Source organism: Hyla sarda, chromosome 4, assembly GCF_029499605.1.
Source record: "Hyla sarda isolate aHylSar1 chromosome 4, aHylSar1.hap1, whole genome shotgun sequence".
NCBI lineage: Eukaryota > Metazoa > Chordata > Amphibia > Anura > Hylidae > Hyla > Hyla sarda.
In genome coordinates, this window is record NC_079192.1 from 81,051,149 (window position 1) to 81,195,327 (window position 144,179).

The 144,179-nt window shown below is 43.9% G+C and overlaps 3 protein-coding genes and 1 long non-coding RNA gene across 8 annotated transcripts; 1 reads left to right on the forward strand and 3 right to left on the reverse strand.

Annotated features, from left to right (window-relative positions):
* Positions 1 to 4,343: 4,343 nt before the first annotated feature.
* On the reverse strand, positions 4,344 to 27,261 carry MTHFD2 (methylenetetrahydrofolate dehydrogenase (NADP+ dependent) 2, methenyltetrahydrofolate cyclohydrolase). Its single transcript, XM_056571495.1, has 8 exons — positions 27,100 to 27,261; positions 10,845 to 11,029; positions 9,464 to 9,586; positions 8,176 to 8,328; positions 7,408 to 7,515; positions 7,162 to 7,254; positions 6,931 to 7,056; positions 4,344 to 4,916 (listed from the first exon to the last, which is right to left on the reverse strand). Exons 1-8 carry the CDS (start codon positions 27,177 to 27,179, stop codon positions 4,765 to 4,767), a joined length of 1,020 nt encoding a protein of 339 aa, XP_056427470.1. The 5' UTR covers positions 27,180 to 27,261; the 3' UTR covers positions 4,344 to 4,764.
* Positions 27,262 to 27,461: 200 nt separating this feature from the next.
* On the forward strand, positions 27,462 to 93,107 carry LOC130368144 (MOB kinase activator 1A). 4 transcript variants are annotated; one of them, XM_056571496.1, is made up of 7 exons: positions 33,055 to 33,156; positions 50,231 to 50,292; positions 51,657 to 51,823; positions 65,652 to 65,745; positions 70,126 to 70,259; positions 88,548 to 88,711; positions 92,036 to 93,107. In XM_056571496.1, the coding sequence occupies exons 1-7, from the start codon at positions 33,070 to 33,072 to the stop codon at positions 92,111 to 92,113; spliced, it is 786 nt and encodes a 261-aa protein (XP_056427471.1). In that variant the 5' UTR covers positions 33,055 to 33,069; the 3' UTR covers positions 92,114 to 93,107. The 4 variants fall into 4 exon arrangements, with proteins under 4 accessions (XP_056427473.1, XP_056427472.1, XP_056427471.1 ...); XM_056571498.1 differs by lacking the exons at positions 33,055 to 33,156; positions 50,231 to 50,292 and adding an exon at positions 27,462 to 27,607 and having other exon boundaries at positions 92,036 to 93,106; XM_056571497.1 differs by lacking the exon at positions 50,231 to 50,292 and having other exon boundaries at positions 33,030 to 33,156; positions 92,036 to 93,106.
* On the reverse strand, positions 42,652 to 49,652 carry LOC130368145 (uncharacterized). The gene is made up of 3 exons (XR_008892296.1): positions 49,511 to 49,652; positions 43,651 to 43,778; positions 42,652 to 42,913 (listed from the first exon to the last, which is right to left on the reverse strand). It is a non-coding gene; the product is annotated as an uncharacterized LOC130368145 (long non-coding RNA).
* Positions 93,108 to 108,752: 15,645 nt separating the features above from the next.
* BOLA3 (bolA family member 3) lies at positions 108,753 to 127,089 on the reverse strand. Of its 2 annotated transcripts, none has more exons than XM_056569223.1 (4): positions 126,959 to 127,089; positions 117,251 to 117,374; positions 112,133 to 112,221; positions 108,753 to 108,996 (listed from the first exon to the last, which is right to left on the reverse strand). In XM_056569223.1, the coding sequence occupies exons 1-4, from the start codon at positions 127,016 to 127,018 to the stop codon at positions 108,931 to 108,933; spliced, it is 339 nt and encodes a 112-aa protein (XP_056425198.1). In that variant the 5' UTR covers positions 127,019 to 127,089; the 3' UTR covers positions 108,753 to 108,930. The 2 variants fall into 2 exon arrangements, with proteins under 2 accessions (XP_056425198.1, XP_056425199.1); XM_056569224.1 differs by lacking the exon at positions 126,959 to 127,089 and adding an exon at positions 126,156 to 126,371.
* Between the last annotated feature and the right edge of the window lie 17,090 nt (positions 127,090 to 144,179).

A 144,179-nucleotide genomic window follows, 5' to 3' on the forward strand; every position in this document is an offset into this window, starting at 1 on the left:
TTCGATCTGTACCTCAGCCCCTGGACTACAACTCCCATCATGGGCACAGTTTGGCCATGATGGGAGTAGTAGTCCTAAAAGTCCCGCAGCCGGGGGGATGTACTAGTGCCATCCCTCAGCAGCGCCGTGGTACAACAACTCCCATCATGGGACAGACTGTCCCATGATGGGAGTAGTAGTCCAAGGGCAGTGGGGCAGATCACAGCAGATCATTCTCTGGAGATCCGCATTTTTTAACTATACAAGCCGGCGGTAAATGCGTCTACACTGCGCTGCCCGCAGGCTCCTATATACAGTTCAAATAATTCATAATCCCCACAGGGTGACGGGAGAACTGATTGGTTAATAGCTCCCATGTCCCGGTGGCGGTGATTATGAATTATGACAGTGCGCAACAAAAACGCAGTTAGTAAATTAGATTCTACAGTAGAAAATCCTCTACGGTAAACTTAACCATAGACAAGGCGAGGAAGAATTCTATCAAAATTTGTGCAAGAAAATTAAAAAAAAACGCAAAAGAACACTTGCGCATATTTTTGCGTCAAAAAAATAGACACAAAACAGCACAATGATAAATTCCCCCATAGTCTCTACCCAGAGGGGGTTATTTGAAACTGCTTCAGTGCATAAGCCTGTAGGGGGAGCCACCTAAAGAGGTTTGCCTGTAGGAGCATTGCCGGGAGCAGTGTAACTTCTTCCTTCACAGCCTCTGAAGGTGCAGTTTTCTGAGTCAGTGCAAACAATGTAATCCTAGCATGTACGCGAGACTATACATCTGATCTACAATGAGTCAGCCGGCCATGGTGAGTGCGCATTTCCGTTCTACAGGGAAATGCCCACAGATACGTGACTGCTATTGCTGCAACAGGTTTATAGGAAAGGGGAACAAAAGAGAAGGTGCATAATGCTGTGTCTGTCCTATTTTACCAGTATATGTGGACTGCCAATAGGGAGAATGGTAATAGGGAGAATGGTAATAGGGAGAATGGCAATAGGGAGAATGGCAATAGGGAGAACGGCAATAGGGAGAACGGCAATAGGGAGAACGGCAATAGGGAGAACGGCAATAGGGAGAACGGCAATAGGGAGAACGGCAATAGGGAGAACGGCAATAGGGAGAACGGCAATAGGGAGAACGGCAATAGGGAGAATGGCAATAGGGAGAATGGCAATAGGGAGAATGGCAATAGGGAGAATGGCAATAGGGAGAATGGCAATAGGGAGAATGGCAATAGGGAGAATGGCAATAGGGAGAATGGCAATAGGGAGAATGGCAATAGGGAGAAAGGCAATAGGGAGAATGGCAATAGTGAGAATGGCAATAGTGAGAATGGCAATAGGGAGAAAGGCAATAGGGAGAAAGGCAATAGGGAGAATGGCAATAGGGAGAATGGTAATAGGGAGAATGGCAATAGGGAGAATGGCAATAGGGAGAATGGCAATAGGGAGAATGGCAATAGGGAGAATGGCAATAGGGAGAATGGCAATAGGGAGAATGGCAATAGGGAGAACGGCAATAGGGAGAACGGCAATAGGGAGAATGGTAATAGGGAGAATGGTAATAGGGAGAATGGTAATAGGGAGAATGGTAATAGGGAGAATGGTCGTCCACTCCAACGTAGGCGCACAACTGCACTTGGAGTGGAGCACCTTGAATCACCTCAGATGACATCAATGTAAGAGAATGGCAATATACCAATTTCTGTATCACGTTTGCTTTAACTACACAGAATATAGGTTGTGAATTCTCTTTTCTCCTGCCTTTATTTTCAGTTTTTATAACTAGTTCCCCCTGAAAAGTCCCAAAGCCCAACAGGGTTCATTTATTACACTACATTGTTCCCCTGTAAGTGGAGCTGACCATACTATAACTATACTAGTGTAAAGGCTACACAAAGACTTGTAGTGAGATTTTCCTGGAGATGTTACATTTCCAGAAATTGAAGCCATGGAAAAAAGTTTTAGGTTTAAAGAAAAATAAAAAAATGGACATTTTCTGGAAAAAAAAAGGCAGACTGGAGTAGTTTAATGAATTTTAAATAATTTTATCTGTGAAAGGCCGTGCATTATCAGTGATGGGGGAGAACATTATGTGTGGTGGGGAGAAAATAGGAATCCAATTAGATAAATGTCAATTGAGGTAATCTGGGAACAGAATCGGCAGCAGCCTTGAGGTGTCGCATAACCGTCCGATCCTGCATCAGCAGCCACGGCTGGTCACTGATATAAAGTGGCTGCAACCCACGCTGCCGGGACTGACAAGTGACACTCCTGACGTCTCACCAAAGAGCAGTGCGGGTGGACCTCCACTAGTTAGTGCTGCGATGCACAGGAGGACGTCACCCCACCCCCCTCCCAATATATGATGCAAGGTGGTAGGACTGGACATTCATTATGTGTTTAGACCCTTTCCCCCCCCAATCTCGTCAACAAAAGATGCAAATTGTTGGGATTGGCCAAGCATCATATATGTGTGGCACCTCTTCCCAGAAAATCTCCAAACAGATAAACACTACAGTGACCCCAACCCCCTCCCCCCCGACATACGATGGCCCTGACATACGATCATTTCAACATACGATGGCCTCTCAGAGGTCATTGCATGTTGAAGGCAGCATCAACATACGATGCTTTTGTATGTCGGGGCAATCGCATTAACGGCTATCCGGCAGCGCAGACTGCTTCAGCTGCCACCGGATAGCCGTTTACGATGCCCCGTGTGGTCCGCTGACGATCACTTACCTGTCCTCGGGGCTCCGGACCGTCCTCTTCGGGATCCCCTGCATCGTCGGCGCTCTCCAGGGCAGCGGTGACGGTCCGGAGCGGCGGGGACACGTGAGTATAACCTCCAATACCAGTGGTCTTCAATAGAGATGAGCGAATTTACAGTAAATTCGATTCGTCACGAACTTCTCGGCTCAGCAGTTGATGCTTATCCTGCATAAATTAGTTCAGCTTTCAGGTGCTCCTGTGGGCTGGAAAAGGTGCATACAGTCCTAAGAAAGAGTCTCCTAGGTCTGTATCCACCTTTTCCAGCCTACAGGAGCACCTGAAAGCTGAACTAATTTATGCAGGATAAGTCATCAACTGCCGAGCCGAGAAGTTCGTGACGAATCAAATTTACTGTAAATTCGCTCATCTCTAGTCTTCAACCTGCGGACCTCCAGATGTTGCAAAACTACAACTCCCAGCATGCCCAGACAGTCAACGGCTGTCCGGGCATGCTGGGTGTTGTAGTTTTGCAACATCTGAAGGTCCGCAGGTTGTAGACCACTGTCCTATACTTTAGATTGCACGGATCCCTCAACATACGATGGTCCGTTTGGAACGGATTACCATCGTAGGTTGAGGGACCACTGTATATAATTTTGAGACAGTACATTTTTTGGAAGCCCCTTATTCCTGCAGACTAATCTATTGGCAGGATGTAGAATACCATGATATGCAGATAAACCTAGTCTTACTGTATCAATATATTTATCAGTAGTAAATTTTTATATTTTCATTAGAGTAACGACAGAAAAATTGGGAATTCAGAATTTTAATTCATGTCACAATAGCACCTACATTTCACTCACATGGTGGTAAAATTAAACAGCAGGTACATATGTTCTGCAGAACACAAATTACAATTCCCAACATAATCCATATGAAATTCCCAAGCTCGATCTCCACAGCGTTCACTGGAGTAGCGCTCTCCATTCGTCATATCAAACCATACAAACCTGTATGAGCGGACGAGTTTTTAAAATAAACCCTGACAAGCCCACAATATACAGCTGGTTTTGGGAAGGACACAGACCACTGATATCCGAGCCTTGCTTTGCACCAATGATCAGTTGCTTCACCCATATAATCTGGTCCCCAGCTGTCACTGGAAATCAATGTACTCTAGTGGATGCCTAACTAACGCAGATGGTTAAGCTCTTAGCGTCTACCCCAAGTGGACACTCCACCAGCCACTGCTTAAATAAAAGGAAATTACCAGAAAAGCTGATAGACTGAATGACAATATTAAAAGGAGAATAGTGATGAGTGATTTAAAAATACAAAATAAATCCTGTTCATCACTAGCAAAAAAATATCCTCCATGGTTGACTAACGCATATATTTGGCAATGTAGTCCAGCTCGCTCCACCTGTACACCCTCGACACGGATTCGCACCCAGCCTGGTGCACACAAATCCAAACGCAAGAACGGCAATCCAGCGTGGGTAAGTAGAAAATCCAGACTATTAGCTCACGGTAAAAACGGTACAAGCAACCAGCAGATCAGACGCGTTTCAGGCGCATGCGCCTGAAACGCGTCTGATCTGCTGGTTGCTTGTACCGTTTTTACCGTGAGCTAATAAAGTCTGGATTTTCTACTTACCCACAATGGATTGCCGTTCTTGCTTTTGGATTTGACTAACGCATACCCTGTGACCAAATGAGTCTGGTCGGTCAGTAGTGGAGAACTGGGTTTAGTAAGGCCTTCCAGCACTGGAGAGATCTCCACATCTGACCCTGTCTTCTAACATCCTTGATGTAATGCAGAGTCTATACCTTTGGCTTTAGCATGCACTTGTAACAGTAACGTGACAACCACCTGTAACAGCACATGTGAGAAGAATGCATTCAATGGGCCCTGGGAGTCCTCGTTCTCATTGATCTGCGAGAGCAATAAATGCCACCTTCTCTAGAATAGAAATATTGCATTTTATCATCGGCCTGTTCATGGGTGTAGGTTTGGAATGTAAAGATAGTTCTTGGACAGAGTACGTGTTACATGGCGACAGCTTGAACGGCTTGTAGCTGTTCTGTGGGTTTAAGCAGTTTCTTTGCAGCAATGATGGTGTTCTTCATCAGCATGGCAACCGTCATGGGGCCCACTCCTCCAGGGACAGGCGTGATGTAGCTCGCCTTCTTTCTTACTTCTAGAAAGAGGAAACAGTGTCAACCCAAGTTTCTTATGAAATCTTATGTATACATATTCAGTATGGCTCATCATGATGCACGCCATAAGTTTACATCGTAATGGGACAGAGTCCTGAGACCCACTGTGATCATTAGTTATAGCCAGGTGAAGCACACGGCTTCACTCCTGGCCAGCCGGCTGATCTGACTTATTACGAATCGTAGCCAGTAAAGCTGCACGATATGGGAAAAATGTGCGATTGCGATTATTGGCCTAAAAATTGTGATTTTGATATGTGATGCGATATAATAAATGGTGAAATCCCCCCATTTCATGTCCAATCGCCTCCATTTCACATCCATCCACCTATTTTATGCCCACCACCCATTTCACATCTCCCCCATTTAATTTCTATCTCCTCGTCAAATTCTCCACCCAATGTCACATTCTCCCCCCCAGTCAGTCACATTCTCCCCCCCCCCCCCCTCTCTGCCACATTCTCCCCCCCCTCTCCCTGTCACATTTCCCCCCCAGCAATAAACTGGGTTTCCAGGACTGTTTTCAAATCTTCTGCGGGATCCGGGAAACCTAGTGTGTTTGAAGCTGAAAAAGACCTTTCCCCATCAGCCAATCACTTGACATGTGACACCGCTGCGGCCAGTGATTGGGTGAAAAGGGAAAGGTCCTACTAGTATGGAGAAGAGAGGAGACATCGGACCGCACGGAGACAACGAACGGCATCTGCAAGGATCAGGAGTAGGTGAGCAGAAGGTTTTTTTTTTGTTTTTTTTTAAATAATTTTTCTCCCTGTGACCGTTTTCTTTGCTCAGTGTTTTTCCACTAGGGTGCCTCCAGCTGTTGTGAAACTACTACTCCGGGCATGCTGGTGGTTGTAGTTATGCAACAACTGGAGGCACCCTGGTTGGAATACACTGACTTTTAGCCGGCCACGCCTGCAGCAGCACACGGGAGCCGGCCCAAGCAGATAATTGCATGTTTTCCCGGGGGGCCGTATCACTATATCACAAAAAGAAAAAAAATTGCGATTTAATTGCTTTTGCGATATATCGTGCAGCCCTAGTAGCCAGTTGGGGAGGGAAGTGCACGGCCACGCTTCACCTGGCTATAACTTATGATCGGAAGCAGGACTGACCTGTTTCGTACTAAACTTTTTACATGTCTGGATGACATTAAAACTTCTTAAAAATGACACTACTACTATGCAGTCTATACGACCCAGAGTAGAAGGCAGAAACTTCTCTTTTCCAACCTACATTGCATTAAAAACCACAACTTACAATAACCCCAAATTTTGCAATAACATTCACACACAATTTGTCAAATTTAAAGAAACAAAATAGGGAACCCATTGTAATACTTAACATTTAATTATTTTGTTTAACCCTGCCTAGAATGGGATGTAAAAAAATAAATCTTCGAAAAAAGATGAAGTTACTGGTGGGGAATATGGCAGTTTATGACTATCTGGACAAATCCTTTAAAGGGGTACTCCACTGGAAAACCTTTTCTTTTAGATCAACTGGTGCCAGAACATTAAACAGATTTGTAAATTAATTCTATTAAAAAATCCATTACTTATCAGCTGCTGTATAATACACAGAAAGTTATTTTCTTTTTGAATTTCCTTTCTGCCTGACCACAGTGCTCTCTGCTGACACCTCTGTCCATGTCAGGAACTGTCCAGAGCAGGATAGGTTTTTTTTATGGAGATTTGCTCCTACTCTGGACAGTTCCTATAATGGACAGAGGTGTCAGCAGAGAGCACTTATCAGACAAAAAATAAAAATAAAAAAAGAACTTCCAGCTGATAAGTACTGGAAGGATTGGGATTTTTTAATAGACGTAATTTACAAATCTGTTTAACTTTCTGGCACCAGTAGATTTAAAAGAAAATCTTTTCCAGTGGAGTACCCCTTTAACGCAACAACATTTACTAAAAAGTATGGCTATATCCCTAAAAAAAGGATATTTTGAAAAGAATACTGTCATTTATGGATACTGTCAGAATTTACCTTCAAAATCCACATCTCCCACAAGTCTGGATTTTCCAGTGACTGGGTCGTGGACCCTGTTGATCCCAACATCAATAACAGCAGCACCTTCTTTTATCATGTCAGCAGTAATAAGATTAGGAATTCCTAGACCGAAAAAGGAGGAAGGCTGTAATTTTTTGCAGTCAATGTACTTAATGATCAGATGTAGTAGAGTCGGCACCATACACTGTGGGCCCAGAATGTACTCACCAGCGGCAGCAACTACAATATCAGCAATCCTGGTGTGTATCTTCAGTTGTTCCTTGGGAGTGTAACGGTGAGAGATTGTAACAGTGGCATCTCCTGCAAAATAGACATCAAGATTACGCTGTGGAATACGGATTCTAATGATTCCAAATACTGTCAACTCCAGAGATCTATTTTATACTCAGACCATTAATCCTTAAATAAAACAGAGCTTGCCAAGAAATGGATCTGAATCAATAAGACACTGACCTCCAGGACGCTCGTGCCTGCCGTCTGTGTGTAGCAGCATAGCAATGGGCATTCCTACATTCTTAGATCTTCCAGCTACCACTACATTTTTGCCCAGAGTGGGAATTCCTGTACGAACAAACAGAAAAAGAAAAAAAAAAGGCTATTATTAGGGAAGGGGTAAAATCACATTTCTAAAATGTTATATTTATTTTTGCAATGTTATAGCCCCCATATGGGACTATAAATTGCAGTAGATTGATTGCAGACACTGATCAATGCTATGCCATAGCATTGATCAGTGTTAGAGATGAGCGAACTTACAGTAAATTCGATTCGTCACGAACTTCTCGGCTCGGCAGTTGATGACTTTTCCTGCATAAATTAGTTCAGCCTTCAGGTGCTCTGGTGGGCTGGAAAAGGTGGATACAGTCCTAGGAAAGAGTCTCCTAGGACTGTATCCACCTTTTCCAGCCCACCGGAGCGCCTGAAAGCTGAACTAATTTATGCAGGAAAAGTCATCAACTGCCGAGCTGAGAAGTGCGTGACGAATCGAATTTACTGTAAGTTTGCTCATCTCTACTGGTTACACCAGTGGTCTAAAACTGTGGCCCTCCAGATGTTGCAAAACTTCAACTCCCAGCACGCCTGGACAGCCGTTGGCTGTCCGGGCATGCTGGGAGTTGAAGTTTTGCAACATCTGGAGGGCCACAGTTTGAGACCACTGCGTTACAAAGACAAATTTATTATCAGGGCTGAAAACTGTTGGGGGAGGGACAAACGACTTACCTGTTCTCTTGATGATCTCCCATACACCCCAGGGTGTGGCAGGTAACATGGAGTCTTGGTCAAGGCACATCCTGCCAACGTTCACCACATGGAACCCATCAACATCTTTATCAGTGGTAACTGCATTGCACACTTCTCGCTCATCGATATGTTCTATAATAAATAAAGTTTTATTACATTTCAGTATTCCAGTCTAACGCTGCAGCTACACAGAAAGGTAAAACTCCAAAACTCAAATAATTGATTATATCTATACACTACATATTTGTTCTCTCGCTCAGGATCTGAGCTCGCATTATACCTGCACGGTCCCGGCTGCCATCAGCAGCCAGGACCTGTGGCTAATGCCAGACATCGCCGTTCAGGCAGATGTCTAGCATTAACTCTTTAGATGTGGCGATCAAAGTTTATTGCCACGCCTAAAGTTAAAAAATAAAAATAAATTTTAAAAAATTTAAATAAAAAACACATTCCCGGCAGTTCAGTCGGGCAGATCGGGACCACCGAGGTAAAACCCTACCTGTCCGATCGCCTATTCACTGCTCCGTGCCTGAGATCCAGGCAGGAGCAGTGGAGCGCTGACAACACCGATTAGAGATGAGCGAACTTACAGTAAATTCGATTCATCACGAACTTCTCGGCTCGGCGGTTGCTGACTTTTCCTGCATAAATTAGTTCAGCTTTCCGGTGCTCTGGTGGGCTGGAAAAGGTGGATACATTCCTAGGAAAGAGTCTCCTAGGAATGTATGCACCTTTTCCAGCCCACGGGAGCCCCTGAAAGCCGAACTAATTTATGCAGGAAAAGTCATCAACTGCCGAGCCGAGAAGTTTGTGACGAATCAAATTTACTGTAAGTTCGCTCATCTCTAGTTCGAAGTGTAAACTGTCATAACAAGATTCCTTATAACCGATTATTTTCTGGCCTACTAAATATATCGCCAATCTGAGCCCTTAAAGGGGTACTCTGCTGCTCAGCGTTTGGAGCAAACTGTTCCGAACGCTGGAGGCGGCAGCTCGTGACATCATAGCCCCACCCCCTCAATGCAAGTCTATGGGAGGGGGCGTGAAGGCCGTCACGCCCCCTCGCATAGACTTGCATTGAGGGGGCAGGACGTGACATCATGAGAGGAGGGGCTATGATTTCACAAGCTCCCGGTGCCGGCTCCAGCGTTCGGAACAGTTGGAGTACCCCTTTAATATTATGACTATAGAATGCTGCATTCCCCATTACAGGATACTGTAGCGCCCAGATGAGCAAAACTGAGCGCCTTGTCTAAGCAGCTTTTACCTGGCAGAGGGAGTTGCACCAGCACACCGTCCACATTGTGATCATTGTTCAGCTTGCTGATCAGATCTAGAAGTTCGTTCTGGGAGATGGATGAGGGCTTGAGAATGGTTTCACTGCTGATTCCTAAGGTAACAAAAACCATAAGAATTTTAAATCTATAATGTACAGATGTAGTAAGAGGAAACTGTAAAAAAATAAATAAATAAATAATTCTATTGACTTCTCTTGTGACCATATCAACAAACTAGAGTTCCCAGTGGTAGGGCTGGGCGGTATGACCAAATGTGTGTATCACGGTATTTTTTTTTTACTTTTGGCGGTTCCACGGTGTATAACGGTATTTCCTAGACTCCCCCCCCCCCCATATTATCAGCCCACATCCCCATCGGGGTAAATACTCACATGTCACCCGCAAGGGCTGCCCTCCTTGCCCTTTTTGTTGCAGCCGCCGGCGCTGACCTCTATACTGTACGGTATCCCTATGCCCGGGCTGCAAAAGGTAAACAAAATAAACTTTAACGCACCTACGTCGGCCTTATGCTGGGGACGGGAACGTCGGAGAGCTGTCAGCCTATCACCGGCCGCAGCGATGTTCCACCTCAGCTTGTGATAGGCTGAGCCCACTGTCATGTAAGGAGCCGGCCAACTTCTTACATGACAGTGGGCTCAGCCTATCACCGGCTGAGGCGGAACATCGCTGCGGCTGGTGATAGGCTGACAGCTCTCCGACGTTCCCATCCCCAGGAAACAAGTGAGGCCGGTACCGGACCAAAGGGAGGTGAGTTAAAGTTTATTTTGTTTATTTTTTGCAGCCTGGGCATAGGGATACCACACAGTATAGAGCAGTGGTCTCCAACCTGCGGACCTCCAGATGTTGCAAAACTACAACTCCCAGCATGCCCGGACAGCCAACGGCTGTCCGGGCATGCTGGGAGTTGTAGTTTTGTAACATCTGGGGGTCCGCAGGTTGCAGATCACTGATATAGAGTGTCAGTGCCGGCGGCCACAACAAACAGGACAAGGAGGGCAGTGCATGCAGGTGATATGTGAGTAGTACCCTGATGGGGACAGGGCTGGGCTAATAATTGGGGGGGCAGAACAGCGCTCGCAGGTCACATAGGATTAGTTCCCTGATGTAGGGACAGCGCAGCGCTGGGCTGATAATACATTCATTCCCGAGGGGGAGGGGCCAAACCGGTATTACGGTATGGGTTAAAATTCATATCGTGCAGCAGAAAAATTTCGTTATTCGGTATGAACCAGTATACCGCCCAGCCCTACCTAGTGGCCTAAATTTTATGAGCAAGAGAATATACAAGTCTGCTAGAGAAAAGCAGACAAACTTGTGCTAGAATACTATAGAATGTTTTATCGTACTTACCAACATCGGCGGCAGCTCTGGTCTTGTTGAGCACATATGAATGACTGGCAGGGTCCTCCCCGACCAGCACCACGCTGAGATGTGGCCTTTTGTTGCCGGCTGACACCCACTGCTCCACCTCGTGCCGGGCCTCTAGGCGGATTTGTCTGGCTAGCTTCCTTCCCGATATGACAACCGCTTCATTTCTGAAAAAGAAAAGCAGAAAATCAAGTCACAATCCGATCCAAACTGACGGACAAAATGAAAGGTAGCTTATAGCTCTATATCATGGAGTTCGATGTTCTGTGTAATTCTGACTGGTAACTAGAGATGAGCGAACTTACAGTAAATTCGATTCGTCACGAACTTCTCGGCTCGGCAGTTGATGACTTATCCTGCATAAATTAGTTCAGCTTTCAGGTGCTCCCGTGGACTGGAAAAGGTGGATACAGTCCTAGGAAAGAGTCTCCTAGGACTGTATCCACCTTTTCCAGCCCACCGGAGCACCGGAAAGCTGAACTAATTTATGCAGGATAAGTCATCAACTGCCGAGCCGAGAAGTTTGTGATGAATCGAATTTACTGTAAGTTCCCTCATCTCTACTGGTGACATCTGCTAAATACCTCGGGAGACTGCTTCAGCAAAGTCTTAAAATTAAACATCACTGAAGAGGACAAATCTCATTTCAGGAGACAACTGGAAATGGACGGTTCTGAGCAAACTGAAGTGTGAATACAAACCTGGACCGGATCGGTCTGGATACAGCCTGTTGGGCTGAGTTGTCTTAATTGCAGCAGCAGAACTAAAGGATGTGACTATTCGCAGGGGACCATGAAGTCCACCCCCACTATGGTTACTACGATTTTACAGCTATTTACACTGGGCAATGTCATTAGTAGTGACTGTTTGGAAATAAAATCCATAGATAAGATAAGACTTTCTAAGAATCTATTCAATGCACAGCAAGACCATACAAGACCCAAGGGCCACAACTAGGTCACTTACAGTAACACTCCCTGCAGCCCAGCCACTTATCTCTGAGTTGTCTTTAGTTATAGGAGTCACTAGTTACAGCCGTAGAGCCGCCTGGAATTTCCCATCATCAATCCACAAAGTATAGTCTAGTGGTCTCCAACCTCCGGACCTCCAGATGTTGCAAAACTACAACTCCCAGCATGCCCGGACAGCCAACGGCTGTCCGGGCATGCTGGGAGTTGTAGTTTTACAACAGCTGGAGGTCCGCAGGTTGGAGACCACTGGTCTAGTCCTTAGACTAAAGCCGTCATAAAGTGCCTGAAGCCACAGGTCTAGGGGAAACCTCCTACATCCAGACACTCCAATATTACTCTTCCATCTGTGACTAGAGGGATGTATATCAATATATGTATCTGTATTTGTTATTTAAAAACGGATACCGTATATCCCTTTAAAGGGGAACTCCGCAGCATTTGGAACAAACTGTTCGGAACGCTGGAGCTGGGAGCTTGTGGCGTAGCCACGCCCCCTCGAGGCTGCCACGCCCCTTCTACAGACTTGCATTGAGGGTGACCATAAATATCACTGCCCTGTAGATGAGAATTGTGTGGTTATGAGGAAGCTCCGTTTCCAACACCCCCTGAGGAAGCTCTGTTTCCAACACCCCCTGAGGAAGCTCCGTTTCCAACACCCCCTGAGGAAGCTCCGTTTCCAACACCCCCTGAGGAAGCTCCGTTTCTGAGCGAAACATATCTTGGGGTCTGCACACGCTTTGGTAAGCTTTGTAACATTCATATTGCTCTAAAGATCAGTAAGGGTCTGATTATTAAAGGGGTTCTCCCTTGTTTATACTGTTTTTTGTTATTATGTTAGTGTGTTATGTGTGTATAAGTATGTGTTTTTTTATGTGTGTTGTGATTATGTATATATGTATTTTCTTACCTTTTGTGAAGATCCGCAAGCTTGCCCCTTTTTCTTCCAGCGGCTTGCTGTGTAACCTCGGCTTCTGTCATGTTATGTTCGGTAAGTGGGATGTCGGGGGGTGTGTTCTTGCTTCTGTCCTTCCTATCTTCTGACGTCTGAGGCAAATCTTTTCTTCCCGTTTCTTCCATGGCTCAGCGACGAATCTTCCGGCGCATGCGCAGGTAGTTTTTTTTTTACCAATAAAGTTTTTTTTGTCTAATTGACAAACTGTCTGCGCATGCGCGAGTACGCAAGTGCTACGCTAACAGCGTAGCGTACGTTAGGTCTACGCTAATAGCGTAGCTTCGTGCAAGCGCAGACAGTTTGTTAATTAGACAAAAAAAACTTTATTGGTTAAAAAAAAAAAAAACTACCTGCGCATGCACCGGAAGAGGCCGCAGATTCGTCGCTGAGCCACGGAAGAAACAGGAAGAAAAGATTTGCCTCGGACGTCAGAAGATAGGAAGGACAGAAGCAAGAACACACCCCCCGACATCCCACTTACCGAACACAACATGGCGGAGGCCGAGGTTACACAGCAAGCCGCTGGAAGAAAAAGGGGCCAGCTTCCGGATCTTCACAAAAGGTAAGAAAATACATATATACATAATCACAACACACATAAAAAAATACACATACTTATACACACATAACACACTAACATAATAACAAAAAACAGTATAAACAAGGGAGAACCCCTTTAAGACCCTGACTGAGCCAAACTTTTGACATGTCTAGGAAACGCTAGGCATGCTAAATTTTCACTGTATGCATATGATAGGGGATCACAAGCTGACCAGTGGGGGTCCAACCTTTAGGACCACCCGTCAATAGCGCGCACCACACCTGTGCGGCCTCTACTCTACTCACTCTTTGGAATTAACCGTTTCCGAGTTCTTTGGATCGGCCCATGACTCCCACCGATCAGCTTGTTATCCCCCATCCCATGAATAGGTAACACAAGCTAAGATTGGAACACCCCTTCAAGACCTATTTAGATGGGCTATTAAGGTTAAGTTATCAAGTGTCTCCTCCACAGTTCTTCACAGTCCTTTCTAGGCATCAGCCCCTGTAGGCAGACTAAATTTAGACGGAACCGATAAGGTTACAGTAGTTACAGGACCAGGGTTTGTAACTTTTCTTTTAGGTTGCATTCGCATGTACAGTATATTGCACATGTTTGATAGATTTTTGCAGATTTGCAGATTTTAATGTAAACTTTTGGAATTAATACAACATTAAGTCCTGCACGTTAAAGGGGAACTCCAGTGAAAAACTTTTTTTTTTTTTTTTTTAAAATCAACTGGTGCCAGAAAGTTAAACAGATTTGTAAATTACTTCTATTAAAAATCTTAATCCTTCCAGTACTTATTAGCTGCTGAATACTACAGAGGAAATTATTTAGTTTTTGGAACACAGAGCTCTCTGCTGACATCATGACCACAGTGCTCTCTGCTGACATCTCTGTCCATTTTAGGAACTGTCCAGAGTAAGAGAAAATCCTCCTAGCAAACATATGCTGCTCTGGACAGTTCCTAAAATGGACAGAGATGTCAGCAGAGAGCACTGTGGTCATGATGTCAGCAGAGAGCACTGTGGTCATGATGTCAGCAGAGAGCACTGTGGTCATGATGTCAGCAGAGAGCACTGTGGTCATGATGTCAGCAGAGAGCACTGTGTTCCAAAAAGAAAATAATTTCCTCTATAGTATTTAGCACCAGTTGATTTAAAAAAAAAATAAAGTTTTCCACCGGAGTACCTCTTTAAATATGCACAGGATACTGTACATGTGAATACACCCTTAAGCTCATATAAGAAGGCTACACAAGTGATATGCATGTAAGGGAAGCAGTGGAACAAGTAGGCAGTGTTCTATAATCTCCATGGTCAACAGTCTCCATAAACATTCGACAGCCGGACGCCACACAATGTAAATACTGACTGCGAGCAAGATGTAAGGCCGAAAACAGAAGCCATGTGTGTAGTGACAGGAGGGGGGTGTTCCCAAATAGATGCTCACGTGGAAGATTCCTGCATTATACAGTAACCAGACAGGACACTGGAGCCATAAAGTCATCCTGGGCAAACGTCATAATTCACATGAGCGTCAATGGACCCTTAAAAGTGACGGCACATAAGTGGATACATCTTCTCAGCTGTCTGTGCATGATGGGAGTTGTTGCTGGAAGTTGGAAGTTGTAGTTCTGTAATAGTTAGAGACCACTGGTATACAGCAATGTTTCCCAACCAGCATGCGTCTAGTTGTTGCAAAACTACACCTCCCAGCATGCCCGGACAGCCGAAGGCTGTCCGGGCATGCTGGGAGTTGTAGTTTTGCAACAGCTGGAGGCACACTAGTTGGCAAACACTGCTATAGGGGATCTAATTTTGTAATAGTTTAAGATGACCCATCAGCTGTCAGGTTACAATTGTAGTTTGGCTATTAATGAACCATTACCATATCTGTCCATTAGTGACAAGGGGAGGGATGTAACACATCAATGTCACTAGAGGATATCCTGGTAAGTGTGGTGGAAACACAAGAGGCCTCATTCACCAACCAACAAGCAGCTTTTCTCTTTCTGGAGTATCAGTAAGTAGTAGATAAAAATTTCCGGGTGATGGGCGCAATCCACATGACGTACAAAATACAAAGTATGCTGGTAAAAATCCAAAGGTTCTTTTATTTGCTTGCGACAGACGCGTTTCGAGGTTTCATACCTCTTTTTCAATGACTACAGCATTGAAAAAGAGGTATGAAACCTCGAAACGCGTCTGATGCAAGCAAATAAAAGAACGTTTGGATTTTTACCAGCATACTTTGTATTTTGTACGTCATGTGGATTGCGCCGATCACCCGGAAATTTTTATCTACTACTTACTGAATCTACTAATGAGATCTCTGTCTGTGTTTTATCCTACTATAGTATCTTTCTGGAGTATGTTAAATCTTTTTAAAAAATTAAAATAATAATCTTAAAATGGGGACTCCCTGGAATTTTTTTTTATATAATCACCTGAGTGTTTATAAACTACTTCTATTTAAAAATCATAATCCTTTCAGTACTTAGCTGCTGTATGCTCCACAGGAAGTTCTTTTCTTTTTGAATTTCCTTTCTGTCTGACCACAGTGCTCTCTGCTGACACCTCTGTCTGTGTCAGTAACTGTTCAGAGCAGGAGAAGTTTGCTATGGGGATTTGCTCCTACTCTGGAAAAGTTCCTGACATGGACAGCGGTGTCAGCAGAGAGCACTGTGGTCAGACAAAAGAATTTCAAAAAGAAAAGAACTTTCTCTGGAACATACAGCAACTGATAAGTACTGGAAGGTTTCAGATTTTTTTTTTTTAACAGAAGTAATTTACAAATTTGTTTAACTTTCTGCCACCAGTTGACTAAGAAAATAAATAAATAAAAGTTTTCCAGTGGAGTACCCCTTTAAATAAAAGTCACGTTCTGATTGGCCAAGCTAGGGAACAAGGGCAGTTTCGATCCACAGGGTATTGATGCCAATTTCTTATGTGGCTATTGCATTATTCCCCATACGAGATGACCTTGTATTTGGGGGTTTCTTTTTACCCCATTGGCCTGGGCACACGTCATGTATACTACCCCCACATTTCCACATTTATCAAAGATGGGCATGTTCTTCAAAAAATTGTAAAGTAGATGAGTTCCAGGCTGGTGTGAAATTGCGCAAATATTTGAGTACTTGTGTAAAAAGTGGCATACATATAAAAAGTCACAGGGCATAAGTGTCTGACCACTGCAAACATGTCATCGTGAGCTACTACGTTCAAGTTTTCCTGAATGAGTCTAAATGAATTGCGCAAAAAAGTGTTGAACTTTTTGACCAATTGACCAAAAATTTACAACAACTTCTTACCCCAAAAAAAAAAAGTGTGTAAAAATCAATGATAAATTCTAGATTTATTGTTTCTAGATTTCTAAGGGTGCGTTCACACGGCCGTCTGTCCCCAGTTTTTTTATCCCCATTTCGGTTCCGTTCTTGCAGGGTGTAAACTGATTTAAAAAACTGTTTAAAAAAAAAGATATCCCATTCATGTCAATGGGATTTTTTTTACAATCAGTTTAAATCTGTTTGCACCCGTCTGCACTAATCCGTTTTTTGACGGCAGAAAGAAGGGCACATGCAGTATTTTTTTTTTCTTCTGTCAAAAAATGGAAGAAAAAAAAACGAAACAGTAAATTTAACATTGAAGTCTATGGAAAACAGATGAGCCTTTAATCCATTAAACGATTATGGACGTAAATGTCCTGGTTATGCGGGACTTCCCGCACCAGGACGTACATTTACGTCATACACGTCAGCTTCCGGCTGCTAGCAGCAGCCGGGGACCCGCCCGTAATGGCAGACATACGCGATCGCGCGAATGTCCGCCATTAACCCCTCCGATGCCGTGATCAATACAGATCACGGCATCTGCGGCACTTTGATTGGATGATCAGATCGCCCGCAGCGCTGCCGCGGGGATCCGATCATCCAGCATGACAGCCGGAGGTCCCCTTACCTGGCTACGGCCATCTCCCGGCATGTCCTGCTCTGGTCTGAGATCGAGCAGACCAGAAGATCAGCGATAATACTGAGCAGTGCTGTGTCCTATGCATAGCACTGCACAGTATTAGCAATCAATAGATACTGCTATAGATAGTCCCCTATGGGGACATAAAAAGTGTAAAAAAAAGTTGAAAAATGTAAAAATAAAAAGTAAAAAAAAAAAAAGTGAAAAATCCCCTCCCCCAATAAAAATTGTCCGTTTTTCCCATTTTACCCCCAAAAAGCGTAATTTTTTTTTTAATAAACATATTTGGTATCGCTGTGTGCGTAAATGTCTGAACTATCAAAATATAATGTTAATGATCCCGTACGGTGAATGGCGTAAACGTAAATTTTTTTTTTTTAAAGTCCAAAAATGCTGCTTTTTTGCCACATTTTATTAAAAAATTTTTTTATAAAGAATGATCTAAAAGTTTTATATATGCAAATGCGGCATCTAAAAAAAAGTACAGATGACGGCACAAAAAATGAGCCCTCATACCGCCCTATATTCGGAAAAATGAAAAAGTTATAGGTGATCAAAATAGGGCGATTTTAGATTACTGATTTTGTACAAAAAGTTTTAGATTTTTTATAAGCGGTACAAAAATATAAAAGTATCTAGCCATGGGTATCATTTTAATTGTATTGACCCACAGAATAAAGAACACATGTCATTTTTACCATAAAGTGTACAGTGTGAAAACGAACCCCTCCAAAATGTGCAAAATTTTGGATTTCATTTAAATTTCCTCCCTAAAAAAAAAATTTTGGGGGGTTCGCCGTACATTTTATGGTAAAATCTGAGGTTTTATTACAAAGTACAATTGGTCACGCAAAAAAACAAGCCCTTATATGGGTCTGTAGATGGAAATATAAAAGAGTTATGGATTTTAGAAGGCGAGGAGGAAAAAATGAAAACGCTAAAATAACCTTAAGGTGAAAATGGGCTGGGTCATTAAGGGGTTAATGCCATCCGTTTTTTCAATCCGTTTTTACTTCTGAGCATGCTCAGAACAAAAAGTAATTTTTTCTTTTGTTTATTAACTGAACAATAACGGATCCAAACGGATAACATCCCTTTGCATCCGTAATTGTCCGTTTTAAAATTTTTGACAGGTGAAGAATGGGTCTAGACGGCCGTGTGAACGCAGCCTAAGCCAGTATCCCAATAACCAGTTCTTGGTATTCCCGGTGGAGATTTTTCTTGAAGTGTTAAAGGGGTACTCCAGTGAAAACCTTTTTTCTTTTAAATCAACTGGTGGCAGAAAGTTAAACATATTTGTAAATTACGCAACATAAGAAAGAGAAAGCACCTTGGCACCGCTGGAGTTCCTTGATTTAAATGCCCACTGCAACAGCTGTGAATATCCTGAACTCCTCGTGTAAAGCTAAGGGTGGTGCTGCACGAACTGATATACAACATTGGCAATAACGTATGGAGAAGAATGAATCGGAGCACTCACCCAGTAGAAGTATGCAAAATCTTCAGGCTTTATTCAATATTGGAGCAGGTAACAAACACAGTGCAGGAGAGAGGATTGGCGTGGGGGATTGGGCAAACGGACCGTGTTCGCGCGAGATCGCGCTTCGTCAGGCCTGACGAAGCGCGAACACGGTCCGTTTGCCCAACCCCCCACGCCAATCCTCTCTCCTGCACTGTGTTTGTTACCTGCTCCAATATTGAATAAAGCCTGAAGATTTTGCATACTTCTACTGGGTGAGTGCTCCGATTCATTCTTCTCCATACGTTATATTTGTAAATTACTTTAATTAAAAAATCTTAATCCTTCCTGTACTTATTAGCTGCTGAATACTACAGAGGAAATTCTTTTCTTTTTGGAATGCTCTCTGATGACATCACGAGCACAGTTCTCTCTGCTGACGTTATTATAATAATAATAACGCTTTATTTATTGTTGTCCTTAGTGGGATTTGAACCTAAGTCCCCAGCGCTGCCCTTAGCATACATCTGCTATGCATGGTTGCTAAAATGGACAGAGATGTCAGCAGAGAGCACTGTGGTCATGATGTCATCAGTGTTCCAAAAAGAAAGGAATTTCCTCTGTAGCATTCAGCAGCTAATAAGTACTGGAAGGATTAAGATTTTTTTTTAATAGAAGTAATTTACAAATATGTTTAACTTTCTGCCACCAGTTGATTTAAAAGAAAAAAAGATTTTCACCGGAGTACCCCTTTAATATATGGCTCCCTATGCACCAAGCACCTTACATCACCTTTGGTACATAGCGGGTCTTAGGTGTAATCATTACTCTGTCCTACTCTGGCACTTCGCTGGTGCGCCACAAGATGCCGGCCCAGGATATGGCAGTATTGTTAATCTTCCCCTTCTCCAGGAAGGAATCTGTACGGATACCATGTAAAAGACTAAACATAATGCACGCCGCCCCTATTAGACTTATGTTAGCTGGGAATCCACAATCCTACAGCATGTCAGCCCTATACAAGCAGGACACAAGCAGCTGACAGGGCAGACACGGGGAGTATACGGATCATTCCAGCTACGCCCAGCAACCAGATCGCGGTATATTGTTTTCTATAAAGACGCCTCGTGTACTGCAGACAATGCCACTGCAATATGACTAAGCATTTCATACACCAACACTCTTCCCCAACCAGGGTGCCTCCAGCTGTTGCAAAACTACAACTCCCAGCATGCCCGGACAGCCTTTGGCTGTCCGGGCATGCTGGGAGTTGTAGTTTTGCAACAGCTGGAGGCACCCTGGTTGGGGAACTGTGAACTAAAATAACATATTGTTACACCCATTTATTACCTATATAACAGCAATATGCATATGAAGACAGCGTGGAAGTATATAAAAACATCCCCCACATGGCCTCACACAACTCCATCTGAGATATACACAATATAGTGCATTCAACGTACAGTAGATATTGCAGTAATGCAGCGTCTAGGATTGGTGATATGTTCGGTTATGTAATCCTAGGTCATGTCCTTTGCTGTATACGGACAACACCTTCCCTCTATTAAAGGAGAACTACGGGATTGGGGATAAGTTTCAGATCACGGGGGGGTCCGACCGCTGGGGCCCCCCTCAATCTCCCGTACGGGGCCGCGGCTCTCTGCATGGAGAGCGCGTGTCGACTACCGCACGAGGCGGCGGCTGACACGCGCCCTTCATTTACTGCTATGGGAGAGCCGAAGTGCTGCCTTCGGCAATTTCCGGCTCCCCATAGCAGTGTATGGAGGGGGTGTGTCGGCCGCTGCTTCGTGAGGTGGTCAACACGCCCTCTCTAACCAGAGAGCCGCGGCCCCGTACGGGAGATCGCGCGGGGGGGGGGGGGGCCCAGCGGTCGGACCCCCCGCGATCTGAAACTTATCCCCTATCCTTAAGATAGGGGATACATTTTTCAATCCTGTAGTTCTCCTTTAAAGGAGTATTCTAGGGGATAAGTGATAGATTGCGGGGGGTCCGAGTGCTGGGGCCCCCCGGGATCTCCTGGACTTGAAGTGAAGTTTCGTCCACAGCAGAAAGCCGCGGCAGCCCCCCCCCCCCATCCATGTATCTCTATGGGGTACAAGGAGGGGACATGTCGGCCGCGTCATGCGGGGACGGAACGCTCCCTTTCCAGCATACTGCCGCGGGCCCGTCCAGGAGATCCCAGGGGGGCCCCAGTGCTCGGACCCGCCACGATCTATAACTTATATTGCCCTACAGATCTCCTTTAAAGGGGTACTCTGTGGGAAAAAAAAATTTTTTAAATCAACTGGTGCCAGAAAGCTAAACAGATTTGTAAATGACTCCTATTAAATCTTTACCCTTCCAGTACTTTTTAGCAGCTGTATACTACAGAGAGAATCCTTTTCTTTTTTTTTAATTTGTTTTTTGTCTTGTCCACAGTGCTCTCTGCTTATGCCTGTATCAGGAACTGCCCAGAGACTCTGGACAGTTCCTGAAACGGATGATGTCCACAGAGAGCACTGTGGACAAGACAAAAGAAATTCAAAAAGAAAAGAATTACCTCTGTAGCATACAGCCGCTAAAAAGTACTGGAAGGGTAAAGATTTTTTTTTTTAATAGAAGTAATTTACAAATCTGTTTAACTTTCTCGCACCAGTTGATTAAAAAAAAATATATATATATATGTTTTCCACCGGAGTACCCCTCCTCAGTGAACGGACATATGCGAGTATAGATCTCCAAAACACACTATTGTGGCGCGTATCACATGACATTAGTATCATTAACAGCTATGGATAAATGCACGTGTAGCAGTAACTCCGCCTGGACTATAGTACTATGCACGTACAGAAGATTAAACAAATCTTAACAACATTCTTCAGATTTCCCCTTTTGATTTTGGTACAGATTCACTGGTGTATTCTGTAATGGATTATTCTTGCCCGTCAGTGCCTACCAGATAATGCTAATCCTTTCATCTATGGCAGCGTCATCTTTATAAACACTGATACATTGTCAGTAAAGCAGCTTTAAAGGGGCTTCACCATCTACACTGCGCACAAAAAATAAAGGGAACACTAAGATAACACATCCTAGATCTGAATGAATGAACTAATCCTATGAAATACTTTCGTCTTTACATAGCTGAATGTGTTGACAACAAAATCACAAAAATTATCAATGGAAATCAAATTTATCAACCCATGGAGGTCTGGATGGAGTCACACTCAAAATCAAGAGAAAAACCACACTACAGGCTGATCCAACTTTGATATGTTGTAAAGCATGTATAACCAATAGGTTTTTACAATTGTTTTCATTAGAAAATTTAAAGTATTTCATACTGAAAAAGCCAGTCAAACAACTGCCCCCCATCTGCTTGGGCGCATACCAGTCCTGCTGTGTCCATACATCACCTATGTCATGGACACACTTCCTTGATTGACAGCTGTGAGCGCAGGGCTCATAGCTGGAGGAAAAATCCTCCCACTGTCAGCTTGTGTCCACTACTGTCAGTGAGGACAAGCTGGGAGTTGTAGTTTTGCTAATGCTAGGGGAGATGTGAGCAGACAGCATACTGAGGGAGGGGGCGGAGACATGCACAGTGAGGCCCCGCCCCCTCCCTTTGAGAGGAATTCAGACTAGTGAGCTAAATTAAAAGTGTAATAAAAATAAAGGTGCTAGACACATAAAAATTAGATGTACATGGTCAGGATTAGGTAATGAGTGATATTTAAAAAAAAAAAAATGTGGTTGGATCTGACGGGTACCTTCACATGCCCGTATGACCTCCCTACAACACCTGGGCATGCTCCTGATGAGGTGGTGGATGGTCTCCTGAGGGATGCCCTCCCAGACCTGGACTAAAGCATCCGCCAACTCCTGGACAGTCTGTGGTGCAATATGGTGTTGGTGGATGGAGCGAGACATGATGTCCCAGATGTGCTCAATTGGATTCAGGACTGGGGAACGGGCGGGCCAGTCCATAGCATCAATGCCTTCCTCTTGCAGGAACTGCTGACACACTCCAGCCACATGAGGTCTAGCATTGTCTTGCATTAGGAGGAACCCAGGGCCAACAGCACCAGCATATGGTCTCACAAGGGGTCTGAGGATCTCATCTCGGTACCTAAGGCAGTCAGGCTACCTCTGGCAAGCACATAGAGGGCTGTGCGGCTCCCCCAAAGAAATGACACCCCACACCATTACTGATCCACTGCCAAACCGGTCATGCTCAAGGATGTTGCAGGCAACAGAACATTCTCCACAGCGTCTCCTGACTGTCACGTCTGTCACATGTGCTCAGTGTGAACCTGCTTTCATCTGTGAGGAGCACAGGGCGCCAGTTGAGAATTTGCCAATCTTGGTGTTCTCTGGCAAACACCAAACGTCCTGCATGGTGTTGGGCTGTAAGCACAACCCCCACCTGTGGATGTCTGGCCCTCATACCACCCTCATGGAGTCTGTTTCTGACCGTCTGAATGGACACATGCAAATTTGTGGTCTGCTAGAGGTCATTTTGCAGGGCTCGGGCAGTGCTCCTCCTGCTCCTCCTTGCACAAAGGCAGAGGTAGCGGTCCTGCTGCTGGATTGTTGCCCTCCTATGGCCTCCTTCACGTCTCCTGATGTACTGGCCTGTCTCCTGGTAGCACCTTCATGCTCTGGACACTACACTGACAGACACAGCAAACCTTCTTGCCACAGCTCACAGCATTGATGTGCCATCCTAGATTAGATGCACTACCTGAGCCACTTGTGTGGGTTGTAGACTCCGTCTCATGCTACCACTAGAGTGAAAGCACCACCAGCATTCAAAAGTGACCAAAACATCAGCCAGGAAGCATAGGAACTGAGAAGAGGTCTGTGGTCACCACCTACAGAACCACTCCTTTATTGGAGATGTCTTGCTAATTGCCTATAATTTCCACCTGTTGTCTGTTCCATTTGCACAACAGCATGTGAAATTGATTGTCAATTAGTGTTGCTTCCTGAGTGGACAGTGTGATTTCACACAAGTGTGATTGATTTGGAGTTACATTGTGTTTTTTAAGTGTTCCCTTTATTTTTTTGAGCAGTATAACCCATGTCTTCCTTTCTAGCGAGCGAGCTAAAGGGAAAAGAGGGAGAAAAGCAAGCGCGCTAACGAGGGGGGAAAAAAGCGAGCGCGCTAACGAGGGGGGAAAAAAGCGAGCGCGCTAACGAGGGGGGAAAAAAGCGAGCGCGCTAACGAGGGGGGGAAACAGCGAGCGCGCTAACGAGGGGGGGAAACAGCGAGCGCGCTAACGAGGGGGGGAAACAGCGAGCGCGCCAACGAGGGGGGGAAACCAGCAAGCGCGCTAAAGAGGGGGGGAAAACCAGCAAGCGCTCTACAGAGGAAAAAAACAGCAAGCGCGCTACAGAGGGGAAAAAAAGCGAGCAAGCTACAGAGAAAAAAAAAAAGCGAGCAAGCTACAGAGAAAAAAAAAGCGAGCAAGCTACAGAGGAAAGAAAAGCGAGCAAACTACAGAGGGAAAAAAAGCGAGCAAGCTACAGAGGAAAGAAAAGCGAGCAAGCTACAGAGAAAAAAAAAGCGAGCAAGCTACAGAGGAAAGAAAAGCGAGCAAGCTACAGAGGAAAGAAAAGCGAGCAAGCTACAGAGGAAAGAAAAGCGAGCAAGCTACAGAGGGAAAAAAAGCGAGCAAGCTACAGAGGGAAAAAAAGCGAGCAAGCTACAGAAAAAAAAGCGAGCAAGCTACAGAAGAAAAAGCGAGCAAGCTACAGAAGAAAAAGCGAGCAAGCTACAGAAGAAAAAGCGAGCAAGCTACAGAAGAAAAAGCATGCAAGTTAAAGAGAAAAATATGAGCAAACTACAGGGACAAAAGCAAGCAATAAAAAAGGAAGCTAGCTCGGAAAAAAAAGAGCGGGCTACAGAAGAATATAAGCGAGCAAAAATTAAAAAAAGTGCAGGGGAAATATAAGCTACAAAAATTAAAAAGTGAGCTAGAGAACTAAACAAAAAGTGACTTAGCGAGTATAGAGGAGAAAACTAGAGTGAGAGAAAGTCAGCGAGAATGTGCTAGAGAACAGGTGACAGCCGAGACCCCTCGTGTATATACACAGTAGACAGCCGACACACCTCGTGTATATACACAGTAGACAGCCGAGACCCCTCGTGTATATACACAGTAGACAGCGGAGACCCCTCGTGTGTATACACAGTAGACAGCTGAGACACCTCGTGTCTATACACAGTAGACAGCCGAGACCCCTCGTGTATATACACAGTAGACAGCTGAGACACCTCGTGTGTATACACAGTAGACAGCTGAGACCCCTCGTGTATATACACAGTAGACAGCTGAGACACCGTGTGTATACACAGTAGACAGCTGAGACCCCTCGTGTATATACACAGTAGACAGCTGACACACCTCGTGTATATACACAGTAGACAGCTGACACACCTCGTGTATATACACAGTAGACAGCCGAGACCCCTCGTGTATATACACAGTAGACAGCTGAGACACCTCGTGTGTATACACAGTAGACAGCTGAGACCCCTCGTGTATATACACAGTAGACAGCTGAGACACCTCGTGTGTATACACAGTAGACAGCTGAGACCCCTCGTGTATATACACAGTAGACAGCTGAGACACCTCGTGTGTATACACAGTAGACAGCTGAGACCCCTCGTGTATATACACAGTAGACAGCTGACACACCTCGTGTATATACACAGTAGACAGCTGACACACCTCGTGTATATACACAGTAGACAGCCGAGACCCCTCGTGTATATACACAGTAGACAGCCGAGACACCTCGTGTGTATACACAGTAGACAGCCGAGACCCCTCGTGTGTATACACAGTAGACAGCTGAGACCCCTCGTGTATATACACAGTAGACAGCTGACACACCTCGTGTATATACACAGTAGACAGCTGACACACCTCGTGTATATACACAGTAGACAGCCGAGACCCCTCGTGTATATACACAGTAGACAGCTGAGACACCTCGTGTCTATACACAGTAGACAGCTGACACACCTCGTGTATATACACAGTAGACAGCTGGGACACCTCGTGTGTATACACAGTAGACAGCTGAGACCCCTCGTGTATATACACAGTAGACAGCTGACACACCTCGTGTATATACACAGTAGACAGCTGAGACACCTCGTGTGTATACAGGAGGGGGAGGGGACGGGCAGCTGAACGCAACCAGTGCTGGAGATTTCATCAGCCGCCTGCACTTCCTGCATCCTCCGCTACTACACTCCATACACTGCTGTATACACGTGTACACACTATATACCGCACTATACACAGCCTGTGTACACACTATATACCGCACTATACACAGCCTGTATACACGTGTACACACTATATACCGCACTATACACAGCCTGTATACACGTGTACACACTATATACCGCACTATACACAGCCTGTATACACGTGTACACACTATATACCGCACTATACACAGCCTGTATACACGTGTACACACTATATACCGCACTATACACAGCCTGTATACACGTGTACACACTATATACCGCACTATACACAGCCTGTATACACGTGTACACACTATATACCGCACTATACACAGCCTGTATACACGTGTACACACTATATACCGCACTATACACAGCCTGTATACACGTGTACACACTATATACCGCACTATACACAGCCTGTATACACGTGTACACACTATATACCGCACTATACACAGCCTGTATACACACTATATACCGCACTATACACAGCCTGTATACACACTATATACCGCACTATACACAGCCTGTATACACACTATATACCGCACTATACACAGCCTGTATACACACTATATACCGCACTATACACAGCCTGTATACACGTGTACACACTATATACCGCACTATACACAGCCTGTATACACACTATATACCGCACTATACACAGCCTGTATACATACATTACACAACACACACATATACACATTATAGATATATATACACACACACACACTGTATACACCTCACAGCTGTACAGCTCGTCCCGCCATATACACAGAGGACACAGATACAGACGACACAGACACTGATTCACACTGTACGTTATGACTGCGGCATATACATAATGCAGCCGACCACAGAGCTGTCTCCGGAGAGCAGTGTTTCCCAACCAGGGTGTCTCCAGCTGTTACACAACTACAACTCCCAGCATGCCCGGACAGCCAAAGGCTGGTTGGGACACTGCCGTAGAGATACCCAGGCCGCCTCTCCATCACATCCACACGCACGGCATCACTGACAGCGCCCTGTACACACCCACACAAGCCGCAGCTACTTACCGGGCGGGAGTGCAGTGGAAAGCTCGGACTTGTGCCCGGGCAGCACAGCACAGGGACCGCAGGGAGCTGATGGTTGCCATGGTGACCTGAGTACAACGATCCTGGTCCGCGGACTAGCTACTAAGGAGAAGGAGCCGCGGCCACTCCGCCCTAATATAGCCTCGCTGACGTCACGGAAGGTTCGCGATGAGCACGCCCACGATTACCGCTAGGGGCGTGGCCTTGGCGATGACGTCAGGTGAAGTGACTGGCTGGCATTCTCCGGTGCAGACGCGGAGTGCAGTGATGTGTGTACGGGATGTTACCGAGTGCGGTACCGCACGGTCATTAGACAGTGTTCATTGAAGCTTTAGAAGTTTTGGCACCCCTTCATATTGCATACACGGGTCTCCCTTTATTGCATCCAACGTGCAGATCCCCAGCCAATGGGTGACACAATGACAAAATATTGTATAAAGTACAGCACGTCTTCCCAACCCCAAAAATCTGACACCAAACTACTTGTGGGGTGAGTTCACACCTGGCAGATCATTTCCACAACTGCCTCATTCATCTAGATCAGTGTTTCCCAACCAGGGTGCCTCCAGAAAAACTACAACTCCCAGCATGCCCTTGGTTCCGGTGGATCTAGGGGAGCTGCGGAAGGTAAGTCAAAGTTTATTATTTTTATTTTGGCGTCCCGGGCGAATAAGAGAAATAAATATTTTCGCAGGAGGGTGGGGGTCACACGTGACATATTTTGCAGCGTATTTGCTGCTGCGTATTTTCCTACCCATTCAAGTCAATGGGTAGCAAAATAAGCTGCATATTATATGGCAGAATTGCTGCAGAACGTATGTCGGAATTCTGCAAAATAGAAGACTGATCTTTCTGCGAAATGCTGAAAGTGGAATTTTCGCCACAAAAATTCCGCAGTCTGAATGGCACAACGGAATCCCATTTAAATTAAAACAGGCATTAAAGGGGTTGTCCAGTCTGTAGTATTTATACAGCATTTGGTCATTATTTTTAGCCAGAACCAGGAGACAAAATACGACCAGTAGCTGCCAAGGCTGCAGGAATGGCGTGCCGCACCTCTGTCCTTCGTGATAACAACCACTGTGTATACTGCTCCTTTTTGATAAAGCCTATTTCCATCTTCTTTGCTTACTCAGCACGACTCTTGTTCACCAGCAGAGGCAGCACTGTGATGTTTATTTCTAGATTTTTCTTACACCCATTGTAGGTCTGAGGGAGTAGTGTTTCTCCTAGTAAAGACCACCTGCTGGCTTATGAAGTCTAAAGCCATGTTCACACGGGTGAATGTCTGCACGGAAAAATTCAGTGCGGACATTCCCCTGACAGAACATGCCGGCGCTAGGACCACTCAGAAATGTGCCGTCTCCTAGATGGCAATGCATTTCTGTGTGGACTTAGGTATAACTTTTCACTCTGCAGACACCAGTAATCAGGATTTCCACAGTAGAAAAATGCAGCGGGAATTCCACTGTGTGTACACAGTGCAGCAGGATCCTATTAAAATCAATGGGACTCTGCTGCAGCGGAATGTCCGTGCGGAATTCCATCGTGTGAACATGGCCTTAGGGTCCATGTACACTATGGAAATTCCACCTGGAATTCCGCTTGCAGCAGCCTCCTACTGTTTTCTTTGGGATTCAGCTGCTTCTTGAACATTTCACAAGAACTTTGGACATGGATGTGGATTCTGCCAAAACAATGAACATGTTAATTTTTTCACCAGAATCCACCTTACAAGTATAAGGCCAAGTTCAGACTACAGAATTTCCACCTGCAATTCTGCTTTGAAATTGCAGGCAGAAATTCTGCTTGCTAAAATGCACAAGCTAGTGAATGGGTTTTCCGTTCACACTTCAGAGTTTTGGAAGCGGAATTTATGAACGGAACATCCGCCGGAAGAATGGGGGTGCTCTTTCTTCAGGCGGATATCCTCGCAGAACACATTTCAGTCTATTGGGGACAGCAATGTCCGCGCGGTCCTAGCGCCGACTGATTCAGGCTGATTGCACTCGGAATCTCTGGGTGGAAAGTTTCCGTCTGGAGATTCCGCAGTGTGAACCTAGCCTTAGGCACAGCACATAGTTCATTGTAACAAACTAAGTGCAACATTACAACAAATTTTTTTTTTTAGAACTTATTTTCCCCAAATTCTGGCAAAAATGGTGCTATTATACCATAATTGTTAAAAATGTGTCATTTATACCACGATTTTTGAAAATCACAGCTAAACTGCAGTAGAAAACATAAACAATGCTGTAGAAATTAATCTCCCCAGTTGTGATTATAGGTCAAATCCCTTTCTCCCCAATATTTCTCCAAAAACGCACTTTGAATAAGACAATGCAACAACATTAAGCATAAGGTGAACCGACCTCAATCCACTAATGAGTCTGAGCAGTGTAGGCTGCTGCCTGCTGGAGTCTCGCCAGGTGATACAGATCATTAGGTAAACTGCAGTGAGGAAATTCTTTGCAAAGCCAGAGGAATCATGGGAAATGTAGGACGCATTAGAAAATCACATCAGTGATTGAATTGGGATCATTAGGGCATTAATGGGGTACTCGGGTGGAAAACTTGGTACCAGAAATTTAAACATATTTGTAAATTACATTGGTCCCTCAACATATGATGGTAATCCGTTCCAAATGAACCATCGTTTGTTGAGGGATCCCTACAATGTAAAGTATAGGAAGTTGTACTCACCTGTCCCCGCCGCTCCGGACCGTCACCGCTCGTCATCGATGCCCTGAATGTCGCCCTCCCTCGCTGTCGCTGCGTCCCTGTGGTGTCCCCGACGCTCTGGACGTCTCTGCTTCTCCGGGATCGTCGCTCTCACGTCACTGTGCACGCCGCTCCTATTGGATGACGGGACGGCGTGCGGGCGACGTGATGACGACGATGGAGAGCGCCGGCGATGGAGGGGATCGTGAAGAGGACGCTCCGGAGCCCCGAGGACAGGTAGGAGACCATCACCGGAGCACACGGGGCCATCGCATGTTGAAATTATCGTATGTTGGGGCCATCATAGGTCGGGGGGTCACTGTACTTCTATAAAAAAATCTTAAACCTTCCAGAGGAATTTCTTTTCTTTTTGGATTTTTTTTGTCACAACCACAGTGCTCTCTGCTGACACCTCTGTCCATTTTAGGAACCGTCCAGAGCAGCATGTTTGCTGTGGGGATTTCTCCTTCTCTGGACAGTTCCTGAAATGGACAGAGTTGTCAGCAGAGAGCACTGTGGTTGTGACAGAAAAGAAATCCAAAAAGAAAAGAATTTCCTCTGTAGTATACAGCCGCTAATAAGTACTGGAAGGATTAAGATTTTTTAATAGAAGTAATTTACAAATCTGTTTAACTTTCTGGCATCAGTTGATTTAACCTCTTCAGGATGCCGGGCGTATGCATACACCCTGCATCCCGAGTCCTTAAGGACGTGGGGCGTATGCATACGCCCGTGGGAATTCCGGTCCCCGCCGCTAGCCAGTAGGGGACCGGACCGGGATGCCTGCTGAAATCAGTCAGCAGGCATCCTGGCACATCGCCCAGGGGGGTCCTGAGAACCCCCCCCCCCCCATGTCGGCGATCGCAGAAAATCGCATGTCAATTCAGACATGCCATTTTCGGGTCTCTGGTGACCCGATCACCCGGAAAATAAGGATGATCGGAGCTGTCAGTGACAGCCCCGATCATCCTGAGGGATAGGAGCAAGGTCACAGTGCTGCGATCTCCTCCTATCCCCTGCCATTGGTCAGAACTGATTCTGACCAATGGCAGCGCAGGACAGTGGGTTGCCATGGCAACCCCCAGTTCTGCCCACCCCTGGATGTCTTGGGGAACGTGGGGAGAAGATGGAGGCCGGTACCTGGAGGAGAAGATGCGTGGGGACCCTGGATCGTCGCTGGAGACAGGCACAGGTAGGGAAACAACGGTGGGGGGGAATGAAAGTGAAAGTAAAGTCATCTTTACTGTGGTAACCACTAGGAAGGCCAAACTGCAACTCCCAGCATGCCCAGACAGCCAAAGGCTGTCTGGGCATGCTGGGAGTTGTAGTTTTGCAACATCTGGAGGGTCACAGTTTGGAGACCACTGTTACAGTGGTGCCCAAACGGTAGCCCTCCAGATGTTGCCAAACTACAACTCTCAGCATGCCTAGACTGCCTAGGCATGCTGGGAGTTGTAGTTCTGTAACATCTGTCCCTTCAGATTTAGCAATTTTCATGACCTTTTTGAAAATTGCTGCTCTACATTGAAGCACTCTAATTTTTTTCAAAAAGTAAAAATATGTCCATTTTATGATGCCAACATGAAGTGGACATATTGTGTTTGTGAAGAAAAATAAAATTTATTGGGAATATCCATTTTCCCTACAAGCAGAGAGATTCAAAGTTAGAAAAATTCAAAATTTTCTAAATTTTCATGAAATTTTGGTATTTTTCACTAAAAAAGGATGCAAGTAACGCCGAAAATTAACCACCAAAATAAAGTAGAATATGTCACAAAATTCTACTGTACAGTAGTGTTTTTGCGTTATTAATGCGTAAAGTGACGGTGGTCAGAATTGCGAAAAAGGGCTCAGTCCTTAAGGTGAAAAAGGGCTCAGTCCTTAAGGGGTTAAATCTTGGAAGAGAGAAATCAACAATGACACGCCTGTCCCCTTGTCCTGTCCCCTTGTCCTGTCCCCTTGTCCTGTCCCCTTGTCCTGTCCCCTTGTCCTGTCCCCTTGTCCTGTCCCCTTGTCCTGTCCTCTTGTCCTGTTCTCTTGTCCTGTCCTCTTGTCCTGTCCTCTTGTCCTGTCCTCTTGTCCTGTCCTCTTGTCCTATCCTCAGTCAGGGTTCAGCCGTGATGAGAGGATTGTAGGCCAGTCTAGTCTAGTTTACAGGCTGAGTGCAACCATTGGAAGAAACTGTGAGTGGGAAAAGGGGTCAAGTCCTGGAAAAAAAAAGTGTGGGAACTCGCCCAAGATTTAAAATACCCCCCCCCCCAGTTTGCGCAAAAAAAAAATGAAAATAACAAGCAAAAAAAAAAACTTCCTAGCTAAAACTTGACATCCTGCACGATTCCAGGATTCTTACAGGCCACAGGCATACAGCTGCCTATGGAGTATAAGAGTGACACACTGTAACAAATCTCCTTCCATGTAATTACCTTACTGGGGTGACACACTGTAACAAACCTCCTTCCATGTAAGTACCTTACAGGGGTGACACACTGTAACAAACCTCCTCCTCATGTAATCTCCTTACTACTGGGGTGACACACTGTAAGAAACCCCCTTCTCATGTAATCTCCTTACTACTGGGGTGACACACTGTAACAAACCTCCTCCTCATGTAATCTCCTTACTACTGGGGTGACACACTGTAACAATCCTCCTCCTCATGTAGTCACCTTACTACTGGGGTGACACACTGTAACAATCCTCCTCCTAATGTACTCTCCTTACTACTGGGGTGACACACTGTAACAATCCTCCTAATGTAATCTCCTTACTACTGGGGTGACACACTGTAACAATCCTCCTCCTCATGTAATCTCCTTACTACTGGGGTGACACACTGTAACAAACCCCCTTCTCATGTAATCTCTTTACTACTGAGGTGACACACTGCAACAATCCTCCTCCTAATGTAATCTCCTTACTACTGGGGTGACACACAGTAACAAACCTCCTCATGTAATCTCCTTACTACTGGGGTGACACACTGTAACAAACCTCCTCCTCATGTAATCTCCTTACTACTGGGGTGACACACTGTAACAAACCTCCTCCTCATGTAATCTCCTTACTACTGGGGTGACACACTGCAACAAATCTCCTTCCATGTAATTACCTTACTGGGGTGACATGTGACATGTCTCCTCCAGCTCAGCCCCGCCTCCTCCACAGCATCACACAGGTCCTTCAACCATGATCTCTCCTCTTCTCCACAGCTAAGCTCCGCCCCAACCTGTGATGTATGACATCATCACAGGTCCTACATCTCCAGCACCTAGCAGTTCGGGCCAGGGGAGGAGACGGAAGGAGGGTAACAACAAAGAGGTCGGTCCTGCAGGACTAATGTAACAAGGACGGCGTTCCTCCCAAAGGACTCGAGCCCTGAGTGGAAATGTGTGCCACAGGGGTGCGATGTGAGGTGTATGGGGCAGATGTTGTAGCCCAGGGGCAGATGGTGTTAACCCCTAAATGTTCATGACGCCAGGGTGTGGTTTTAACAAAGAACCACCTGAACGGTAGCACCGCTAGTCCTATTTTGGCAGGGCAAATAAGAGTCCAAGGCCAGGTCAGGGTTAACGGTAGCTTTATTGAGGTAGACAGACGGTACAGTCTTTACAGTTAGGCCAGGATCCCAGAGAGGTGACCAGTAACACAAGAGACTTTGCAGCTTGCTGGGACTTGCAGTGATTTTGACAGACTTTAGGACAGCCATGTGACTATAATAGACTTAACTTGACTGAAGATAGTGACAGCAGACAGAGATGACTTGAATTACTGACTTTTGGCTGTAATTTAGACTTGAGGCCTCCAGATGTGCTGGACACTGGCTCTGGGACGTCTGGACTGGACTTGACCTCAGGATCTAAGAGAGTGATGGTAGTACCCCCCCCCCCTCTTATATGGAGCCCATAGTTTAAGCTGCAGGTCACCTGGTTAGCTGGAGCTCTCTGGGTAACAAAACATGTGACTTTAACATGTGGCAACCATTATCATGTGATCAATAACCATGTGACCATATCAAAGGTCCTTTACACATAATATACAACTATACAGATTATAGAGGTACAATGCAGGTGAGCCCTGGGAACATCACAAACCCCCCTACTTAACTAAAGTCATTCTCGACGTCCGTTCTGGAAAGCTTTGAGGAGCGAAACGGCCGTGGGGCCACATGCAGTCCTGGAGCATTGTGTCCAACGTCCATTTCCAGGCTGTTTGTTGTCAAGAACTGATAATACCATAGAGTCTCTGTATAAATGTCTATACATGCTCTGGTAGATTTTTGTATTTAATGGAGAATAAGGTTTATGTATAAGCATGACAACATTCCTATGACTATGGTATAACATGACAATAGACAATGGCTATGCATACTATGACATTTGGCTATGCATTATAACACTTTATATACCGTATTTATCGGGGTATACCACGCACCGGCCTATAACACACACCCTCATTTTACTAAGGATATTTGGGTTAAAAAAGTTTTTACGCCGGAGGCCTGCAGCAGCGCGGACCCGACCCAGGTAATTATGCCACCGGGGATGGGGGGAGGCAACGGGGCAGCGGCGCCGGCAATGGGTGCCGCTGCCCTTTCTCTCCCCCTGGCTATCGGCGCCGGCAATGGGGCGCCGGCACCGATAGTCAGGGGGACAGAACGGGCAGCGGCGCCGATAGCCAGGGGGAGAGAAGGGCCGGCAGCAGCGCTCTAGACCCCAGGAAAGGCAGGGGGAGAGAAGCGGGCAGCGACGGCCTCTCTCCCCCTGCCTTTCCTGGGGGTGTATCGGCGTATAACATGCACATAGACTTTAGGCTAAAAATTTTAGCCTAAAAAGTGTGTGATATACACCGATAAATACGGTATAACTAAGACATAACACTGGCGGATTGGGTTGCCAGAAGATTTCGGCCTAATGCCTTGGCTACTGGGGTCCCTTGGCATTACACACTTCTTCCCAGAACACTAGTTATGTTTATGTTAGACATTTTCTTATGCTAGACATTTTTTTTAAATAACATTTGACATTATGTTACCTTTGACTTTTTGTTGCATGCCTTTGTGGGTAACAGGAATACCTTCTGGCCAGCAAAGTATCCTGAGCACGAGGACACAAGAAATATCACATTTGACATTTTAGACATAGTAGACATTTTTATGGACTATGTGGTTGTAAGTGTTACAGTCCTACTGTACATGTAACATGTGACTTATGTGTAATTATGACTATGTGTAGTACACGACTTTACTGTTGACTGTACATGATGTTGGTGATAGGTTGAAATGTTGCTTCTCCTGATTAGTTCAGGACAACCCCTACAAGAAAACTACCAGACATCAGAGAATAAGGTACACTATGACTTTTTTTTTTTGGTGTACAACAAATTACCGTATTTATCGGGGTATACCACGCACCCTCATTTTACCAAGGATATTTGGGTAAAAAAAGTTTTTTACCCAAATATCCATGGTAAAATGAGGGTGCCTGTGTGCGCGTGTATACCCCGATATACCCCCAGGAAAGGCAGGGGGAGAGAGGCCGTCGCTGCCCGCTTCTCTCCCCCTGCCTTTCCTGGGGTCTAGAGCCCTGCTGCCGGCCCTTCTCTCCCCCTGGCTATCGGCGCCGCTGCCCGTTCTGTCCCCCTGACTATCGGTACCGGCGCCCCATTGCCGGGGCCGATAGCCAGGGGGAGAGAAGCGGCCCCGACAGCCAGGGGGAGAGAAGGGGCAGCGGCACCCATTGCCGGCGCCGCTGCCCCGTTGCCTCCCCCCATCCCCGGTGGCATAATTACCTGGGTCGGGTCCGCGCTGCTGCAGGCCTCCGGCGTGCGTCCCCTGCGTCGTTGCTATGCACGGCGCGGCGCACTGACGTCATGCGCCGCGCCGTGCAGCGCATATCAACGACGAAGGGAACGCACGCCGGAGGCCTGCAGCAGCGCGGACCCGACCCAGGTAATTACGCCACCGGGGATGGGGGGAGGCAACGGGGCAGCGGCGCCGGCAATGGGTGCCGCTGCCCCTTCTCTCCCCCTGGCTATCGGCGCCGGTACCGATAGTCAGGGGGACAGAACGGGCAGCGGCGCCGATAGCCAGGGGGTGAGAAGGGCCGGCAGCAGGGCTCTAGACCCCAGGGAAGGCAGGGGGAGAGAAGCGGGCAGCGACAGCCTCTCTCCCCCTGCCTTTCCTGGGGCGGTATCGCCGTATAACACGCACATAGACTTTAGGCTAAAAATTTTAGCCTAAAAAGTGCGTGTTATACGCCAATAAATACGGTATATACATTTTATTAACAACAACAACAATTATAGTGCAGGACCCCAAATATTTCCTTTGCGCATAACGGTGAACAAAATATATTACTATGGCATATTTACACAAATGTCCATGTATCGCTCAGTAGTCCAGATACAGTGGTCCCTCAACATACGATGGTAATTCGTTCCAAACGAGCCATCGTTTGTCGAATCCATCGTATGTTGAGGAATTCGTGCAATGTAAAGTATAGGAAGCTGTACTCACCTGTCCCCACTGCTCGAGATGGTGTCCCCGGGCCTCCGCTGTCTTCTCCGGTCCTCTGCTGTCTTCTCCGGTCCTCTGCTGTCTTCTCCGGTCCTCTGCTGTCTTCTCCGGTCCTCTGCTGTCTTCTCCGGTCCTCTGCTTTCTTCCGCAAGGCCTTACTGGGCCTGCGTAGCGACGTCATTACGCCGCTGCGTACGCCATTCCTATTGGATGACGTGCGCAGCAGCGTATTGACGTCATCGGAGAGGGCCGAGAAGACATCGGAGGACCAGCGCTGGACCCGGAGGGCACCCCGGAGCATCGTGGAGGGGTAAGTAATACTTACCGCACCACACGGGGAACATTAAGCTGCTATCCGGCAGCAGCTTAAGCATTTGGCGCTGCCAGATAGCAGTTAATGCGATGGCCCCGACATAAAAAAGCATCGCATGTCGATGCTGACATCAACATGCGATGGGCTCTGAGAGGCCATCGTATGTCGATTTCATCATATGTCGGGGCCATCGTAGGTCGGGGGGTCACTGTACACTATAGAGTTCAGGTTCATGAGAATCACGGCTGTAGCCGGGCACAACACTTACTAGCTTGGTTACTGCAAAAAAAAAAAAAAAAATTCACTTTCAAGTTTGTCATGCACTGTGCTTAAACGTTACTGTAGATTTTAGGAACTGACCAGAGCAGCATATGTTTTCTATGGGGATTTTCTCCTACTCTGGACAGTTCTTAAAATGGACAGAGGTGTCAGCAGAGAGCACTGTGGTCATGATGTCAGCAGAGAATTCTGTGTTCCAAAAAGAAAAGAATTTCCTCTGTAGTATTCAACAGCTAATAAGTACTGGAAGGATTAAGATTTTTTTTTTTTATAGAAGTCATTTACAAATCTGTTTAACTTTCTGACACCAGTTGATTAAAATAAAATAAAGTTTTCCACTAGAGTACCCCTTTAACCATGTTAGGGCTGCAGTGACTGGATCAAAACTACAGACATCATCAGAATGAGCTGCAGACAGAGGCTCCATCTAGTGGTAGTTGGAAAATATGACAGCAGTAAGTGCAGTGATATTATAGCTGTGGGCTTTGTATAGGAACTACGGACAGAGGCTCCATCTAGTGGTAGTTGGTGAATATGACAGCAATAACTACAATACAACATTTTTCTACACCTTTTTGTGTGTGCTGGTAATGTGTAGGAGCACCATATTTATTAAATTGTCGTAGAGCATTTCAAAAATTTTGTGCAGGTTACATTTTCAGAAATTTCTCTCTTAACATACAACAAAAAGCTAAGCTAAGTCTGGGTTGGTGTAGTTTAGAGACTTTTCAGGTGGTTTTGCGACTTTATTTGCACCTTTTCACAAAAAGACAGTTCATTAAACCCATCCATATCATGTGTATTGCCAAAATCAGTGGATTACAACTCAAAATCTGCAGAAATTTGTAAACCAAAAGACGCAAAAAAAAAAAAGGACACTTGCGCCAAAAATAGCACCAAATATAGAAGGGGAAAAAAAGGGGTAAACACTATGATAAATGCCGGCCAGTGTTTTTATATACACTTTTGGATTCCATGGCTGTGGGCTATTGGCAGGCATCCTTTGACAGGTGATCTCTTTAATGTAAAAAATAGAAGTAGCTGACCCTTTTTTACTACCTACTCCTAGGCACCATTTTAGTGTCCGAGAAGGCACATTAAAGCAGTAAGCCTATGTTAGAGCAGCGCCATCTATTGGCCAATCCCCGGTATGGTGTGTATGTACCTGCTGTACTTTTACTGTTTGTGTTATGACAGTTTGGGATGTTTAGCTTGTACACTAACACATGAATGTCAGATAGTGACAAATGTCATGTGAAGCATTCCCAGCTGTTTAACTTGACGTCCTCTTTGCAGGTAATCTTACAGAACGGTGTTTGTTCTTTACCAAGACCACAGATGAATAACCTTGTCATATAGCATTGTTTCCCAATGAGGTGCCTCCAGCTGTTGCAGAACTACAACTCTCAGCATGCCTAGTCAGCCTTTGGCTGTCTTAGTTTTTAGGTCCGGTCACAAAACCGGATACGGTGCAAAAATGAACCGACCAGAGTCACTGTTTTACTCCGGTCGGCTCATTAAGCCCTTAAGGACCAAGGACGTACTGGTACGTCCTTGGTCCAGCTCCCGTGATATAACACGGGGCTACACGGTAACCCCGCATCATATCACGGCGGGCCCAGCGTCATAGTGAAGCCGGGACCCGCCGCTAATAGCGCGCGGCGCCACGCGCTATTAACCCTTTAGCCGCGCGCTCAGAGCTGAGCCGCGCGGCTAAAAGCGAAAGTGAAACCATGCCGGTTAACTCAGTGGGCTGTTCGGGATAGCCGCGGCGAAATCGCGGCATCCCGAACAGCTTACAGGACAGCGGGAGGGCCCCTACCTGCCTCCTCGCTGTCCGATCGCCGAATGACTGCTCAGTGCCTGAGATCCAGGCATGAGCAGTCAAGCGGCAGAATCGTCGATCACTGGTTTCCTATGAGAAACCAGTGATCAATGATGAAGATCAGTGTGTGCAGTGTTATAGGTCCCTATGGGATAACAATGATCAGTGCATGCAGTGTTACAGGTCCCTATGGGAGCTATGACACTGCAAAAAAAAAGTGGAAAAAAAAGTGAATAAAGATCATTTAGCTCCTCCCCTATTAAAAGTTTGAATCACCCCCCCTTTTCCCATAAAAAAAAAAAAACACAGTGTAAATAAAAATAAACATATATGGTATCGCCGCGTGCGGAAATCTCCGAATTATAAAAATATATCATTAATTAAACCACTCGGTCAATGGCGTGCGCGCAAAAAAATTCCAAATTCCAAAATAGTGCATTTTTGGTCACTTTTTATATCATTTAAAAATGAATAAAAAGCGATTTAATAAGTCCTATCAATGCAAAAAATGGTACCGTTAAAAACTTCAGATCACGACGCAAAAAATTAACCCTCATACCGCCCCATACACGGAAAAATAAAAAAGTTATAGGGGTCAGAAGATGACAATTTTAAACGTATTAATTTTCCTGCATGTAGTTATGATTTTTTCCAGAAGTCCGACAAAATCAAACCTATACAAGTAGGGTATAATTTTAATCGTATGGACCTACAGAATAAACATAAGGTGTCATTTTTACCAAAAAATGTACTACGTAGAAACGGAAGCACCCAAAAGTTACAAAACGGCGTTTTTTTTTTCAATTTTGTCGCACAATTATTTTTTTTCCATTTCACCGTAGATTTTTGGGCAAAATGACTGACGTCATTACAAAGTAGAATTGGTGGCGCAAAAAATAAGCCATCATATGGATTTTTAGGTGCAAAATTGAAAGAGTTATGATTTTTTAAAGGCAAGGAGCATAAAATTAAAATGCAAAAACGGAAAAAAACCCGGTCCTTAAGGGGTTAAAGTCAATGGAGTTCGGCACCGGTCCGGCTGGGGGACGGGAGTGCATGGTTTTCCCCTCCCCCAGCCGGATCCGGGAGCCACTCCGGGAGGTCCAACCGCAGTGTGAAATGGGCTGGGTAAGTTCATGACAACATCTTTATATTATGGTCTGTTAGATGTGGATCAGAGTTTTGGAATCCCCACACTTTTTTACTTCATGGCAAAGCCTTAAAGTGTACCTGTCATCTATGGTGACTTTTAGGATAAGCTGCCCTGTGTGTACATGAGAAGCAGCACTATATCTGGCCATTATATAACTTGTAGGGTACGTTCACACGTACAGGATCAGCTGCATATTTCTGCTGCATATTTCTGCAGCTGATTTTGCTAGCCATTTAAGTTAATGGGTAATAAAATCAGCTGCACAAAATGTGGAAAAAATATGCAGCAGATCCTGTACGTGTGAACGTACCCTACAAGTTACATAATGGCCAGATATAGTGCTGCTTCTCATGTACACACAGGGTAGCTTATCCTAAAAGTCACCATAGATGACAGGTACACTTTAAGGCTTTGCCATGAAGTAAAAAAGTGTGGGGATTCCATTATTTTTGCCAGAAACTCCAAAACTCTGATCCACATCTAACAGACCATAATATAAAGATGTTGTCATGAACTTACCCAGCCCGTTTTCAGCACCACCTCCAGTCCTCACCCCCATGTCAGACGGCCATCTCTAGTTGTCCTGACGACAAAATATGTGGCAAAATAATGCAGCAGATCCTGTACGTTTGAACGTACCCGTATATAGTATTTTTCAGCAGACTTCTGCTCTGCAGGCCTTATCTCTAATTTGCAGATCTCCCAAAGCTTGTCTTGACTTTTCTTGCTTTTCTTGCAGACATAAGACAAAGCTGACTTTCACGGTATCATTACCGTACGGTATCATTAACATTTTATTTTAATAGTTCAGATATTTACACACGCGGCGATACCAAATATTTATATAAAATGTTTTAAACACTTTTTGGGGGTGAAATAGGGAAAATGGGGCAATTTACATTTTTATTGGGGGAGGGGGTTTTTCAAAATGTTTTTACTTTTACACTTTAATAGTCCCCATAGGGGACTATTTATAGCAATCATTCGCTTGCTAATACTGTTCAGTGCTCTGTATAGGACAGAGCACTGATCAGTATTATAGGTCATCTTCTGCTCTGGTCTGCGGGAAGGCAGCAGAGGCAGGTGAGGGGACCTCCTGCTGCCATGCTGGATGACCAGATCGCCGCCACAGCGCTGCGGGCGATCCAATCATCCATTTCAGTGACCGCGATGCTGCAGATGCCGTAATCTGTATTGATCCCGGCATCTGAGGGGTTAATGGCGGACATCCGAGGGATCGCGGATGTCCGCCATTACCAGCTGGTCCCTGGCTGCTATCAACAGCCGGGACCTGCCGCGCATGATCCGGGCCTCGCTCTGATGTTCGCGGTTATGCTTAGGACGTAAATGTAAGTCCTGGTGCGTTAAGTACCAGCTCACCAGGACGTACATTTACATCCTGCGTCGTTAAGGGGTTAAAGAGTACCTGTCATCAAACCATATTTTCTACACTAACTCAGATTATATTCCCTAACTACTCCTAACACCCCTCCTGCCCTTAGAATAATTTTCTGAGATTTAGAAAGCTCTGTATCATACCTTTTCCCTTGTGTGAGCTCCCGGAAGGAGAAAGTCGGCGTAATATCACTGAATCTTGCAAGAGCTGAGACTCGCCATGCCCCGCACACACTTCCTGAGTTTGGTCTCCTGTCAGGCCTGGAGGAGACCAAACTAACTGTTTGACTTGTGGCAGGGAAGAGAACAGAGCCACCTAGTGGTTTAATTCACATTAAAAACATATCAAGCTTGAGAAGTTTAACAGTAAGTAAATAGCAAAGTGTCTTATGATTACATAAGGAACAATATATTAAAAGTTAAGTTTGGTGACCGGTACTCTTTAAGTTACAAAAATGACAAAAAAAACATTCCCATTCCTATTCTCGATATGTAAATGGGCACTGTCAGATACAAAAACTTTTGATAGGTTGTAAAGCATGCAAAATCAATTGGTTTTGCAATTGCTTTCATAAGAAAATTTTCAGTATTTCATACTGAAAAAGCCAAACAACTGCCCCCCCTGCCTGCTTTGATACATACTAGTCCTGCTGTGTCCATGCATCATCACCTATGTCATGGACACACTTCCTTGATTGACAGGTGTGAGCGCAGGGATCACAGCTGGAGGAAAAATCCTCCCACTGTCAACTTGTGTCCGGCTACTGTCAGTGAGGACAAGCTAGGAGTTGTAGTTTTGCTAATGCTAGGGAAGATGTGAGCAGACAGCATACTGAGGGAGGGGGCGGAGAACTGCACAGTGAGGCCACGCCCCCTCCATTTGAGAGGGATTCAGACTAGTGAGCTAAATTAAAAGTGTAATAAAAAATAAATAAAGGTGTTAGACACATAAAAATTAGATGTACATGGTCAGGATTAGGTACCGAGTGATATATAAAAAAAAAGTTTTTTGTTGGATCTGACGGTACGATTTAACATACATGGACGACAAATGTGAGTGGGCTCGGGAGGCAGGGGCAGGATGTAGTAGGATAAGAGGCATTGTAGTGTATTGTTCAAGCATTTGTATGTTTTAGTCCCCTAGGGAGACTAAAAATATAAGTAAAAACAATCACATTTTATAATACATAATATGTAAGTAAAGGGTCGGGGAGATGGCATTCACCACCTCTACAATCAGTGCACAGGTAATAATGATAAAAGGAAAAAATGCATCTTGCCACAAAGTAAAGAGAATAAAAGCTTTTTTTATGTAAAAATCAGATCAACTCAGTGACATGGGTAGGAAATAGTCTGGATTTCTATCTGATGGAAAATGTATTATAAAATTTAAACACTTGGTCCAGGACAAGGCTCTATTTTGTCATTCTCTTCTGTCAGGTGATGTAGATTATTATTTATATTATATTATTTATTATTGGTGAAGTCCAGGCCTCAAAGAATCCAAGTATCATAAAAACCTGAAGAAAAGCAACAAAGTACTAAGCAGAACTTTAATTCTACAATTTTTTTCTGCATGTTTTTCTTCTACTTGATCTGAAAAACAAAAATCATATTCCAATTATTGCCCTGTGCACATGGCAGAAATTCAAACAGACTTTCTGTACTCTGTAGAAAGAATGATTCCGAGCAGTCAATAGCAGAGACTGATTGAGTCGGCCCATATGGGAATCATGCCAGACCCCTGGGCGAGTGCGGCTTTTGCATTCTTTAAAACACACACACAGCTTAAATTATGCTGCGCCCAGGAAATAACAAAGCCCTGCACTAGGAGCTACTATATGAAGGCAGTATAGGGGCCTTATACTAAATGGGGCCATTGTGGGGGCGGCCTAATACTATCTGGGGACAGTATGGAGTCCTAGTACTATATGAGGTCAGTATGGGGGCTTACTATTATATGGGGGCCTACCAGGGGCGTAGTCAAAAACCACAGGGCCCATATGCAAAAAATCAGCAACTCCCCCCCCACGCATGGGCCAGACTGGGACCAAAAATATGCCTGGGCATTTTAGAATAAGCAGCCCATTTTTTTGTTGGGGGTCTGGCTGTAGGGACCCCCACTGATCACCTCGGTTCAAGTGGCTCTCCAGCTGTTGGAAAGCTACACCTCCCATCATGTCTGGAGAGCCTCAGGCATTTTGGGAGTTGTAGTTTTGTAACAGCTGGAGAGACACAGATTGGGGTACAGTGTCACCATCATCACTGCAGGACTTATAAGTGACTACAGCAGTGATGGGACAGTCAGGAGAATACACAATGATATAATTGACATAAGTGATGTCTGTTGTTTTTCCTTTTCATCTTGTCCAGACGCCAGGTCTTCTTCCAGATACATCTTCTCTGCCAGAGTTTGACGCACGGACATCATTGGCTCCTCACTTTGTCAGATCATCATTCTCTATATGAATACAGTAATCATTATAACCCTGCTAGACACTATACCCGAAATATACTACTGCCACACACTGTACCCGAAATATAATCCTTCCACACACTGTACCCTGAATATAATACTGCCACACACTGTACCCTGAAAATAATACTGCCACACAATGTACCCTGAATATAATACTGCCACACACTGTACCCTGAATATAATACTGCCACACACTGTACCCTGAATATAATACTTCCACACACTGTACCCCTTGAATAGAACACTGCCACACACTGTGCCCTGAATATAATACTGCCACACACTGTACCCTGAATATAATACTGCCACACACTGTACCCTGAATATAATACTTCCACACACTGTACCCCTTGAATAGAACACTGCCACACACTGTACCCTGAATATAACCCTGCCACACACTGTACCCCTTGAATAGAACACTACCACACACTGTACCCTGAATATAATACTTTTACACACTGTACCCCTTGAATATAACCCTGCCACACACTGTACCCTCTGAATATAACACTGCCACACACTGTACCTGAAATATAATCCTGCCACACACTGTACCCTGAATATAATACTGCCACACACTGTACCCCTTGAATAGAACACTGCCACACACTGTACCCTCTGAATATAACACTGCCACACACTGTACCCACTGAATATAATACTGCCACATACTGTACCCACTGAATATAATACTGCCACATATTGTGTCCACTGAATAGAACACTGCCACACACTGTACCCACTGAATATACTACCACACACTTCACCTTCTAAATATAATGCTGCCACACACTGTGTCCATAATGAAATTGTCACACACTGTTTCTTCTTCAGCTGAACCCTATCCCTGCACTGTCCTCCCCCGACCTCTGTGTCCACCTCTTCCAGGCTCCTCTGTCCCCTCAGACCCCTCTATCCTCCTCCTCCAGACTTCTCTGTTTCACCCTCCCGACCCCTAATTCCTCTCCACGCTCCTCTGCCCCCCTCCCCAGATCCCAATGTCCTGCTCTAGAAGGCTGTCAGAACATAAGAGTTGTAGTTGTGCAACAGCTGGAATGGAGCAGATTGGAAAACACCAATCTAAACCAATATTCCTAAACCCTTCAGTGATGTATTTTAGTTTTTTTCTGCCCTAGGCCGACCCGTTCCCAATCACCCCCTAACCCCCCACCCCTCTGCATTGGTGTATAGTATATGTATGTATGTATGAGAGATGGGTATATGACTGGTGTATGTATGATAGATGTATGTAAGTATGATAGATGTGTGTATGTATCATAGATGTGTATATGCATGATAGACATATGTATGATAGATGTGTGTAAGTATGATAGATTTATGTATATGCATGATATATGTATGTATGATAGATGTGTGTAAGTATGATAGATGTGTGTATGCATGATTGACGTATTTATGATAGATGTATGTTTGTATGATAGATGTATGTATGATAGATTTATATACGATAGATGTGTGATCTATCATACATACACACATCTATCATACATAAACACATCTATCCTTCACACACATCTATCATGCATACACACACATCTATCATTCACACATCTATTAGGCATACACACATCTATCATACATTCACACACACACGCATCTATAATACTTACACGCATGATACATACATCATACATATACACACACTTCATACATACACACATCCATATACACATCATACACACATCATACATGCATACACATTATATATACATATACACCCCCCTCTTATCCACATCACCCCATAACCCTTGACCCTCAAAACAACCTCCTCCCCCCCGACACCTCATCCTTAATCTCCTCAACTCTGAACAACCCCTAACTAACCCCCCCCCCCATGTCAATTCGTCATGGATCTCCTTAAGAACCACCCCCCCTGGCACCTCGTCCTTGATCTCCTCAACCCTTAACAAACCCTACCCCCCCTCCCTCCACCACGTCAATTCATTATAGATCTCCTCAAGAACCACCAACCCCCCCACCCCATACTTGATCTCTTCAACACTCCCCCTGCCAGTTCATCCATACAGCAGGGGATTGGTGCCACAGTGTGAGGCGGAGGCTGCTGCTCCAGCCACTGCTGCTGCACAGTGGAGATTGCCTCTGCCAGGGATTGCGCAGGGACGGAGGCAGGGACAGGTCAGGTGATTGGAGCAGACGTGCATGCCTACACAGGGCACATCTACTCTCATCAGCCCCTGGCCGGTCCTGTCCTGCCCTGCCCTGAATTTTAAAGGGCCCACCCCCTTGAAAAAGGGGCAGCGTGTAGTAGAGACCTGACTATGAGGCCGGCTCGCTATTGTGACTTCTATATGTGGTGCCTTGGTGGGGTATGTAGGGTAGTTAGGGTGTTGCTGTTCTAGATTATAAAGGGCGCTGTTAACCCTTGTCACTCGTGACGCCAGGGTGAGGGTTAAATACTGTAATGTTGCTAGGGCCTATCGCCACCCTTCCCAAGAGCGATAGGTGAGTGCGAAATAAATGGATTGTCCACAACCACTGTCAACTGAAAACTTGCAGGAACTTTTACTGAAGATTTTCTGAAGCAGGCAATAGCATTAACAGTACAGATAACAAAGTCTATTTGTAGTTGAGCAGCGATTGACAGTTGGTTGGGATCAGATAAGCTCAATTTAGCTTGAGGAAGATTCTGTTGCATAGATCCGCTTGATTTAGGGGTGCGTTCAGGTCCAGTGATATTCCGGAGAGTAGCGGGGAATTATATCTATATAACCACTGTGGTATAGGCCGAGGCCGCAAGGCTTTGGCCTAGTAAACGTACTTGAAAATTGCAGAGGTCCTACCTCATTCAGAGTCAGCAACCCAAGAGAGCGATCAATGGCTGCAGCTCCCTTATATGTGCAGGGGCGGGCTGTTTTGGATTGGTCCAAAACAACTGTCACTCACCGTTACACGGCATTATGGGAAAACACGTGACTCAAGAACCACCTAAGGTCCTTCCAAGGCCGGCAGGATATTGTCATGCATAAAAAGAGGCATGGACTCGAGGGACAGGGACATAATACTCCCCCTTTATAAAGCATTGGTACGGCCTCACCTGGAATATGCTGTTCAGTTTTGGTCGCCTGTCCATTAAAGGGACACTGTGGAGCTGGAAAGGGTGCAGAGACACGCGACTAAACTAATATGGGGCATGGAACTTCTTAGCTATGAGGAGCGATTAAAGGAGTTACAATTGTTTAGTCTTGAGAAGAGACATTTAAAGGGTACCTCTCATCAAATAAACTTTTGATATATTTTAGATTAATGAATGTTGAATTACTTTCCAATAGCATGTTAATGAAAAATATGCTTCTTTCTATTGTATTTTTCCCGATCAGTCCTGTCAGCAAGCATTTCTGACTCATGCTGGAGTCCTAAACACTCAGAGCTGCCAGCCTGCTTTGTTCACAGCCAAACAGCCTGTGAACAAAGCAGGCTGGCAGCTCTGAGTGTTCTCCTTTGTGAACATAGCAGACTGGCAGCTCGTAGTGTTTAGGACTCCAGCATGAGTCTGAAATGCTTGCTGCAAGGACTGGTAGGGAGACCCCTAGTGGTCATTTCTTCAAAGTGGAAAATTTAATAGAAAGAAGCATATTTTTTAATAACATGCAATTGTAAAGTTATTCTGTATACATTAATCTATAATATATCAAAAGTTTTTTTGATGAGAGGTACCCTTTAACCCCTTAACGACGCAGGACGTATATTTACGTCCTGCACCGACTCCCGCGATATGAAGCGGGATCGCGCCGCGATCCTGCATCATATCGCGTCGGTCCCGGCGCTCATCAACGGCCGGGACCCGCGGCTAATACCACACATCGCCGATCGCGGCGATGTGCGGTATTAACCCTTTAGAAGCGGCGGTCAAAGCTGACCGCCGCTTCTAAAGTGAAACTGAAAGTGACCCGGCTGCTCAGTCGGGCTGTTCGGGACCGCCGCAGTGAAATCACGGCGTCCCGAACAACTGATCGGACACCGGGAGGGACCTATGGGACCTATAACACTGCAAAAATAATGTAAAAAAAAAGTGTTAATAAAGGTCATTTAACCCCTTCCCTAATAAAAGTTTGAATCACCCCCCTTTTCCCATAAAAAAAATAAAACAGTGTAAAAAAAAATAAAAAATAAACATATGTGGTATCGTCGCGTGCGTAAATGTCCGAACTATAAAAATATATCATTAATTAAACCGCACGGTCAATGGCGTACGCGCAAAAAAATTCCAAAGTCCAAAAAGGCGTATTTTGGTCACTTTTTATACCATTAAAAATGAATAAAAAGTGATCAAAAAGTCTGATCAAAACAAAAATCATACCGATAAAAACTTCAGATCACGGCGCAAAAAATGAGTCCTCATACCGCCCTGTACGTGGAAAAATAAAAAAGTTATAGGGGTCAGAAGATGAAATTTTTAAACGTATAAATTTTCCTGCATGTAGTTATGATTTTTTCCAGAAGTGCGACAAAATCAAACCTATATAAGTAGGGTATCATTTTAACCGTATGGACCTACAGAACAATGATAAGGTGTAATTTTTACCGAAATATGCACTGCGTAGAAACGGAAGCCCCCAAAAGTTACAAAATGGCATTTTTTTTCTCGATGTTGTCGCACAATGATTTTTTTTTCCGTTTCGCCGTGCATTTTTGGGTAAAATGACTAATGTCACTGCAAAGTAGAATTGGCAACGCAAAAAATAAGCCATAATATGGATTTTTAGGTGGAAAATTGAAAGGGTTAAGATTTTTAAAAGGTAAGGAGGAAAAAACGAAAGTGCAAAAACGGAAAAACCCTGAGTCCTTAAGGGGTTAAGGGGGGATATGATAAATGTATATAAGTATATTAATGGCCCATACAAAACATATGGAGAAAAACTGTTCCAGGTCAAACCCCCCCCAAAGGACGAGGGGGCACTCCCTCCGTCTGGAGAAGAAAAGGTTTAGTCTCAAGGGGCGACACGCCTTCTTTACCATAAGAACTGTGAATTTATGGAACAATCTACCTCAGGAACTGGTCACAGCAGGAACAATTAATAGCTTTAAAACAGGGTTAGATACATTCCTGGAACAAAATAACATTAATGCTTATGAAGAAATATAAAATCCCATCCCTTCCCCAATATCACGCCACACCCCTACCCTTCAATTCCCTGGTTGAACTTGATGGACATATTTTTTTTTTCCGACCGTACTATGTAACTATGTAATACCATAGAGTTCTGAACCATGTCACATGACCCGCAGGTCAACAAGTGAGTAACACAATATACATATTTACAATGATAATATTTATAAATATCAAGTTACTAAGGAGTGAGTAGGGGCTAACTAGGGAAGCGGACCCCGACAGTCCTAGGGACTCTGACTTTGGGGACCCCTGTAACCAAGGCACAGTATGAAATACGGAGCCGGGACACCACATATAGTTACTCCATTGGGGCCTAAAACTATATGGGGACAGTATGGGGCATACTACTATATGGGTACAGTAAGGGGGCCTACTAATATATGGGGGCAGTACAGAGCCTTATAGTATATGGTGGCAGTGTGATGGCCTTACTGCTATATGGGGACCTATTATATAGGGGTACTAAGTGGGCACTATTATTATGTAGGGCAATAGACATGGAAAGTTTGTATAGAGGTGGGAATTGTGTTGGATTGAGAAGCCAAGAATGTTTGTTCACCAGTCTCAGTATGCAGGATTTGGTCAGTATATTCCTCCTTGTATACGCTTATTATAGAGACCAGCATTTACGCTGCTATCCTTAGGACTTTATTAACGCCCCTAACAAGTGTCTGCGTTTCTTTATAAATAGAACCGTCGTGGATGCTCCGCCCACTTTAAAAGACTGTCTGATGGTAAAGCCAACCGCTGCTCTCCATCCCGTAGGGGGCGTGTAGCACCAGGGATGTGGGCGTGACTTTGCTGGGAGCGAGCGTCTGCTCCTCCTTACTTCCCGCGAGATTTGGCTTCTGGGCGGGCTCGGCCGGAAGTGGCTTGCTGTGTTCGGTGTCCGTGTCCTCCCGTCAGACAGTGAGAAGCGGCGGCAGTGGAGCGGGTCGGAGATCGCTGTCTCCTTCCCCGGCATCATGAGTTTCCTCTTGTGAGTGATGGGCAACCGGGAGACGGCGGCGGGGAGACAGCCCGGGGTTATCCGTGGTAGAGATAGGAAGGGGAAGTTCAGAGGGGAAGTGGGGGGCGGCCTCGGCTGTCAGGCCTGCAGACATCATCACCCGGGCTCCGCTACCCTCACACCGGGGTGACTGCAGCAGGCTGTGCGGGGAGGGGTACACAACTTGTGGGAAGTGCAGGTGAAGTTGTCTGGTGAAGTTCCCCTCCCCCACTAGGCAACATTTCTGCCACTTTTCTGGATGACAACTTTTGTCCTGATGCTTTTCTGTAGACCTCCCTGTACCCTGTTCTAGTAAACATATGGATGGGTGTGAGTGCCAAGTGCTTGCCATGGTATGTCAGATGGTATCATTGGGGTTTGTTAGCTGGGAGCCCCCAGTTGTTACCCTAAATGGGTCCATGATTCCCCAGCTTAGACTCCCCTCTGATGACATGACCCAGCGTAGACCCCCCTCTGATGACATCACTCAGCGTAGACTCCCCACCTCTGATGACATCGCCCCAGCGTAGACTCCCCACCTCTGATGACATCGCCCCAGCGTAGACTCCCCACCTCTGATGACATCGCCCCAGCGTAGACTCCCCACCTCTGATGACATCGCCCCAGCGTAGACTCCCCACCTCTGATGACATCGCCCCAGCGTAGACTCACCACCAATGACATTGCCCCAGCGTAGACTCCCCACCTCTGATGACATCGCCCCAGCGTAGACTCCCCACCTCTGATGACATCGCCCCACCGTAGACTCCCCACCTCTGATGACATCACTCAGCGTAGACTCCCCACCTCTGATGACATCACTCAGCGCAGACTCCCCACCTCTGACGACATCACCCCAGCGTAGACTCCCCACCTCTGATGACATCACTCAGCGTAGACTCCCCACCTCTGATGACATCACTCAGCGTAGACTCCCCACCTCTGATGACATCACTCAGCGTAGACTCCCCACCTCTGATGACATCACTCAGCGCAGACTCCCCACCTCTGACGACATCACCCCAGCGTAGACTCCCCACCTCTGATGACATCACTCAGCGTAGACTCCCCACCTCTGATGACATCACTCAGCGTAGACTCCCCACCTCTGATGACATCACTCAGCGTAGACTCCCCACCTCTGATGACATCACCCCAGCATACACCCCCCTGCTGATTTTGCTCCACTGTAGACCCCACGCCTCTGATGACATATTTTCAGCATAGACCCACCTAATGACATCGCCCCAGCGTAGACCCCCCCCTTAGACGTCACCTCAGCATAGACTGACCCACTGATGACATAGCCCCAGTGTAGACCCACCTGATGACATAGCCCCAGTGTAGACACCCCTCTTGATGACATCACCCCAGTGTAGACCCCCCTCTTGATGACATTGCCCCAGCATAAACCCCCCCCCCCCCCCCCGATGACATTATCCCAGCATACACCCCCCCTGCTGATTTTGCCCCAGCGTAGACCCAATGCCTCTCTGACGACATAGCTTCAGCAATCACATCGCTCCAGCATAGACACCCTAATGACCTGAACCAAGCATAGACCCCCAATTCCCCCCCCTTCTGATGACTTCATCCCAGCATAGACCCCTCCCCCTGACAACCCCCCCAGCATAGTCCCGACCCCCCCCCCCCTCTTTTTATGACATCCCTCGCCATCATTAAAAGTCTATAATACAACTTTTATTATGTTCTCCAGTGGCAGTCGATCTTCTAAAACCTTTAAACCCAAGAAGAACATCCCGGAGGGATCACATCAGTACGAGCTCCTGAAACATGCGGAGGCCACGCTGGGCAGCGGTAATCTCAGGCAGGCCGTCATGTTACCAGAGGGAGAGGACCTCAATGAATGGATCGCTGTGAACAGTGAGTATATACAGTACCTTATGTCATTGAGACGTGCAGGATGTGTAGACGATCGGCCTCCAAAAAGAAGAAAATAATTATTATAAATTGTTGAGAAAAAAAATGTTTGTATGTGATTTTTATTTGTTATACATTTGAGAACTTTTTACTGGTGACATCTCACTGGTATCGCATGTTTCTGCCGGGAATCGGTCTGCTGATCTTTTTTGTCCGTGCTTCTTATGGATCTCCTTTTTTTTTATTTATTGAAAAAAATTTTTCCTCACCTCATACAGTGGTCTTCAAACTGTTGACCTCTAGCATTTGCAAAACTACAACTCCCAGCATGGCCAGATAGCCAACGGCTGTCTGGGCATGCTGGGAGTTGTAGTTTTGCAACAGCTGTGTGGAACCTGGCTGATCAGTGGCATCTATTGTGCAGCAGCGATATCTACGGCTGCTACTAACAATGATTTTAAGAATCGATTGATTGGATAAAAACAAACTTGGGATTGAGGTTAAAGGGGTATTCCAGTAAAAAAAAAAAAATTGCCATATCAACTGGCTCCAGAAAGTTGAACAGATTTGTAAATTACTTCTATAAAAAAAATCTTAATCCTTCCAGTACTGAAGTGGAGTTGTTCTTTTCTGTCTGACAGCAGTTCTCTCTGCTGACACCTCTGTCTGTCTCAGGAACTGTACAGAGCAGGAGAGGTTTGCTATGGGGATTTGCTCTCCTCTGGACAGCTCCTAAAATGAACAGAGGTGTCAGCAGAGAGCACTGTGGTCAGATAGAAAAGAACAACTCAACTTTAGCAGCTAAGTACTGGAAGGATTAATATATTTTTTATAGAATTAATTAAAAAATCTGTTTAACCTTATGGAGCCAGTTGATATGAAATTATTATTATTATTTTTTTTTTTTTACTGGAATACCCCTTTTAACCCCTTAAGGACTCAGCCCATTTGGACCTTAAGGACTCAGACAATTTTATTTTTACGCTTTAGTTTTTTCCTCCTCCCCTTCAAAAAATCATAACTCTTTTATATTTTCATCCACAGACTAGTATGAGGGCTTGTTTTTTGCGCGGCCAGTTGTCCGTTGTAATGCCATCACTCACTTTACCATAAAATGTATGGTCGCAACCAAAAAAATACTATTTGTGTGGGGAAATTAAAAAGAAAACCGAAATTTTGCTAATTTTGGAAGGTTTTGTTTTCACGCCGTACAATTTATGGTAAAAATGACATGTGTTTTTTATTCTCTGGGTCAATACGATTAAAATGATACCCATGATAATATACTTTTCTATTACTGTTGCGCTTAAAAAAAAAATCGCAAACTTTTTAACCAAATTAGTACGTTTAAAATCCCCCTATTTTGAAGACCTATAACTTTTTAATTTTTCCGTATAAGCGGTGGTATGAGGACAAATTTTTTTGCAATAAAATGTTATAAAAAAGCAGCTATTTAGGACTTTTATTTTTTTATTTTATTTTTTTTTACATTCACGCCGTTCACCGTACGGGATCATTTACATTTTATTTTAATAGTTCGGATACTTACGGACGCGGCGATACCAAATATGTATATAAAATAATTTTTTTACACTTTTTGGGGGTAAAATAGGGAAAATGGGACAATTTACGTTTTTATTGGGGGAGGGGGTTTTTCAAGTTTTTTTTACTTATACTTTTTTTGCTTTTATTTTTACACTCTTATAGTCCACATAGGGAACTATTTATAGCAACCATTCGATTGCTAATGCTGTTCAGTGCTATGTATAGGACACAGCACTGATCAGCATTATCGGTCATCTTCTGCTCTGGTCGGCGGGAAGGCAGATCAGAGCAGAAGACTCCCGGAAGGCAGCGGAGCCAGGTGAGGGGACCTCCGGCTGCCATGCAGGATGATCGGATCGCCGGGGCAGCGCTGTGGGCGATCCGATCATCCTGTTAAGTGACCTCAATGCTGCAGATGCCGTGATTTGTATTGATCACGGCATCTGAGGGGTTAATGGCGGACATCCGCGGGATCGCGGGTGTCCGCCATTACTGGCGGGTCCCTGGCTGCGATCCACAGCCGGGACCTGCCGCGCATGATGCCGGCATCGCTCCAATGCCCGTAGTTATGCTCAGGACGTAAATGTACGTCCTGGTGTGTTAAGAACCACATCACCAGGACGTCCATTTACGTCCTGCGTCGTTAAGGGGTTAAAGGGGGGGGGGAGCGAGAGTGGACAGCACCCGAAGGGTTAAAGGGGTATTCCAGGGATTTTTTTTTTCCCCCATATCAACTGGCTCCAGAAAGTTAAACAGATTTGTAAATGACTTCTATTAAAAAAAAATCTTAATCCTTCTAGTACTTATCAACTGCTGAAGTGGAGCTGTTCTTTTCTGTCTGACAGCAGTGCTCTCTGCTGACACCTCTGTCTGTCTCAGGAACTGTCCAGAGCATAAGAGGTTTGCTATGGGGATTCGCTCCTACTTTGAACAGGTGTCATCAGAGAGCAGTTAGACAGAAAAGAACAAATCAACTTCAGCAGCTGATAACTACTGGAAGGATTAAGATTTTTTTAAATAGATGTTCACAAATCTGTTTAACTTTCTGGAGCCAGTTGATATATAAAAAAAAAAAAAAGTTTTTTCCTGGAATACCCCTTTAACAGGGGAGAGAGAGGACAGCACCTCAAGGGTTAGCCTATGAGCCGGAGCCTCGCTGCAGGGGAGATGCAGTAAATGGACCTTAGTGATGGCGTCCTGCACCAGGAAGATCTGTCACTGCAGAGAGGATGGAGAACATAGCTTCTGGTCTACCGATGGGGATCCCGTGATGTCAGGCACCAGGAGGTGGCGCTGGCTCTGACTGCACTCCAGGCCGTGGTCTCACTGCTGGAGCTAGGCCTCAGCGTCTTCGGGGAGGCAGAGGGGAACATGTAGGGGCAGGGAAAGTAGTAACTATAGATAGGTTTTTCATGTTTTTAGGCCCGCCCCTATCGTCAAATGCCACGCCCCCTAACTACAGATTATTCCATAACGGAAATGGTTATAGACGATTCCCTTTATCGATTTATTTTTTTAATTTTTTATTGATAGTAGATTAATGGTTGCAGCTCTAGTGACATTGGGTGTGAGTACAATGTAAACGGGGGTATACAGGTATACATGGCAACGTAGACATAAAAAAGGTCACAATGCAAGTGCAAAACACATTGAAGCAAAACAGCCATGTAAACAAACACTCCAGGTTACCAGGGATTCAACACAATATATGGATGGCATGGTGGTCTAGCTGCTGGTTGGCACTGTTAGCAGCAGTGGAGGAGTAGTGTAACTGGGCAGCAGGCATGCCACCCCACACATCACTTTAATCTAGGTGCCTGCTGCTCCTGGACTGGATCTGACTGTTCCCTTAAATAAAATTCTTCATGGCACTTATTGTCCGTAGGGGGTGAAAACAGAGCTGCTGAGATACCAGGGCATACCTACTCCCCTCTTATCTGAGAGACTAAACCAGTGTTTCCCAACCAGGGTGTTTCCAGCTGTTGCAAAATTACAACTCCCAGCACTGTCCGGGCATGCTGGAATTTGTAGTTTTGCAACAGCTGGAGGCACCCTGGTTTTGAAACACCAGACTAGATAAGGGTTTCTTTAGGGCAGTGGTCTCTAACCTGCGGACCTCCAGCTGTTGCAAAACTACAACTCCCAGTATGCCCAGACAGCCGTTGGCTGTCTGGGCATGCTGGGATTTGTAGTTTTGCAACAGCTGGAGGCACACTGGTTGGGAAACGCCAGACTAGATACTCATAATAGCTGCTGCTACCATGCGATGGTTATGTCGAGAGGGGGCCGCTGTTTACAGCAGTCCTTTACTGTTTGAGTGGCAGCCCCCTCTATGATGTGTGCCTGCAGGTCACCATAACCCCTCTGCAGGTGTCACTGATGCCTTTGAACTCAATCTCCTGTATTCTTAGGCATGAGACTGAAATAGCTTTCGGTGGGGGGGGGGGGGGGGGGGGGGGACGACGACGACAGTTCTAGCAGCTCAGCATCAGAGGTAAATATAGGAGCTCCTGAAAACATCTTTTTAAAGAATTTGACTATCTTTATTTTTTATTCAATAGCAGCAGAAAATTGTGTGGTATTGTAGCTCAGGCCCGTTCACTTCAATGCAACATTTAAAGGGGGTACTCCGGTGGAAAACACTTTATTTTATTTATTTTTTTGCCAGAAAGTTAAACAGATTTGTAAATGATTTCTATTAAAAAAATCTTTACCCTTCCAATCCTTATTAGCAGCTGTATGCTACAGAGGAAATTCTTTTCTTTTTGAGTTTCTTTTGTCTTGTCCACAGTGCTCTCTGCTGACACCTGATGCCCGTCTCAGGAAATGTCCAGAATTCCCATAGCAAACCTATGCTGCTCTGGACAGTTCCTGACACGGACAGAGGTGTCAGCAGAAAGCACTGTGGACAAGACAAAAAAGAAATAATAATAATAAAAAAAGAATTTCCTCTGTAGCATACTGCTGCTAATAAGTACTGAAAGGATTAAGATTGTTTTAATAAAGCAATTTACAAATCTGTTTAACTTTCTGGCACCAGTTCATTTAAAAAAATAAGTTTTCCACCGGAGTACCCCTTTAACCTATGGATTAGCAGGGCACTGTTATTGGATGGAAGAAGCTGCATTTTTCTCATCATTACAGTCCCTTTTTAAAGGTACTTATCCTGTGAATAGGGGATAAGTGTCTGATCATGTAGGTTCCAACCTCTGGGACCCCCTGCAATCTCTAGAATGGGCCAATGAATGCCCAGCTGCATGGAGTGTAGAGTCATGCACGCTGCATGCATTCCCTATGGGAGTATATATCAGAGTACGTAGCTTGTGTATCATGCGTGGAGAGATTCGGGGCACGGTTCTAAAATCGTGGAGGGTCCCAGAGATAGTGCCCCTTTGCGATTAGACATTAAAGGGAACCAATCATCAGATTTTACCCTATATAATGCTTGGCAAAGCGTTATATAGGGTAAAATTGTTGTCCTCACCATCCCCAGGGATGGTGAAGTTATAAACTAGTCGCCGCCCGCCGCCGTAAGTAGTCACCTGGGCGGGAGCTCCACTCGCCTAGTCCCGTTCTTCGGCCGGGAGAGACTCCCCCTCCGCTTGATTGATGGGCCGCGTCATTGTTCCGCTCACTGAACAGACAAAGCAGAGCGATGTCGCGGCCCATCAATCAAGCGGAGGGGGCGTCGCTCCCGGCCGAAGAACGGGAGTAGATGAGAAGGGCTCCCCGCCCAGGGGACTACTTACGGCGGCGGCGGTGACTAGTTTATAACCTCATATCTTCACCATCCCTGGGGGCAGGAGCGTCCCCCGGGAATGGTGAAAATAAAGATTTTACCCTATATAACACTTTGCCAAGCGTTATATAGGGTAAAATCTGATGATTGGTTCCCTTTAATGCTCTATACAGTGTGGACAGAGGATATGTTTTTAAACACATACTCTTGTAAGAACTTATTTAAAGGGGTACTGCATCCAAAGCATAGGGGATAAGATGTCAGATCGCCGCAGTCCCGCTGCTGGGTGCGGTGCGACGGGCCGGGGGGGGGGCTAGAGATTGGTCGCGGTGCGGCGGGTGGGGGTAGGTCATTATCGGCAAGGTAATTGTTGATACCTATAATGCCCAAAATCGTGATTATCGGCCGATAATATCGGCCATACCGATAATCGGTCGATCACTAATATACACTGCACATTCTGTTGCAGTCTATGGCAGTTGTTAAAACAGATCTAGGATGCTTATGTTTCCCGGACTCCCATAGTAGCACACAGCCTTAGCCTGGGTTCACACAACGTTTTTGCAATACAGTTCCCATATAAGTTTTCAATTTAAAAACCGTACGGAACCGTATTGAAAACCGTATGCATGGACTCTCCATTGAAAACCGTATGCCAAAAGATGCATCAGGTTGTGTTGCATCCTGTACGGTTTTGTCAGTTTTTTTCCCGAACCCAAAACCGTAGCAGCCTACCACTGTTTCTGGTCTGGGTGAAAAAACGTATTGAAACGTATATGCTTTTTTTTTAACATGGGATCCATTGGGAAACGTACAGAACCGTATGTGCGTACGGGTCTATCTGGTTTTCACCATCCGGTTTTTGACTTTGCACAGTTTTTTTCTCTGAATTTCAATCAAACAAGTGAAACTTTATTCATAATGGAATGAAAAGTTAAAAATGTATATTTTTTTTTCTTAAAAAACGGATACAACCGGACCTCATTTTTCATAGCGTATATGGATTAAAGTTTGTACACACGTCTTGATGCAGTTTAGCCAGGTTTTGAGGAATCAGTTTTTTTTTTTTTTTTTTTCTTCAGGTTTTTTATCCAAAATCTGATACGGGAACTGTATTGCAAAAACGTTGTGTGAACCCAGCCTTACCTGCGCAACTTTCAGTTTTCACTTTGCAGTGGTTGCAAATTTATGAAGTGCAGATGTCACACACAGACATTAAAAAAAAGCCGCACACCTAAGACGGGTCAGACCAGGCTCACAAAACTGCCTTAGGAAAGCCCTTTTAAAAAGTCGCAACAATGACTTTTTGTGAAAAAGAAGTCGCAGAGGAGGAATCACACAAAATGTTGTACTGAAGGGATTTACTGTTTTTTGTTTATATGCACTATTTTATCCTCCACCCCTTGATATTATAATAAATCTGTCGCACGTAAGCAAAACCAAAGCGAAAAAAAAACTCACTTTCTAAAGACAACAATGATAATTGTCCCCCTCTGTGTGTGTCCCAATGGGGATTTTAGTCAGGCTATCGTTACCTGGTGGTCTTAAAGGGGTATTCCAGGCCAAAACTTTTTTTTTATAGAACAATTGGCTCCGGAAAGTTAAACAGATTTGTGAATTACTTCTATTAAAAAAATCTTAATCCTTCCAATAGTTATTAGCTTCTGAAGTTGAGTTGCTGTTTTCTGTCTAACTGCTTTCTGATGACTCGCGTCCCGGGAGCTGTGCAGTTCCTATGGGGGATATTCTCCCATCATGCACAGCTCCCGGGACGTGACATCATCATTGAGCAGTTAGACAGAAAACTTCAGAAGCTAATAACTATTGGAAGGATTAATATTTTTTTATAGAAGTAATTTACAAATCTGTTTAACTTTCCAGAGCCAGTTGAGATATAGATAGATAGATATATATATATTATAATATATATTATATATTATATTATATATTATATATATTTATAATTTATATATATTTATAATTTATATATATTTATAATATTTATAATATATATATATAAATAAAAAGTTTTTGCCTGGAATACCCCTTTAAGGGTTTCTTTAGGGCAGTGTTTTTCAACCTGCGGACCTCCAGATGTTGCAAAACTACAACTCCCAGCATGCCCGGACAGCCGTTGGCTGTCCGGACATGCTGGGAGTTGTAGTTTTGCAACATCTGGAGGTCCGCAGGTTGAAGACCACTGCTTTTAGGGGATTAGATAAATGTCTTCCTATTAGAGTAATGATAATGAAGGCTAAAAATATCTCCTGACTTCCCTTTGACTATTTGTCACGGAGAGTCCTTTTGTTACCGGCTTGTGAAGAGTCACGTATATGGCCGCCTAAATGTCAGCATGTGCGGAGTGTACGCTCCAGTGTCTTCCCACTTTCCTTCCTATGTAAAGGACTATTTTTAGGGTATGGAAAGTGCTATTTGGGTAATGACATTGTATTAGGACATTACACGTAATTCCATTGCCTTATTGCATTCAGCTGCAGGAACACTTCACCATCATCATCATTTTCTACTTATATTTTAAACTAAAGTATTTAACTTTTGCGCAAGGCTTTTTTTTTTTTTTTTTATAAATTTTTTTTTTTTTTTTTTTTTTGCATGTTCGCTCAAATAAGCAATTTCCTAAGGATATCTGACAATTGTTTCAACAAATCCTAAACAAAAGCCATAAAAAGGGCAATAGCGGATATTGAATAATTCCTTCCTATCGTGTCTCGTACCACAATGAAAATAAGACAACATATACTCACCTACCTCGCTTCCTCGGGGGTCACCCACTGAATGCTCCGGCCACTATTGTCATCTAGACACTCGCCTATGTCAGCAGTTAGCTGAGCGGGTTGTCACTGTCCCGTTTAGACAGTCTAGGAGTCCCGAACATTGTGCCTCCAACTGTTTCAAAAATAGATGTGTTTTTGCAACAGCTGGAGGTACACAGTTTGGAAAACAAAGCCTTAAAGGAGTTATCCAGGAAAAAAACTATATATATATATATATATATATATATATATATATATATATATATATATATATATATATATATATATATAATTAGAGATGAGCGAACTTACAGAAAATTCGATTCGTCACGAACTTTTCGGCTCGGCAGTTGATGACTTTTCCTGCATAAATTAGTTCAGCTTTCAGGTGCTCCCGTGGGCTGGAAAAGGTGGATACAGTCCTAGGAGAATCTTTCCTAGGAATGTATCCACCTTTTCCAGCCCACGGGAGAACCTGAAAGCTGAACTAATTTATGCAGGATAAATCAACTGCCAAGCCGAGAAGTTCGTGACGAATCGAATTTACTGTAAATTCGCTCATCTCTATATATAATCTCAACTTGCTCCAGAAAGTTAAATAGATTTGTAAATTGCTTCTATTAAAGAAATCTTAATCCTTTTAGTACTTATGAGGTGCTGAAGTTGAGTTGTTCATTTCTGTCTAAGTGCTCTCTGATGACACCTGTCTTGGGAACTATCCAGAGTAGAAGCAAATCCCCATAGCAAACCTCTTCTACTCTGTGCAGTTCGCGAGACAGACAGAGATGTCAGCAGAGAGCACTGTTGTCATACAGAAAAGAACAACTCAACTTCGGCAGCTGATAATTATTGGAAGAATTAAGATTTTTTAATAGAAGTAATTTACAAATCTGTTTAACTTTCTGGAACCAGTTGATATATTAAAAAAAATTTTTTTCTGGAATACCCCTTTAAATGTTGGTTTAAATACCCCTTTACCGCTGTCCATTAAACATATACCTTTTATGAGAAAAAAAAAACGTATACATTAACAGATGCTAAAAACTGATGCTGGTGTATGGCATACAGCATAATCCGTTCCCCATTGACTTATATTATAACAAAGTATAGTAAAGCATAAGGTGTTTTTTATTTTTTTAAACCCCTTAAAGGGGTACTCCGCCCCTAGACATCTTATCCCCTATCCAAAGGATAGGGGATAAGATGGCAGATCGCTGCTGCCCTCCGCTATCATTACTGCGCAGAGCGAGATCGCTCTGCACGTAATGACGGGCAATACAGGGGCCAGAACATCGTTACGTGACGGCTCCCCTCCTCGTGACATCACGGCCCGCCCCCGTCAATACAAGTCTATGGGAGGGGGCGTGGCGGTTATCACGCCCCCTGCCATAGACTTGCATTAAGGGGACGGGCCGTGATGTCATGACGGGCGGAGCCATGACGAATTCGCTCTGCGCAGTAATGATGGCGGGGTGCAGCAGCGGTGATCCCCGGAGTCCTTTGGATAGGGGATAAGATGCCAGGGGCGGAGTACCCCTTTAAGGACGGACCCATTTTTTTTTTTTTTTACCTCTATGACCAGGCTCTTATTTTTAAAATCATGTATCTCTTTAAATGGTAATAACTTTAGAATGCTTTTTCTGAGCGGAGCGATTCTGAGATTGTTTTTTCGTGACATATTGTACTTTATATAAGTGGTGCATTTTTGTTGACACATGCAGAATTTTTTGTGAAAAACTTCAAAATATTGTGAAACTGGAAAACTTATGGCGTTTAAAAAATTACACTGTGCGGTAAAACTGATGTTATATTTATTCTGTGGGTCAGTACGATTATGGCAATACCCATTTTATATCGCTTTCTATATTCTTTTTCCTTTTCTGAGTAAATTATTTTTCGGCCATTCATTGTCCAACAGCCTTAACTTTTTTTTATATTCCGTCCGACACCATTGAGTAAAGGCTTATTTTTTGCGGGATGAGCTGTACTTTTTGGTATCATTTTTTGTGTTACCTTTTGAGGGTTTTTTTTTAATTCCGCTATTTGTACCAAAATTGGCGAATTTTGCGCTTTGTTTTATTTTTTTTATTTTTTTTTTTTTACGCCGTTCACCGTGCGGGATAATTTACACTATAGTTTTATAGTACACGTCATTACGGAAGTGGCATTACCTATTATGTATATGATTTGTGTTTTTGGTCATAATACAGGGCTTTTATTGGGAAAGGGGCATTTTTTTTTTATATATATATATTTTTTTTACACTTTATACTGTTATTGAAGAACCATGGCGACCCGCGATCATATTGCGGCGCTGCCGTTGGGGAACAGGGGAGAGAGCGCCCCCTGTCAACACCATAGATGCCGTGATCAGGATTGATCACGGCATCTATGGGGTTAATGCTGCCAGGATTGGCGCGATCGCGGCTCCGGCGGGACTCCGGCTGTGATTAACAGCCGGGTCCTGTCACCAATCCCCTGTGCTGCCCGCGGCAGTGCCGGCGATCCCTAGGACATATGCATACGTCCAAATGCGCGAATGTGACGGATGCTTGGACGTATGCATACGTCCTATAGCGGGAAAGGGTTAACACTCAATAGCGTCGTTGACTGTTTTTTGCATACAGCAAAATTGAACGTGCTGTAACGAAAAGTCAAATGGTGCAACAAACAGTGTGAACTTAGCTTTACTGCTGCTCATCTCCCATTGAAGTAAACAGGAGCTGAGCTGCAAGTACCCAGCGCGGCCATTATACAGTGAATGAAGCTGCTTTTGGCTCTGATCATGGTGTAGACCACTGCTCTGCCGATCAGATATTGATGGTTTATACTGAGCAGCAAAATAATCCATCAATATATGTAACTAGAAACCCCCAAAGAACCAACATTTAAGGCGTACCCCTGGTTTTATGTGACTTTTCAGGATAAGCTGTCCTGTGTGTGCACATAATGAGCAGCACTATTTCTATTCCTGAAATAACTTGTAAACATGCAGATTTCTGCTCTGCAGGCTTCATCTTTTCTTTGTCATTTTATCCTCTGGATTTTTTTATTCATGTAATTAATTCATTCATGTATGTGACTGAAGGATCTCGAGAAGAATTGGGAGGATGCTCATTTAAAATACATTTACATTTTTTTTTTCTTCCTCTTACAGAAGCCTATGAAAGCATAAAATGCCGTGCCCTCAACACGCTGCGATTTTGTAAATTGAAAAAAACACACTTGGGGTTTGGCATTTTATCTTTCTCCCAGCTAACATTTGACTGCAGCGTTTTTAGCTTAAAAAAAAAGCCATACAGTGAGAGGACATATTTTGGTCCAGAAGTGGAATCAGTCTTAAAGGGGTACTCTGCTGCTCAGCGTTTGGAACCAACTGTTCCGAACTCTGGAGCCAGTGCCGGGAGCTCGTGATGTCATAGCCCCACCCCCTCATGGTATCATGCCCTGCCCCCTCAATGCAAGTCTGTGGGAGGGGGCGTGGTGGCTGTCACGCGCCCTCCCATAGACTTGCATTGAGGGGGCTGGGCGTGATGGCATGAGGGGGCGGAGCTATGACGTCACGAGCTGCCGGCTCCAGTGTTAGCAACAGTTGGTTCCAAATGCTGAGTAGCAGAGTACCCCTTTAAGGGGTTAGCACACAAACAACTACAGAGTAGGTAATGTAAGTGTATGGTTCCTTGGGGTCTGACCATCAGGAACCATAGTGATCGTCTATTTATTGCCTGTTCTGAGGGTAGACCATACATTTGGTCTCTGGGCTCTCACCTTTTTTTTCTTTGCCGGTGCATTCGAGCAATAAAATATCTGGTTGAGCAGCAGTATATCGGTGCCTATTGACGAGGAGGGCATTGTTTCTTGGTGGGGATGTTGGCCGACTTGTAAACAAGTGCAAACCCATGTAAATAAGTTGTTAAAGGGAAATTCCATCTGACATTTTGGTTTCTGACATTTTACTGAAAGCCGCATGAAAATCTGTTTTTAGTAAGTAGCATATCAAGCATTGACTGCATTTACAGTCATTTTCCATTATTATTGATTTAACAGAATTTCTCATTTTATGGCTAGTTTTAGTTTAACATAATAGAACCACAAGTACCAGCCTGACCGCGGGTCTTATGACACAGTCTTAGAAATCTGTGATTGTTCGTAGGCCATTAGACCTACAAGTGGGCTGGGACTTGCAGCCGTATCACACTCGCCGGAAACCAGCTTTTGACCAATCCTGGTAATAGAGCAGCAGTAGAGAAACCAAATCCCAATATCTTCTATAAATACTGGAAGGGGAGATAAGCTACTCTCCCTCGTCTGTGCTGGTACAGGCTGCATACAGCAGGGCACATGGAGGCAGCACCCGGACGCTAAGACAGATTCATCACAGATCTGGCTACCACTGTGGATGGTTACCTTGCTATGCCAAGCATTTGGTCAACGTGGCTCAACCCGGCAGGGGGCCAGTGCATGTTTAAGGTTTCTTCCCAACATCCATATATGTATTTCATATGGGCAGGGTATGGCTTTTTGCCTATTTTATGCCCAAACCTGTACCTCTCATGTATATTCTAATTGTATCACACACTGTCTTGTTTCCCCTGATGATGTCACACCAGTACAGCAACAAAAACATGTAGGGAGTACAGTGTGATAGCCCTAGGCCAAGTTATCTATATGACTTAACGCCATCTTAATAGAAAGGTGATGGGTTATTACCTATAACAATTCTACAGAACCAGGTGACCCACCTGTGTGATCTATGGGTTAAATGGATTACCACAATTGCACACACTTATCTTGGTGAACATTTCCTAATAAAGGTTAGGTTTGATGCTTGTTACTTCTGTTGGCTGTACACCTTTACCTGGATTCTGCTGGGTGACTAACAAGCTGATGCCAGGTGACTGTGATATATAGCTGAAAGCAATCGCTGGGGCTCATAAAGGGAACCGTTCTGGGATGATATATATTAGGGAAGTGACTATTTGTGTAGTTCTCTGAAGATTAGATACATGGCTCACGAGGCTGGGTCACACCTGGATATTGATAATCTGTATGTTTCATTCCATTCTGAATTGTAAAGACATTTTATATCTTAACCTTAACTCAAGCGTTGTCAATGGACTCTGTAATGATAAAACAGGGTATTTTGTTATCTTAAAGGGGTACTCCACTGGCCCACGTTCGGAACATTTAGTACCGAACGCTGTGCTCGGCCACGCCCCCTCATGATGTCATGTTACACCCCCTCAATGCAAGTCTATGGGAGGGGGCGTGACGTTGTCACGCCCCTTCCCATAGACTTGCATTGAGGGGGCGGAGCGTGATGGTTTGAGGGGGCGGGGCTATGACGTCACAAACTCCTGAGTCCAGCGTTTGCAACAGTTTGTTCCAAATGCTGAGCAGCGGAGTGCCCCTTTAACTACAGTTTCCATCATGCATTGCTGACATCTGCTTTTCCTGTGCACTTCATATTGTGCTCCCTCACTGATGAGCCCCTCACAATTGTTCCTAGTTCCCATCCTGTTTCATAGAGCAACCACTCGCCTGCCTATAACTCCTAGTGCTGGAACTGAGCATGTGCACTAAGCTATAAGCATCACATTGTGTACCAGGGATTGCGTGGAAAACTATACATTTGTTTATTTATACATTTATTACAATATACTGAGAATTTTTACATTGTATTTTATACTTTCAATAGGAGTCAAATGTTTGTTTTTATACTGGAAAACGCCTAAAAGAAATGTCACCGGTAACTTCTTTTCTTATTTTCCAGCTGTGGATTTCTTCAATCAGATTAACATGCTGTACGGCACCATCACAGAATTCTGCACAGAGACCAGCTGCTCAGTGATGTCAGCCGGGCCCAGGTATGTCCAGTGCCAATATAGGAACAGGTAGAGGTCAGCGTGTAGGGGGGGTACCTGGACTTACCAGTTAATAGTTTATGTTCCTTCTATCTGGATACAACTGTTTCTGCATCTTCTGCAGCGCGGTTTCTATTCAGATCTATAACAATCCTGGAGTGGTTGAATGTGCTGCTGACATTCGAGATTAACCCACGTTCACTAGATACAGGGCCCTATGTTTCCTCTGAACATGCCAACATTATTTACTAAAAGTGGAGTGTAGGTTTCTTTGTGGGTTTTAATTACCCAAATTTTTTCCCCACAGAATTTACTAAGGTTTCCCTACATTTTTGCACGTTTCCCTACACTTTGCTTTTTTTTACACATTCTCTGACCTGTAGGGTTTTCCTCAGCTGAAATCCACCACATTTTCTGTGGAAACCTTAGTAAATATGTTGTTTTTTTTGTGAAAATGTCGGGAACACGCCCCTTTTCTGTGACCATGCCCACTTTTCCTGGTAGTCACACCCCTTTTTTCGAGTTTTCGCATTAAAATTGAGTTAGTCTGGTTTTTCTCAATTCTGGCGCAAATTTTGGCACCAGAATCTGGAGCACGTCCCGACAAAACATATCGGGTTTGCCATAGTAAATCAGGGCCAATGTCTTTTGTGTGGGGAAAAAGAATTAAAAAATAATTTTTGTTAAAAAATGACACTGCAGTTAGTTGCAGGAAGGACTTACATTTCTTCTGTTTGCTGAATATGCTTGGTTTTGACATATGGTTGATGTCCGGCATTAACCCTTTAGAAGCCATGATCAAAGTTCGTGGCTGCATCTAAAAGCAGGGAAAAAAAACTGCTGGTTAGTTTAGTGGGCTGATTGGGACCACCGCGGCAAAATCGTGGGGTCCCGATCAAGAGGGCATCAAAGGTCCTTTACCTCACTCCATGTAATCCAATCAGTGTTCTAAATGTGCAGTCCGCCTCAGCAGCCTGTAGTAATGGAGCACCAATAACACTGATCAATACTGTGCTATGGGGACTGAAATAAATTGTGAAATAAATAAATTAAATATTATATGAATAAGCTCCTTCCCAAATAAGTTTGAATCACCCCCCCCCCTTTCCTAATTTTTTTAATAAAATGATGTAAACATAAACAACAAACATGTTTTGTATCGCTGCATGAGGTAATGTCTGAAATATTAAAATATAATGTTAAAGGATAAGTATAATGAAGAAAAATGTATCCCCTATCCGAAGGCCCCCCGCGATCTCCTGTTTGGATCCCTAGTTTTCCAGCACAGGAGTACGTCACGACCCCCGCCTGAAGCGGAGGCCGCCACGCCCCCTCCATAAAGTTCTATGGGAGAACTGATCGGCAGTCTTTGGCTCACAGTTTTTTATGGAGGGGGCATGGCAGCCTCCGATTTGGGTGACGCGCTCCTGTGCTGGAGAACCGGGGCTTCTAACAGGAGATCACGGGGGGCCCCATCGCCCCCGGACTTCCAAACACCGCCCCCCCCCCCCCCCAAGCAATCTAAAACATGTCCCCCATCCGAAGATACTTATCTTTTTAATGAAACCACATGGTGAATTGCATAACCTCAAATACTAATTGCTGATTTTTGCTCTCTTCATGTACCAGAAAAAAAATTATAAAAATCTATCAAAAGGTCCTATCTAATCAGAAATGGCGCTGATAACTACTACAGATCACGGTGCAATATTTATTCCTCTATATGGCCCTGTTTGTGAAAAAATAAAAGGCTTATAGGCATCAGAAGAGTAGGGTTTAAGTATAGTAATTTTCTTTACAAAAATGTTCTCATTCTTTAAATTAGTATAAAATAAAACAATGCTTCTATAAATTGGGTATCTTTGGAATCATATTGACCTACAGAAGAATTAGGGTGTTGTCTTGGATGACGATTCATACACATTAATTCCATGACGTGTAGAAATGAATTTAGATGAATCATGTTGGTTACTTCTTGTTCATGTTGTTCCCCCAGGTTACAGGAGATTACAGTATTTAGGTGGAATGCTAGAAATGAATAGATAGCGGCCATGTTTACTTCATGTTCTGCATATTGTCTCAATTTCCTTGTGTTTTTTTGTGCTAGAGGCGTCTCATAAATCTAAGTGTCAGTTGTCAGGAGCCCCCCCTCTATCCATGCCTCCCACATGGGGGGTGGTCACCCTATCTGCGGCATCACATGCATATTTGTTGCTAAACTGCACAAAAAGAATTTAAAGGAGTACTCCGGTGGAAAATTTTTTTTTTTTTAAATTAACTGGTGCCAGAAAGTTGAACAGATTTGTAAATGACTTCTATTTCAAAATCTTTACCCTTTCAGTACTTTTTAGCAGCTGTATGCTACAGAGGAAATTCTTTTCTTTTTGAACTTCTTTTTTGTCTTGTCCGCAGTGCTCTCTGCTGACACCTCTGTCTGTGTCAGGAACTGTCCAAAGCAGCATAGGTTTGCAATAGGGATTTTCTCCTGCTCTGGACAGTTCGTGATACGGGCATCAGGTGTCAGCAGAGAGCACTGTGGACAAGACAAAAAATAAAAAATAAAAGAATTTCCTCTGTAGCATACAGCTGCTAAAAAGTACTGGAAGGGTAAAGATTTTTTAATAGAAGTAATTTACAAATCTATGCAATAAAGAAAGCACGTACGTGCACTCAATGGAGACTATTCGGTATGGGAGTCTGGGTCACGGGAAGCTGGGTTTCAGCATCGGTGCAGGTAGAACGGCGCTCGGAGGCTACGCCGGAAATTTCACATGTGAATTTGTGCTTCTTCCGGAAGAATAAGGCCAGAAGAAGCACGCATTCACGTGTGAAACTGCCCGCGTAGCCTCTGAGCGCCGTTCTACCTGCGCCAATGCTGAAACCCAGCTTCCCGTGACCCGGACTCCCATACTGAATTGTCTCCGTTGAGCGGTGGGTGCACGTACATGCTTTCTTTATTGCATACATTGATACTTCATACATTCGTATGTGCACCCCGCAGGAGATAATGAAATAAGATGCCGAGACCACGCTGCATCTTTACCCCAGGGGAAGTAGCCTTTTTGTGTGCTCTTTCCTTTCTTGCCTCTCCATTTTTTTATTTACAAATCTGTTTAACTTTCTGGCACCAGTTGATTTAAAAAATGTTTTCCACCGGATCACCCCTTTAAGTTATTAGGAACAGAGTTTTGGACAGTGACACCACGCGGTTATGCATTCAGACATCTGCAGGTTTTCTGCATCTAAAACAGTCATAGGGTATGTTCACATAGGTTTAAAACCTATCGGTCAAAGGCATTCATCATATACAGTTAGGAATATTGAGGAATTTGTATAATATGGTTTATAAAAATAGCACAAGGTTTTAGCTCAGTTTTGTGCAAACGCACTGGCGTATAAGACGCACCCAATTTATAGGTGCAAAATCTAAAAAAAATTAAGATTTTGAACCCAATAGTGGTCTTCAACCTGCAGACCTCCAGATGTTGCAGCCGTACTCGCATGTCCCCGCCGCTCCAGACCCGTCACCGCTGCCCTGGATGTCGCTCTGTCGCCGCGTCCCCGTGGTGTCCCCGTCGCTCCGGAACGTCTCTGCTGGCGGGTATCCTCGCTCTCCGTCGCCGTCATCACGTCGTTACGCACGTACGTGAAGACGTGATGACGAGGAAGGAGAGCGCCGTCCATACTGAACGGAGAAGACACCGAGGAGGCAGGTAAGGTCCCTCCCGGTGTCCTGTAAGCACTAACCCGGCTATTCAGTCGGGCTGTTGGGAACCGCCATGGTGAGATCGCAGCGGTCCCGAACAGCCCGACTGAACAGCCGGGTTAGTGTCACTTTCCCTTCAGACGCGGCGGTCAGCTTTGATCGCCGCGTCTGAAGGGTTAATAAACGGCATCACCCCGATCGGTGATGTCCTGTATTAGCCGCGGGTCCCGGCCGTTGATGGCCGCAGGGACCGCCGCGATAGGGGTGTATTCGCCGTATAAGTGCATCTTATACGGCGAAAAATACGGTATGTGTTTATTTTCAACTTTTGCACCACTCGCATTCCTACGCAGAGTACTAGGTCTCCAAAAAGATTACATGTTCCAGGTAAATGACAGCCATGATAACTTTTTGGCCTTTTAAAAGGGGTACTCCACTGCTCAGCTTTTGGAACAAACTGTTCCGATCGCTGGAGACAGCTCCGGGAGCTCATGACGTCATATCCCCGCCCCCCTCATGACGTCATATCCCCGCCCCCCTCATGACGTCACGTTTGTTCCGAAGTACCTCTTTAAAACCATTTGCACAGTAAGTTTTTATATGCTTTTATAATAAAAATAAATAAATATATATATACACTCTGAAGTTACTAATGTACTGGAATAAATATCTTACAGATATGAATATCACTGGGCAGATGGCACCAACATAAAGAAGCCGATAAAGTGTTCTGCTCCCAAGTATATAGATTATCTGATGACCTGGGTCCAAGACCAGCTCGATGATGAGACCCTATTCCCCTCCAAGATAGGTAAGTAGCTCTGCACTTCTTCCTTTGACTCTTATACAACTCCAGTAGTTGTAGGTAATGGATTTCTGTGGTCACAATATAAAATATTTCCGCATTTAAAGGGGGTATTCCAGGCAAAACCTTTTTTTTTTTTTATATATATATATATATATATATATATCAACTGGCTCCGGAAAGTTAAACAGATTTGTAAATTACTTCTATTAAAAAATCTTAATCCTTCCAATAGTTATTAGCTTCTGAAGTTTTCTGTCTAACTGCTCAATGATGATGTCATGTCTCGGGAGCTGTGCATGATGGGAGAATATCCCCATAGGAACTGCACAGCTCCCGGGATGTGAGTCATCAGAGAGCAGTTAGACAGAAAACAGCAACTCAACTTCAGAAGCTAATAACTATTGGAAGGATTAAGATTTTTTAATAGAAGTAATTTACAAATCTGTTTAACTTTACGGAGCCAGTTGATATATAAAAAAAGTTTTTGCCTGGAATACCCCTTTAAGCTACATAGATTATTGTAGTTTGCATTTAGTTACTTGTCCTTTACTATCCCTCAAAACACTTCTCCTCCTCCTATCTTGTTACCTGTAATCCGTACCGACAACTGTGCAGTCCGCTGCTCTGTAGCCCAGTGTTTCCCAACCAGGGTGCCTCCTGCTGTTGCAAAACTTCAACCCCCAGCATGCCGGAATGCTGGGAGTTGTAGTTTTGATCCAGTCTCAATACATTAGATACTGCGGTCTCAATGATGTCTTATAATTCATTAGAGCAGTGTTTCCCAACCAGGGTGCCTCCAGCTGTTGCAAAACTACAACTCTCAGCATGCCCGGACAGCCGAAGGCTGTCTGGGCATGCTGGGAGTTGTAGTTTTGCAACAGCTGGAGGCACCCTGGTTGGGAAACACTGCTGTAGCCTGTGGTAGCTTGTTTGATGACAAGTTATGACAACCAAAAAATGTATAACTTAGTAGAAGCATTATTACATTTTCTGCACTGTGGCTAATAGATATTTTATCATTGATTGTTACTTTACATTGTTCATAGTATTGGGTGATTGATCTGGGGTATACAGTTTACATGTATATTATATTATATATATATATATATATATATATATATATATATATATATATATATATATATATATATATATATATATTATATACATACTTATTGGGGGAGAATTATCCCAGCCTGTCCAGAGGAAAAGTTGCTGAGTTGCCCATAGCAACCAATCAGATCGCTTCTTTTATTTTGCAGAGGCCTTGTTAAAAATAAAAGGAATCTGGTTGCTATGGGCAACTCAGCAACTTCTGGACAGATTTTGATACATCTCCCCCATTGTGCCTAAGGGAACGGTTGTTTCAGGTAGCAAACATTTCTAGGTTTTTGTTAAAGGGGTTTTCCAGGGAAAAACTTTTTTTTTATATATCAACTGGCTCCAGAAAGTTAAACAGATTTGTAAATTACTTCTATTAAAAAATCTTAATCCTTTCAGTACTTATGAGCTTCTGAAGTTAAGGTTGTTCTTTTCTGTCTAAGTGCTCTCTGATGACACCTGTCTCGGGAAACGCCCAGTTTAGAAGAGGTTTGCTATGGGGATTTGCTTCTAAACTGGGTGTTTCCCGAGACAGGTGTCACCAGAGAGCACTTAGACAGAAAAGAACAACCTTAACTTCAGAAGCTCATAAGTACTGAAAGGATTAAGATTATTTAATAGAAGTAATTTACAAATCTGTTTAACTGTCTGGAGCCAGTTGATATATATAAAAAAGTTTTTTCCTGGAATACCCCTTTAAAGACTATAGCTGCAGGAACAGTCTAACAAGCAGCATGAGATCACCTCTCTCTGTTAAATCCTATTATCCGCTCCGATTGGTGAACATTCTTAACAAGACCGAACCGTGGCCTGACTGTGCAGAAGCTTCATTATTTACCTCCCATAGTTAACTTGCTTGCTCTGTGCCAATGCAGAGATAACGCCAAAGTTTCCAGACAGGCCTCATGATGCCAGCTTTTGTCTTCTGTGCAGTGGTCACATTTAGAGATGAGCGAACTTACAGTAAATTCGATTCGTCACGAACTTCTCGGCTCGGCAGTTGATGACTTTTCCTGCGTAAATTAGTTCAGCCTTCAGGCACTCCGATGGGCTGGAAAAGGTGGATACAGTCCTAGGAGACTCTTTCTTAGGACTGTATCCACCTTTTCCAGCCCACCGGAGCACCTGAAGGCTGAACTAATTTATGCAGGATAAGTCATCAACTGCCGAGCCGAGAAGTTCGTGACAAATCAAATTTACTGTAAGTTCGCTCATCTCTAGTCAGATTGCACATGTTCTTTGCACAGGCCGCAAAACATTATTGGGGAAATCTTATCTAAATTTGGCGCAATTGAATCAGAATGATAGTTTTAGTGACTGCAATCCCCCTTTGTGTTCATAAGCAAGAGTCATAGATAGATGTTTAATCACTATTTGTATTTATGGCTGTTCTATCTCCAGTGCCCAGGTGCCTCCTCCCTCTCTGCGTAGTTATTTCGGTGCCGTTTGTTAATCATTATAAATGTATTATACTGTATGATAGCTGGCGGGGTCCACACTCTACAGCTGTGTTATATGGCCTCTACAGACGATTGTACAGTACATTGTCCTAATTCAAACATATAACCATTCCGAATTCTCCTAGCCTACATATATTTTGTAAAGGCTCCAGGTGGATGTAAGTATTTTTGCTTTTAAAGGGGGTCGGCCATGCCCCCTTATGCCGTCACGTCCACACCCCCTCAATGCAAGTCTATGGGAGGGGGCGTGACTGCCGTCACGCCCCCTCCCATAGACTTGCATTGAGGGGGTGTGGACGTGATGGCATAAGGGGGCATGGCCGACCCCCACAGCGCAAACACAGCGTTCGGAACATTTCTTTCTCACGCTGGCCAGTGGAATACCCCTTTAAGTACAGCATAGGCAATGATTAGTGAATAATGTAGAGGTTCTTGTGCATGCCTTGTGCTTACCTGTTTAAATGTAGCAGGCATGGGCTAGACTCCATGTCGGTTTGGATTTTGATCACTAAAGTAATTCTATAATGCTGCCTTCATTTACTATGAATCCTCTAGCTGTGCAGAGATATTTGGTGTGGTGTTTGATCATTGCACCTTGTCATCAGATTAAGCTGCTAGGTCTGGAGTTCAGCCAGGTGAATAGATCTGGGTTGGGAGGGGAGGGTTATGTGAGCTAGTAGGAGGGAATCTGGTTGGTGGTCATCTGACCCAGGACTAACATCCTCTGACATAAAGTACAGTAACTTTGTGACAGTCAGGCTAGTGCTTACATTACAGTAATAATACACAGATTGAGGTGTGCTGGAATAGAACTAATAGTGCTGTATGACTAGTGGTGGGGAGTGTGCATGATGTGGGAAAAAAGAAACGGTGCATCTTTGAAGGGGTTGTCCAGGAGTAGAAAAACAGCGCCTGTCCGAAGGTTTTGTGTGGTATTACAGCTCGGTCCCACTGAACTTATTGGAGCCAAGTTGTAATACCCCATACAGCAGTTGTGGAGCTCTTTTTGGAAGAAATTATCTTTTTCTTTTTCTTTCTTTCTATTTTTGCGTAACTGCCTTAAAGGAGACCTAAACTGAAGCTGGTTTTGAAAAGCCTATTTCTATGACTGCTTTGTCCTTGATACAAGCCCAATGCCTCTGGCTGTATAGATCCCATGACAACGCTTATTATCCTGTTTACTTTAACATTCGGCATTGCCGCTGTGAGGTCAGGATTTTCATACATATATGGGACTATTAGAGAGAACGGAGTGGTTTGTTGTGAACACATGGCAGGTCTAGATGAAGTGAGATGTACCATCCGCCCATTGTATTTCTTGGCTCTGACTCGGGCACATCTGTACATCTCATACTTTACTGAATATCCCTGTATTTGTTGTTAGGCATTACAGGTAATGACAGGTTTGGGTTGTCTGTGTGTTTAGAAAAAGGCTTCATATTTCCGCTGCACACAACATGTCTGGAAAATGCTTTAATATGATGTAAGCCATCCAGTACAGCAGTGTTTTCTAATCCTCCTCTCAACAGCCCCACATGACAGTGCCCCAATTCATCCTATAGGAACAGAAAGCACAGAAGTTAAAAAGGCTTCTCCCCCGATTACCCCTCGATGTTTCTTGTTCCTATAGGAAGCATAGAAGTTGTACCTCCTGGTCTCGTGGCTGGCGATGGGATCAGCGGTTCTTGGAAAAATGCCAGGCAGTGTGGGGCGTTGTATTTCGGGTTCCCCCCTGCAATCTCCGCTCAGGGTCGCCGCATGGCCGGACCTGTTTTTCCTTCCGCGGCGCTCCTGTCGTTCATGCAGCAGGATTCATTGTTGCAGGGGTCTCGGGCGCACACGTGTGCTTCCCCTGACTTCTTCCGGTCTCTGTGTGTCCCGGTGCTGCGTGCGAGGTCAGCATTGACCTAGGCAGTATGGGGTTGCCGGAAATCCCTCCTCCTGTTGTGGCCTGACTTTCAAAATTCTGGTTTCTAGAGGTGGCGCTGTGTTCTGGCGTGTACTGTGCTCAGAAAAACTGCCGGACGGTAATGTTAGACCCCTGTGTTCCTCCTGCACTGCAAAAAGTGGCCAACAGGAAACACCTTCATTTATGGACCAATTAAAATATTATAAATCAGCAGGTTCAAGCATCCGTGACGGCCGCCTTGCCTACCCCTACAGTGTCTGAACCTCCTCCTGCCAAAAAATCCAAACCAGTGGTTGTGGAAGATTCAGACCCTGACTCAGATCTGGATCTTTCCTCTGATTAAGAGTCCAAGATTGAATTGCCCATTGTTTCTACAAAAACTGAAGATAAAAAGTATTGCTTTTCTGCTGAGGATACAGATAATGGCCGACATTTGTCATTGTCAAAAGGCACAAAAAGGCGCAAGCAGGGTTTATTTGCGCCATTTTTGCGCCTTTTTTGGTTTACACATTTCTGCTTATTTTGAGTTGCAATCCACTGATTTTGGCAATACACATGATATGGAAGGGTTTTATGGACTGCGCCTTTTTGGTGTATGTGAAGAAAAATTTAAGAAAATGTGACCTGCACAAATGTATCAAATGCTCTGTGACCACTTAATCAATGTGGTTCTCCTACACATTACCAGCACACACAAAAAAAGGTGCAGAAAAATGCTTCACTTACACCTACAATGATACATGCTTCACTTACACCTACAATGATACATGCTTCACTTACACCTACAATGATAAATGCTTCACTTACACCTACAATGATAAATACTTCACTTACACCTACAATGATAAATGCTTCACTTACACCTACAATGATAAATGCTTCACTTACACCTACAATGATAAATGCCGGCCATTGTGTTGGGCGCAGTTAAGTCCGCTATGAATATTGTGGATCCTCCAGTCACTCAAACTATTCAAGATGAAATGTTTGCGGGGCTAAAACCCAAGAAAAAAAACAGTTTCCCTATTCATGAAAATTTAGAGTCTAATTTTTGATGAAAGGCAGGAGCCTGAAAAAAAGGTTATCCTTATCCAAAGAGTTCATATCCAGATTTCCTTTTAATCTGGAGGACACTGAACAGTGGGTAGAAATTCCAAAAATATTCAAGTAACAAAGGTTACTAAAAAGACGTCCCTTCCTTTTGAAGATGCCTCCCAAGTGACGGATCCTTTGGATAGGAAAATGGATGGCCTCCTTCGCAAAGATTGGGACTCTTCTACTGCATTACTGTAACCTAACATGGCAGCAACCAGCGTTGCTAGATCTCTTTATATGTGGTTAATTCAGCTGGGAAATACTTTAGAAAATAAAAAGACCTGCTCTGTCAATTTCCGCCAGAAGAGCGCTCTGTCTAAAAAATTGTCATGGTGACAACTTCAAAAACAAAATCGTCTGCAATTCCCTTTTTAAGGAAAAAATGGGAGTTTCTGGATAACATTCTAGAAAAAGCAGCGGATAGGAAGAAGGGATTCCCGGAGAAGAAATCCCAGAAACCTAAAAAGAATTTTCGTCCCTTTAAAAACAAGCAAAAAGAATATAAAGAGAAAGGAAAAAAAACGGGCAGGGGGAGCTATCCCAAAGGAGGTAAAGGGAGAGTTTTTGCTCAATCCCAATACCTCTGACAAAAATAGTGACAACTCGGTGGTGGGGGGAGACTATCTCTCTTCCTCAATCAATGGTAAGAGATAAAGTGCTAAAGTGGAGATAAAGGTTACAAAGTGGAGTTTCTCTCTTCCACTCTTCAGTCCCCAAACTAAAAGCAGTTCTGATGGCATTGAAGGCGGCAGAAACCCTTGTTCGAAGGCACCACGCGAAAATCTATTCCGACAACACCACCACAGTAGCCTTCGTGAATCATCAAGGGGGAACAAGACACAAACCTTTACAAGACCTAGCAAAGAAGTTGTTTACCTGGGCGGAGATATTGTCTATTACTGCTGTTCACTTAAAAGGAACAGAGAACATTCAAGCAGACTATCTAAGCAGACACCGGATGGATCGGAGAGAATGGGAATTAAAGGGGTATTCCAGGCAAAAACTTTGTTTTATATATCAACTGGCTCCAGAAAGTTAAACAGATTTGTAAATGACTTCTATTAAAAAATCTTTATCCTTCCAATAGTTATTAGCTTCTGAAGTTTTCTGTCTAACTGCTCAATGATGATGTCACGTCCCGGGAGCTGTGCATGATGGGAGAATATCCCCATAGGAACTGCACAGCTCCCGGGACGTGAGTCAACGAGAGCAGTTAGACAGAAAACAACAACTCAACTTCAGAAGCTAATAACTATTGGAAGGATTAAGATTTTTTTTAATAGAAGTCATTTACAAATCTGTTTAACTTTCCGGAGCCAGTTGATATATATAAAAAAAAGTTTTGGCCTGGAATGCCCCTTTAAATTCTCAAATCTTCTGGGCAACCTCATTTGAATACCAGAAGATTGATCAATTTGCCAGCAGGAAGAATCGGTAAGTGAGCCGTTACTTTTCCATTCACCCGAAGGATTTTCCAGACGGGGTAGATGTCTTGCAACAACAATGGACATTCAAGATGGCATATGCCTTCCCTCCATTCCCACTAATATTGCGGGTGCTGCTAAACATCCAACAAGGGAAGTCGAGGATAATTTTAATTTGTCCAAATTTGCCAAAAAGAGGATGGTTCACACTTCTTCAGCACCTTTCAATAGACCATCCCTCTCCACTCCTGCTAAGATCTTCTCTCCCAGGGCCCTCTTCTTTACAAGGGATTACAGCTTCATTTTCAAGCCAAATATTGCTCAAATTCTACATTTTTAGCAGGAAGGTTTCAATAAAGGTCTATCTCTTAGTACCTTTAAAAGTGCAGACATCGGCATTGGGATGTATTTTTGATCATAAATGGATCAAGCGTTTTTCTCTGCAGTTTCCAGAATTTGACCTAGGATTACCGATCTTTCTCCTCCATTGGGATCTGAATTTAGTCTCGTCAGAATTAACTAAATCGCCATTTGAACCTCTATCAAACTACTTACCTGGAAGGCGGTGTTCATGGTGGCCATAACTACACCCAGGTGTGTAAGTGAACTTCAAGCTTTATCAGTAAACGAACCTTACCTGACAATTTTGGATGACAGAATCCTCCTCAAACTGGACCTGTCTTTTTTACCAAAAGTGGTACCAAGTTTTCATAGATCACAGGACATTATTCTTCCTACCTTTTTGTCAATCTCCAAAAAATGTTCATACCTTAGATGTGAGAAGGACTATTCTTCACTAGCTTCAGGTTGCTAAAGAATAGAGAAAATACTTTTTTTTAAACTTTTTTGTACAGTTTCAGGGCCCAAATAAAGGCAAAAAAAGCTACTAAATGCACTATTTCGATACTGTTTTTCACCCGGACCAAAAATCGTGGTAGGAACGGTTTTGGGTACGGGGGAAAAAAAACGGACAAAACCGTACAGGATGCAAAACGGACACAACCTGATGCATCTTTTGGCATACGGTTTTAATGGAGAGTCCATGCATACGGTTTTCAATACGGTTTCGTACGGTTTTCATATTGAAAATGTATACGGGAACTGTATTGCAAAACGTGGTGTGAACCCAGCCCAAGTCAAAATTCCATCTTTCCCAACCAGGGTGCCTCCAGCTGTGGCAAAACTACAACTCCCAGCATGCCCGGACAGCCAAAGGCTGTCCGGGCATGCTGAGAGTTGTAGTTTTGCCACAGCTGGAGGCACCCTGGTTGGGAAACAATGCAGTACAGCCTAGGAAGATGAATTGGACAGGACTTGGGCCTATGTTATTTAGTCTGTACCTGCTGTTCTGAAAATCTTGTTAAAGTGCAGAAGAAATAAATCCTATGGACTGAGAAGTGAGAATGTTGTTTTATTTTGGTTCCTCTTTTAAAGGCACGGTATCTGTGCGTTCACTCATATATATGTGACCTTTGACAACATGACAAGTCACAAGCTGTTTTGGGCAATAGCAGGCTGTGTACAACCAGGCACCTGGCCCTCTATCTCACATTGTTGTGTCCTGTACACATAGCAGCTGCCATCGGTCCCTTCATAAAGTATAAACTACAGAGCGGTGGCTACACATGGCGGTCATAGAAGTGAGGCTTAAAGGAGTACGCCCCTGAAAAAAAAAATGTTTAAATCAATTGGTGCTAGAAAGTTAAACAGATTTGTAAATGACTTCTGTTTAAAAAATCTTAATCCTTCCAGTACTTATCAGCTGCTGTTATGATCCACAGGAAGTTCTTTTAATTTTGAATTACCTTTGTCTGACCACAGTGCTCTCTGCTGACACCTCTGTCCATTTCAGGAACTGTCCAGAGCAGAAGAGGTTTTCTGTGGGGATTTGCTCCTGCTCTGGATAGTTAGTAAAATGGACAGAGGTGCCAGCAGAGAGCACTGTGGTCAGACAGAAAGGAAATTGAAAAAGAAAAGAACTTTTTCTGATACATACAGCAGCTGATAAGTAAAGCAAGGATTGAGATTTTTTAATAGAATTAATTTACAAATCTGTTCAACTTTCTGGCACAAGTTGATTTAAAAAAAAAAAAAAAAAAAAAAAATTTTCCAGTGGAGTACCCCTTTTAAAGACACAGACCAGGACAATGCTGCTGTTAAGTCCTGTGATAATTGGAAGGCGAATAGAGGAAGTTCTTTTCATGTGTTTATCAGCTGATATTGTTGCAGCTGAAGAATCTATATTAAAGAGTGATCAACATGCCCCCACTCTGCTGAGAGTCCGCCCAAAGCGTTTCGGCTTGACGCCTTTTTCCATCGACATCATCCTATGAATAAGGCATCAACCCGAAACGCGTCTCAGGGTGAGTTTGTCCTTTTTACCCTTAGACATTAAAGGGGTACTCCGGTGCTTAGACATCTTATGCCCTATCCAAAGGATAGGGGATAAGATGCCTGATCGCGGGAGTCCCGCTGCTGGGGACCCCCGTGATCTTGCACGCAGCTTCCCGTTTGTAATCAGTCCCCAGAGCGTGTTCACTCCGGGTCTGATTATGGACGACCACAAGGCCGGCGGTGTGCGACGTAATGCCTCCTCCCCCGTGTGACTTCGCGCTCCGCCCCTCAATGCAAGCCCCCTCCCGTGGGCTTGCTTTGAGGGGCGATTACATACGGGGTGCCGCGTGCAAGATCCCGGGGGTCCCCAGCAGCGGGACTCCTGCGATCAGGCATCTTATCCCCTATGCTTTGGATAGGGGATAAGATGTCTAAGCACCGGAGAACCCCTTTAAACACGCAAATGTCTGACTCTTCTCAGCTTGATGCTTTCTTCCATAGACATCACTTTATGAATAAAGCGTCGAACCGAAATGTGTCAGACTTGTATGTTTTATGTCTATGGGTGAGTTGGCCCTTTTTGCAAATGAAAAGAAAACATTTTACCAGCAACCTATACTGCTGTATCATATGTATTTTTTTTGTTATATATATATTTTTATTTATTTAATCTATTTTGGGTTATAACAAGCTATATGTACTGTCTGAAGCCTGGCAGGTTGACTGTATATATAGTTGTATGCCCGTGTGTTATAGTACATTGGTGAGAGATTAGTGGAACGATTTAGGTACTGTGCTTCTCTTGGGCTGCGTTCACACGATCGTCTAGACGTTCTTCTCAAAAATAAAAACTGACAAGAACGGATGCAAATGGATGTTATTCGTTTGTATCGGTTTGGATCAGTTATTGTTCAGTTAATAAATCAAAAAATATAATTTTTTGTTCTGAGCGTGCTCAGAAGTAAAAATGGATGAAAAAACTGATTGAAAAAGCGGATGCAAATGGATGACATTAAAGGCTCATCTGTTTTCCATAGACTTCAATGTTACATTTATTGTATCCATTTATTTATTTATTTTTTGTTGTCGGAAGAAAAAATACTGTGTGCTGTTTTTTCTGCTGCAAAAAAAAATGGAAATGAGGGCAGACTGGTTCAAACGGATGTAAACTGATTGTAAAAAAATCCTATTGACATGAATGGGATTTTTTAAAACCGTTTTTAATCCGTTTACAGCCTGCAAGAACGGAACCGAAATGGGGATAAAAAAAAAACTGGGGACAGACGGCCGTGTGAACGCACCCTTAGCACGGAGTCCTCTCGATAGGTCAGTGTTTTACAAACAGTTTCAAAAATACAACTCCCAGAATGCCCAGACATCCTTTAGCTGTCCGGGCATGCTGGGAGTTGTAGTTCTGCAACAGCTGGAAACACACTGTTTTGAAAACACTGATATTTACTGAATGGAAGAGATTACTTTTCAGCTTGTGCTGTGAATACTGAGGACAATCAGAAGCCATTACATCAAAGACAGGAAAGGTAACATCGCTATCATAAAGCTGGAGGTAGATAAGACAGGACCTGTCATTGATAATAGGTAATGATCTCCTCACCCTTCCTGCTCAGTCACTTTTTTGCTCCCTTCTCGTTATTTTAGCAGCTTCAGACACTTCAGTATAGCCATACTTCACATCATTCAGCTTAGCTGACTGGTGATGTAAATGTCTGCCTAACCATGGTCTCCTGGTCATATCCTTGTACAGGTAGTAACAAGCCAGATGATACTAGTCTATAGCTATGGTTAAATGGAATGGATCTTGTATATTTCAAGGGGTACTCCACTGGCCAGTGTTCAGAACGACATGCTCAGAATGCTGTTTTCGCGCTCCAGGATGGATCGACCACGCCCCTTGTGAAATGGTCACGCCCCCTCAATGCAAGTCTATGGGAGACTTGTATTGAGGGGGCGTGGCCAATGATTTCCCTGCTGGTCTCCTCACGGGCAGCGTTGACCAGTCTACTATCAGACCTGTATACACCACGTATTTCTCGAGGGCTCTTTTTCTTGTATATGAGATCATTCACATTTCTATGAACAGTCGGACTCCATCACAATAAGGGAAGTGATACTGATGTTTAGGTAACTGCGTTAGAAGTTATTTCCTAGTGTTATTTAATGTTACTCCAAGCTCAGATTTCCTTTTTATTTTATTATTTTATTTTTTTTAATAGAAATGTCTAATTTCCTAATTTGCTTGTGGTACAGAAAACAGGAAGTGGCATCAACCCAATGTGCACATGAAACTAAAGATGTTGCCCAATCTAAAAATAGGCATATGTTTTCTTTATTACGGTGTTCTCCATTGTGGCCTGTACACAGCCCCTGTATTTAGCTGGTTCTTCTGTGGGGCAGCAGTAAAATACCCCTCAGGCCTGCTGACTGTTATCAGAGCGATCCACATAGAGGGGGGCAATTCCATAATATAAAGCAACGATTCCAAACCTGCGACCTGCCAGTTGTTGAAGAACTACAATTACTCATATCTGGACAGCCAAAGGGCATGATGGGATTTTTAGATTTTCAACAACTGGTGAGCCACAGATTCAGAAACATTGATTTAGAGAATACTTTACATTCAAAGGTTTTTTTTTTTTTTTTTTGCAGTATATTGTGTAACACTTTTATTAGGGGACTTATAGTTTGAGGTTTTATGCTAATGAAAGTTAGTGTACCTGTCCCTTTACAGCATGTACTAAAGACAAAGATTTCATTGGTTGAACTCTGAACACACACAAACACTTAAATGAGCATGTAGAAAAGCTCGAGGCTCACGGATTGTGGGGCTGAGATGGGCCCATAAACATTATAAAACGGTCTGTCATTTAGAGCTGGAAGTTGTAGTTTTGCAAAATCTGGAGGCACCCTGGTTGGGAAACACTGATCTAGGGATTAGTGACTGGTATGTGGTTTGCCGGTGGCTGTGCGTGGCTTGCCGGTGGCTGTGCGTGGCTTGCCGGTGGCTGTGCGTGGCTTGCCGGTGGCTGTGCGTGGTTTGCCGGTGGCTGTGCGTGGTTTGCCGGTGGCTGTGCGTGGTTTGCCGGTGGCTGTGCGTGGTTTGCCGGTGGCTGTGCGTGGTTTGCCGGTGGCTGTGCGTGGTTTGCATGATTCGTTCGTTAAAATCATGCAATGATTTAATGATTGTGATGGTGGGTGCATACTTCTGTGACAGTGATGTATGTTTGAGGCTTTGAGTCTTGCAGAATTCTACATGACATTTATGGATGATTGTGTGATTCTGTGCTTATGATGCAGAATTTTCTGATAACATGATTGTGACGTATGATTCCTTAATTCTTCTATTGTAAATCTAAATCTGTGATTTTGATTCCTTGTTTGTGAGGGTCATGATTGTAATAGGTGACTTTAGTTATAGGTGATTGCATGATAGGGATCATGATGATTTTGTTGTGTGATTCTGCCATTTGAGAATGGGTGATACTTACTTATGAATATGTTTTTGATACCATGATTGTTATGGATCATAAGATGATTGATTGCAAGAGAAAACTGCATGATTTTGTTGGGTTTTTATTTATTTTTTTATCTCTGATTGTGATGGATGATTTTATGATTTGGCCTACCTTAACTTCTGTGGTTTTTATGATTATTTAAAGGCAGTGAATAATTTCATATTTGCATAATTTTGATGGATGATTGTGTGATTTAATTATGATTGTATGAGTTGTACTATGAGATGGATTTTTTTTTTTTTTTTTTTTTTGAATGGACAACTGTATGATTTTTGTTTTTATAGGTGATGGTTCAAAAAACCATCCTCAATACACTGCTATTTGAACAGCTTCTATCATCACCTATTGTCTATTTCCTCGTAGATTGTAAGCCCGTGCTGGGCATGATACTTTTTTACTCTGTACAAGCCTGTCACTTATTTTATCATGTTTATTATACTTTATAATAAACTTTGCACAAAGAGCCCTTATGTATAACTTCCCTGTGCTGTGGGGACAAGTTGTACCTAACTGCAGATACATTAGTAGCATTTCATATTACAAATCCCCTATTAAAGCAGAAACACAAAATGTCAGCGCTTTTCTCATATTAACTTCTTTACAGATTAATTTCAGCGTTAGGAGACAGTGTTAGGACATTGTTTCTCAACCAGGGTGCCTCCAGCTGTTGCAAAACTACAACTCCCAGCATGCCCGGACAGCCGTTGGCTGTCCGGGCATGCTGGGAGTTGTAGTTTTGCAACAGCTGGAGGCACCCTGGTTGAGAAACACTGGTTTAGCAGAAAGGATGGGCAGTGTTTGGCTGGGTTCACACTAAATTTTTGCAATACAGTTCCCGTATCAGGTTTTTGATAAGGATTCCTCCAAACCTGACTAAATTGTATCAAAACGTGTGTACAAATTTTAATCCGTATATGCTTTGAAAAATGATGTCCGATTGCATCCGTTTAAAAAAAATAAAAATAAAACTTTTTTTTTTAAAACAATTTTAACTTTTCACTCAATTATGAATAAAGTTTCACTTGTTTGATTGAAATTCCAAGAAAAAGAACTGTGCAAAGTCAAAAACCGGATGGTGAAAACCGGATGGAACCGTGCGCACATACGGTTCCCATTAAATAAATAAATAAATAAATAAAAAAAAGGAAAAAAAAAAAATATATATTTTACACACACACATTTCAATACGGTTTTTCACCCGGGCAAAAAACCGTGGTAGACTACGGTTTTGGGTACGGGTAAAAACCGGACACAACGGGATGCATCTTTTGGCATACGGATATCAATGGAGAGTCAGTGCATACGGTTTTCGATGCAGTTCCATACGGTTTTCAAATTGAAAACATATACCGAAACTGTATTGCAAAACCATGATGTGAACCCAGCCTTTGTGAGGTTGTGTAAGTGATCAGGAGGGCTGCTTCTCCCTGATAGCCTTATGTTCACAGGCTGATAAATGTCCACATTGTCTCTGGAAGATTCCGTGGGTGGAGTATTGAGGATCACAAAACACATGTAGAAGAAAGATATGACTGTGTATATATTTAATATGAAGTGACAAACTGCGATAGAGCCTCTCCTGCCCATTGGTTATCTGGAATTACAGCTCAGACCTATTTGTTTAATTGATCTACAATACTATATATACACCCTGTACAGGAATATGGCTTTTTTTTCTGATGGGAGAAGACTCTATATACATTCCATGAAGGCTTAACTTATGTTGGATAGTTTGTAATCTTTAGAAAACTCAAGCCATGTGTGTATTCATATGGTAGTACCATGCCGAAAGGCCTCTGTTAGGGTCAATTTTTTGGACCATGAGCTGTAGTTTTTGGCAGTACCACTTTTACATTGTATTGCCTTTTTGGATAAGGCTGGGTTCACACCACGTTTTTGCAATACTGTTCCTGTATACGTTTTAAATTTGAAAATCATACAGAACCGTATTGAAAACCGTATGCATTGACTCTCCATTGAAAACTGTATCAGGGATGTGGAATTCCTATCGCCCGGGACATGCAGTTCCGGGTGCCTGGCAGGTGAATTTTTCGGGCCCTTAGTCCGGCTTCGGGCAAGCAGGGCCGGACCTGCCAAGTGCGGAGGTGCTCAGCAGTCTGTATAGAGCGGGCTCCCGACTCATACCCACTCCGTACTCTGCAGCCCCCAGCTGTTCTCATAGCTGGGGGCCACCGCTAATAGCCAGCATGCAGCGATCAACGCAGCTGGCTATTAACCCTTTTAAATCACCACTGTCTAAGGTGACTGCAGTGTCTAAAGGGACTTGTGAATGCTCCCTGGTGGGCTAGTGGTAGGGGGGGGGGGGGAGGTTGAGATCCACTATAGAGGTAGCCGGAGGGCTTACCTCTGCTTCCCTGGTTTCCGTGGCTCTGTCATTGATAGAGCCTAGTCCAGCCAGGATCTATCAATGGATCGTAGAGCACACAGATCAATGGAGTTTAATAGAACTCTATTGATCTGTATGAGGAATCCTAATGATTCCTCCTAAGTCTTTATTTTTTTGTTTTACACTTTATAAAAGTTTCAATAAGAGTTTAAAAGACACACATTAACCCCTTCCATGTTAAAAGTTCAAATCACCGCCTTTTCCTATATAAAAACATGTAAACATAATAATAATCATATTTAATATCGCTGGGGGCGTAAATGTACGAACTATTAAAATATAACATTATGTATCCCATACAGTAAATGACATAAATGTAAAAAATAAATAAAAAAAATATAGCAAACCACAGAATTTCAACTTTTATAATATCCCAGAAAAAAAAGTTAAAAAGCAATTAAAAAGTCAGATCAATACCAAAATGGTACCGATACAAAAAACAGATTCTGACGCAAAAAATTATCCCTCATAGCTATAGGGGTCAAAAAATGACCGAAACTATACAAATCTGGTATTGCTGTAATCAGACTGGCCTAAATTATTAAAACAGCATGTTATCTCAACCACAAAGTAAATGGCGTAGAAAAGAAAACGACCAAATTTGCCAAATTATCTTTTATTATTTCGATTTTACTTCACCAATTTTATATATATATTTTTGGTTTGGAGAATGTTATTGAAAAATTAAAAGGTATCATTATAGTAGGTAGTTATAGCTATTAAAGAGGAGGAGGAAAAAACGAGTGTAAAAGTGAAAATTGGCCCGAACAAGTGGATCGTCATGAGGGACAAGTAGATTTTGCTCCGTTTTAGTCCCGCGGAAAAGTAGTTTTTTTAATTAAATTTCCACACCCCTGCCGTATGCCAAAAGATGCATCAGGTTGTGCCCGTTTTGCATCCTGTACTGTTTTGTCAGTTTTTTTCCCGTACCCAAAACCGTCCATGGTTTTTTGTCCGGGTGAAAAACCGTATTGAAACATATACATTATTTTTTTTTAACATAGGAGTCAAGGGGAACCGTGCAGAACCGTATGTGCTTATGGGTCCATCCGGTTTTCACCATACAGTTGTTTTTCTTTGAATTTCAAACAAGTGAAACTTTATTCATAATGGAATGAAAAGTTAAAAACATATGCGTATTTTTTTTTCTTAAACTGATTTTTCAAACCGTATATGGTTTTTAACACGTTTTGATACAGTTTAGTCAGGTTTTGAGGAATCCGTTATCAAAAACCTGATACGGGAACTGTATTGCAAAAAGGTTGCGTGAACCCAGCAAAGACAGTAGTCTAGCGCAGATATGTGCAGTTAAGAAATCCTTTTCATTCCATAGAGAGAAGAGCAAAGGTGCGCCATAGTGGAGTTTCACTAGTACAATGGTGAACCGGGAGAGGGGGAGGGGTGAACAGTTGCTTACTGCTACAGGTTATGTACCTGCATACACAACAATGGAAAGCATGTGGCATTGTGCGATGTCCTGTCTGCAGCCTTCCTGATGTAGTAGATTGCAATGAGATGGGGCTTCGAGGGAAAAACAGGAATAGAGATGGCGCTGACCGGGGTTGAGGGAGCAGGAGTCACAGCAATTCAAGCAAGTCACTTTATTCCAGCCAAGATGCAACGCGTTTTGCTGCGCATGTGCAGCGAAACACGTTGCATCTTGGTCGGAATAAAGTAACTTGCTTGAAAGGAAAACCAACTTCACACAAACTTAACCCAATACACTGGGCTATAGTGTGGGAGAACAGGAGTCCATACTTGGGCCGCTTACTTTTTTTATGCTTTCTTGATGCCGAGTTGTCATTTGCTAAAGTTCCGCTGTTTGCCCTTCATTTGTGCTCTGAAGGCGGGTCCCCCGTCGCATCCTTGCTTTGGGTCCCGCAGGAAGGGGCCTTAGACCGCCACCCCCCCCCCCCCACCCCCCTGTTCGCATATTCATTTTCCCCCTGAGCGCAGCGTGGCAGCTCTGTGCAGTGCAATACCCTGAAGCACCTCTTTCTGAAGTCTCGCTACTCCCGATTTCCAGGTGTAGCGAGGAACCGGCACATGCACAGTTACACTGCACAGAGCTGAAATGCTGCGCTGAGGGGGAAAATGAATATGCGAACAAGGGGGGCGGGCTAAGGCCTCTTCCTCCAGGACCCAAAGCAAGGCCGCCTTCAGAGCGCAAGTGAAGGGCAAACAGCGGAACTTTAGGGGACGACAACTCTTCAACAAGAAAGCATAAAAAAGTGTATGGACTCAGGTTCACCCACACTATAGCCCAGTGTATTGGGTTTAGTGTCGGTGAACTTGGTGACGGTTTTCCTTTTCAAGCAAGTTACTTTATTCCGACCAAGATGCAACGCGTTTCGCTGCGCATGCGCAGCGAAACGCGTTGCATCTTTGTTGGAATAAAGTGACTTCTTTGACGTGCGGTGACTCTTGCTCCCTCTATCCTGGTCAGCGCCATCTCTATTCCTGTTTTTCCCCTCGAAGCCCCTTGTGATGCGTTTCAGGTCTAATGCACTCCTTTAGTCATGTTGACTTTTTTTTAATCACTTTTTATAACCTTTTTTTTCTTTGATCAGGTGTGACCATACTTCAGCATTTTTTTGTCTTTATGCTGCTGACCGTGCGGTATTATAAAATTTATAATAGTCTGGATAATTCTTCTTGTAATAAGGAATATCACATTTTTTTTGTTGTATTTTGGGGGTGAGGAGAAATGAGACAAGGGGGGAGAGTTAAATTTTTTATTACAGGGGATTTATTTTTTCATAGTTTTAAAAACATAATGAATAAATGTGAATGCAGTCTGAAGGTAGACCTACACTTTAGCTATCAAGTCTATCCTGACCTGACGGAAAAATCTGGCATTCAGGACAGAGAAAATACTGTGACTCCTTTACACGTTTGCTCTTCATTTGCTGTTTTATAGAGGTTTGTACATCACTAATGTCTCCCCGCGTGGTGTATTACCGCCATGTATTCTCTTATATCCTGTATATGATTTGTGGTTGTAACGGGTGTTTCTGCTTCCTCTGCGCAGGTGTCCCTTTCCCCAAGAATTTCATGTCTGTGGCAAAGACTATATTGAAGCGGCTGTTCCGGGTCTACGCTCACATCTACCACCAGCACTTTGACTCTGTTATGCAGCTACAGGAAGAAGCACATCTCAACACATCATTTAAACATTTCATTTTCTTTGTACAGGTGAGAGCATAGACATTTCTAGAAGAACCTTATGGTTTCTATACGCATGGAAATAGAGCATCTAAGTTCTCATCCGAGGGGGGTTCTGTTTGTGAATACTCCACCTAAAGAACGACAAAAGAAAAGGCTGCATGTAGGTGTTTTTTTTACCAGTTATTTTCGAGTAGAATTATGGACACTAGCAGAAAACCCGACGGACTCCACCAAAATCAGTGGGTTTGGTCAGTGTGGGTGTCCATTATGCAGCGGACCGGTCAGCTCTGTGATCCAGCCTGGACTAGGGCCGCTGATGCCGATGGTAACCTGTCCTTAGTTACATTGTTCTCAGAGGAAATACAAACCTATTCACATTGGGGCCTGCTTTTTGCAGTCAGGCATCACTACTGCTGACGTCCCAGTCCATGCCCAGGTAATTTAGGAGCCTAAAGCTAGTGTGCCTCTGAGTTGCCCGCTATCGCTGTACTGTTAGTAACAGTAGTGGTCATGGTATATATTGCAGTGTAGTCCTGGTAATTTGAAAGGTACAACATAGCAGAACCTTGTACCACTAATAGAAGGGTGACTGCAGGTACAGAGCATGTATAAACAAACTAAAGCCCCTCCAAACAGCTGATATACATATGGGATGCTGGAAGTTGGACTCAGACCAATCTGATTTTGTTGGCCTGTCTTGAGGATAGTCTCATTCATTTTGTAAGTCTGAATAAGCCTTTTAACCCCTTAAGGACGCAGGACGTAAATGTACGTCCTGGTGAGGTGGTACTTAACGCACCAGGACGTACATTTACGTCCTAAGCATAACCGCGGGCATCGGAGCGATGCCCGTGTCATGCGCGGCTGATCCCGGCTGCTGATCGCAGCCAGGGACCCGCCGGCAATGGCCGACGCCCGCGATCTCGCGGGCGTCTGCCATTAACCCCTCAGGTGCCGGGATCAATACAGATCCCGGCATCTGCGGCAGTTCGCGATTAAAATGAACGATCGGATCGCCCGCAGCGCTGCTGCGGGGATCCGATCATTCATAACGCCGTACGGAGGTCCCCTCACCTTCCTCCGTGCGGCTCCCGGCGTCTCCTGCTCTGGTCTGTGATCGAGCAGACCAGAGCAGGAGATGACCGATAATACTGATCTGTTCTATGTCCTATACATAGAACAGATCAGTATTAGCAATCATGGTATTGCTATGAATAGTCCCCTATGGGGACTATTCAAGTGTAAAAAAAAATGTAAAAAAATGTAAAAGTAAAAGTGAAAAATCCCCTCCCCCAATAAAAAAGTAAAACGTCCGTTTTTTCCTATTTTACCCCCAAAAAGCGTAAAAAAAAATTTTTATAGACATATTTGGTATCGCCGCGTGCGTAAATGTCCGAACTATTAAAATAAAATGTTAATGATCCCGTACGGTGAACGGCGTGAACGAAAAAAAATTAAAAAAGTCCAAAATTCCTACTTTTTTAATACATTTTATTAAAAAAAAAATTATAAAAAAATTATTAAAAGTTTTTTATATGCAAATGTGGTATCAAAAGAAAGTACAGATCATGGCGCAAAAAATGAGCCCCCATACCGCCGCTTATACGGAAAAATAAAAAAGTTATAGGTCATCAAAATAAAGGGATTATAAACGTACTAATTTGGTTAAAAAGTTTGTGATTTTTTTTAAGCGCAACAATAATATAAAAGTATATAATAATGGGTATCATTTTAATCGTATTGACCCTCAGAATAAAGAACACATGTCATTTTTACCATAAATTGTACGGCGTGAAAACAAAACCTTCCAAAATTAGCAAAATTGCGTTTTTCGTTTTAATTTCCCCACAAAAATAGTGTTTTTTGGTTGCGCCATACATTTTATGATATAATGAGTGAGGTCATTACAAAGGACAACTGGTCGCGCAAAAAACAAGCCCCCATACTAGTCTGTGGATGAAAATATAAAAGAGTTATGATTTTTAGAAGGCGAGGAGGAAAAAATGAAAACGTAAAAATTAAATTGTCTGAGTCCTTAAGGCCAAAATGGGATGAGTCCTTAAGGGGTTAAGGATGTTTCGCTGCCATATTACTAGGGAATTTGCATGTGTATCTGGCATGGGATTGTTACTGTCACTTAGTGTACCTGTCATTTGCAAAAATGTTGTATATAATGCAGATAATAACATTATGGGGGAGATTTATCAAAACCTGTCTAGAGGAAAAGTTACTGAGTTGCCCATAGCAACCAATCAGATCACTACTTTCATTTTTCAGAGGCCTTTTAAAAAAAAAGCGATCTGATTGGTTGCTATGGGCCACTCAGTAACTTTTCCTCTGGACAGGTTTTGATAAATCTCCTATGTGTATATTTGTAATATGCATTGGTTAAAAAATGTGTATATTTTTCGGACAAGCAGGGGGCCGCTCTGTGCCCCGAGGACAAGCAGGGGGCCGCTCTGTGCCCCGAGGACAAGCAGGGGGCCGCTCTGTGCCCCGAGGACAAGCAGGGGGCCGCTCTGTGCCCCGAGGACAAGCAGGGGGCCGCTCTGTGCCCCGAGGACAAGCAGGGGGCCGCTCTGTGCCCCGAGGACAAGCAGGGGGGGGGGCGCTCTGTGCCCCGAGGACAAGCAGGGGGGGGGCGCTCTGTGCCCCGAGGACAAGCAGGGGGGGGGCGCTCTGTGCCCCGAGGACAAGCAGGGGGGGGGGCGCTCTGTGCCCCGAGGACAAGCAGGGGGGGGGGCGCTCTGTGCCCCGAGGACAAGCAGGGGGGGGGGCGCTCTGTGCCCCGAGGACAAGCAGGGGGGGGCGCTCTGTGCCCCGAGGACAAGCAGGGGGGGGCGCTCTGTGCCCCGAGGACAAGCAGGGGGTGCCCCCCTGACACACTTCCAACTCACACATCAGGATGATTACCAAACCAGGATCCTGCACAGAGCTGTTTGTCACCCACACTTCCTGTATTTGGTCTCTTCACAGGGTCACACAGGCAATAGCTGCAGGGACAACATTTTTCACCCAAAACACAAAAAAAATCTTGACATCTCATACGTTTTGATCAGGCAGGGTCTCCGTGCTGAGACCCCTCACCATGTCCATACAAGCATATATGGCTGTGCACTTCATTCCTTGGCTTGCTGCTTGACCTGACTTGTAGACGGGCTCCATAGACATACATTGAGGCCCGTCTCCTGCAATGAGTCGGATGGGGCACCAAGCTGGGGAGTGAAGTGCACACTGGCACTCTTTCCCCGGCTATATCTAGAGATCGGTGCTGCATTATAAGTAGATAACCAGTGGATTACTACTCTATATTGTTTACCTGTTGATTTTACACCGTTTTTTTCCCTGCAGGAATTTAACCTGATTGACCGTCGAGAGCTGGCTCCCCTTCAGGAACTGATTGAGAAACTGGGATCCAAAGACAGATAAGCGGAGGGAGGGGTGATCTTCCTGTGAGATCTGGTCTCCTCTCACAGCACATACCAGCTGCAAGCCTTTGTCATATAACCATTAGCTACCTGAAGGAAACCGATTACCACTGAATTCCCAGAGGAGGTCGCCACTGGAAGCCGTCTTTTACATAGAGATTGCCTTGCGTTATTTTTGTATGAACTTTTATAGAGATGCTCTAAAGGAACACTCCACTAGATGTGCATTTAGACTCTTTCGTCTTCTCCACGTCTGCTGGTTTTCTGCTATTGGGGAGGGCGGGGGTGAGAAAATCTTAATCTCCACAATTTTTTATCATAATTTTTATTTTTTTTTGTCTGCTGCAAAGCAGCCATTGGATGTGGCCTTTCTATACCACTGTATTCACTTCTGCGTTACTATTCTCCTTACTCTATGTACAGTTTTATATTCTTTTGTTTTGAAGGCTTCATGTGCAACAAACTTTATTTTAAAGTTTTTTGTTTTTTTTTCTCCTTTTATGGTCTGATATGTAACTGCTTTTAAGGGTATCCTGTTCTGCAATAAAATGGGGAGGAACAGGTAGAGGAGACGGGGGCATTATAGGCCCGGGCTGGGGGGCGGGTTGGGTGGGGTTACTCTTATTGCTCTGCCACGTCAGTCTTTTTATTCCACTTACATTTTTTTTTTTTTAATAAGCTTTAGATGTGATGAATTGACATTGCATTGAATACAAGTCTAATAGTCAAGAATTTTGGAACAGCTTTCAACTTCTTGCAATGAGTATCTATTTTTTTAAATTTGCTACGGTAAAGACGAGAGCGCCGGCTCTCTAGGATTGAAGTTGACTTGTGTTCTGTTTCATTACGTGAAAAATAAAAGTACGAGCGATGCAATGGAGACAGTATAAAGTGACATTTTTTATAGGTAGAGAGCCATGTCTATCAATACAGACGCATGCTGGGTTTCTGACCAGATAAGATACAGTGTGCGCATATAGATCAGTGGTTTTCAACCAGTGTGCCTTCAGCTGTTGCAAAACTACAAGCCCCAGCATGCCCGGACAGCCTACGGCTGTCCGGGCATGCTGGGGCTTGTAGGTTTGCAACAGCTGAAGGCACACGGGTATAGACAGTCATATAAATGGGTATAAACATGATTGGAATATCCAGAAGCAAGGAACAATATAAAGCATGGACTGATGCATAACCTCTGTTATCCATTATTCTGGTGATTGTGAGTAGGAGCCAGATATTTTGGATACTCCATTCTCCCGCTGCAGTTTATCTGCGATGGACCGTTTTCCTTCCAGCTCTAAAAGAAAGCGGAGTGCCAAAGAATGGGCATAGTTCTCAACTGAGGGCCATATTTCCTTCATTTTTATGGTCGGTCTGGGTCTCAGCTTCAGCGACCTTGCTGATCAAAACTTCTAACATGTTACTATGACATGTCAGAAGTTTGAGATATATATATATATATATATTAGCTGAGTACCCGGCATTGCCCGGTTTTTCCTTCCTAATCCTTTTTGGGGAGGAAAATAAACAAAGGAGGAAGCTTTTGACTTCATATCCCCTCCTCATATATTGACCTCCCGTCCCGACCTCATATCCTAACTCGTAATATGTGTACCAGGTAATGAAATAGCTCCAGCCTAATGGAAATTAGATGGGAACATACATTTCCCATTGATTTGCATGGGACTTTAAAAAAAAAAAAAAAAAAAACCTGACCCTCACAAATGGGGGTAGTTAAGGGTTAAATTAACTATTTTTAAGTGGACATATAAGTAACATGTGACCAAGTATTGTCAAAATATCTCCAGCCGTTTGGAAGTTATGCAGTAACATATATTTCCCATTGACTTGTATGGGACTATAAACATAAGCCCCGCCCCTGGCAAATGGGGGTGAGTAAGGGTTAAATCACCTATCCTATGTTTGTTGTTGACATATAAGTAACATGTGTGCCAAGTTTCATGTTAATATCTTTAGCCGTTTGAAAGTTTTTGTGGAACATACACACATACATACATACATACACACACACACACACACACACACACACACATACATACACATTGTTTATATATATATATATATATATATATATATATATATATATATATATATATAATCATAAAAAAAATCCTTTAAAGGAAATCTGTCACCAGTGTCACCTACACGAACCTGTCGGTACAGACAGGTGGTGCAGGTGACACCAATGACAACGGTACTTACCTCGTCTCGGTCCGTGGCGGGGATCTTCTGTAATTTTCCCTGGTATCTTCAGATCCGGGCACGGGCGGAGCTTAAAGGGGCACTACCGTAGAAAACTTTTTTTTTTTTTCTTTTTCAACTGATGCCAGAAAGTTAAACAGATTTGTAAATTACTTGTGTTAAAAAAAAATCTTAATCCTTCCAGTACTTTTTAGGGGCTATATACTACAGAGGAAATGTTTCTTTTTGGATTTCTCTGATGTCATGACCACAGTGCTCTCTGCTGACCTCTGCTGTCCATTTTAGGAACTGTCCAGAGCAGGAGAAAATCCCCATAGCAAACATATGCTGATCTGGACAGTTCCTAAAATGGACAGCAGAGGTCCACAGAGAGCACTCTGCTCGTGACATAAGAGAAATCCAAAAAGATAAACATTTCCTCTGTAGGATACAGCCGCTAAAAAGTACAGGAAGGGTAAAGATTTTTTAATAGAAGTAATTTACAAATCTGTTTAACTTTCTGGCACCAGTTGATTAAGAAAGAAAAAAAAAAAGTTTTCCACGGTAGTACCCCTTTAATGACGTAACCGCTGCTGTTCTCAGGACCCAGCAGAGTCACGAAGCTCCGCCCATGCCCCAAGCTGGGTGCCCGGAACTGAAGATACCGGAGAAGATTACAGGAGATCCCCGTCATGAGGTAAGTACCGTTGTCATCAGTGTACCCTATACTACCGGTCTGTACCTAGTGCAGGTGACACTGGTGACAGATTTCCTTTAAGTCTTACATTGGGGAGAATTACACTTCTATTTGGTTTCCCAGGGCCTTGCATGAGGTTTAAAAAAAACATGGCTGCTTTCAGCCATGTTCACACAAAAATGTGCAGAGTGTCTGGCAGAAAATATAGGTGTACATTCCGCACCTTTTACTTGATTCGGCAGCACTAGGACCACTCGGAAATGCACATCTCATAAACAACAAGGCAGTTTGGAGAGGAAACCGTGGAAACATTGAACAGGTTTTCAGCGGCAGATCAGACAATGCAGCAGAATCCCATTGAAATCAATGGGACTCTACTGCAGCGGAATTCCACTTGGTCTCCTACTGAAAAGGGCCAGATTTGTCCATAGGCTGTGTCTGGCTTTGCATTCACTTAAATAGGGGCCGGGCTGCAATACCAGACACTGCCTATGGACAAGAGCGGAGAGAGGAGCCCCTGTGTTTTTAAATTTTTTTTTTTTGAGGAAGGCAGACCTGTTTTTAAAGGGGTACTCCCCTGGAAAAAATTTTTATCAACTGGTGCCAGAAAATTAAACATTTGAAAATTACTTCTATTTAAAAATCTTAATCCTTCTAGTACTTATCAGCTTCTATTTGCTTCTTTTCTTTTTGAATTTCCTTTCTGTCTGACTACAGTGCTCTCTGCTGACACCTCTGTCCATTTTAGGAACTGTCTGAAGCAGGATAGGTTTGCTTTGGGGAATGGGGATTTTCTCCTGCTCTGGACAGTTCCTAAAATGAACAGAGGTGTCAGCAGAGAGCACTGTGGTCAGACAGAAAGGAAATTCAAAAAGAAAAGAACTTCATGATAAGTACTAGAAGGATTAAGACTTTTAAATTGAAGTCATTTACAAATATGTTTAACTTTCTGGCACCAGTTAAAAAAAAAAAAAAAATGTTTTCCGGGGGAGTACCCCTTTTAAGCTTATATCGGTGATCTCTAAACTGTGCACCTCCAGCTGTTGCAAACCTATAACTCCGGCCATTAGTTGTCTGTTCATCCTGGTAGTTGTAGTTTCCACGGTTTGGAGACCTCTGCTATAGAGGATATTTGATGCACACTTGAGTAGTCAGGGATTTGGTCATGTCACATGTCTATCTTACCTAGTGATAAGGGAGTGCACTGAAGACCTGCCGACCATCCATCCGGCTCTAGAAGATGAATGACCTCTGACCGTTTCAGTATAACAATACATATGATGGGCACTCCTAGTATTAACACAAGATCAACAACTACGTCATAAATTACCGATTAGGATTACCCGCCTCAGGATTTAACCCACTGCATGAACGCTGATCCTGCAAATGCGGTTTTATCTGGGCTTGGATTCGTTTTACCTGCTTGTGGGTGGAACAATTGACTTTTATGCCCTACAAAAATGGCCTCTTGTTATTCATCCTGATGTTATTTACTTTGTTTTACTGAGCACTAGATTTAGCTCCGGAGTGGTCATGGAGAGCAGGAAGGGAATCCTCTTAAGGTGTGTTCTTGTTTTTCCTTACACATTCAGAATGTCTTTAGGACACGTTCACATGGGGCTGAAATGTGATTCGGGGCAGAATTTAGAAAATCTGCAACAAATCTGCAGCATTTCAGTCCTGTGTGAACATTTTTTGGTGCAGTCTTTCTCAACCAGGGTGCCTCCAGCTGTTGCAAAACTACAACTCCCAGCACGCCCGGACAGCCAAAGGCTGTCCGGGCATGCTGGGAGTTGTAGTTTTGCAACAGCTGGAGGCACCCTGCTTAGGAAACACTGCTTTAGGTAATGCTCACCTGTGTGGATTTGTTGGGGGATTTTGACTTTCCTATAGTCGCCAAATCCAAACATGCGAATATCCCGGGCTGGTGCACGATTTACAATACTTAATGTAATAAAATATTTGTATGACGTTATGAAATGTCTTCCTCTTAGGCTGCATTCACACTTCGCTTTTTACATTACGGGTGCCTGATCCGGCTGGGGGAGGGGCAAACCAGGCTCTACCATACCCCAGCTGGACCAGCACTGAAATCCATTTACTTTAATGAGCCGACCGAAGTCAAACAGTGACTCCAGTCGGCTCATTTTTGACCCGTATCCGGTTTTGTGACCGGACCTAAAACCGTAGTATACTGGGTCTGGTCAGGAAACCGCATACGGGTCAAAAATGAGCCGATCAGAGTCACCGTTTGACTCCGGTCGGCTCATTAAAGTAAATGGAGTTCAGCGCTGGTCAGGCTGGGGTACAGGAGAGCACGGGTTGCCCCTCCCCCAGCCGGATCCGTAATGTAAAAACGAAGTGTGAATACAGCCTTACTGCAGAAACCGTGTTACCCTTTTCATGGGTTGTCTAGTATTGCAGGGCATCCCGTTCACTTGAATGAGACTGAACTACAATACTAAACAGCGCATGGTTAAGAGTGGCGCTGTCTCTGCGATAAAAAAGTGTTGTCGGCAATAGAGAAGCAGAGATAATTTTTTTCCCCAAAAAACAGCACCACACCTGTCCCCAGGTTGTGTGTGGTATTACAGCTTGGTTCCGTTCACTTCAATGGAACTGAGCTGAAATTCCACAGGACAGAGGTAGCGCTTTTTTTTTTCCGAAAGAAATCAGCTCGTAGCAGCCTAGCGTTATGTGGACACTTTATTTATCCAAAACCAATAGAGATAAATTGTGCAGCCTCCCAGATACTAGTATTATGGGGGAGGTAGAAAATACAAGAAATGTGTTGCTTTGGGCATCAGTATTATATTTTACCTGCACTAAAGGCATATAAGGCCAATGGGGGAGATTTATCAAAACCTCTGCAGATGAAAGGTTAACCAGTTGCCCATAGCAACCAATCAGATGACTTCTTTCAGAGGCTTTTTTTTTTTTTTTTTTTTAAATGAAAGAAGGGATCTGATTGGTTGCTAGGGGCAACTGGTCAAGTTTACCTCTGATTTTGAGATTTTGATAAATCTCCCCCCATATTACCAATACAATATGGCTGGTATTCCCATAGTGATAGTAACCCCATTACTAGTACCCCTCTCTACATAACTGCACAGGAAACAATGGCAATAATATTTGGCCGGTGTATGTGGTGGTTTGTAGCAGCGATATTGTCCCCCCATAGACTGAAATTAGGATTTATAAATTGGGTACCATATGGCCACCAAGATATTGTAATCTATAGGGATAAGTAATCTGTTCCAGAACAAGATCACTAACTTTTTGTGACACTTAAGGGAGTTACCAGGATTAGGAAAGCATAGATTGTTTAATCCAGAAACAGCACTGCCTTTGTCCTCAGGTTGTGTGTGGTATTACAGGTCAATTCCATTGCAGGTGAATGGTGCGGAGTAGTAATACCACATGCAACCTGGGGACAGGTGTGGTGCCGTTTCTGGAAGAAAGCAGCTTTTTTTTTTTAAATCCTGGAATCCTGGATAAGGCTGGGTTCACACCACGTTCTTGAAATACAGTCCCGTATAAGTTTTCAATTTGAAAACCGTACGGAACCGTATTGAAATCTGTATGCCAAAAGATGCATCTGGTTATGCATCCTGGATGTTTTTTTTTTTTTTTTTTTTTTTTTTTTTTTTTTTTACTTTTTATCCGTACCCAAAACCATAGCCTACCACTGTTTTTGGTCCAGGTGAAAAACCGTATTGAAACATACTTCTTTTTTTTTTTATAATTTTTTTATTTTACATGGGAGTCAATGGGAACCGCACAGAACCGTGTGTGCGTACGGTTCCATCCGCTTTACACCATATGGTTTTTGACTTTGCACAGTTTTTTCTTTGGAATTTCAATCAATCAAACAAGTGAAACTTTATTCATAATGGAATGAAAAGTTAAAAACATATGTTTTTGTTGTTAAAAAACGGACATCATTTTTCAAACAATTTGTACACACGTTTTGATACAGTTTAGTCAGATTTGGAGGAATCCGTTTTTTTTTATTCAAAAACCTGATACGGGAACTGCAAAAACGTGATGTGAACCCACTCCTATAAATTAGTTTGCTCTCCTCAGACATCATATGCTTAGTTGGCTTGTAGACACAGCGGGGGATCAAAACCTGTCCAGAGGAAAAGTTGCTGAGTTGCCCATAACAACCAATCAGATCGCTTCTTTCATTTTTTTTCCAGGCCTGGTTAAAAATGAAAGTGATCTGATTGGTTGCTATGGGCAACTGGTGAACATTTCCTCTTGACAGGTTTTGATAAATCTCCTCCAGCTTCCTCAATAGTTTTTGTGTCCTTTTACCAACTTTGCTTTACATAAAAAAAAATTTATAAAAAAAAAAACCCAGCTTCCAGGTCAGACTATATATCCAGAAATCAGGAGTCTGTCTGATAATCTCTCCCACATTCAGTGCCTGTTCCTTGTGACTGTTTGTTGCTGCCAACCCGGAAGGCGTCTTGTGCCTCCTGAGCCGCAGCCTTCAGTGACTATTAGTCAGATATAGAATTTACATATCAGATGCACTTGGTGCCAGAAGATGCAATGTAATCCTTTGTTACAGATAATCTTTTCTACATCTTATTAGTATTGTTCCTGTTTTTTGAGCATTGTAATAAAAAAAATGTTTTGACTCGATTTGCGCATTTTGTTCGATTCGTGCATCATTCAATGATAAGAAAGCACTAAAGTCACCAGTAACTTTAAAGGGGTACTCCACTGCTCAGCGTTTGGAACAAACTGTTCCGAATGCTGGAGCCAGTGTGTGGTGAGATTTCTGAACCCATGCAAAAACCGAACCGCTGGAGCGGTTCGGTTTTTGCATGGGTTCGGAAATCTCACCTCACACTGGCGTGGGAAGCTCGTGATATAGCCCCCTCATGACGTCACGCCCTGCCCCCTCAATGCAAGTCTACTGTCACGCCCCCTCCCATAGACTTGCATTGAGGGGGTGGGGCTATGATATCACGAGCTCCAGCATTCGGAACAGTTTGTTCCAAACGCCTTGCAGCGGAGTACCCCTTTAAAGGGAATCTGTCAGCGGCATCCCCTGCACTAAACTCTTTATACATAGTAATGGTGTGGGTGATGCTCAATCTATTGCAATCCAAGTATGGAAATGATAATCTTGGAGCACTGGGGGTGTGCCCAGCCCCTTGGGGCACCATTCTGCCCGCCAGACTGGTCTCTGTGATCCAGCTCCTTCTTAGATATTGATCTTCTCGCTGTTGCGAGTGCGTGTTGTCACGTATGGCCGCGGACCATGAGCGTGCATGCATTGCTACCCCCTTGTGCTGTAGGGCTAAAGATTAATCTTAATGAAGGAGCCAGATTAGAGGCACTAGCCGGGTAGGCAGAATAGGGCACCAAGGGGCTGGGAAGACCCCTCAGTGCACAAAGATTATCACTTTGTATATTTTCATTTGTGTGTTTTTCTCCGAAACAGTGTACGGGTGGGTTAACACCACGATTTTGCTATACGGTTCCTCAAAAACTGATTCCTCAAAACCTGACTAAACTGTATGGAAACGTGTGTACAAATTTTTTTGCATACGGTTTGAAAAATGATGTCCGGTTGTATCCATTTTTAAGAAAAAAAAACTTATACGTTTTGAACTTTTAACTCCATTATGAATAAAGTTTCACTCGTTTGTGGAGAGTCAAAAACCGTATGGTGAAAACTAGATGGAACCGTACGCAAATACAGTTCTCATTGACTCCCATGTTAAAAAAAAAAAATGCGTACGGTTTAGTATAAAGCCTGATGGGCTGTATTTGTGCGAGGGGCGGAAGTAATTATCGCTCCCTGCACTTCCAGGTGGGGCTCATTGGGAACAGGTGGGGGCGTGTGTATATAACTCTCCCCTCTCCTACAGGGGCGGAGCACGTGTCATTTGTGGAACCCTCCCAACCCTCCCTTATCTTATTCCTTCACTATAGTGCATGCCCTCTATAGGCGTGCCCTCATTGCGCGGTTATGGCACAACTCAGACCGCTATGCTAGGGTAAGATCTTGTATAGGTATGTAGGCAATCTTTCCTGTCACTAGTACTCGTATGGAGCCCCGATCACAAATACAGTTTTTCACCCGGACCAAAAACCGTGGTAGGCCACAGTTTGCTGTCCCGGAAAAAAAAAAAAGAGTAAAAAATGTGTTTTTTGAAAAAAGGAGACACCCGTATACAATATGGTGCATACGGTTTTGAATGGGAAGTCTATGGGCACGGTTTTCTGTGCGGTTGCATATGTTTTTTTTTTATGAAACCGTATGCCAAAACCGTATAGCAAAATCGTGGTGTGAACCCACCCTACCTAAATTTAAAATAAAAAAGGTAACCTGCTTAGATTTTAGTATCTCTCACACCATTACCCTGTATAAACTGTTATAGTGAATAATGCTACTGACAGGTTCTCGTGAATGGAACAATTCAAGTCTTGGACCCTTGGTGGTTCTTGAGGACCAGGTTGGGGACCACTGCTATAGAAGACAATGGCCGACATTTATCATTGTGTCTAGAAAAGGTGCAAAAAAATAAAAAAGGCGCAAGCAGGGTTTATTTGCGCCTTTTGGTTTACACATTTCTGCTGATTTTGAGTTACAATCCACTGATTTTGGCAATACCCATGATATGGAAGGGTTTTATGAACTGCGCCTTTTTGTGAAAAGGAGCGAAGCCACTGAAAAATCTCTAAGGGTGCGTTCACACGCTCTTTGTTTTCGCGGGTTTTCCGCTGCGTATTTGAAAGGGTGCGGACTCTTCTCGGCTGTCCATAGCAGATTTTCTGTGGCGGAATTTACACTGCGGAAAATCTGCAGCAGTCCCTACTGACTTCAATAGGGCTTGTGGCAGATTTTCCGCAGCGTAAATTCCTCTGTGGAAAATCTGCCGAGAAGAGCCCGCACCCTTTCAAATACGCAGCGGAAAACCCGCAAAAACAAAGAGCGTGTTAACGCACCCTAAAACGACACCAGCCCAGACTTGGTGTATGTGAAAAGAGAAATTTCAGAAAATGTGACCTGCACAAAATTTATCAAATGCTCTGTGACCACTTAATAAATGTGGTGCTCCTACACATTACAGCACACACACAAAGGTGCAGAAAAATGCTTCACTTACACCTACAATGATAAATGCTTCACTTACACCTACAATGGTAAACGTAAGCCGATGTATTGTGAAAAGTGATGGTCTATCTCAGTGTTTCCCAGCATGGCCGGACTGCCTTTCTAGCTGTTGCAAAACTACAACTCCCAGCATGCCCGGACAGCCTTTGGCTGTCCGGGCATGCTGAGAGTTGTAGTTTTGCAACAGCTGAAGGCACCCTGGTTGGAAAACACTGGTACAGTATATGATATGGAGAGAGCCTTGAATCTCAGATCTTTCCCTCTGGCGCCATCTAGCTGCTAATCTAAAAACAGCAGTCATTCTACATCCTTATGAAGAAACATTCTCCTAATGTGAAGCACTTAGTGATCCCTCAACTGAACACGGCCTCAACATACAATATTTCGAAACTTACAATGGTCTTTTCTGGACCATTGTAACTTGAAACCAGACTCAATATACAATGCTACAGACCAGAGATAAGTGAAGTTACAGTGATTCAATTCGTCATGAACTTCTCGGCTCGGCAGTTGCGGACTTTACCCTGCATAAATGAGTTCAGCTTTCAGGTGCTCCGGTAGGCTGGAAAAGGTGGATACAGTCCTAGGAGAGAGTCTGAAAGCTGAACTAATTTATGCAGGCTAAAGTCAGCAACTGCCGAGCCGAGAAGTTCATGACGAATCGAATCACTGTAACTTTGCTCATCTCTACTACGGACAGTTCAGATCTGCAAAACGTGCCAATACCTGGAAGTACTGACCTATCAGAATGGGCATTTCATTGGTAAAACCCCTGTACTCCTGAATGCATGCACTGACTGGCTGTCTGGTAGCGCCCCCTACAGTACAGGGAGGTACTGCATGTTCTGTACTACGCTACCTGTGCCAGGTATAGCTGCTTCAGGTGAGGGCGGCTCCATGTTACTTTTTTTTTTTTTTTTTTTTTTTTTTTTTTTAAGAACACTGTGTGTACTGTACAGGACCCCGAAGAAGCTCCTGTCCTCTACATAGACAGTAGAGATGAGCGAACTTACAGTAAATTCGATTCGTCACAAACTTCTCGGCTCGGTAGTTGATGACTTTTCCTGCATAAATTAGTTCAGCTTTCAGGTGCTCCGGTGGGCTGGAAAAGGTGGATACAGTCCTAGGAAAGAGTCTCCTAGGACTATATCCACCTTTTCCATCCCACCGGAGCACCTGAAGGCTGAACTGATTTATGCAGGAAAAGCCATCAACTGCCGAGCTGAGAAGTTCGTGACGAATCGAATTTACTGTAAGTTCGCTCATCTCTAATAGACAGTGATTTACAGCTCCCAGCAGATGTTTCTTACTTTTATATATAAGGATTTGCTTTATCTGTATTAGTTATCTATGTATTTTTCTTTAATCCTTACTTTTTCTTATTGTTGGATGACACTTTGGGGCTTTAGAACCATTTACCAGGTTTCCATGGAGTTATGGTCCCAACATACAATGGTTGCCCTAGAACCAATTAATATTGTAACTTGAGGGACCACTGTATAAGGGAGCCTCCTTGCTGATGCCAAATAGATGCCCCACCTACCTAAGAATTGGCATAGAATAATAACTTTTTTTTGCTGCATAAATACACAATACACGCGTCCCCAGGCACTGTAAACATCAGCATACATCACATTATGATCCCACTGACTAATTTCTATCACCAGATCCTGATATAGTTTCACTGTACAATGTAATCTGTAATAGAAGTTTTAGTGTTTAATAGCGTAACTAAGGCCCTGAGGTATATGCTATATGGGGGAGATTTATCCAAACCTGTCCAGAGGAAAAGTTGCCTATAACAACCAATCAGATCGCTTCTTTGATTTTTAACAAGGCCTCTGCAAATTGAAAGAAGCATTTGGACTGGTTGCTATGGGCAACTTTTCCTTTGCACAGGTTTTGATAAATCTCCCCCTATATGCCCTTAGGGGTCAATTATCAGACAGAGGCTAGCAGTGTCCCAAAATAAATGAAGTATGGAATAGGATGATAGATCATACTCTTCCATACATCTGGACCCCTTACATGGACCCCATATAAGCCTAAGGATGTGTGGTTATATGGCATCTGTCAGAACATTAGGACAGCACTATAGTGTATATTTATGGACACTTCTATAAAGTTTATTAATACACAGAAAATCCCCAAGTACCTCATAAAAAAATATATGAGCACATAGGGGGAGATTTATTAAACCTGTGTAGAGAAAGAGTGGTGCAGTTTCCCATAGCAACCAGATTGCTTCTTTCATTTTTAAAAAGGCTTCTGAGAAATGGAAGAAGAACCAAGTACGAAGAAGAAGAACCAAGTATGAAGGAAGAAGAACCAAGGAAGAAGAAGAACCAAGGAAGAAGAAGAACCAAGGAGAAGAAGAAGAACCAAGAAGAAGAACCAAGGAGAAGAAGAACCAAGGAGAAGAAGAACCAAGGAGAAGAAGAACCAAGGAGAAGAAGAAGAACGAAGGAAGAAGAAGAACCAAGTACGAAGGAAGAAGAAGAACCAAGTACGAAGGAGAAGAAGAACCAAGAATGAAGGAAGAAGAAGAACCAAGGAGAAGAACCAAGGAACGAAGGAAGAAGCAAGTAACGAAGGAAGGAGAACCAAGGAAGGAAGGAAGAAGAACTAATGAGAAGAAAGAAGGAGAAGAATTATGGGCAACTGCGCCACTCTTCCCCTACACAAGCTTAATAATTCACCCCCTATAGGGGAGATGTATCATTGTTTTCTTTGGAAAGTGAGTTTTGAAGTACTTTTTTTCTTTGCTTTGGTTGTGCAACATATTTATCATACTAATAAATTTATAAATTTGGCACACATAGGCAAAAATAAACAATAAATCACTTTAGAACACCATTTTGTATGTTTCCTCCACTATTCTGTGACTTTTTCAAAAGTGCCCTCCAAAAGCAGTTTTGTAATCCAGGTCTGACCTGGCTTTGACCTTCGACTTTTTGGAGGGGGAGGTTTGCAACTTTATTTTATGCCTATGTGCGACATTCGCACATCATGAATTCGCGACCAGTGCAAAAGTGAAAATTGAAAGTTGCTCAGGTATGGCTGTTTGCTACTTTCTGCGTACCCTCAAAAGTCGCAAAAAAAGTGCCTAGGCGCACTAGGTAACTTTGGAGCAATCGGCTTTCTTCTAGGAGTGGAGAATGTATGCCCTCGAGATGCCCACAGTGCATATGTTGGAATGTACTTTATGTATACCTCCAAACAGAAGTCCAAAACATGACCTGAACATGGCCCACGTAACTGTTGAATGTAAAGCATCAATGTCATTTGTAAAAACTTTTGACACGTTATCCAGTCATGTCAGATGTTTAGATCACATTGGGTCTTTCTCTTCAGTCTACCCACATAGGGGGTCCTATATACAGGAGGCAAACTACCCACACAGGGGGTCCTATATACAGGAGGCAAACTACCCACACAGGGGGTCCTATATACAGGAGGCAAACTACCCACACAGGGGGTCCTATATACAGGAGGCAAACTACCCACACAGGGGGTCCTATATACAGGAGGCAAACTACCCACACAGGGGGTCCTATATACAGGAGGCAAACTACCCACACAGGGGGTCCTGTATACAGGAGGCAAACTACCCACACAGGGGGTCCTATATACAGGAGGCAAACTACCCACACAGGCGGTCCTATATACAGGAGGCAAACTACCCACACAGGGGGTCCTATATACAGGAGGCAAACTACCCACACAGGGGGTCCTATATACAGGAGGCAAACTACCCACACAGGGGGTCCTGTATACAGGAGGCAAACTACCCACACAGGGGGTCCTATATACAGGAGGCAAACTACCCACACAGGCGGTCCTATATACAGGAGGCAAACTACCCACACAGGGGGTCCTATATACAGGAGGCAAACTACCCACACAGGGGGTCCTATATACAGGAGGCAAACTACCCACACAGAGGGTCCTATATACAGGAGGCAAACTACCCACACAGGGGGTCCTATATACAGGAGGCAAAGTTCAGGGGAGTCTAGGGTGGTAAAATCTTCTTTGTAGGGAACTCATAAGGGCCTCCAGTGCAGCTGAAACCTTATTCAGTACTTCGGAATACATGAATATTCTAGTAATGCCCTATACAGTATAGTTTCAAAATGCTGTATTCCTATTCACTTTGTCTAAATTATGTCTAAACTACTGTGCCGAATAATCTGCAATACTCAAACTAGCCTCAGACAACATGATAACATTTAAGCAAAACTTAATACAGCTCCTATGCAGACTTATGTGTCTCTATGGTTACAGATTATAAACAAACCCCATGTAGTTGTGTGTTGCCTTTCGGCATCTGTTCTTTATCACAGCATGAAGGGTTAAGAGGGTTATCCAGGAAAGAACTTTATATACATTTTATACATACACACACACATATATATATATATATATATATATACACACACACACACACACACACACAGTCATGGCGGTAAATGTTGGTACCCCTGAAATTTTTCTAGAAAATGAAGTATTTCTCACAGAAAATGATTGCAGTAACACATGTTTTGCTATACACATGTATATTCCCTTTGTGTGTATTGGAACTAAACCAAAAAAGGGAGGGGAAAAAAAAAAAAAAAGCTAAATTGTACATAATGTCACACCAAACTCCAAAAATGGGCTGGACAACATTACTGACACCCTTTCAAAATTGTGGAAAAATAAGATTGTTTCAAGCATGTGATGCTCCTTTAAACTCACCTGGGGCAAGAAACAGGTTTGGGCAATATAAAAATCACACCTGAAGACATAAAAAAGGAGAGAAGTTCACATAGTCTTTGCATTGTGTGCCTCACTAAGCACGGGCAACAGAAAGAGGAGAAGAGAGAACTATCTGAGGACTTGAGAACCCAAATTGTGGAAAAATATCAACAATCTCAAGGTTACAAGTCCATTTCCAGGGATCTAGATTTGCCTTTGTCCACAGTGCGCAACATTATCAAGAAGTTTGCAACCCATGGCACTGTAGCTAATCTCCCTGGGAATGGACAGAAGAGAAAAATTGATGAAATTGATGAAAGGTGTCAACGCAGGATAGTCCGGATGGTGGATAAGCAGCCCCAAACAAGTTCCAAAGATATTCAAGCTGTCCTGCAGGCTCAGGGAGCATCAGTGTCAGCATGAACTGTCGACATTTAAATGAAATGAAACGCTATGGCAGGAGACCCAGGAGGACACCACTGCTGACACAGAGGCATAAAAAAAGCAAGACTACATTTTGCCAAAATGAACTTGAGTAAGCCAAAATCGTTCTGGGAAAACATCTTGTGGACAGATGAGACCAAGATAGAACTTTTTGGTAAAGCACATCATTCTACTGTTTACCGAAAATGGAATGAGGCCTACAAAGAAAAGAACACAGGGAAATATGGTGGAGGTTCAATGATGTTTTGGGTTGTTTTGCTGCCTCTGGCACTGGGTGCCTTGAATGTGTACAAGGCATCATGAAATCTGAGGATTACCAACGGATTTTGGGTCGCACTGTACAGCCCAGTGTCAGAAAGCTGGGTTTGCATCCGAGATCTTGGGTCTTCCAGCAGGACAATGACCCCAAACATACGTCAAAAAGCACCCAGAAATGGATGGACACATGGAGTTCTGAAGTGGCCAGCAATAAGTCCAGATCTAAATCCCATTGAGCACCTGTGGAGAGATCTTAAAATTGCTGTTGGGAAAAGGCGCCCTTCCAATAAGAGAGACCTGGAGCAGTTTGCAAAGGAAGAGTGGTCCAACATTCCGGCTGAGAGGTGTAAGAAGCTTATTGATGGTTATAGGAAGCAACTAATTTCAGTTATTTTTTCCAAAGGATGTGCAACCAAATATTAAGTTAAGGGTGCCAATAATTTTGTCCAGCCCATTTTTGGAGTTTGGTGACATTATGTCCAATTTGCTTTTTTTCTTCCCTTTTTTGGTTTAGTTCCAATACACACAAAGGGAATAAACGTGTATAGCAAAACATGTGTTACTGCAATCCTTTTCTGTGAGAAATACTTCATTTTTTAGAAGAATTTCAGGAGTGCCAACATTTACGGCCATGACTGTATATATCAACTGGCTCCAGAAAGTTATTAAACAGATTTGTTTCAGTACTTATGAGCTGCTGAAGTGGAGTTGTTCTTTTCTGTCTAAGTGCTCTCTGATGACACCTGTCTCGGGAACTGTCCAGAGTAGAAGCAAATCCCCATAGCAAACCTCTTCTACCCTGTGCAGTTCCATAGACAAGCAGAGATGTCAGCAGAGAGCACTGTTGTCAGACAGAAAACAACAACTCAACTTCAGCAGCTGATAATTATTGGAAGGATTAAGATTTTTTAATAGAAGTAATTTACAAATCTGTTTAACTTTCTGGAGCCAGTTGAGATATATATATATAAAGTTTTTTCCTTGAATACCCCTTTAACAAAAGCTTTATGGAATGGAGGATCAGACAACACACAAGATCTGCATAGAAGCTGCATACACAAAACGGTGGATTTCTCTATTAGGACTATTTGCATAGTTGCTTCATTATTTTACTTTAGATACATTGGAGCAATGAAGAAAAAAATACATCACAACTGCACACACTGTTACTTTACTTTATTAGAATATTTCATTCTAGGTAGCAAAACTATAATGTGCAATGTCTGTAGCTTCATATAAATATACTGTATTTCTCATTCTCTCTGCAGCGACATGGATTATTGCATGAACCCTCTTAGGTGTGCACAGCAAGTGGCGTCCCCTCCTACATCAGGCGTCTTCAGTGTTTTGGAACAGAAGTGTAGATTCGGAGGCCGTGCATTGATTTAATCTCCTCCTGAAGAGCCTAGATGGAGTGAAAATGAAAGACAACACAAACTTCACTTTGACCAAATAAATATAGATTAGTCCCTTTTTATTTATTTTTTTGCTTTAACAAACCCATACAGGTCAGTGTTTCCCAACCAGGGTGCCTCCAGCTGCTGCCACACTACAACTCCCAGCATGCCTGGACAGCCGAAGGCTGTCCAGGCATGCTGGAAGTTGTTGTGTGGCAACAGCTGGAGGCACCCTGGTTGGGAAATACTGATACAGGTTCTTGTGACTTGCAGAACAAGCTGTCACACCCACTCTCATAGACATGCATGGAGGATGGGTGGAGTGACATGACGAGGGGGCATGGCAACTAGGGATCGACCGATTATCGGTATGGCCCATATTATCGGCCGATAATCACGATTTTGGGCATTATCGGTATCGGCAATTACCTTGCCGATAATGCCCCGCCCCCCACACCGCACCGCACCTCGACTGCCCCCCTGCACCGCGTCGCACCGGTATGAACCGGACACGGTTTTTTTTTTCTCCCACGGTATGGATTTTTGCCCATACCACTATACTGGTCGGGCCCCTCCCCCACCCTCCGAGTCAATAAAAAAAATTAAACTTACCCATAATGGGGATGGTCCGGGCCATCCATCCTTCCTGTAGTGTCCAGCGGCATTCCGGGTGGAGGGTGAACCGGTCCGGGCTGTCCTTCTTCTCCGGGGGTCCTCTTCTCCACTCCGGGCAGGCTCCGGCCTAGTACGCTGCATAGACACCGCTACGCCGTGACGTCAGGTGCGTCGCTGCGCAGCGGCGTCTATGCAGCGTTACTAGGCCAGAGCCTGCCCGGAGTGGAGAAGAGGACCCTCGGAGAAGAAGGACAGCCCGGACCGGTTCACCCTCCACCCGGAATGCCGCCGGACACTACAGGAAGGATGGATGGCCCGGACCACCCTCCCCGGAAGGTCCCTGCAGCAATTGGGAAGGTGAGTCAGGGTTCTGGGATGGACAGGGGTTTGTATAATATACTATACCTACAGTAGGCCCTCCAGCTGTTGAGGCCCTCCAGCTGTTGCAAAACTACAACTCCCAGCATGCCCGGACAGCCGTTGGCTGTCCGGGCATGCTGGGAGTAGTAGTTTTGCAACAGCTGGAGGCACCCCTAGGCGTGGTGCGGCGCGGCGGGAGGAGCGGTGGCGGTGATAGGTCTCAGGACCCCCGGAGAGGCAGGGGGAGAGAACCGGGTGGCGGCGGCCTATGGCACCGCAAAAGCCACTGCAGTGCATTGATTTAAAGCGCCCACTTTAAATCAATGATCTGCAGCGGTGTCGCAGGGGGATAAATAGCCGATAACTTATACTGGAATATCGGTATAAGTTATCGGCTATCGCCCTTAACCTCCACCGATTATCGGTATCGGCCCTAAAAAAACGATATCGGTCGATCCCTAATGGCAACCACTGCCGTTGAAACCCAGTGCTGCGCAGAGATCACTGGGACACCCCCCGCGATCAGACATCTTATTCCCTATCCTTTGGTACTAATGAGCGGCATAGGCCATATTAGAATTTGAGAAATTTTGCAAATATACGGCCGAATATTCGTCCTATATTCGCAAAATTTGCACATTCACTATGTTCGTTTTATTTTTTTCATGCGAAAATTTTTACTGAAATTCACATAGTGCGCATGCGCGATTATATCTTTCACCTAAAAGAAGGGAGGGATCAGTGCTGAAAGTGCTAATAATCGCGAATATTCGCAAAAAAAAATAAAAAAATAGAATATTTTTCATTACGAATGTATATCACTATATGCTAAATATTCGCAAAACCGAAGTACCGACATTCACAGTAAAAATTAGCATTTCTAATATTCGCGCTCAACACTATCCTTCGGATAGGGGATAAGATGGATCGGTGGACTACCCCCTTTCATCAAAAATCCTGTAAATTGGTTCTAACATGTTTCACCATACACAAGGTGGTGTCCTCAGGGACAATATATAGAAAAATGCACAGGCATAGTACTGGTACATGAGATAACCTTGAACCAGATAGAAGTCTCTCAAGGGTTGTCTCTAGGGCTGGCATACAGCATTGAGAAGGTTAAAGGGGTTATCCAGGAAAAAACTTTTTTTAAATATCAACTGGCTGCAGAAAGTTAAACAGATTTGTAAATTACTTCTATTAAAAAAATCTTCATCCTTTCAGTACTTATGAGCTTCTGAAGTTAAGGTTGTTCTTTTCTGTCTAAGTGCTCTCTGATGACACCTGTCTCGAGAACCGCCCAGTTTAGAAGAGGTTTGATATGGGGATTTGCTTCTAAACTGGGCATTTCCCGAGACACGTGTCATCAGAGAGCACTTAGACAGAAAAGAACAACCTTAACTTCAGAAGCTCATAAGTACTGAAAGGATTAAGATTTTTTAATAGAAGTAATTTACAAAATCTGTTTAACTTTCTGGAGCCAGTTGATATATAAAAAAAAGTTTTTTCCTGGAATACCCCTTTAAGTGCCAGGATGAGCGTTTTCTCTGCAGTTGTGGTGGGCACGCCAGCTGTCCTCCTGTGGCTGTTCGTGCACCAACAATATGTGTGGTCACTTGGACATAGTAGAGTCATGGGGGGAGATTTATCAAAGCTGTCTATGTCCCACATCAATATAGACCAAACTACAGAGTGTTTGGCCGGTCTTTTGTGCGCCAAATTTATCCAAAGGCGCACGGCTCTTGATAAATTCTGCGCATGGACTCCGTGATCTATGCATTAGACTGTATATAAACCTGCTCCAGCACGGTCTGACATTTCAGCGTACTTTCAGCCGATGTGACTTGTCGCTGAAAAGTCACTTTTGATAAATTCAGCACCAATACATTTTTCCGTCTGAAATAGACCAAAATGCATCATGTCCTAAAAATCCTCTAGAGCAAAAGTCCCAGAAAAGTCGCACATATTTAGACTGCGACTTTCTGTGCGACAACTTTAGACAGGAAAAAGCAGTCTAAATCCTTTGATAAATATCCCCCATAGTATATCAAGATGGCTCAACCACCTAAGACTCCACATACTGTTCTATCAAGGTGTGAAAGGGGAATAAGAGTCTGGATGAAGAAGTAAAATACCCTTCATGTACCACTGAATAAACACAAAGCTCACTTCATTGATCATCTTATGCTGCTGCACTGTGCGCTTGTCTTTGAATTCTTCAGACTCCACATGGATTTCATACATTGCCCCACATCCTCCTGTAATAGAAGAGGCCTAGATTATATCTAGATTATACACCGACCCATCCATCTTTAGCACAGTACTATTTATCCAGTCCAACTAGAGATGATGTCAACCACCCAGACCCAATCCAAGTCCACTGAGGAGAACAATAGAATGGCGCAGCAAAATATGCAAATGTAAAAAAATATATTGGCCCAGATTTATCAAACTGTGTGAGAGAGAAACTGGAGGGATTTTCCCACAGCAACCAATCACAGCTCAGCTTTCACTTTACCTCAGATCGTTAGCTGAACTGTGATTGGTCGATGTGGGAAAATCCCTCCATTTTATTCTCTCACACGGTTCGATAAATCTGGGCCATTGAGCCTATGTCAAAAAGATGCAATGTTTCATGCATGCTTAACCCCTTAACGACCACGGACGTAAACGTACATCCTGGTGAGGCGGTACTTAGCGCACCAGGACGTACATTTACGTCCTGTGTATGACCGCGAGCATCAGAGCAGTGCTCGCGTCATACACGGCAGGTTCCGGCTGCTAGCAGCAGGCCCGCAGGTAATGGCCGACATCCGCGATCGTGCGGATGTCTGCCATTAACCCCTCAGATGCCGTGATCAGTCACGGCATCTGCAGCAATGAGCATGTTAATGGCGGACAGAGGTCCCCTCACCTGCCTCCGTCCATCTCCCGGTGTCTCCTGCTGAGATAGAGCAGACCAGAGCAGAAGATCACCGATAATACTGATCAGTGTTTTGTCCTATGCATAGCACTGAACAGTACTAGCAATCAAATGATTGCTATAGATAATCCCCTATGGGGACATAAAAAGTGTAAATAAAAAAATAAAAAAAAGTGAAAAAAATAAAGTGAAAAATCCCCACCCCCAATAAAATTTAAATTGTTTGTTTTTCCCATTTTACCCCCAAAAAGCATAACAATTTTTTATATAAACATATTTGGTATCGCCGCGTGTGTAAATATCTGAACTATCAAAATATAATGTTGATGATCCCGTACGGTGAAAGGCGTAAACGTAAAAAATAAACATAAATGCAGCTTTTTAGTCACATTTTATTCCAAAAAAAAAAAAAAATGTATAAAAAATAATCTAAAAGTTTTATACATGCAGATGACGGCGCAAAAAAATGAGCCCTCATACCGCCCTATATATGGAAAAATGAAAAAGTTATAGGTGGTCAAAATAGGGCGATTTTAGATTACCGATTTTGTACAAAGAGTTTTAGATTTTTTTTTAAGCGGTACAAAAATATAAAAAAAAGTATCTAGCCATGGGTATCATTTTAATCGTAGTGTCCCACACAATAAAGAACACATGTCATTTTTACCATAAAGTGTACAAAATTGTGGTTTTCTTTTAAATGTCCTCCCTAAAAAAATAATTTTTGGGGGGTTTGCCGTACATTTTATGGTAAAATGAGAGGTTTCATTACAAAGTACAATTGGTCACGCAAAAAACATGGCCTTATAAACGTTTAGACTGGTTACAATATCTTCCAGACTCTGGAATTAAACAACAATGAATGAATAAGTCATACATAATACAGAACAGATTCCTAAATATGAGTGTATAGACAGTCATGACTGTAAATGTTGGCACCCCTGAACTTTTTCAAGAAAATGAAGTATTTCTCACAGAAAAGGATTGCAGTAACACATGTTTTGCTATATACATGTTTATTCCCTTTGGGGGAGATTTATCAAAACCTTTGCAAAGGAAAAGTTGCCCAGTTGCTCATAGCAACCAATCAGATCGCTTCTTTCATTTTGCAGAGGCCTTGTTAAAAATGAAAGAACCTGATTGGTTGCTATGGGCAACTGGGCAAATTTTCCTCTAGACTGGTTTTGATAAATCTCCCCCTTTGTGTGTATTGGAACTAAACTAAAAAAGGGAGGGAAAAAAAAGCAAATTGGACATAATGTCACACCAAACTCCAAAAATGGTCTGGACAAAATTATTGGCACCCTTAACTTAATATTTGGTTGCACATCCTTTGGAAAAAATAACTGAAATCAGTTGCTTCCTATAACCATCAATAAGCTTCTTACACCTCTCAGCCGGAATGTTGGACCACTCTTCCTTAGCAAACTGCTCCAGGTCTCTTATTGGAAGGCGCCTTTTCCCAACAGCAATTTTAAGATCTCTCCAGAGGTGTTCAATGGGATTTAGATGTGGACTCATTGCTGCCACTTCAGAACTCTCCAACGCTTTGTTGTCATCTATTTCTGGGGGCTTTTTGTCATATGTTTGGGGTCATTGTCCTGCTGGAAGACCCAAGATCTCAGATGGAAACCCAGCTTTCTGACACTGGGCTGTACAGTGCGACCCAAAATCTGTTGGTAATCCTTGCACACATTCAAGGCACCCAGTGCCAGAGGAAGCAAAACAACTCCAAATCATCATTGAACCTCCACAATATTTCACTGTAGGTACTGTGTTCTTTTCCTTGTTGGCCTCATTCCGTTTTTGGTAAACAGTAGAATGATGTGCTTTACCAAAAAGCTCTATCTTGGTCTCATCTGTCCACAAAATGTTTTCCCAGAAGGATTTTGGCTTACTCAAGTTCATTTTGGGTCTCCTGCCATAGCGTTTCATTTAATTTAAATGTTGACGGATAGTTCGCGCTGACACTGATGCTCCCTGAGCCTGCAGGACAGCTTGAGTATCTTTGGAACTTGTTTGGGGCTGTTTATCCACCATCCGGACTATCCTGCATTGACACCTTTCATCAATTTTCTCTTACATCCACACCCAGGGAGATGATCTACAGTGCCATGGGTTGCAAACTTCTTGATAATGTTGCACACTGTGGACAAAGGCAAATCTAGATCTCTGGAGATGGACTTGTAACCTTGAGATTGTTGATATCTTTCCACAATTTTGGTTCTCAAGTCCTCAGACAGTTCTCTTCTCCTCTTTCTGTTGTCCATGCTTAGTGTGGCACACACATACCCGCAATGTAAAGACTAAGTGAACTTCTCTCCTTTTTATCTGCTTTCAGGTGTGATTTTTATATTGCCCAAACCTGTTATTTGCCCCAGGGGAATTTAAAGGAGCATCCCATGCTTGAAACAATCTTATTTATCCACAATTTTGAAAGGGTGCCAATAATTTTGCTCAGCACATTTTTGGAGTTAAGTCCAATTTGCTTTTTTTTCCTCCTTTTTTTGGTTTAGTTTCAATACACACAAAAGGGAATAAACATGTGTATAGTAAAACATGTGTTACTGCAATCATTTTCTGTGAGAAATACTTCATTTTCTTGAAAAATTTCAGGGGTACCAACATTTACGGCCATGACTGTATACAGTATGCTCCAGAATAATGCCAAAAGAGCTGGAGATATTTTGATTAAACTCGGTGAAACATCTTTCTTATATGTCAAATAAAAATAAAGTAGAGTTTAGGCATGTCCCGATACAGACAACCTCCACAGCCAAAGATCAATGTGATCAGAAGATGTATTGGAAGTCCTATGCAAAGTTGCACGGGAGGATTAAACATCCTGCCGCTGGACCAAACATGGTAAAGTATGATTAAACTGTCCAGCAGGCAGGTGTAGAGAATAGATAGTGAGGGGGCAGGGAGAGGAGAGAAGACATCAGTGCGGGGCAGGGAAAAGGCATGCAGTGGTGCTGCAGTGAGGAGTGTAGGGAGAACAAGTATCACTGCTGCGGCTTCAGGAGACTGGGAGAGCTGGGTAATACATAGAATGCATGTCATTTAGACAGATTCCACACACCCATAGTAAAAATCTAAAATTAGTCACCTGCAGTAAATGTACAGGTTCATCTCCCCGAGTTTGGTGCCATATCTGCTCCGTTAATAACTGTGCCAGATATACAAACGATAGGTAATAATAAGAAGAAGAACAGACCAAAAGTTTGGACACACCTTCTGATTCAGAGTTTTCTTTATTTTTATGACTATGAAAATTGTAGATTCACACTAAAGGCATCAAAACTATGAATTAACACATGTGGAATTATATACATAACAAAAAAGTGTGAAACAGCTGAAAATATGTCATATTCTAGGTTCTTCAAAGTAGCCACCTTTTGCTTTGATTACTGCTTTGCACACTCTTGGCATTCTCTTGTTGAGCTTCAAGAGGTAGTCACCTGAAATGGTTTTCACTTCACAGGTGTGCTGGTGTGGAGGAGGAGGTGTGATGGTGTGGGGGTGCTTTGCTGGTGACACTGTTCGGGATTTATTCTAAATTGAAGGCATACTGAACCAGCATGTCTACCACAGCATCTTGCAGCGGCAGCATGATATTCCATCCGGTTTGTGTTTAGTTGGACCATCATTTATTTTTCAACAGGACAATGACCCCAAACACCTCCAGGCTGTGTAAGGGCTATTTGACCAAGAAGGAGAGTGATGGGGTGCTGCGCCAGATGACCTGGCCTCCACAGTCACCGGACCTCAACCCAATCGAGATGGTTTGGGGTGAGCTGGACCGCAGAGTGAAGGCAAAAAGGGCCAACAAGTGCTAAGCATCTCTGGGAACTCCTTCAAGACTGTTGGAAGACCATTTCAGGGGACTACCTCTTGAAGCTCATCAAGAGAATGCCAAGAGTGTGCAAAGCAGTAATCAAAGCAAAAGGTGGCTAGAACCTAGAATATGACAGATTTTCACACTTTTTTGTTAGGTCTATAATTCCACATGTGTTAATTCATAGTTTTGATGCCTTCAATGTGAATCTACAGTTTTCATAGTCATGAAAATAAAGAAAACTCTGAATGATAAGGTGTCCAAACTTTTGGTCTGTACTGTATATAGCGCACACAACAATAGTAATCCACATGTCTGTCCGGCTTCACACTCTATATAATAAACATGAATTGTATATATATATCTCTCTGTAAATATCATTGTGAATACACCACAATGTCTTCTATTGTTTGCAGTTCCCCCTTTTCCCTCTTTATTGTAAGGAACAATAGGCTATTTGTTAGCCCAGGGACCTCTGCTGGGTATATATTATAAAGAGATCTAATGGCTCTGAAGTCTTCATTACCTGAGATATCTACCACCCTCACAGAGGAGGCCAGAGGAAACTTTCTCTTCAGCACCTGTGTGATCTGGTCTTCTCCGTCTGTCTTTGAGGCGAATGATCTTCTGAGGTTGCAGAGGACACAAGTCTTCCGGGAGAGAAGAAAATTCATTCTTAAATTTGTCAACTGGAAATTGCAAGATTCCATTTGGCTTTTTTAGTTGTTGACATAACACCCCAAAGACGCCATTCGTGCTCTAGGGTTTTCTCTTTTGGGCCAAAAACACAGCAACAGATGCTGCATTTCCGGACCGGACCCAGTATACTACGGTTTTAGGTCCGGTCATAAATCCAGATATGGGTAAAAAATGAGCCGACCAGAGTCACCATTTGACTCCGGTCGGCTCATTAAAGTAAATGGAGTCCAACGCTGGTCTGGGGTACAGGAGAGCCCGGTTTGCCCCTCCCCCAGCCGTATCCGGCACCTGTAATGTAAAAACGAAGTGTGAATGCAGCCTTATCTGGATACCAGTAGGGAAGTATTAAATGCTAGACACACATTTTTCTTTTGGTGTTTCTTGGCTCAGGGTTAGTTTTCCAAAATTACATCATGTTGAGGGTATGGCATTTTATATACACACATATACATGATATTATATCGATATAGAGAGATACTGTGACAGACATAGATATGAGATCGATAGACAGATACTGTAGATAGATAAATAGATATTAGGGACATAGATACTGTAAGTATATTTCAGTATATATTACATATAGATGATCTATATATATATATATATATATATATATATATATATATATATATATATAGATACTATAGATATGAGATAGACAGATAAATAGAATATACTCAGGGGTGTGGAAATTTTATAATAAACTACTTGTCCTAGGGACTAAAATGGAGCAAAATCTACTTGTCCCTCATGACGATCCACTTGTCCCGGCCAATTTTCGCTTTTACACTCTCGTTTTTTCCTCCTCGCCCTATAATAGCCATAACTACCTACTATAATGATACCTTTTAATTTTTCAATAACATATTCTCCGAACCAAAAATAATAATATATATATATATATATATATTTAAATTTCTTTCTTTCCTATATTTTTTTATATTTTGTTTTTTATTATTTCCTTTTTATTTATATACCATCAATGGATAACCGAGACCACATTGAGTATGATTAATGCTGCTATGATAACAGAGAAGCTCCAACCAAGATGTAGGTGGGTAGACGGAGACATGTTGGGACCCTACAATCCCAATGTCACTGTCCCCCGGTGACAGACACCCCTTTGGAGATCAGAGATGACTCTGAGGGATGAAAGTCCTACACAAGAGGAGCGGTTCTGAGATGTAAATGTAAGGTGTGTCTGGGTATAAAATTGCCCTAGAAAAGAAGGGATCCTTATAAATAAGGAATGATATTTATTTATAAAAATTTCTTATTATTTATAAAAATTTCTTTTTATTTGTTTATTTATTTATCTTTTTTTATGTATTTTTTTAATTATTTTCTATTTTTAAAAAAAAAATGTTTTCATTTTTTTATTTCCATTTTTATTTTTTTATTTTTTATTTTTTATTTTTTTATTTATTTCCATTTCTTTGTATTTTTATTTTTTATCTAATATCTCTGTTGGTCAATGAACTGACCTTCATGCACTATATATATAGATCTGGTTAATAATAAATATATATCACTAGTTTTTATGGAATAACTTGTATTCAAGTCTGGCATGTACCTTTATAACATTCGTCATGCCTGTTTCCTGCTTTACACCAGGGCTGATCAGCACAGGTGGTAACCAGGACTACGGGCGACGCTTTCAGTGCAGTAGTATGCGGAAGTGATCACATGACCCGGGGCTAGTCATGTGACTTGTTCGCGTGACAGCTCTGGACTGAGACCGCTTCCTGCACAGGCGCAGTGGTGTTTTCACCCACGCCACTGGACGCCATTAAACGAGTACAGAGCGGGTAAGAGTCAAACTCCCCATTTCATTATATTATATATGTATAATTGTATTATACAGCTGCTATGTATCAACATAATGTCAGTGGAGTATCCAATTTCGAGCGCAGCTATGTTTTAAAACACTTATATGCACTAATATGCACGAATTTGCACTTTAATATATAAAAGATGCACTGAAGATCTATGATATATACACAAGGGAAGATGTATGCATACACTGTTTACAAAATTTTAATGTTTTTATGTAATGAGCACTTAATTGAAATTTGTATGATGTTTAATGCACATGGGTATTTAAACCCCCTATTGATGTGTGACACTAAGCTTGAAAATGGCTCCATAGGAGCAGAAACGTTGCTTGTACTGATGTGACAAGAATAAATCAACACTTTTTTCACCGTTCTTTGGAGTGCTGCGTTATTGTTGGATCCTAAATATATATATATATATATATATATATATATATATATATATATATATATATATATTAAGGGAAGTGAAATTGAAATAGTAAAAGATAATTTAGCAGATTTGTTGGTTTTCTTTTCTGCGCCATTTACCTTGTGGTTGAGGTAACATGTTAGTTTTATACTTTAGGCCACCTGATTACAGCGATACCAGATTTGTATCATTTACATCATGTTTTACTAATTCTGGACTTTTTCCAATTTTTTTAATTGCCATTTTTTAACCCCTGTAGCTTTATTTTTTTTTTCCGCATACCAGACTGTATGAGGGCTCATTTTTTGCGCCATAATCTGTTTTTTGTATCGGTACCATTTTGGTATTGATCTGAATTTTTAATCGCTTTTTAACTTTTTTTTCTGGGATATTATAAAAATTGCAAATCTGTGGTTTGGTATATTGTTATATTTTAATAGGTTGTACAATAACGCACAAAGCGATACCAAATATGTTTATTTTTTATTATGTTTGCATGTTTTTATATAGGAAAAGGGGGTGATTTGAACTTTTAACATGGAAGGGGTTATTGCAGCGGTCTTCAAACTGTGGCCCTCCAGATGTTGCAAAACTACAACTCCCAGCATGCCCGGACAGCCAACGGCTGTCCTGGCATGCTGGGAATTGTAGTTTTGTAACATCTGGAGGGGCACAGTTTTAAGACCACTAGGTTAATGTGTGTCTTTCAAACTTTTATTAAAACTTTTTTTTTTTTTTTTTACACTTTATTTTTACACTCGGTTTTACACTTATAGGAGGAATCATTAGATTCCTCAGGCAGATGAATAGATTCTATTGAACTCTATTACTCTGTGTGCTCTGTGATCCATTGATAGAGCCTGGACCAGCCAGACTCTATCAATGACAGAGCGGGACAGGAGGAAGCAGAGGTAAGTCCTCCGGCTACCTCTATAGTAGACCGCCCCCCTGCGATCGCGCTGTGGGGGGGCGATCCACCCCCACTAGCCCACCAGGGAGCATTCACATCTCCCTTTAGACGCCGCTGTCAGCTTTGACAGCGGCGATCTAAAGGGTTAATAGCCAGCCGCGGCGATCGCCGCATGCTGGCTATTAGCGGCGGCCCCCGGCTACTGAGAACAGCCGGGGGCTGCAGAGCATGGAGCGGGCTGGAATCCCGAGCCCGCTCCATACATACTGCAGAGCGCCGCAAGCATCTCCCCACGCAGACGCGCCTCCTCCCCTCAGCTCTCCGAAGCTACAGCTGGGGGGAGTGAAGGCAGAGGACGCAGGTCTGCACGGGGAGCAAGAAGCCACGCCCCCTCATCTCCCCCCGCATGTCTGCAGAGCAGGGGAGAGAAGACACATACACAGCTTCTCATCTCCCCTGCTCTGCTTCGGAGGACACAGGCTGCAGAGTATGGAGCGGGCAGGAGTCGGGAGCCCGCTCCATACAGACTGCAGATCGCCGCCGCACTTGTCAGGTCCGGCCCTGCTTGCCCGAAGCCGGGCTAAGGGCTGGACAAATTCACCTGCCTGGCGCCCAAAACTGCTTGTCCCGGGCGTCGGGCGATAGAAATTCCACATCCCTGATACTGTAGATAACAATGAGATGGATAGATATTGCTTTAGATAGATAGATACTGTAGATAACAGATATAACAGTATCTAGTCTAGTATAGATACTGTATATATAAATGAGATAGATTAATAGATACTGTAGATATTGATAGTGTAGACAGAAAGTGTAGATAAAAGATATCAATATAACTGTTTCCAGTCTAGTATAGATACTGTAGATATAAATTAGATAGATATGTATTTATACTGTAGATATATTTGTATACACTGCTCAAAAAAATTAAAGGGAACACTAAGATAACACATCCTAGATCTGAATGAATGAACTAATCATATTGAATAGTTTTGTCTTTACATAGTTGAATGTGCTGACAACAAAATCACACAAAAATTATCAATGGGAATCAAATTTATCAACCCATAGAGGTCTGGATATGGAGTCACACTCAAAATCAAAGTGGAAAACCGCACTACAGGCTGATCCAACTTTATGTAATGTCCTTAAAGGGGTATTCCGCCCCTAGACATCTTATCCCCTACCCAAAGGATAGGGGATAAGATGTCAGATCGCCGCGGTCCCGCTGCTGGAGACCCCTGGGATCCCCGCTGCGGCACCGCGCTATCATTACAGCACAGAGCGAGTTCGCTCTGCACGTAATGATGGGCGGTACAGGGGCCGGAGCATCGTTACATCACGGCTCCGCCCCTTGTGATGTCACGGCCATGAAATCACGAGGGGCGGCGCCATGACGTCACGCTGCTCCGTCCCCCGTATCGCCCGTCATTACGCACAGAGCGAACTCGCTCTGTGCTGTAATGATAGTGCGGTGCCGCAGCGGGGATCCCGGGGGTCCCCAGTAGCGGGACCGCGGTGATCTGACATCTTATCCCCTATCCATTGGATAGGGGATAAGATGTCTAGGGGCAGAATACCCCTTTAAAACAAGTCAAAATGAGGCTCAGTAGTGTGTGTGGCCTCCACGTGCCCGTATGACTTCCCTACAACACCTGGGCATGCTCCTGATGAGGTGGCGGATGGTCTCCTGAGGGATGTCCTCCCAGACCTGGACTGAAACATCCGCCAACTCCTGGACAGTCTGTGGTGCAAAGTGGCGTTGGTGGATGGAGTGAGACATGATGTCCCAGATGTGCTCAATCGGATTCAGGTCTGGGGAACGGGCGGGCCAGTCCATAGCATCAATGCCTTCCTCTTGCAGGAACTGCTGACACACTCCAGCCACATGAGGTCTAGCATTGTCTTGCATTATGAGGAACCCAGGGCCAACAGCACCAGCATATGGTCTCACAAGGGGTCTGAGGATCTCATCTCGGTACCTAAGGCAGTCAGGCTACCTCTGGCAAGCACATAGAAATGCCACTCCACACCATTACTGACCCACTGCCAAACCGGTCATGCTGGAGGATGTTGCAGGCAGCAGAACGTTCTCCACAGCATCTCCAGACTTTGTCACATATGCTCAGTCTGAACCTGCTTTCATCTGCCAGTGGCGAATTTACCAATCTTGGTGTTGGTCTGCCAAATGTCAAACGTCCTGCACCTGTGGACGTAGGACCCTCATACCACCCTTATGGAATCTGTTTCTGACCGTTTGAGTGGACACATGCACATTTGTGGCCTGCTGGAGGTCATTTTGCAGGGCTCTGTCAGTGCTCCTCCTGCTTCTCCTTGCACAAAGGCAGAGGTAGCGGTCCTGCTGCTGGGTTGTTGCCCTCCTACAGCCTCCTCCATGTCTCCTGATGTACTGGCCTGTCTCCTGGTAGCACCTCCATGCTCTGGACACAGCTCGCATTGATGTGCCATCCTGGATGAGCTGCACTACCTGAGTCACTTGTGTGGGTTGTAGACTCTGTCTCATGCTACCACTAGAGTGAAAGCACCGCCAGCATTCAAAAGTGACCAAAACATCAGCCAGGAAGCATAGGAACTGAGAAGTGGTCTCTGGTCACCACCTGCAGAACCACTCCTTTATTGGGGGTGTCTTGCTAATTGCCTATAATTTCCACGTGTTGTCTGTTATATTTGCACAACAGCATGTGAAATTGATTGTCAATCAGTGTTGCTTCCTGAGTGGACAGTGTGATTTCACAGAAGTGTCATTGACTTGGAGTTACATTGTGTTGTTTAAGTGTTTCCTTTATTTTTTTTGAGCAGTGTGTGTATGTATAAGGCTGGAACTCCACTGAGTCAATATCGTGTTTCTCCGAAAATAGGACCGGGTCTTATATACATTTTAGCCCCAAAAAACACACTAGGGCTAATTTTCAGGGTAGGGCTTATTTATTTATGGTAAGGTATGCACATTGAACAACATGGCGGTTCCACGGTATTTACCCCCCCCCCCATTATCATCATGTGATATGCGCAAGCTGCGCATATCACATGATGATAATGGGGGGGGGGGTGTAAATGCCCCCCAACGTCCCTAACCCCCCCCCCCCCGGTTTATCAGTCCAGCGCTGCACCCCACAATCCCCACATCGGGGTACTGATCCTTTGCCACCCGTGAGCGCAGCTTCTCTCCCCCCCTGCCAAATAATTATCAACCGCTGCGCTGTATCTATTCCTGTGCACGGGCTGCAAATATTAAAAAGCAATCATTAACTTACCTTCGTCCTCCGTTCCCCCGTTGCTAAGGCACCGGCCTCATGGTCCCTCCGCTGTTCTTGCTGCTTCCTGGTGGTGTGACGTCTCAGAGCCTTCAGCCTATCACCGGCCGCAGCGATGTCCCGCCTCTGCCGATGATAGGCTGAGCCGACTGTCATGTAAGAAGCCGGCCGGCGAGTGAGAACAGCGGAGGACAGCGAGGCCGGTTCCTTAGCAACGCGGGAACGGAGGACGAAGGTAAGTTAAAGATTGCTATTTAATATTCGCAGCCCGGGCATTGTCTAGGTCAGTGGTCTTCAACCTGCGGACCTCCAGATGTTGCAAACATTTGCAATAACTGGAGGTCCGCAGGTTGGAGACCACTGGTCTAGGTCTAGGTCTAATTATCCGGCTAGGGCCTATTTTCGGGGTAGGTACTATTTTTGGGGAAGCACGGTAGTAAACTGCAAAATGCCAGATTCACTTGGCGTTTTTCAGTTTGGCGTTTTTCAGCAATTTTGGGCTCAGAGGCTGGATTTTCAAAATGCCCGACAAAACCTAGTTTGGCGTTTTTTGCCCTGAAATCGTGGCATTTTTATTCTTTTTTGGACTTTAGCGATCCAAAAAAGTGGCGGAGATACCTTTTTTTATAAAAATTTCGTAGGGTACCATTAAAAAAAAATTATAAAAAAAATACAGTAGTAATGGAAAAAATTGTATCTAACGAAATGTATCTTTTTTTATTACGAAATGTTTATTCATTTTTAAACAGGGATCAAGTTATGTGAGCGGGTAAAGCACTAAAAATGTAGCCGACAATAATAAGAATGTAGTGTGTGCCTGTTTTTCACTTTATTTTTTTACATTTTTAGGTAGTACTACTACTCCCAGCATGGAACACACTCTTCCATGATGGGAGTAGTAGTTACCTGTACTAATTGACAGATCGCCGGGGTCCTTTGCGATCCTCTTGTATAATGTATAGATGCTGCGGCCGCTCTTCTATGGTCCCCTGCACTCACGTATATATACACATATTCATATTTCCCGCAGAGCTGTGATTGGCCAGATGGTTCCAACCAATCACAGCTCTCTGTGAGAAATCGGAATATGTGTATATATACGGCCGTGTAGGGGACCATAGGAGAGCGGCCGCTGCATCCATACATTATACAGGAGGATCATAGTGGGTGTCAGGAGTGATACCCGCACAGTGATCTTTCCTATTACTACTCCCAACATGCAGCACACTCTGCTCCATGCTGGGAGCTGTAGTACCTGCATTAATAGACAGATCACAGCAGGTGTCAGAAGTTACAAGCTGCGATCTGTCTATTAATGTAGGTACTACAGCTCCCAGCATGGAGCAGAGTGTGCTTCATGTTGGGCGTAGGAGTACCTGCAGTTAAGGACACATCACAGTGGATGTCACTACTGACACCCGCTGTGATCGTCCTGTCTATAGCAGAGATGGAGCGGCTCTATACAAATCGCTCACATCCCTGCTCTGCACTATGCTCCGGGCCGGCCACTCACTCATTCATCTTTTCCTCAGAGCTGTGATTGGCTGCAACCATCCGGCCAATCACAGCTCTGGGTGGAAAATATGAATAGAACATCACTCAGAGTACAGAGCAGAGGTGCGAGCGCTGTATAGAGCGACACCCGGGGCTATATGTCTATAGTACAGGTACTACTACTCCCAGCATGGAACAGTGTGTTCCATTCTGGGAGTAGTAGTACTACATAAAAAATGTTAAAACGTTAAACACACACACACTTTACAAAAAAATTCATTAAAATTTTGTTATAAAAGATAAACATTTAGTTAAATACATTTTTACATCCCTACTGTATCCTTTTTTTTTTTTTTTTTTTTGGGTACCCAACTATTTTGTAAAAGAAAACTCCAAAGGGGTCAAAAATGGCAAATTCCACACAAAGGTAAAATCACAAGAAAAAAAACGCAAGAAAAAAACGCAGGGAAAAACTGTGGCAGTTTTTCTGGCGTTTTTATGCCACAAAAATCGCAGGGCAAAAATCTCTGTGGAGTCCTAGCCTAAATATATATATATGTTATACAGTGAATAACATATAGAAAATTGCATCCAGTCTAGCATAGATGCTGTGTGTGTATATGTATATATATATATATATATATATACAGCCTAAACGATCTCCTGTGCCTCCACACTGAAGCAGATTGTCAAAACAGAGGGATCTGAGCACTCCAGAGCCTGGATACCACTGTAACAACCCCTCAGCTGTGAGCACTCCTGTGTACAGTAATGTCTGACTAATGTAATGACTACATACTCACCCTCGTCCTGGAGATCAGGTACCCGGCCGCCCACATGATCCCAACCTACAGGCAGATCGTCAATGTCACTACTGTACAGCCATAGGGAATAGTCTTTATATGCGGCGCGATACAATGACGTTATCGGAACCTACGGCAGCCATGATTGTTACTGGCACACCCGATATTCTCCTACCAGCAGTATATTCTCTCAGCAGAAGAAGCCACAAACCAAAGCCATACTTGTATTACTGTATATTCTTACAATTGTCGTTAACGTTTTGTCTCTGATGTTACTGAGAGATAACCGAGGAGGCGGCGAGAAGTGACGTCATCAACGCGCGTCTGCGGCATCCATGTGTAGGCGCAGTGTTTATCTGTACGGAGGAGGGAGCCCTGCAGTGTTGTGTAATGAAGGTTGTTTGTATTGTTATATGCGGTTTGTAAATAAAATATATTACATTGCATTGTATATAGTTTAGCATATTCTTCACACTGTGTATTTTATGTTGGATCTGTAGTTTTTTTTCTAAACAAGTTGTTGAAATTGTTGCGTTATTTCGCGTTTTTACGTCTTTTCATTTTTCCTGTTTTGCGTTGGGATTTTGTTATTCCAGCTGTTATTTCTTTCTTGCTCACTCCTTTAAGGAATTACACATATTTCTCATACGATCTGTGCACTGAGGGCTCATTTTAGTCATTTTATCCGGGCCTTTATTTGGGTTGGATAAATCCCAGGTCATCATGGCGCCATAGCTTTTGTCAGCACTTTCCAATAGGGATTGTTGATCTTAGAAAGACACCAAACCACCTGTTATACTTACCTCTGTCTCAGTTCCTGCGCTAATACCCCAGTTTGCTTCAGGACACACTCCGTGTAACATGAGGCCACTGATTGGCTGCAGCAGTCACATGACATCCACTGCTGAACACCGGAGCACCGACCAAAGACATTTACTGCCAGACACAGAGGGGACATCAATGACTGTGACACATGGGAGAAATGAGGGGACACTAATGACTGACACATAGTAGAGATGAGGGGGCATTAATGACTGTGACACATAGTAGAGATGAGGGGACATCAATGACTGTGACACAAAGAGATAAGAAGACACTAGATGTGGTACCACTGGTGGTGTAGGTGTTATCCTATACACAGTCCAAGGTAGAGACAGCTTCTCCTGGGCCAGACACAAGGAGTAAATGAACACGCTGACGTCAGGTTACAGATAACTTTACTGAGCAGGATGCAGATTGTATTACACTGACAGTCTGGTGCAGAGTGAGAGGATGCAGCGTAACCCCTTGGGAGCCCTGTTGCCTTGCTGGGACTTGCATTGCTTTCAATCAATGAATTGATACTGACTTGAAGTTTGATCCAGGTAGCTAGGGTTCTGTCAAGGTCTTGTAGCTTCCTCCACCACCATATATAAGGCTGGGTTCACACTACGGTTTGGTCGACCACGTTTTTGCCTGCGGTCGGGAAACCGCATACGGCCAAAAAAGCAGCCGACCGGAGGCTGCGGTTCACTCCGGTCGGCTCATAGACATGCATTAACTACGGTTCCCGAATACGGCTGAGTGCGGGCGCCGCGATTAAGCCCCGCCCACCTCTCCTCCCAGCCGTATACGGGAACCGTAGTATGAACCCAGCCTAATACAATGCAGCCAGGACACTTCAGATCCTTCTACCCACTACAGTAGAGAAAGGATTACCTTGGTGGGTGGTGCAGTGCACCGTCTATTTCTATTATTATCGATCTATGTTATATGGCTACATTAAGACAAGAACATCCACTACTGCTACTATATAAAGACTACAACCACCAATATTATAACAACTATTACTACTATGACATGGATGATTCCACAAATCAACAACATAGGGGATAACAAACAAATTGGTGGGGGTCTGACTGCTGGGGCCCCTGCCAATCCCAAAAACGGGGATAATTGTCCCTAGAAATGCACCTGCCCAGCCACTGCTCCATTTATTCTCTATGGGGCCTCTGATCATTTCCACTTGGAAATACACTGCTCAAAAAAAAAAAAAAAAAAAAAGGGAACACTAAGATAACATATCCTAGATCTGAATGAATGAACTAATCGTATGAAATACTTTCTTCTTTACATAGTTGAATGTGTTGACAACAAAATCACACAAAAATTATCAATGGAAATCAAATTTATCAACCCCTGGAGGTCTGGATATGGAGTCACACTCAAAATCTAAGTGGAAACCCCACTACAGGCTGATCCAACTTTGCAGGAATTGCTGACACACTCCAGCCACATGAGGTCTAGCATTGTCTTGCAATAGGAGGAACCCAGGGCCAACCGCACCAGCATATGGTGTCACAAGCAGTCTGAGGATCTCATCACGGTACCTAATGGCCGTCGGGCTACCTCTGGCAAGCACATGGAGGGCTGTGAGGCCCCCCCCAATGAAATGCCACCCCACACCATTACTGACCCACCGCCAAACTGGTCATGCTGGAGGATGTTGCAGGCAGCAGAACGTTCTCCACAGTGTCTCCAGACTCTGTCACATGTGCTCAGTGTGAACCTGCTTTCATCTGTGAAGAGCACAGGGCGCCAGTGGCGAATTTGCCAATCTGGGTGCTCTCTGGCAAATGCCAAATGTCATGCACGGTGTTGGGCTGTAAGCACAACCTCCACCTGTGGATGTCGGGCCCTCATACCACCCTCATGGAGTCTGTTTCTGACCGTCTGAGTGGACACATGCACATTTGTGACTTGCTGGTGCTCTTTTTGCAGGGCTCTGGCAGTGCTCCTCCTTGCACAAAGGCAGAGGTAGTGGTCCTGCTGCTGCTGGGTTGTTGCCCTCCTACGGCCTCCTCCACGTCTCCTGATGTACTGGCCTGTCTCCTGGTACCACCTCCATGGTCTGGACCCTATGCTGACAGACACATCAAACCTTCTTGCCACAGCTCGCATTGATGTGCCATCCTGGATGAGCTGCACTACCTGAGCCACTTGTGTGGGTTGTACACTCCGTCTCATGCTACCACTAGAGTGAAAGCACCGCCAGCATTCAAAAGTGACCAAAACATCAGTCAGGAAGCATAGGAACTGAGAAGTGGTCTGTGGTCACCACCTGCAGAACCACTCCTTTATTGGTGGTGTCTTGCAAATTGCCTATAATTTCCACCTGTTGTCTGTTCCATTTGCACAACAGCATGTGAAATTGATTGTCAATCAGTGTTACTCCCTGAGTGGACAGTGTGATTTCACACAAGTGTGATTGACTTGGAGTTACATTGTGTTGTGTAAGTGTTCCCTTAATTTTTTTGAGCAGTGTATTTGGTGGCCCCATAGACAATGAATGGAGCCCTGACCGCACAGGAGCTGTCTATTTATCCCCTGCGGTTAGGGGATAACTGATCAGTGAGGGTCAAACTCCCAGCATTCCCAAATTCACAATCTTCATTTTTTACACTTGCATGTTCTTGTAGACCCAATTTTTGAATTTTTGCAAGGGGTAAAAAGGAGAAAATTTTTACTTGTATTTGAAACCCAATTTCTCTCGAGTAAGCACATACCTCATATGTCTATGTTAATTGTTCGGCGGGCGCAGTAGAGGGCTCAGAAGGGAAGGAGCGTCAAATGGTTTTTTGGGGGCATGTCACCTTTAGGAAGCCCCTATGGTGCCAGGAAAGCAAAAAAAAACCACATGGCATACCATTTTGGAAACTAGACCCCTCAGGGAACGTAACAAGGGGTAAAGTGAACCTTAATACCCCACAGGTGATTCACGACTTTTGCATATGTAAAAAAAAAAAAATTTTTACCTAAAATGCTTGGTTTCCCAAAAATGTTACATTTTTAAAAAAGATAATAGCAGAAAATACCCCCCAAAATTTGAAGCCCAATTTCTCCCGATTCCGAAAACACCCCATATGGGGGTGAAAAGTGCTCTGCTGGCGCACTACAGGTCTCAGAAGAGAAGGAGTCACATTTGGCTTTTTGAAAGCAAATTTTGCTCTGGGGGCATGCCGCATTTAGGAAGCCCCTATGGTGCCAGAACCGCAAAAAAAACCACATGGCATACCATTTTGGAAACCAGACCCCTCAGGGAACGTAAAAAGGGGTAAAGTGAACCTTAATACCCTACAGGTGTTTCACGACTTTTGCATATGTTAAAAAAAAACATTTTTTTTTTCCTAAAATGCTTGGTTTCCCAAAATTTTTACATTTTTAAAAAGGGTAATAGCAGAAAATACCCCCCAAAATTTGAAGCCCAATTTCTCCCGATTCAGAAAACACCCCATATGGGGGTGAGAAGTGCTCTGCTGGCGCACTACAGGTCTCAGAAGAGAAGGAGTCACATTTGGCTTTTTGAAAGCAAATTTTGCTCTGGGGGCATGCCGCATTTAGGAAGCCCCTATGGTGCCAGAACCGCAAAAAAAAAAAACACATGGCATACCATTTTGGAAACCAGACCCCTCGGGGAACGTAAAAAGGGGTAAAGTGAACCTTAATACCCTACAGGTGTTTCACGACTTTTGCATATGTTAAAAAAAAAAAAAAAATTTTACCTAAAATGCTTGGTTTCCCAAAATTTTTACATTTTTAAAAAGGGTAATAGCAGAAAATACCCCCCAAAATTTGAAGCCCAATTTCTCCCGCTTCAGAAAAACACCACATATGGGGGTGAGAAGTGCTCTGCTGGCGCACTACAGGTCTCAGAAGAGAAGGAGTCACATTTGGCTTTTTGAAAGCAAATTTTGCTCTGGGGGCATGCCGCATTTAGGAAGCCCCTATGGTGCCAGGACAGCAAAAAAAAAAAACACATGGCATACCATTTTGGAAACTAGACCCCTCGGGGAACGTAACAAGGGGTAATGTGAACCTTAATACCCCACAGATGATTCACAACTTTTGCATATGTAAAAAAAAAAATATAATTTTTACCTAAAATGTTGGTTTCCCAAAAATTTTAGATTTTTAAAAAGGGTAATAGCAGAAAATACCCCCCAAAATTTGTAACACAATTTCTCCCGAGTACGGCGATACCCCATATGTGACCCTAAACTGTTGCCTTGAAATACGACAGGGCTCCAAAGTGAGAGCGCCATGCGCATTTGAGGCCTAAATTAGGGATTGCATAGGGGTGGACATAGGGGTATTCTACGCCAGTGATTCCCAAATAGGGTGCCTCCAGCTGTTGTAAAAGTCCCAGCATGCCTGGACAGTCAGTGGCTATCTGGTAATACTGGGAGTAGTTGTTTTGCAACAGCTGGAGGCTCCGTTTTGGAAACAGTGGCGTACCAGACGTTTTTCATTTTTATTGGGGAGGGGAGGGGGGCTGTGTAGGGGTATGTGTATATGTAGTGTTTTTTACTTTTTATTTTATTTTGTGTTAGTGTAGTGTAGTGTTTTTAGGGTACAGTCGCACGGGCGGGGGTTCACAGTAGTTTCTCGCTGGCAGTTTGAGCAGCGGCAGAAAATTTGCCTCAGCTCAAACTTGCAGCCGGATACTTACTGTAATCCTCCGCCCATGTGAGTGTACCCTGTACGTTCACATTGGGGGGGGGGGGGGGGGAACATCCAGCTGTTGCAAAACTACAACTCCCAGCATGTACGGTCTATCAGTGCATGCTGGGAGTTGTAGTTTTGCAACAGCTGGAGGCTCTGTTTTGGAAACGGTGGCGTACCAGACGTTTTTCATTTTTATTGTAGGGGTATGTGTATATGTAGTGTTTTTTTACTTTTTATTTTATTTTGTGTTAGTGTAGTGTAGTGTTTTTAGGGTACAGTCACATGGGCGGGGGTTCACAGTAGTTTCTCGCTGGCAGCTTGAGCTGCAGCAGAAAATTTGCTGCAGCTCAAACTTGCAGCCGGATACTTACTGTAATCCTCCGCCCATGTGAGTGTACCCTGTACATTCACATTGGGGGGGGGGGACATCCAGCTGTTGCAAAACTACAACTCCCAGCATGTACGGTCTATTAGTGCATGCTGGGAGTTGTAGTTTTGCAACAGCTGGAGACACACAGGTTGTGAAACACCGAGTTTGGCAACAAACTCAGTGTTTTGCAACCAGTGTGCCTTCAGCTGTTGCAAAAGCTACAACCCCCAGCATGTACGGACAGCGGAAGGGCATGCTGGGTGTTGTAGTTATGCAACAGCGGGAGGCATACTACTTTGGCTGGGGATGCTGGGGATTGTAGTTATGCAACAGCTGGAGACACACTGGTTTGCTACTTAACTCAGTGTGCCTTCAGCTGTTGCAAAACTACAACTCTCAGCAGTCACCGACAGCCAACGGGCATGCTGGGAGTTGTAGTTATGCAACCAGCAGATGCACCACTACAACTCCCAGCATGCACTTTAGCTGTTTGTGCAAGCTGGGAGTTGTAGTTACACAACAGCTGAAGGTACACTTTTCCATAGAAAGAATGTGCCTCCAGCTGTTGCAAAACCATAAGTCCCAGCATGCCCATAAGTGCATGCTGGGAGTTGTGGTGGTCTGCCTCCTCCTGTTGCATAACTACAGCTCCCAGCATGCCCTTTTTGCATGCTGGGAGCTGTTGCTAAGCAACAGCAGGAGGCTGTCACTCACCTCCTGCTGCTGCTTGATCGCCGCACAGGTCAGTCCCGCCGCCGCCGTCGTCGCTCCTGGGGCCCCGATCCCAACATTAACGCCGGGGATCGGGGTCCCCAGCACCCGGGGTGCACGTCCCGCACCCGCTCACGTCCTCCGGAAGAGGGGCGGAGCGGGTGCGGGAGTGACACCCGCAGCAGGCGCCCTGATTGGTCGGCCGGTAATCCGGCCGACGAATCAGGGCGATCGTGAGGTGGCACCAGTGCCACCTCACCCCTGCAGGCTCTGGCTGTTCGGGGCCGTCTCTGACGGCCCCGATCAGCCAGTAATTCCGGGTCACCGGGTCACTGGAGACCCGATTGACCCGGAATCGCCGCAGATCGCTGGACTGAATTGTCCAGCGATCTGCGGCCATCGCCGACATGGGGGGGGCATAATGACCCCCCTGGGCGATATGCCGCGATGCCTGCTGAACTATTTCAGCAGGCATCGGGCACCGGCTCCCCTCCGGCTAGCGGCAGGGGGCCGGGAAAGGACAGGACGTACTCCTACGTCCTCGGTCCTTAAGGACTCGGAAACGGGGGCGTAGGAGTACGTCCATTGTCCTTAAGGGGTTAAAGGGAATCTGTCTGTTTTCTTTACCAGTACCATAAAGTAGAATATGTCACGAAAAAACTATCTTGGAATCAAATTTATAAGTAAAAGCATCCCAGAGTTATTAATGCTTAAAGGGACAGTGGTCAGATTTGCAAAAAATGCTCCCGTCCTTAGGGTCATAATGGGCTCCATCCCCAAGGGGTTAATATCACTTGAACAGAAATTACAGTCGTTTTTGAATATCTCCCCCATTGGCCCTGATTTACAAAGAGCGTTGTGTAGTCTTCTGTGTGTTTTTTTTCCCCCCCGACAGACATTTTTTCCCACAGTATTTACTAAGGTTTCCCTACATTTTGCACTTTTCCCTACATTTTTAATTTTTTTATTTTTTTTACACATTCTCTGATCTATAGGGTTTTCCTCAGCTCGAATCTACCGCATTTTCTGTGGAAACTTTAGCAAATATGTTGGGATTTTTTGACAATATCAGGGACACGGCCCTATTCTGGTGACCACGCCCCCTTCCCTATGACCACACCCCTTACCCGATGGTTACGCCCCTTTTTTCGTGTTTTCTCAATAAAATGGAGAGTTGGTCGGGTTTTTTTTTTCAATACTGGCGCAAATTCTGGCACAGACAGAATTTCTGGCACAATGCGCCAGAATCTTTCGCACAACCAGTCCAAACATGTCAGGTTTACAATAGTAAATCAGGGCCATTATGTTCAATGGAATTCCACTGTGCCATTACAGCGATGGAAGTTTCGCAATAATATAAGACCTGTCTTTAATTTTGTGGAATTCCATCGCAAAATCCCATTGAAGTCAATGGGGCTTTAAACTTTGGCGTAATTCTGCGTGTTATGTGCACAGAAATTCTGCCAGAATTCTGCTCAAATTCCGCAAAACTGCATAAAATCTGTAGTTTTCTTTTCTGTGTGGAATCTGAGCAGAATAGCAGAAATTACGTCGTGTGAACATAGCCTACCCGGCAATTACGTACTTGTTATGTTTCCACTTTTGCCCCCCACCGCTGACAGTATTTTCTATCAGCATTGAATGATCATTGCCTTTTAGTTCTGTGTGCAGCTTGGGTTGTGAGCAGAGCATTATATTCTCCTTGGGGGAGATTTATCAAAACCAGTACTGAGGAAAAGTTGCTGAGTTGCCCATAGCAACCAATCAGATCGCATCTTTCATTTTTGAAAAGGCCTCTGAAAAATGAAAGCAGCGATGTGATTGGTTGCTATGGGCAACTCAGCAACTTTTCCTCAGTACAGGTTTTGATAAATCTCCCCCATATGTGTCCATGTGGGTTTCCTGTGAGTGATATGGTTTCCGCTGGTAAGATATTTGTCTTCCTGTATGAGCGGCCATACTTCTGTGGTAAGGAACAGAAACGGTGGGGAAATATGTAAACTATTACTTTCTCCCAGTGGCGTGAAAATAAATTTGGGGGCCTCCTTGTGAGACCTACTGAGGGGCCCTAAGTGTCTCCAGGGGTCAAGTCTTGGGAAAAAAGTGTGGGAACTCACCCTCTTGGCGCTCAAGGGCTGGTCCTGCAGGATTCCTGCTAATGGAAACAGTGTTTATGCGCTGGAATAAGTGCAGGAACTCAGTTCCCCCTGTGTTCCTAAAGGATTTAAAGGGGTACTCTGGTGGAAAAAAAAATTCTAATCAACTGGTGCTAGAAAGTTAAACAGACTTGATAATTACTTCTATAAAAAAATGTAATCCTTCCAGTACTTATCAGCTGCTGTATGCTCCAGAGGAAGTTGTATAGTTCTTGCCAGTCTGACCACAGTGCTCTCTGCTGCCACCACTGTCCATGTTAGGAACTGTCTGAAGCAGGAGAGGTTTGCTATCGGCATTAGCTTAAAGGGGTACTCCGGCGCTAAGACATCTTATCCCCTATCCAAAGGATAGAAGATAAGATGCCTGATCGCGGGGGTCCCACCGCTCCTGGGGACCCCCATGATCTTGCACGCAGCACCCCGTTACAATCCGTCCCCGGAGCATGTTCGCTCCGGGTCTGATTAGTGACGATCATGGGGCCGGAGCATTGTGCCGTCACGGCCCCGCCCCCATGTGACATCATGCTCCACCCCCTCAATGCAAGCCTATGGGAGGGGGCATGCACAGCTGTCACAATGCTCTGGCCCAGTGATCGCCAGTAATCAGACCCAGAGTGAACATGCTCCGGGGACTGATTATAACGGGGTGCTGCGTGCAAGATCACTGGGGTCCCCAGCGGCAGGACCCCTGCGATCAGGCATCTTATCCCCGATCCTTTGGATAGGGGATAAGATGTCTTAGCGCCGGAGTACCCCTTTAAGATTGTTAAATAGAAAATTTTAAAGATTTTTAAATAGAAGTAATTTTCAAATCTAAAGAGATTGAGTGGCTAATATGGATAAAATTAGTGTCTGTACCAAGATACTGAGTTACACTATACCCAATAGTGCCATAGACTTGTGCAATCAAAAAATAGCTGAGACTCAGATCTCAAGTTGCAGACAAAATTAAGAAATGTAAACTGTAACAGAATAGGATGTGTCTGGTTTCTCTATAATCACATGTTTTTTTTAATTAATGATAAAAATCATATAAAAAGCATATATCAAAAGCTGGAATCCCAGCAGGACCCTTGCTACAGATTCAAATGATATATATATATATATATATATATATATATATATATACGCAACAGAACGATAAAATTGGTCACAACATATAAGGTAATAGAAATAATTGAATAGTGTGAAATGCCACCCTGCTGGACTAAGAGTCAGTTAGTCTCAATTAAAATTGCATAAGGATTATTGCAGGCAGTGTGACTGATAAGGATGCATAATGAATATCTCAATGGTAACAGTCTTGGATTGTATCTATGTCATAGATCCAAAGAAAAAGTCTTAGTAACAGAAATACAGCTGAGATATAAAACTGGTGTCCGTGCTGTAGGTTCACACAGGTTGGCACGGGTAGCTCCCGGCCTAGGGAACGTAATACCTGTGGTTCCAGAAGGTCAGCAGGTCAGCAATATTGGGGATTGTTGCTAGTAATGGATATCCCTAGGTTGCGCTGGTTGCAGCAGTTAGAACTTGAGGAGCTCAAACACACAGGGCGGTGGTCCTGGTTTGGGGAGACTGCAGCACTTGCGAGGGATGGACTCAATGGTAGGTAAATGCAGAAAGGTGGCAATACTGGTCAAAGCAGTAGGGTGGATAATCCAGATGCGTTTCCGGGAGGTCCCCCTTTATCAATGGCTTAACCCCTTCCCGCTATTGGACGTATGCATACATCCACGCGAACTACACGTTCGCGCAAATGGACGTATGCATATGTCCAAGCGATCTCCTGCTCTGCCGCGGGCAGCGCAGGAGATCGCCGGTGGGACTCAGCTGTCAATCACAGCCGGAGTCCCACCGCAGCTGCCGGGGCCGCGATCGCGCCGGTCCCGGCAGCATTAACCCCATAGATGCCGTGATCAGCTCTGATCACGGCATCTATGGTGTTTGCAGGGGGAGCATTCTCCCCCTGCCCACTAACGGCGGCGCCGCAATAAAATAAGGGGGATCGGGGGTGTCCAAGACACCCTCGATCCCCGTGAAGAGATAGGAGTGAGGTGGCAGGGGTGCCACCCCCTCCTATCCCTGCTATTGATCGGCGGAGTGACCGACCAATAGCAGACTCGGGGGTTAAAGTTCAGTTCCCCCCGCTATGCCCACCCATTGGTGTCCGGGCACAGCGGGGGGAAACCGTGTAGTAGGTGCGGCGGTGGTGGTCACTTACCCGGCGGCGGAACTCCAGATGACGTCGGCGGCTGTGATCATGGTGGCGGTGGAGGTGAGTATGGCGGCGGCGTGTCCGGGAGTCTGTTGCCTAGCAACATCTGCAGGGCGACAGTTTGGAGAGTGGTCTCTAAACTGTGGCCTTCCAGATGTTGCAAAACTACAACTCCCACCATGCCTTGACAGCTGTTTGCTGTGTTGGCATGCTGGGATTTGTAGTTTTGCAAGATGGGGTTCAGGCTAGAGATCACTGACAGTGGTCTCTAAACTGTAGCCCTCCAGATGTTACAAAACTACAACTCCCAGCATGCCCAGACAGCAGTTTGCTGTCTTAGCATGCTGAGATTTGTAGTTTTGCAACATCTGGAGGGCTACAGTTTAGGGACCACTGTCAGTGATCTCTAGCCTGAACCCCTCTAAATCTTGCAAAACTGCAACTCCCAGCATTCAGGAACAGCAAAAGGCTGTCTCGGCATGCTGGGAGTTGTACTTGCGTGCCTCCAGCTGTTGCAAAACTACAACCCCCAGCATGCACGTTCTGTCAGTGCATGCTGGGAGTTGTAGTTTTGCCCCCCCCCCTGCCATGTGAATGTATAAGTTACATTCACACTGGCGGCGGATTACAGTGAGTTCCCCGCTTCAAGCTTGAGCTGCGGCAAATTTTCCGCCGCAACTCAAACTCCTAGCGGGAGACTCAGTGTAATCCGCCACCAGTGTGAATGTAGCCTAAGAACACTACACTACGCTACACTAACACAAAATAAAGAGTAAAACCCTACATATACACACATACACTGCCCCCCCTTCCCCCCCCAATAAAAATGAAAAACGTATCCTACGGCAGTGTTTCCAAAACTGAGCCTCCAGCTGTTGCAAAACAAAAACTCCCAGCATTTCCGGACAGCCATTGACTGTCCAAGCATGCTGGGAGTTTTGCAACAGCTGGAGGCACTCTGTTTGGGAATCACTGGCTTAGAATACCCCTATGTCCACCCCTATGCAAATCCCTAATTTAGGCCTCAAATGCGCATGGCGCTCTCACTTTGGAGCCCTGTCGTATTTCAAGGCAACAGTTTAGGGCCACATATGGGGTATCGCCGTACTCGGGAGAAATTGCCTAACAAATTTTGGGGGGCTTTTTCTCCTTTTACCCCTTATGAAAAGGTAAAGTTGGGGTCTATACCAGCATGTTAGTGTAAAAAAAAACATTTTTGTACACTAACATGCTGGTGTTGCCCCATACTTAAAAGAAAAAAAGCCCCCAAAATTTGTAACGCAATTTTTCCTGAGTACGGAGATACCCCATATGTGGGCGCAAAGTGCTCTGCGGGCGCACAGCAAGGTTTAGAAGGGAGAGTGCACCATGTACATTTGAGGTCTAAATTGGTGATTTGCACAGGGGTGGCTGATTTTACAGCGGTTCTGACATAAGCGCAAAACAATAAATACCCACATATGACCCCATTTTGGAAACTACACCCCTCACGGAATGTAACAAGGGGTATAGTGAGCCTTTACACCCCACAGGTGTCTGACAGATCTTTGAAACAGGGGTCTGTGAAATTGAAAAAAAAATTTTTTTATTTGCACAGCCCACTGTTCCAAAGATCCGTCAAATGCCAGTGGGGTGTAAATTCTCACTGCACCCCTTATTACATACCGTGAGGGGTGTAGTTTTAAAAATGGGGTCACATGTGGGGGGGTCCACTGTTCTGGCACCACGGGGGGCTTTGTAAATGCACATGGCCAAATTCTCTCTCCAAAAGCTCAATGATGCTCCTTCTCTTCTGAGCATTGTAGTTCGCCCCCAGTGCACTTCACGTCCACTTATGGGGTATTTCAATACTCAGAAGAGATGGGGTTACAAATTTTGGGGGGTATTTTCTGCTATTATCCCTTGTAAAAATGTAAAATTTGGGGGAAAACAAGCATTTTAGTGTAAAAAAAATTTTTTTTTTTTACATATGCAAAAGCCGTGAAACACCTGTGGGGTATTAAGGTTCACTTTATTCCTTGTTACGTTCCTCAAGGGGTCTAGTTTCCAAAATTGTATGCCATGTGTTTTTTTTTTTTTGGTGTCCTGGCACCATAGGGGCTTCCTAAATGCGGCATGCCCCCAGAGCAAAATTTGCTTCCAAAAAGCCAAATGTGACTCCTTCTCTTCTGAGACCTGTAGTGCGCCAGCAGAGCACTTTTCATCCCCATATGGGGTGTTTTCTGAATTGGGAGAAATTGGGCTTCAAATTTTGGGGGGTATTTTCTGCTATTACCTTTTTTAAAAATGTAAAATTTTTGTTAAACCAAAAATTTTATTTTTTTACATATGCAAAAGTCGTGAAACACCTGTGGGGTATTAAGGTTCACTTTATCCCTTGTTACGTTCCTCAAGGGGTCTAGTTTCCAAAATGGTATGCCATGTGTTTTTTTTTTTTTTTTGCTGTCCTGGCACCATAGGGGCTTCCTAAATGCGACATGCCCCCCGAGCAAAATTTGCTCTCAAAAAGCCAAATATGACTCCTTCTCTTCTGAGCATTGTAGTTCGCCCATAGTGCACTTCAGGTCAACTTATGGGGTACCTCCATACTCAGAAGAGATGGGGTTACACATTTTGGGGGGGTATTTTCTGCTACTAACCCTTGCAAAAATGTGAAATTTGGGGGGGAACACACATTTTAGTGAAAATTTTTTTTTTTTTACATATGCAAAAGTCGCGAAACACCTGTGGGGTATTAAGGCTCACTTAATTCCTTGTTACGTTCCTCAAGGGGTCTAGTTTCCAAAATGGTATGCCATGTGTTTTTTTTTTTGTTGTTGTTTTGGCACCATAGGGGCTTCCTAAATGCAACATACCCCCCAAAAACCATTTCAGAAAAACGTACTCTCCAAAATCCCCTTGTCGCTCCTTCGCTTCTGAGCCCTCTACTGCGCCCGCCGAACAATTTACATAGACATATGAGGTATGTGCTTACTCGAGAGAAATTGGGCTACAAATTCAAGTATAAATTTTATCCTTTTACCCCTTGTAAAAATTCAAAAATTGGGTCTACAAGAACATGCAAGTGTAAAAAATGAAGATTTTGAATTTTCTCCTTCACTTTGCTGCTTTTCCTGTGAAACACCTAAAGGGTTAAAACACTTACTGAATGTCATTTTGAATACTTTGGGGGGTGTAGTTTTTATAATGGGGTCATTTATGGGGTATTTCTAATCCACTTCAAACCTTCAAATCCACTTCAAACCTAACCTGGTCCATGACAAATAGCGAGTTTGAAAATTTAGTGAAAAATTGTAAAATTGCTGCTGAACTTTGAAGCCCTCTGATGTCTTCCAAAAGTAAAAACACGTCAATTTTATGATGCAATCATAAAGTAGACATATTGTATATATGAATCCAAAAAAAAAAAAATTCTTTGAAATATCCATTTTCCTTACAGGCAGAGAGCTTCAAAGTTAGAAAAATGCAAAATTTTCAATTTTTTCATCAAATTTGGGGATTTTTCACCAAGAAAGGATGCAAGTTACCACAAAAATTTACCACTATGTTAAAGTAGAATATGTCACGAAAAAACAATCTCGGAATCAGATTGATAAGTAAAAGCATTCCAGAGTTATTAATGTTTAACCCCTTAAGGACCCAGCCCAAATATACCTTAAGGACCCGACCATTTTTTTAACATCTGACCACTGTCACTTCAAGCATTAATAACTCTGGGATGCTTTTACCTTTCATTCTGATTCCGAGATTGTTTTTTCGTGACATATTCTACTTTATGTTAGCAGTAAAATTTTGTCGATACTTGTATCATTTCTTGGTGAAAAATTCCAAAATTTGATGAAAAAATTTAAAATTTTGCATTTTTTTCAACTTTGAAACTCTCTGCTTATAAGGAAAATCTATATTCCAAATAAATTATATATTGATTCACATATACAATATGTCTACTTTATGTTTGCATCATAAAGTTGACAAGTTTTTACTTTTGAAAGACATCAGAGGGCTTCAAAGTTCAGCAGCAATTTTCCAATTTTTCACAAAATTTTCAAAATTTGATTTTTTCAGGGACCAGTTCTGTTTAGAAGTGGATTTGAGGGGCCTTCTTATTAGAAATACCCCATAAATGACACCATTATAAAAACTGCACCCCTCAAAGTATTCAAAATGACATTCAAAAGGTTTGTTAACCCTTTTGGTGTTTCACAGGAATAGCCGCAAGTTGAAGTAGAAAATTCAAAATCTTCATTTTTTACACTCGCATGTTCTTGTAAACCCAGTTTTTGCATTTTTACAAGGGGTAAAAAGAGAGAAATTTTCTTAAAATGTGTAACCCAATTTCTCTCGAGTAAGGAAATACCTCATATGCGTATGTCAGGTGTTCGGCGGGCACAGTAGAGGGCTCATAAGGGAAGGAGCGACAGTGGCATTTTGGAGAGTGAGTTTTTCTGAAATGGTTTTTGGGGGGCATGTCACATTTAGGAAGCCCCTATGGTGCCAGAACAGCAAAAAAAAAAAAAAAAAAACAACACATGGCATACCATTTTGGAGACTAGACCCCTTGAGGAACGTAGCAAGGAATAAAGTGAGCCTTAATACCCCACAGGGGTTTGACGACTTTTGCATATGTAAAAAAATATATATATTTTTTTCACAAAAATGTGTGTTTCCCCCCCAAATTTCACATTTTTGCAAAGGGTTAATAGCAGAAAATACCCCCCAAAATTTGTAACCCCATCTCTTATGAGTATGGAGGTACCCCATAAGTTGACCTGAAGTGCACTTCGGGTGAACTACAATGCTCAGAAGAGAAGGAGTCATATTTGGCTTTTTGAGAGCAACTTTTGCTCGGGGGGCATGTTGCATTTAGGAAGCCCCTATGGTGCCAGAACAGCAAAAAAAAAAACCCACATGGCATACCATTTTGGAAACTAGACCCCTTGAGGAACGTAACAAGGAATAAAGTGAGCCTTAATACCCCACAGGGGTTTCACGACTTTTGCATATGTAAAAAAATATGTCGTATTTACTGCCAGAAAAGCAAAAAAAAAAAAATTACATTTGTAAATACATTTCTTTGGAAAAAGGACATACCTCATATCTGGGCGTAAAACGGATCTCCGGGTGCACACTGGTCACGGAGGAACAGGAGGGCAGTCAGGGGCCTTGAGCTTCTGCCTATGGAGCCAGAACAGTGGGAGCCCGCCCTCAAGGGGCATTATATGGGGTACACTAATAACTAACAAGGGGTACAGTGGGACATAAAAGGATAAAACAGGTTATGTTCCCAGAATGATGACCCAGAGCATAGCCAAAACTAAAAAATATGCCCACCCCAAACCCTATGCTCTGAATCATCATTCTGGGAATGTGATGTGTGTGGCCGTCCCTAACCTGTTGCCTCAAATGCGCACCCCGCTCAGGTGGAGAGAGAGCGCTGCGCATTTGAGGCAACATAAAAAGTCCCCGATGATAGTGACTCAGTGACCCATGACCCAGAGAAAAAAACACCCCCAGAGGTCTTATCAGTTTTTTTTTTTATGAGAGTTTTTTGGGCAATTTAGTGGTTTTATGGGGTTAAAACTTGGAATGTACTCTGGACTTGGTACATTGGGGTCAAATTATGGAAAATTAAAAAGAAAAGGGAAAATTTAGTACTGCATGGAACTGTGATACTCCCTGAAGCAGTTTTTAATGCAGAGGCCCGGATGATCAGGGCAAGTGTCACATTGATAGGTGGTGTCCTTCCGTATCCCCCTCCTATTACACACTCTGCATTTTTTCTGGGATCATCCCTTCTTTCCAGTGTGGGGGACCTCACCTGGAAAGTGTTGGCCTGGGACGATCCTGGCACCTATTACTCCAGTTCTTTCTGAACTCCGGCCTGCTCGTTCCCGGTCAGCAAAGATAAGGACCTTTAGGACTTCTTCTTGGAACTGAAGGTATGTCCCTGTGTTGCCAGCGTTCTGGTACAGTACAAAAGAGTTGTACATGGCAACCTGTACCAAGTAGACCGCAACTTTCTTGTACCATACACGTGTTTTCCGCATGGCGTTATATGGCTTCAGGATTTGATCAGAAAGATCAACTCCCCCCATATACCGATTGTAGTCCAGAATACAATCGGGCTTGAGGACCGTTGTTGTGGTACCTCACACAGGGACAGGTGAGCTGCCGTTACCATGAATAGTGGTCAGCATAAGGACATCCCTCTTATACTTGACCAGCAACAGGTTTTCATGGGTAAGGGCACGGGACTCACCCTTAGGCATAGGTGTCTGAACAAAATTTAGAGGGAGGCCTCTCTGATTCTTCCGCACGGTCCCACAAGCGGACGTCGATCTGGTGGCAAGGGATGTGAAAAGAGGGATGCTGGTATAAAAGTTGTCCACGGACACGTGGTAACCTTTATCCAGCAATGGGTACATAAGGTCCCAAACGATTTTCCCGCTAACACCCAGAGTGGGGGAACATTTTGGGGGTTCAATACGGGAATCTCGTCCCTCATACACCCTAAACTTGAGAGTGTACCCGGAGGTACTCTCACAAAGTTTATATAGCTTCACGCCATATCGCGCCCGCTTCGAGGGAATATACTGGCGGAAGATGAGTCTCCCCTTAAAACTGATGAGAGACTCATCTACAGAGAGCTCCCTAAGCGGTACATAGGCCTCCAAAAATTTGGCCCCAAAGTGATCGATGACCGGCCTCACTTTGTAAAGCCGGTCATAGGTGGGATCACTTCGGGGTGGACATGCCGCATTATCTGCATAATGCAGGCATTTCCGAATGGCCTCGAACCGCTTCCATGCCATGGCCATACTGTACAACGGGGTCTGGTATAGGACGTCCCCGCTCCAGTACTGCCTGACACTTGGCTTTTTGACCAGGCCCATGTGCAGCACGAGGCCCCAAAATGTCCTCATTTCGGCTGCACTGACGGCGTACCATTTATTGGACCTGGCCAAAAAAGAATCAGGGTGGTGGGCGATGAACTGCCTGGCGTACAGATTCGTCTGCTCCACCATGTGATTGACCAGGCTGTCACTGAAAAAATAACTGAAAAAGTCAAATTCAGTGAACCCAGCCGT

Bases quoted from the DNA above. Each gene is read 5' to 3' on its own strand.
- MTHFD2 (XM_056571495.1), bottom strand. From the start codon at position 27,179: ATGGCAACCATCAGCTCCCTGCGGTCCCTGTGCTGTGCTGCCCGGGCA. The intron at 9,587-10,844 runs GTAAGTACGATA...TTGTTACCTTAG, and splicing joins CAGAGCTGCCGCCGATGTTG to GAATCAGCAGTGAAACCATT. The intron at 4,917-6,930 runs GTAAATTCTGAC...TCCTCTTTCTAG, and splicing joins GGGAGATGTGGATTTTGAAG to AAGTAAGAAAGAAGGCGAGC.
- LOC130368144 (XM_056571496.1), top strand. From the start codon at position 33,070: ATGTATGACATCATCACAGGTCCTACATCTCCAGCACCTAGCAGTTCG. The intron at 51,824-65,651 runs GTGAGTATATAC...CTTATTTTCCAG, and splicing joins TGAATGGATCGCTGTGAACA to CTGTGGATTTCTTCAATCAG. The intron at 88,712-92,035 runs GTGAGAGCATAG...TTTTCCCTGCAG, and splicing joins ATTTCATTTTCTTTGTACAG to GAATTTAACCTGATTGACCG.
- BOLA3 (XM_056569223.1), bottom strand. From the start codon at position 127,018: ATGTTACACGGAGTGTGTCCTGAAGCAAACTGGGGTATTAGCGCAGGA. The intron at 117,375-126,958 runs GTAAGTATAACA...CTCTCCCGGAAG, and splicing joins GCGCAGGAACTGAGACAGAG to ACTTGTGTCCTCTGCAACCT. The intron at 108,997-112,132 runs GTGAGCTTTGTG...CACTCCATCTAG, and splicing joins AGCATAAGATGATCAATGAA to GCTCTTCAGGAGGAGATTAA.